This window comes from Pleuronectes platessa, chromosome 5 (assembly GCF_947347685.1).
Source record: "Pleuronectes platessa chromosome 5, fPlePla1.1, whole genome shotgun sequence".
NCBI classification, from domain to species: domain Eukaryota; kingdom Metazoa; phylum Chordata; class Actinopteri; order Pleuronectiformes; family Pleuronectidae; genus Pleuronectes; species Pleuronectes platessa.
Genome location: NC_070630.1, coordinates 21,960,932 through 22,099,101, shown reverse-complemented (window position 1 = coordinate 22,099,101; position 138,170 = coordinate 21,960,932). Strand labels below are relative to the sequence as shown.

Here is a 138,170-nt window from a genome sequence, read left to right as displayed (position 1 = left end):
ACACACATACATTCACATGCACACACACACACACACACACACACACACACACACACACACACACACACACACACACACACACACACACACACACACACACATATTCTCTCTCTCTTCTGGTTAAAGACATTTAAAAAAAGGTCTGAGTTCACCCATAGAGAACAGTGTACGTCACCACCGCTTTAAAGAAAATATGTTTTAAACGCAAATTGAATTTAGACTTTGTGAGGTACAACTTAGCAGGACCTGTGGCCAACAAACCAGCTGAAAAAATTTATTATAGTTTTGTAGAAATCATTTATTCGTATTGTGAAGTTACATATGAGTTTCATGCACTGCATTACAAGTTAATATTGATATTTTTTACATTGTTTTTGATCGTGGTTTCTGCTTTTAGAAACCATTCCCGAACGATGTCCAGCTTTCCAGAATAAGTTAAGCCAAACCGTTATTAAGGGTGTCATTCCGACACATCTGTCCGACAAAGTATGAAACCAAGTAATCCAGGTAATGAGTCAGTAAAAACCAACATGCAAGTAAACACAGACAAACGTTGAGTTTCTCTGGTGAGTACTCAGAACTCACAGATGGACTCATAGGTAGTGTTGGATACATCATGGCAGAGAAATCAACATTTCAGTTTCATTTTAGCTTCTAAAATAAACACATTCATAATATGATTCATTGATAATATTATATCATTGTATAAATTGCTTACTCAGCAAGAAATTCTCGACATAGCTTATTAGCTGTTAGCTAAAGGTTATAGTGTATTTCACAAAATGTCAAAAAAAGCATTAAAACATTGTTTAAATCGTTCTTACTAGATTTGATAGAAAGCAACAATATTTTAACAGCATTATATGGCATCATTTGTAAAAAAATATGTTTTTTTATTCATTGCCATTTCTCTAAGCCGTTTCCTTAGATTTCCAGCCTGGTCGTTCCTCTGGCTTTAACTCACACACTGTAAATTCAGGACAGCTTGTCTCTGATATGTCTGCCTTGAAACAACCAGTAAAACACACAGGAGTTAGTGCCAGGCACAGAATGTTGTATGAAGCCTCAGGTTGAAGGACTGGCTACCTGCTGGCTTTGATCTTACAGTCTGCCGACACTCTGCCTGTCTATGTGTTAACAGACATCACATTTCACTCTAGAACAGGCCCAAAAACATCATCCACTCAATCCTGCCTCACTGCCCCCACAGTTTCCATGGGAACCTGCCTAAACAGGGCCACAGGGACGGCAGCCAAGTCATGATGTCATTGACACTTCAAAGTCCAAGTTTAATTAATAGCATGTGGAGCTGAGATAGGGAAAACAAAAGAGAAAGAAAACATATTGTTTTGTCTGCAATCAGTATGAAGAAGCTTATTTTGTGTGATATATGTTATATATGTGTGGCAGAGAGGATTCAGTGATCAGAATCAGTAAGGCTAGTCGGTATCCTGAACTACAATTTTTTCATATATAAACTGCAAATGTTAGCATGGTAGCTAATTAGCATGCCCTTGTCCCTTACCCAAGGTTGTATACACTTTAAAATACAAGGGACACGTTTAAAAAGAACATGTTTGTCCTGCCCTTACTGCTGTCGCCAAGCAACAAACCAAACAGTACCGTTCAGTTAGTGTATAATGTTTCGTTGAGTTGAAGCCTGATACTAAGAATTGGACAGCTCGATGAATTCTGGTATAGGTTGGCCAGGAAAGGATACATGGTGGATCCTTTTTTGTTTTGGATACATTTGTTGGCCACATTTGGAGGAGCCTTTGAAATTGGACACTCTAGAAGCTGTGATACAGCCGGTCTTCTAATGAAGCACATGAATTGACAAACAGCTTTAGTTATAATAAGTTTATAGGCAACAGCCCATGGCAAACAGATAGAAATAAAAACCTGATTCTCTGGTCTTTATAGTTTTAAAAAATAACCGTGAATACCAAGTGAAAAGTGTACCACTGTGACTTTGAGTAAAAGGCACATGACAGCCTTTCATCAAACAACATTTAAATGACCTCTGAGCATAATCTCATCTCATCAGACAAAGGTTGAACCCACAAAGTAGAATTACAAACTGGTGAACCCACCCACTGCCCATCACCTGACTAATACCATTCCTAAAGTGAAGTGTAGTGGTGGCAGCTTCATGATCTGAAGGTGCTTCTAAACAGCAAAGACGGGGATCAGAACTGAGGGAAGATTTAATTCATTCAAATAGAGAGAGGTCATTAAAGAAAACCTGCTCCAGAGTGCAGCCAAGAAAATGCAAGAGTGCCTTCAGGACAAGTCTTTGTCCTTGAGTGGCCGAGCCAAAGCCCAGGACTTTAACCACAAAGAAAACAAGTGGAGAGAACAGTTCACATACTTCCCATGCAATCTGATGGAGTTTGAGAGGATCTGCCTGCAAGAATAGGTTAGACTGTCCAAACCCATGTGAACAAAAGCTGGAAGAGAGCGATTGCTGCCAGAATAGCTTCTACAGAGTGCAATTTTAAGGGTCTGAATTCTTCTGTAAATCACACATTTCATTTTTTGTTTTCACTCTAAGCCTCTAGTGGGGAGGAAGGAGGGTGGTTGACGTAGCACAGACTGGAGGAGTGATGATTGAAATTTGAGATTTGAACGGATCCAGGCAGAGCACTGGGGATGTTAAGGTGTGTCTGATATACATTTAGGGAGGGTTAAGGACAGCAACAGGATGAGGTCGGAGAGGGGGGATGTGCTTACATCAGGAACATCTAGCAACTGCAGGGTCACTTCTGGAAACTCTTTCAAAGTCAACATTTGGTTTATTTCCACAGCATCGTCCTTCGTTGGCCTTCAAAAGCACAAAGAAGCGCCTACTCTCCACTGAGGTCTGTTTCACATTAATCAGTCTGCTGTCTCAACTCAAAAGGACGTATTACTTTATTTTAACAAGAAATGTGGACGAAATTACTGAACATGAACTATGAAGCCTTTATATCACCAATGTGTGCAGATCACACTGTTCATGTAACTCGAACAGCAATAAAACATTTTATGTTGCAAATTTTCCAACGACCCCTCTAAGGTTTGTTCTTATCTGACGAAGTGTTCCCTGAAGTGCACTTGAAATACGAGCTGAGATAATATACAGACACAGGGAAGAAGGGTGGATGCAGTGAGAGAAAAAGACATAGCACTTCCACGGCCATGCCTCCACTTTCCCCCGTGCTCCCAGCTAAGTGGCGTAGGAGGTACTCTTGATGGTGAACATACACAGCTTCACCGCTCGATGCTTCACCGCTCACAGTGGCATACAGGACACTAACATTGCTCTGTGGCTGCAGCTTAGAACCACACTTAACACCATGGCAACGTCTACGTCCCATATGTCACGCAAAATACCCACGTGGTCACCGCCCTGAAGGGCTTGGCTTGTCCTGTAACAACAGTATTGTGGTGCACAGGTGACATAATGTTTGTGGGCAAACAAAACTTAGAATAAAGAATCTCAGATCACAACACACACATGTGCGTTGGACTTGTTTGGAACGCTATTACTCCGAAGTAATATAAGAATCTGAAATAGTGGTAGGCTTCTATTTTAAAGAATTTAAATTCACTCACTGTCTACCCGAAATAGTATCATTATCTCCATGTATTTAGCCTTCATTTTAGGTGAAATTATCATTATGTGTAAGCAGAGGAGGATCACAGTGGAAATTTAAGCTAAAAACTTGGTGAATTCGAATGTTGGGGCTTCCGAACACTTGAATGTGGACTCAAACACTTCACCCACCCCTCCATCAGCATAGTGGTGAGAAGAAAATGAGTGAGTTTTATTTTTGGGTGAGCTATCCCTTTATTGCTTAAAACGTCATACAAGTGTAACCTTTAAAAAGGGGGAGGAGCGAGGGCTTGAGGACTAACAGAGGAAGTCTACACAAGGGGCCACATTGTGCAAACTCAAGCCAAGCTCCTGAGATCACTGGCTTGAATAATTACAACACACACAAACACACAGACACACACACACACATTCATATTGTCCTGTACTTCTGAAGAGCTTTATTTTCAATAACTTTTAAAGATATCGCAACCCTCGGTTTATTACCTGGCAGCAGTGTTTGAGTTATATGGGGGCCAGTGGGAGTCGAGCTCCTACGAAAGCAGTTAAATCACACTTTTTTGAAAGTGGCTAGTACATCACCAACAATCATTGTTTTAACCACAAAATGAGCATTTTCCTCGGTATTATTTAAATTAATGAGATGAATCCTAAAAGGAACATTCTCTAGTTATGAACAACATGAATGACAGTGGCTGTACTTCACCACCAACAAATATTTACTCTTTTGACCAAGTATTTTTTGTGCATATTTAAAAATCTGTAAAAACCAAAGTCATAAAAGGAAGTTATTATTAACCGTTTGAGCATACCGCAAATTAAACAAACAGACTTTATTTTCATTCTTCTAGAATATCTTCTTGAAAACATTTATAAAACCTGTCTGAGATCAGACTGAATATTTGAATAAAGTCTTGGGCCAGTAGAGGTCATTTGAAAAACCTTAATCTTTAGTATCTTTAAGAAGTACATTGTTGATTTGAAGGTATTCTTAGGATCATAAGTCTCTTTCTCTCACGGAAAGAACACCGCTCGGCTATTATTTATTCAATCATCTTGCAAATGTAAGTCATTATAGACCCCCTCAGATTCCATCTTAAACTCTGCCTGGGAGAAACACTGGGAAGGATTTAGGATCAAACATTCTTTCATTTTTAAAGCCTAAATCACAAACATGGTTATAGACCGTACAGAATTTTCATCAATTTCAGCATTATCTGCCCTTTATATTCTCCGTCTCATGACTTTGCACGTCTTTTATTATGTAATATCTGATTATTTTTTACTAGTAACTTATTCTTTCATTTTTGCTCACAGTGGCCGTCTTCTTCACTCCCCAGAGAGGGGAAAGATATCAGAGACAGTGAGCAGACTGAGGGAGACGTCCAGTGACTGAGTAGGGACAGGGTGTCCTCTGTGGGACGGCGTCAGCATTAGATAGGTGTGGAAGTGGACAAGCCTCTAATGTCAACAGCAGAGAGGATACAGGGAACTGCTGTGAGGATGTGACCTCAAGAATTGGAAGGGGCTTTGGGAAATTAAATACGTATTGATAAAAAAGAACGGATACGAAAACACACACACAAACAGTATTGCTACAATGGGTCGTGTCAGAAAAACTGAAAAGTTTTGACAAACATTTTCTGCTTCTGACACACAATGTAGTCATTGACTAAACTACTGGCAACACACACACACACTTGCACAAACACGCACACATATGAATGTAGTGTGGGACATTTTTCCGTGTTGCCAAACTCAATCAGTGAGCAACTTCCAGCACACATAGAGTGAGTACGTGTGTATTTATGTGTAAGTTCAAGATGATGTCATTCTCCCAGACTCAGCCAAAACACCACAGTCATATCCATCAATTGTTCTTCCACCGCAATCTACACTTACACACACACACACACACACACACACACACACACACACACACACACACACACACACACACACACACACACACACACACACACACACACACACACACACACACACACAAACACACACACACACACACACACACAAACAGTGTCATGCTGTATCAAACCTCACAGCACTAGCAGATCAACCCTTCAGCTGGCAGCAAGGTACTGATTCAGAATTACATCATCCTTTCCTAGTCCAGGCCCTGAAGCCAAACACAAACACACACACATTCATCCACACACACTCACCGGTACATGAACAGAGCTCATTAGCAGGGTTTCTAGAGAACATCCATCCAGCTGAGCTATTTTTCCTCAAAGCTAAAGTTTGAAGAGAACATGTCGTGTTGTGGCCAACAGCAGAGCAACATGTTATATGTTAGACTGTGTGAAAACACAGGAGGTTTTTTGATAGTTATCCTCTCTCTTGTTGAGGGTCAGGGACAGAGGATGTGGCACCTTGTTAAGCCCTATGAGACAAATTGTTATTCTTAAATATGGGCTATACGAATAGCATTTGATAATTTTTTGTTTAGTTTGTTTCTTTCCTTCCACTTTCTGATCTACACATAGTGAACTGAATATTCTTACCCATTGCTTCTCGAGATTGGTGGTCTCTCTCTCTCTCTCTCTCTCTCTCTCTCTCTCTCTCTCTCTCTCTCTCTCTCTCTCTCTCTCTCTCTCTCTCTCTCTCTCTCTCTCTCTCTCTCTCTCTCTCTCTCTCTCTCTCTCTCTCTCTCTCCATCCAGGATGATGCTGGGACTGTTTCAGACCAAATTCACCAAATTAAAACCCAATTCTCTCCAGGCATTGGATTCCACAGTGAACTCATTGAAAGAATTTCTCATTCTCATTCAATTCTCACTCAATTTGCTGACTTTTCATTTGGGCCGAAATTTTATCCTGTTCATTAAAAACGTGATTTTACCCATTGCAAGCTTCATATTGCATTGCATCAGTGATGATGCAATGCAAAAGACAATAATGTTATTATGTGTCTTCTGCATGGATATCATTTATTTTTAAAAACCCAGATGTTTTGGGGGGGTAAATTCAAATCAAATTTTTTTAAACAAGCCCCTCATTTGTTATCCTACCGATCAGCGGAGCGAGCAGTGAGGGTGAACACGGAGACTCTCACCGAGGTGAGCTGGATTAACGGGATTAATTTGCATCCAACGCGGCCCAAGAGCCACTCGTCCACCAGGTAGCGGCTGGCGTCCACCGGGGCGCAGGTCACCAGCAGCAGCAGGTCCCCCAGAGCCAGACTTGACAGGAACAAGTTGGGCACCGTCTGCATTGACTTCACCAACAAACACGTCTTCATTAAAGTGACATTACCGACCAGGCCCACGATGATGATGATCCCGTAGACGGTGGCAGTCAGATGCCGAGGAGCCAGATGTTGTACCGGTGCTGCTCCGTGGAGTCCACAGACTCTCTGGACACATTCAGAAACACTGGACCCCTGAGGTCCTCGGGGTCTGTGAGAAATGAATCCTCCAAAGACATAGCAGTGAGGGGGCAGAGGTGTCCAGTGGGAAAGTGCGGTGTCTCCGCATGGTGACTGGCTTTTAATTAATTCTGATCTTTAAAAAAAGTTCACTTCAGTCAATCTGATTTTACCTCTTCTTCTGTTAACCAATCATGTCCTTTCAGTGGAATTTTCACTGTCTCACTCCAAATATATCTCTGTGATGAAACTATTTGTTTCACATTTAGCTGCAGCACAGGCAGCGCCTGCTCCTTGTCTCTCTCTGTCTGTTTCTATATTTAATTCCCATGTTCACCTAAACTTCTTAGGCCTGGATTGAGCTGTAAATCACTTTGGGTTACTAAGAAACTCCCCTTCACTGTCCACTAGTTGCTTATTACTAAGACAGCTTAAACATAAAAGTGACATTTCCTTCAGCTAGAGTCTGTATCACCAGGGTGACAGGCAAAACATTTGAGGTATAGACGCCAGTAAGTGACAGTTGCTTTTGGTAAACACTCATTTTACGCAGCTTTAAAATCCTTCATGACACTTCTACTGCTACACACACAGCTCCTACAGTTTATCTAAATGTTGTGTCAGGGTTGAACATAAACCTCTGTGGGTGTTTTTCATGAGCTTGAACCGCACAGGCATGATAATAAGTGACACGCTGTCACATCACTTTGTGTCTCTGTGAGGAGTAACTCAATCCAGTGACTCATGGTGGGATCTGTAAACACTGGAGGTTCAAATACTTCTGGATCAACCCTTCAGTGACCTGCTGTCCTCCAAGGGCCGACGCTGCTTTCTGATTTGTAGCTCCACTTAAAATATGGAATAGGGGAGAGGAGATCAGGACATTTACAAACGTGAACAAGGTCTTCACTTTTCAGGTCTGCTGTGTAAAAATGTCTGTTGTGTAAAAATTAATATGTTGTTGTTTTATCGTCTTTTGGGATGATTGCCTGAATAACCAGATATTTATCCCATGTGCAATTACAAAGTCATTCACTTGGCAAGTGTTCCTACGGAGATGAAGGGCATATAATGGTACCATCTGTCTGAGTTCAGGGTTATCCACCATCAGGGTGGATAGTTGGGTTTATGTGACACCAAAAACCGCAGTGTACATTCTGTCCTCCTGCTGCATATTTTTGAAATACATACACCCTGTACTATAAATCACGTAACTGTTGCCCATGGGCTGGTTCTGTAATTTTCTTGCCCTGCCTTGAAGCAGCACAGGGGGCTGCATCAGTGGGGATTGTGGCGGTTTATGGTGTGGGTGTGGAAGACATGAAATACGATTCAGGGAATTCAGTAAAGAGTAAAAATGGATTCAAGCTTTTTAAGGCTTATCAGACACCCGAACCCTGCACAGTAGTTTGTAAATATTCAGAAAGGATTTTACAACATTTCCAATATCAGCAGGGTGATCGTGAGCAAAACTGTAGAAATGCAATCAGGAAACTAATGTCTAACTATGTGTTGCAGCAGCAGAACATAGTAAGAGTTTAGCTTTTAGGCTCTGACTTCACTGCCCTAGATATGATAACATTTTTTTAAATGGTGAGTAATCTGCAAATAGTGTAACCCCCCCTGTCAGAGCCTCCAGGTGGATGCTGGGGTGGTGGAGGATCTGAATCAACAGGTAGGGATACTGACACAGGGAAGCAGAGGCATTTAAAATCAGAGGGAGGGATGGGAAGTCTTTGCAGTTTAAATAGACGGTCAAATTTGGCTATTGCCAATTAGATGGTCATTTTAGATTTTCATTACGAAAACAAAAATGTATTATTAGTTTGAGTTAAGCTTAACTTTAGCATTGGAGTATGTGATTCTGTTTTATTCTATTCTATTCTAATAAAAGTAAAAAAATACATTTGGTATAAGATGACGTAAAGTTGTAGGTACCATTAGAGGTTCATTAAATAGATTTAAACAGGAACCACATGTAGCAGCTGAAGGGTACAAGGAAATAAAAAGTCAGACAAACAGGAAAGAACAGAGGAGACAAACATGAGAGGAAGAGGAGTGAAAGAAACATGCCGTTAGCAGAAAACACTGGTTAACTGTCATGACAATGAGTTGTATCATTTCTAATTAACCAAAACATCAACAACACACACACATACACATCCACACACATACGCACACACGCAAAAGCAAACAGAGAGAGCGACTGACAGTGTCTGTGTGTTCCATCTTCTAGCAGCACAAATGAGGTCATTCAGGATGAGTTTTATCAGCAGCCTGGACAGCCAATAAATCAGGAGCATGTTGTCTTTGCAACGTGTGTGTGTGTGTGTTTGTGTGTGTGTGTGTGTGTGTGTGTGTGTGTGTGTGTGTGTGTGTGTATGTGACACAGACAAAAATTTGCAGAAAGAGAACCTAGCGACCGTGTCTTCTTGCTGTTTAACAGTCTGGGAATCTGTCCTTCTGACCTTTCACATGTTACGCTGTTGGGGAACTGCTCTGATGCTCTATCCACACACACGCACACACACACACACACACACACAGCCTTGGACATCTTTCTTAGTGAGGACAATCATTAATATATTCCCCAGCCCCTTACTCTAACCTTACACACAAAAATGAAAAAAAATATATGATCTACTCACCGGTTTGAGTCCACATAGCGCTTTAGGAGTTTCAGGGGTAAACTGCATTGCAGCCAAATCCGATACAGTTGAAGTAACTGGTGACAGATTCTTCAAACATAAAAAAATAACATAAAAAACATAACATGCCTCCATACTACTCGTGTGGTGTCATCCAAGTGTCCGCAAACCACACATTAAAAATTGACCCGAAACAGCATCATTTACACCAGCTTTTAGCCTAAATGTCCCCTGATATCTTCCTCCGGAGCCACGTTCGTGCACGAACACAACGCACAAGCATATGCTCTTGCCCAAGGGGCAGGTGACAACATCAGCGATACACAGCAGTAACTGCAGCTATGCAGAGATGCTACCGGATCTAGCTATGCTAGTAAATTACACCGTCTCGAGTCAAATATTAATGTTGAGGCCTCTCGGACACTTGAATGAAACCACAAGAGCAGTATGGAGGCATTTTATGATTTCTCTTCTTTTTTTTCTGTTTGATGAATCAGTCCTCATTTTCTTCAATTGTATTGGATTTGGTTGCATCAAAGTTTACCCCAGAGGCTCCCAAAGTGTTTTGTGGACTCAACACTTCACCCACCCCTCCATTTGAATAGTGGTGAGTAGATAAGGAGTGAATTTCAATGAATTTTTCCAAAAAGGTCCAAAATATCCCTTACTCTATAATCTAAGCTCTAAATCATGATGCCTGACTTTAAGCCACAGACATTTTGTGGGCAGCCTCCAGCAGAAAGTCTGAAGGAGATGATGTGAGGACACAGCAGGAGATCCTCTGCAGGTTTCACCGCGAGCCAGTGATGAAGACATTTCTAACATGTGACATATGCATGTTTGAAATAAAAAACAGAAGGAATAAAAATATCTGAGGATGAGAAAGTGGTGCCATATATGTAGAAGACACAATCCAAGATGTGAATAGAATTGCTTGTGATGTCGAAGTGCTGTAAACAAAATCACATGATCACTGCAGCGGTATTAATAAGGTACATCTGTCTGCTGTAACACCCCTCACCTGAACGTCACAGAGATTTCTGTGTTGTGATGAAGATGTCTGAGAAGAGAAAATATACAAATATATATAATAAATTGAAACGCATATTAGTGTCTAATAATATCTATTTGTGTTAGAATCTATAATAAGAATCATAACCAGTGGAGCAGGTCATTGAAAGCTTACTTGCAAAGTCTATCAGTGACAGGCAGTTATCACACACACACACACACACACACACACACACACACATCTGGCCTCCCCATTACAAATTCAAACTGAGCCTAATCCTGCGCTGGGTTTACGGTGCGGTTGGAACGTGCACCATCACCACACTGTCTTTTTTTCCCTTCTGAACCTCTGACCGTTAAGTTATTTAGATCAGCTCACAATATGGATCCATCCTAAAAACAACCTAAGCATAAAATAAGTGACAGACTCCACTTAAGCAATAGTTGGACGACTACTGTTAAATTATAGCGTACAACATTTGGAGAGATCCTGTTTGAAAAAGAGGTGACCATCTTTCAACCTCGTCTTTTTCTGGACATCAATCTTCCTGCTGACAAGGCAGCTCTGATGATGCAGTAGATGTTGGATTAACTTGAGTTCCCATACAAGTCTCGGAAAAAATCTTTATGTCAAAGCTCAATCATTTTTCACACATATGTAGATGAGAAGAAAAGAAGCCTTTTTGATCTGAGATATAGTTTCACAGGAAACAGACCTGATATGGTGACATTGAGCTGGAAAAGCTGGCAGCAATGGAAACCTTCACACAACTCAAAGAAACATCCAAAACTTCCCCGCAACTGCCATATATTGAATTTATTTTTGCGTTATCCTGCTAATTTGATTGAAAACAAGACCTTCTTGGCAAAGGTTATAAAATCAACAATCAGATGAACACACCCCAGTTTTACCAGCTGCCTCTGCTCCTCTCTCCAGACTCATTCTGTTGTTTGGTGTCAGACATGATCTGTTTTTGCATTAACCTGATTTGATTGGCGGATGCCTGCACAAAAACTCCGGATTCGTCACCAAAAGAGGTTTGTTATATACATATATATATATAATATATATTGAAACATGGCAGTATTAGCTTTAAACGTCCAACATAAAATCTGAAGAAAATTACTCGGATTCACCTTGGCGAACAGTGTAGAACGCTACATGGATAATCCACTACAAGAGTTGCTGACCTTGTTTTTGTTGTTGTCTTCCATAACAGCTGTTTGCAACTAACAACCAACTGAATGGTCACATGATATTCGTTTTCAGGTGTTTAGTATGGACAAGGATTAAAACTGATATGGAGCCAAAACGCTACTGTGGACAGATTGTTTTAGATGGAAAATGCGGTTTTTAAAATAAACATAGTAGTATTGATTTAGCCCTCATTTTCCAACAATCCCTTGGCTAATGATGTTTTCTAAATGAGGATGACTGTACCCTCTCTCAAAACTTTAATCTCAAGAGACGAAGCTCTTTTCCACAGAACGCATTAACTGTTTGCACATGTTCAGTGGCACAAGGGAACAGAACTTGAACTGTCGTGTGATAGGGGCCTGATGAATCAGCGGATATATATATAACACACATAAACATAGGTGCAAGCAAATATGATTCGTTTCCACTTGACACTTGACTTCAGAAAGATCTGAAGTGTGAGAGTGTAAGAGCTACGTGGAGCCAGTTGGTGGCTCACAGTTTTCAAATGTTCATGACTAATATAAGGACCAATGTGATACTGTGTTGACATGAGCAAACAACACTTTACAAAGCAGATTGTGGTCGCCATGGATCCTCATCATCATCTGCCTTATTACTTTTCCCCACAGGGAACTATCTCACACACTCTGAAGCCACTGATAGTGTTTACTCTATGCGTGTGCGTGTGTTTGTGCATGTGTGCGTGCTTTGTCATCCACACTTCTATCTCTGAAGGCCACTACCAGTTTTACCCCCCCCCCCCTTCCCAGTTTCCATGTGAACACAAACAGAAGGAGTAATAAAAGTTAAAAATACTCAGCCTCCTCTCGATGGTTGCTTGATAAGTCATCAATTCTTAGCTGAACCACGCGACATGCACCTAATGCTTTGTGTGTCTGGCAGCACTACACAAACACACAAGCAATCTGTTTTTGGAAACAGTTTCCCAGAGAGACAATCAAGAAATGTCCCTGTGAACTGATGAGGGTTATTTTCTCTGAACATGATCTTGACGCTTGTTGCATAGCTAAGCAATGACACGACCTCCTTTTTACGATCTGACCTAAAAGTTGGTTTGCTGCACCGTATAAATCACATTTCACTCTCTCTCTTAGCTCGCTTATGTAAGTGTGATGTTTCAACATGAAAGCCCAGAGCGTCCATAGCTGCTGGCAGAAGCATGTCGTCAGCCGAGCCTGGAACTGCACGCATGAGCTCATGTCCTCCAAGCTGCTGCAGAAAGTGAGCTAGTCGAGGTCTGTCAGCGAGAGCGCTGATGGAAATGAGCTGCTTTGCTTTCCCAAACACCCTTTGTGTTGGAAATCAGTCGAGTGTTATTCCTGTTTTGTCACAACAGCTCAGGAGAGGAGAGTCAGACGGATGGACCGTCGTTAGAGCTGTTTATTATTCAACGATCAAAGGAGCACTGTGCCCCTAACTCTGAGCTGAAGAGAGAAGGGGGAATGAACCATAAGGAAAGAATGAAAAACGTTTCTGTGGTTAAGAGAACAAGGAAAAGAGAGATGAGGGTGAAGAGAGGAGAGTCGAAGCCACAGAATGACGGATGCACACACACACACACACACACGCACACACACACACACACACGCACACACAAGACAGTGAATTTTCCACTTGCTCGACATGGACTTTCATTATGTGTGCAGCAGTTAAGTGTGTGGCCCGCGGTTTGTTCACAGGCTCTTCAGAGCTACACACACACAGATACACACATGTGCACACACATCATTTTTTGAACTTCTATGTTAGTGAGGACACTCATTGGCATAATGCATTCCCTAGACCCTTACCCTCACCTTAACCATCACAACTAAATGTCTAACCCTGCCCTAAATCAATCGTCCTAAACCACTTCACCTAGAAGCCTGAACCTAACCGTCTCGATCTAGCACCTTGAGGTCAGAAGGTTCAACTTGATCTCATCCTTTACAAGATTAAACTGCAAGTCAGTTATCTCTCGCCTAAAAGTTGAACCTTTAACTGCACTTCTAATACAGGAGTACAAGTCATAGATTGGACTCAAATCTGATCAACCAAAACCATAAACTTGGACAACTCACTCTGGATCCAACCTGAGAGACTGAACCTAAGAGTTGGAGATATGATTTGCTATGTAGGTGATATGGGGGACGCAGAGCTGTGGTGTGACGGCTAGTGCTTCATTTCAACTGCCCAGTCGCCAGAGGGGGCAATGAGAGTCATGGAGACAACTTAATACTCCCTCGCCCCATCACAAATAAATGTCTCACCCTAACCTTAACCCTTACCTTAACCTAAATGTCCTCACTTTCTCATTTCTCATGAGTAAAAAGGGACAAGACCAGTGCTCTCAACTACCTCCACTAAGGGAGTTATGGTTTCAACCTTATCTATTTACTTCTTCGTTACTAAGTTTAAAGGATTGCGCAAATACTACTTTACGGATTATGACTAAACTTGGTAAAGGCATGTAGTATGGGTCAGGGAAGATATTATTACATTTTGGTGTGGATCCAAATCAGGGAGTGGATCCAGGAATTTTATACAAACTAGGGCTTTTTTTGACGTTCTTACGGATTTCTCACGGGATATTTCACGGATCAGACATATTTATGGGACTGATATTTATGAGTGTGTGCAATTTGGTGCAGATCCAAATGAAAATCTGGATCTAGTAAATTTAAATGTGGCTTCAAATGAAGACTCTTGGGACTTGGTGAAGGGTTTTTCCCTCGGCTGAGGGACATTCTAGTTTTGATGTATTTTTGTACAATACCCCAGGAAAGGAGTATTTCTTCATCTTTTTGTTTACTATCATCCAGTCGTTTAGCCTTTACATTATACTTCATCTATCATTAAACCACCTTTTTTTTTTGTTATTCATGGTCATTCTACCACCAATATTCAACATTGCTAATTGTATGTTTTCAGGAAACCAGCTCCGTTGATGGTGTAAGTTAGCTTTTGTCAGTGTCTGTCAATTTTTATTGCTTCCTTTAATTAAATCTTTCTCTACTTCTTGGTCACAGCAATTCTTCAGAATATGTCGAATGTTTTGTCTGTTACTTCAATTAGTTTTCAGTTTAACACTCCAAACTCGCTCTGGCTCTCTAACTCTCTCCATTTCTTGACCTTTGCACCTTAGAGACAGGTTCAGTGCTGCCCTACTCTGTTTGACTTCTATGAACATTTGTGATCAAATCTGGGCCACACACACAGACAAACACACGCATGCACACATGAATGCATGCACGTATGCACACACAGTTACCCCTCAGGCCACAGGGTTTTTGGTAGCACACACACAATCCCACATCTGGAATCAGTCTGAGCAGACCTCTGTTTATCCCTGTAAATGGACTCCGACCTCACTGACCATCTCCGCTCGCTGTGAACAGGTTTGAGTTCCTCTTCATCAGGCCGCTTCAAAGCTGATGGCTGACATGTACAAGAGGTGAAGGTCAGTGTAGTTTGCATGGGGTAAGGGTGTGTTTCTAATGAGAGGGCCACAAAGAGTATGCAGCTAGCCAGCCAATGGCCACCAAAGTTCCACTGGCAGTTTCAAAAGAGGCTTTTACTTTATGTGTGTGTGTGGATATGGAGACAGTGACAAGAAGAGAATTAGACAAAACAGTTGCTCCATTTTGGTTCCAGTTTTAGAGCTTATGTTTATCAAAGCTCCAAGGATCACACCCAAAATTGCTCTGCAGCTCAAATTTAAATAAAATAAATGTGATTGCCGGTGAAACTAGTTCAGTATGAGAGTGTTTAAAAGCAGCTGTCAAGTTCTCACAGAGGAATAGCCAGAAATATTTGGTCTACAGCAATGGTGATATTCTGCCACGGCTTATGATTTTATTTTCTAGAGTTTTAATTTGTCAAATCTTGTAGCGGAAGAATGAATCAAAAGTGTGAAAAAGCTAAATAAGAATCCTGCAGTTGATTCATCTGAATTGACAAGTTGCAAGTAAAGATTTATAGAAAAGAGAAATCAATGACAGCTATAGCCATTCTCATGTTGTGTTTACCCCTGAGGATAGCAGAAGAAGAAGTTAAGTTTTTGGCATCTGCATTGTGAGGTTTAAAATACCCTGAGATATTCATACTGCATCAGAAACACAGTTAATTCAGTTCAGATCTCAAGGTGTGTGCACTTTCCTCTGTTTCTGAGCATCAGCTGCAGAATTCTCCTATCAAAAGACAGCTTATTTGTGCCTTTATTAAGTTTGTGAGTGGGAATTAATTGAGGATTTGAACTTGAGTCCAAATTTTCACTTAGCAAATTGTAATGGGATGAGCTTGGAGGAGAAATATAAGCAAGAGGAAAAGACATTTCAAACCGGTGACTTACTCCAAGAAGACTTTATTCTAACACATGTTGCCAAAATAAAGCACAAACCACATGATAATACAGTTTTTCAATTCATTAGTAATTTGTACAATTTCAATATAAATCTACCATAATTTATACAATGTCTGCCATGTGTAATATATTTCTAGGTTGACATCATGTCAATGATTTCAATGTCGATATTCAACAATAAATTAGCATGTTCTCTGACATTTGAGGTTCACTCCAGGTAAATAATATCACTTAATTTATTCTATATAATAATGTTCTAGTTTCATTCAAAATTTCACAATGTATGTATCCTTGAGATCAAAGCAACATGCTGAGTTTATTGACATCCTTATATAACATTCACAAAGTCGATTTTTTAAAAACATTTGAAACTGAGTGTTGCTTACGTCCATGTTTGTTGGCTGGAAGTGATTTTATTAATTTCTTTTAGTGGAGTACTGAAAAACCAGAGCAGGAACATGTGCCATATAGCCTATATGCTTGCATGTGTCCAAGTGCATCATCGTGCACGAACATGATACAAACAAGAGCCACTTGTAAAAACACAGCTCCATGGAACTACTGCTTATACTGTACATCGTAACCAGTGTCGTGGACTGCTCCACGACACTCCACAAGGATTCAAATCTACATCATAATTTTAGTATGAAAATCAGAGCAGCTTTGAGTTTCACAGAAACCCAAACTCACCTCATCAAACCACAGACACACACACAAGTTTGTACTTCTATCTTAGTGAGGACATTTATTTAGGTAATGCATTCCCTAGCCCCTTAACCTAAACCTAATTACAACCGTAACCCTAAAAACAAGTCTTAACCCTCAAACAAGCCTTTGAAGAAGTGAGGACTGGACAAAATGTCCTCACTCTCACACAAAGCCTAGGACATTCACAAATAAAATGAATGAAGGAGGAGTGACAGTCACTCCATTTTCTCTGGTTCTGCTTGTGATGCGTGTTCAGGCCAGTGACGGTCTCAGTATGGTTTTTTCTGCTCAAACACACACACACACACACACACACACACACACACACACACACACACACACACACACACACACACACACACACAGGGAGACATTCAGTGATTACAAACCTATTTTTATTGATGGTGTTTGCTATGTTTGTTTTCACATTATCTTACCTGTACTGATTGTCTTCTTGCTGTGGAGAGAATAAGGTGATAATTATTCCTTTAGAAATGAGCACTTCACATGTCTCAGTGTTTGATACAACAGTAGTTCTCATCTGTTGTCATGTCTCAACTGTCTCTCAAATGCAGAAAACTTTGATTCTCTGTGCTTTATCTTTGACTGTTTATTTACATGTAGTACGCATGAGGTGATGCCACTGAATAACTGAGTACCTCTGTTACTTTTCCCCCAAATAAGTGGATTTCAAATTAATTTAGTATAATCCTATGACCTGGATCATCGTGTGTGCACATCCTTTTATCAGCCTGTTTATGTGAGGACCTCCACACCCACCTGAGTGCAGGTAAAACAGCATCACACACAGGAGGAGCACCAAGGCGAACATGACGACACCAACATTGAGATCAGAAAACCAGCTGCTTGGCTCTGAGAGGAGAAAACACAACAGAAAGATGTCAGACCTCATCTGAGTCCCTCTGCTGCCACTGTGTGAAACTTCATGGCACTACAGCTCAATCGCTGCTGGGTGGGTTTTCTCCCCTCACCTTCAACATGCAGGATGAAGCTCTTTTTGATGGGCATCCGCAGGGACTGGTGTGAGACGCTGCATGTAAACTTTTTCTCAGAGTTCCTGCGGGAACCCTGGAGGTAGAAGAACGCCGACAGAGAGAAGGTCTTGTCTTGGTTGTGTTTGTGGCTTTTCAGCAAAAGGTTCTGGACTACCCTGGGCAGAGGAGCGCCAACCCTCTGGCCTGCCGCTTCCGGGTCTATCTCATGCCAAACAATATCCACATCCAGAGGGTAGTAATTCTCTGCATCACAGAAAATCCTCTGTTCCTCGCCCTCCTTCAGTTGGAGGATGGGTCCGACGTTGATAGTGACACGGGGAGGCTCTGACGAGACAATGAAGTTTTTCAGCGAGAGGTCTCATGACTCTGAGATTGTCACGAGCCGATTTTGTGTACAACATTAATTATCCCCTTTTTAGTATTCAAAGTCATACAATTGAGAATTTCTCAAACAAGAATGCCAACCATGCTTGTTTCAGCTTCCTAAATATTAGAAACAAATGTTTTTTAATTTCTATTTTTAGATTTTTAAACTGAATAAAAACGTTTATTTTGAACTGTTGGCCTGAAAAAAGATAAGAGTTACGACGGGCATGCTACACTGCATTCTGACTTTAGTAGACTTAAAGATGAATCAGTCAATCTTAATTCACATATATTCAGTGATAATAAAAGGAAGACCAGTTGCAGCCCTTAATGTACAAGACAAAGTCATGAGGGAAATCTCGCAAGGTGAATGAATTCATTTTTTTCTGGATCAATGATATTTTATGCAGAAACATTTATTCTCAATGTCGGCTGCGTCAGGTTCTCAGTTTTATTCCTGAATCTGAACTTCTGATACGTCAAAGGAGGAAAATGAATGCTGTTTCGCTCTATTACCTACACTGTTGACTCATTCTTTTAAGCATTCACAACTTTTATTTCTGAGATTCACATTAACTGGATCATATAAAATCTAACTCGTCTATTATTGAAGGTTTATTTTCGTAACACTTCCACTCTTTTAATGCTCTCTAGACATCTATCAAAAGAGAACAGGTCACCTGTGACGCCTTCACACATCATACTGAAAGTTGTTCAATATTTTGAACATTTGCTGACATGTGTGAAGTTCTCAGGCTTTCTGACTAAAGGGGACCAAGCTTTTACAGTCAGGCCTGGTATGGGCTTATAAACTCACACTTAAAACTATAAATTCAAAAGCTTTTTTATATGTCAACCACAGTTAGCATTTTATACATCATGCCCTGTTCCGTAACCTTTGTGTGACTGTCTTACCTTCGACATACAGATTTATATCCAGACTGGTGAACAGTGGATTCACTGACACTGAACAAATGTACCTCCCTTCACTGCTCATCTTGGTGAAGGGGAGGTTATAGGTAGCATCCCCCTTGGCGAGGCTCTTCAACTCAACCCCAGTCCCCTGGTTATGCCGTAAGCGGGGGGAATGGCTGAAGAGTGGGATTCTTTCGCCACGATGTTGCCAGTTCCACTCCACAGTGACATCTGGATCCCTGTGGTCCAGAGCAAACTGGCAGTGAAGCTTTTGTTGGGAGCTCAGGGTGGCTTTGACTGATGGAGATTGTGTTTTCATGAAAAGGGCAACTATGAAAACAAGACAGAGGCAAATGAGACACGGACATTATTTACTCAAACTGTTATATGTTAAATTACTTATTAAGACAGTGAGTGTTACCCATTGTTGTGAGTATCTCCCCGTCCTCAATGACAGGCCAGTTGCGGTAGTCCTGCTGTTCAGGGGGGGGTTGGTCAGATGGATGTCTGAGGAAGCTAGTGACGGTGAACAGGCCCTTGCTGTGTTTGAGGGTGCAGCTGAACCAACGGTTGTACTCCTTGTTTTCCTGGGCAGGCCAGTGGACATGGATCCCCTCTGTACTGTACCTACGCAGCTCACAGTCCAACAGATCGGCCTCCACCCCCTCCACATAATCCCGCAGGTCCAACTTAGATCCTACAAGAGAACAGAATACAGTAGAATAAAAGAGAACAGAACAACGCTCAGTGTTGTTGATGTTGGGTAAAAGGCTACAGCTCTTACCTGTGACCAGAAAAGTGACGGCATGTGGGTTGACTGGATCATCTCCTTTCTGGCCAAACTGCAGCATGACCTGTCTGTGTTTGAGCTGAGTCTCAGTGTGACCATCTTCATTCAAAAACACCTTTTCATCAGTGAACTGACAGGGCAGCCATGTCATCTGATGCAGGCTCAGAACTCCTGAGAGACACAATATAATTCAGTGCAGTCAGCTTTCAATTTCTTTATTTTACTGCTTAATAATAACATACAAGTACAGTGTGGTATACTGCATTCATTATATTACAGTATACAGTTGTATATAATAGTAAATTAAAGCACTGTGTAGTATGGTATACAAAGAAAAGTGTAGTATACTATAATATAATAGTGGCTTATAGTGTGGTATGCTTTAGACAGGATAGTGTAGTTTCGTAGTGCAGCACACCGTTGTAGACTATAGAGTAGCATTAAAAAGTAGTATGGAATGTAAAGCAGGGTGTAGTATACTGTAGTATATTACAGTACAACGGTGTACAGAAAAGAATAGTGTATTATAATGTGTTGTAGTACAAACAGTACAGTATAGAAAGTACAGGTATACCTCATTATCGTATTACAATGTATTACAGTAGAACGTGTAATATAGTATTAGACACACACAAGCACACACACACACACGCATACACACTGACACCACAGACTGAAACAAAGCTTGAGTCAGTAACTTACCTGAACATAGAGACAAGACACAAAGTACGTGTAAGAGTGAATCCATGATCGTCCACCGGTACAGATCCCCTTGTTGTAGCTGCAGATCTGTGAAGATACACTTTCACTTTCACTTCGTGTGAAACACAAGCTGCAGCTGCTGTCACGTGGTCAGTTATAACATCAGAGACCATAATATATCTCATAATCTGAACCCACTGTATGAAACCAAAATTTGACCGGTACTGTGTGTCTGGTCTGCGCACTACAGACGTTGCTTAAATACAGATGTTGCTTAAATACAGATGTTGCTGACCTATACATTCGGAAAGGTCACATGTTCAGTAAAACATGATGTATGAACACGTGAAATCAACACGAAGCAGACAATTCCTTATCATAACGTAATTCATCGATCGATCAAAAGAAGCGGACGTTTGTTTTTACGTTTTAGTTAAGTTTTCAACCTTCAATACTCGATTTTTCCCGAGGTGGCGCTGTGAATCAGCCATGGTACCCTCTTGTTTTTTGGACACGTTGATGCGGAACACCCAAAGCGCTTAATACAAAATTCTAACATCCTGCCCATGATGTGTTGGCGAACGGAGTTCAGAAGAGATGTGAGTTAGCTGTAGTCAGGAAAAATGTCAGCCCACGTTAAAAGAAGAAAGATCGATGCAGAATGTAGAGTTTTTAACAAGACGTGGACTTCCAAATATTTATTTACTGAAGTCGAAGGGAAAGCCGTGTGCTTGGTTTGTGGAGAAAAGATCGCTGTGTTTAAGGATTACAATTTGAATCGCCATTACGAGACAAAGCACGGAGAGACTTACAGAAACTTGACCGATGAAGAACGTGCACGGACATCGGACGCTTTGCTAGCCAAGCTGGGGAAGCAACAAGGTTTAATTACCAAGCTTTCCACCCCCAGGGATGGAGCTGTAAAGACCAGCTTTGTGCTATCCCACAAAATCGCCCAAAACAGTAAGCCATTCTCTGATGGGGAGTTTATCAAGGAGTGCTTGGTGGACTCCGCTGCACTAATATGCCCTGAGAAGAAAGAGGCATTTGAGAACGTGTCCCTCTCCAGACGAACCGTAACGAGAAGGATCGAGGACATCGCGGGAAATCTCGAGCTTCAGCTGCAAAAGAAAGTAGTCGATTTTGACTTTTTCTCCTTGGCTCTGCATGAGAGCTGTGATGTTCGCGACACAGCCCAGTTACTCATCTTTGTACGTGGGATGACGAAAGACTTTGAGGTTACGGAGGAGCTGGCAGCAATGCGGTCAATAAAAGGGACGACGACTGGGAGTGAGTTGTTCACGGAGGTAACTGCATGCTTGGACAAGCTGGGACTCAAATGGGACAAACTGGCAGGTGTTACAACCGATGGCTGTCCAAATCTGACAGGGACAAATGTCGGACTTTTGAAGCGGATGCAAGATAAAGTGAGGGAAATTAACCCAGAAATTAAATTGCTATTTTTGCATTGTATTATACATCAGGAGGTGTTGTGTAAGTCAGTGCTAAAAGTGAATCATGTTACTGATGTTGTAACTAAATTAGTTAACTTTATCAGGCCAAAGGCATTGAATCACAGACAGTTTGTTGCACTGTTGGAGGAGCATGAGACTGAACATGGTGACATAGGCTCCCACACAGCTGTCAGATGGCTCAGTCTAGGCGAAGTGCTTAAAAGAGTATGGGACATGAGAGAAGAGATTCGAGAGTTTTGTGAAAAGAAAGGAAAGGACATCCCAGAGCTCTCAGATGCAGACTGGATGGCAGATTTAGCATTTGCTGTTGATGTCACTGCACTAATGAATGAGCTAAATACCAAGCTGCAAGGCAAGGGCCTATTTGCACATGAAATGTACAGCCTGGTGAAGGCTTTCATGAGAAAGTTGCAGTTTCTTTCAAGTCAGTTGGAGGGTAACATTCTTAACCACATGCCAACACTGAAAGAAGCCACACCATCAGTTGATCACCTCCGCAGGTACTCATCCATGTTAGGGCTACTGCATGGTGAGTTTTCAAGAAGATTTGAAGACTTCAAAACAGTTGAAAGTGAAATGCACATGATTTCTGCTCCCTTCACGTACAGCGTGGATAATGCACCCAGTGATGTTCAGCTCGAACTCATTGACCTGCAGTCTGATAGACTACTGGCAGAGCACTTTAAGTCAGTATCACTGCTGAGGTTTTATTCATCTCTCAAAGAGGAGAACTTTCCAAACATGAGGAGGCATGCTCAGAAGATGTTGGTTCTCTTTGGATCTACTTACTTATGTGAACAAACATTTTCTGTGATGAAGTTTAACAAATCCAGATACAGATCCTCTCTCACTGATGATCACCTGTCGGCTGTCCTTCGCATATCCACTTCAGATATTCCACCTGACTTCAGTGCACTTGTTCATGCCCAAACAGGCCAGATTTCTCTCACTGAACAAGAAATAAAAACAGAAAACCAGCAAATGGGGTGATTACACAATGCAAATAGTAATGGCCCTTTGTATAAAGTTACTTTAAAGCTGATCTTTGAAATACTGCAAAAAACGTGCATATTTTGTTCACAACTGTTTTTTGTAAATGTCGATTAAAGTGTGATATAATGTTGGCGTTATTACTTTGCCTGCCTCACTTTTTCATTGCCTAATCATATCATTTACTCTTATCAAATGAATATGAGTAGAATTGAGTTCAGCCTATTGGTCCGGTCCTCAACAACTGTCCATGTTTTTTTCATGTGGCCCCTTGGGAAAATTCATTGCCCCCCCCCCCCCTGCTCAAGACAGTGAATTTTCAATTTGCTCGACATGACATTTCATTATGTGTGCAGCAGTTAAGTGTGTGGCCTGCGGTTTGTTCATAGGCTCTTGAGAGCTACAGACACACAAATCATGTTTTGAACTTCCATGTTAGTGAGGACACTCATTGGCATGATGCATTCCCTTGACCCTTACCCTCACCTTAACCATCACAACTAAATGCCAAAACTCTGCCCTAAATCAATCGTCCTAAACCACTTAACGTAGAACCCTGAACCTAACCGCCTTGATCTAGCACCTTGAGGTCAGAAGGTTGATCTTGAGCTCATCCTTTACAACAGGGGTCTTCAACGTTTTTCAGGCCAAGGACCCCCAAACTGATGGAGTGGGGACCCCCTACTATATATATTGTATAAAATTGTGTTTTATATTAAACTGGGCCTAGTGCCATGTATAAAAATAGCTACCCTGTTATTTTGCATTCAATATTAAGCTATCCAATTATAATACAGGCTCATATATTCATGTTTTTATTTTAAACGTGCAAGGTATAGGAGCTGCAGTGTGTGCATTGCTGAATGAAAGATAACTTATTCTGCCTCCATTTATCCGTTCGATACAGTATGTTGGATTTTTTGGTAGCACACACACAATCCCACATCTGGAATCAGTCTGAGCAGACCTCTGTTTATCCCTGTAAATGGACTCCGACCTCACTGACCATCTCCGCTCGCTGTGAACAGGTTTGAGTTCCTCTTCATCAGGCCGCTTCAAAGCTGATGGCTGACATGTACAAGAGTTGAAGGTCAGTGTAGTTTGCATGGGGTAAGGGTGTGTTTCTAATGAGCGGGCCACAAAGAGTATGCAGCTAGCCAGCCAATGGCTGCCAAAGTTCCACTGGCAGTTTCAAAAGAGGCTTTTACTTTATGTGTGTGTGTGGATATGGAGACAGTGACAAGAAGAGAATTAGACAAAACATTTGCTCCATTTTGGTTCCAGTTTTAGAGCTTATGTTTATCAAAGCTCCAAGGATCACACCCAACATTGCTCTGCAGCTCAAATTTAAATAAAATAAATGTGATTGCCGGTGAAACTAGTTCAGTATGAGAGTGTTTAAAAGCAGCTGTCAAGTTCTCACAGAGGACTAGCCAGAAGAATTTGGTCTACATCAATGGTGATATTCTGCCACGGCTTATGATTTTATTTTCTAGAGTTTTAATTTGTCAAATCTTGTAGCGGAAGAATGAATCAAAAGTATGAAAAGCAAAATAAGAATCCTGCAGTTGATTCATCTGAATTGACAAGTTGCAAGTAAAGATTTATACAAAAGAGAAATCAATGACATATATAGACATTCTCATGTTGTGTTTACCCCTGAGGATAGCAGAAGAAGAACTTAAGTGTTTGGCATCTGCATTGTGAGGTTTAAAATACCCTGAGATATTCATACTGCATCAGAAACACAGTTAATTCAGTTCAGATCTCAAGGTGTGTGCACTTTCCTCTGTTTCTGAGCATCAGCTGCAGAATTCTCCTATCAAAAGACAGCTTATTTGTGCCTTTATTAAGTTTGTGAGTGGGAATTAATTGAGGATTTGAACTTGAGTCCAAATTTTCACTTAGTAAATTGTAATGGGATGAGCTTGGGGGAGAAATATAAGCAAGAGGAAAAGACATTTCAAACAGGTGACTTACTCCAAGAAGACTTTATTCTAACACATGTTGCCAAAATAAAGCACAAACCACATGATAATACAGTTTTTCAATTCATTAGTAATTTGTACAATTTCAATATAAGTCTACCATCATTTATACAATGTCTGCCATGTGTAATATATTTCTAGGTTGACAATCATGTCAATGATTTCAATGTCAATATTCAACAATAAATTAGCATGTTCTCTGACATTTGGGGTTCAATCCAGGTAAATAATATCACTTAATTTATTCTATATAATAATGTTCTAGTTTCATTCAAAATTTCACAATGTATGTATCCTTGAGATCAAAGCAACATGCTGAGTTTATTGACATTCTTATATAACATTCACAAAGCCGATTTTTGAAAAACATTTGAAACTGAGTGTTGCTTACGTCCATGTTTGTTGGCTGGAAGTGATTTTATTAACTGCTTTTAGTGGAGTACTGAAAAACCAGAGCAGGAACATGTGCCATATAGCCTATATGCTTGCATGTGTCCAAGTGCATCATCGTGCACGAACATGATACAAACAAGAGCCACTTGTAAAAACACAGCTCCATGGAACTACTGCTTATACTGTACATCGTAACCAGTGTCGTGGACTGCTCCACGACACTCCACAAGGATTCAAATCTACATCATAATTTTAGTATGAAAATCAGAGCAGCTTTGAGTTTCACAGAAACCCAAACTCACCTCATCAAACCACAGACACACACACAAGTTTGTACTTCTATCTTAGTGAGGACATTTATTTAGATAATGCATTCCCTAGCCCCTTAACCTAAACCTAATTACAACCGTAACCCTAAAAACAAGTCTTAACCCTCAAACAAGCCTTTGAAGAAGTGAGGACTGGACAAAATGTCCTCACTCTCACACAAAGCCTAGGACATTCACAAATAAAATGAATGAAGGAGGAGTGACAGTCACTCCATTTTCTCTGGTTCTGCTTGTGATGCGTGTTCAGGCCAGTGACGGTCTCAGTATGGTTTTTTCTGCTCAAACACACACACACAAACACACACACAAACAAACACACACACACACACACACACACACACACAGGGAGACATTCAGTGATTACAAACCTATTTTTATTGATGGTGTTTGCCGTGTTTGTTTTCACATTATCTTACCTGTACTGATTGTCTTCTTGCTGTGGAGAGAATAAGGTGATAATTATTCCTTTAGAAATGAACACTTCACATGTCTCAGTGTTTGATACAACAGTAGTTCTCATCTGTTGTCATGTCTCAACTGTCTCTCAAATGCAGAAAACTTTGATTCTCTGTGCTTTATCTTTGACTGTTTATTTACATGTAGTACGCATGAGGTGATGCCACTGAATAACTAAGTACCTCTGTTACTTTTCCCCCAAATAAGTGGATTTCAAATTAATTTAGTATAATCCTATGACCTGGATCATCGTGTGTGCACATCCTTTTATCAGCCTGTTTATGTGAGGACCTCCACACCCACCTGAGTGCAGGTAAAACAGCATCACACACAGGAGGAGCACCAAGGCGAACATGACGACACCAACATTGAGATCAGAAAACCAGCTGCTTGGCTCTGAGAGGAGAAAACACAACAGAAAGATGTCAGACCTCATCTGAGTCCCTCTGCTGCCACTGTGTGAAACTTCATGGCACTACAGCTCAATCGCTGCTGGGTGGGTTCTCTCCCCTCACCTTCAACATGCAGGATGAAGCTCTTTTTGATGGGCATCCGCAAGGACTGGTGTGAGACGCTGCATGTAAACTTTTTCCCAGAGTTCCTGCGGGAACCCTGGAGGTAGAAGAACGCCGACAGAGAGAAGGTCTTGTCTAGGTTGTGTTTGTGGCTTTTCAGCATAAGGTTCTGGACTACCCTGGGCAGAGGAGCGCCAACCCTCTGGCCTGCCGCTTCCGGGTCTATCTCATGCCAAACAATATCCACATCCAGAGGGTAGTAATTCTCTGCATCACAGAAAATCCTCTGTTCCTCGCCCTCCTTCAGTTGGAGGATGGGTCCGACGTTGATAGTGACACGGGGAGGCTCTGACGAGACAATGAAGTTTTTCAGCGAGAGGTCTCATGACTCTGAGATTGTCACGAGCTGATTTTGTGTACAACATTAATTATCCCCTTTTTAGTATTCAAAGTCATACAATTGAGAATTTCTCAAACAAGAATGCCAACCATGCTTGTTTCAGCTTCCTAAATATTAGAAACAAATGTTTTTTAATTTCTATTTTTAGATTTTTAAACTGAATAAAAACGTTTATTTTGAACTGTTGGCCTGAAAAAAGATAAGAGTTACGACGGGCATGCTACACTGCATTCTGACTTTAGTAGACTTAAAGATGAATCAGTCAATCTTAATTCACATATATTCAGTGATAATAAAAGGAAGACCAGTTGCAGCCCTTAATGTACAAGACAAAGTCATGAGGGAAATCTCGCAAGGTGAATGAATTCATTTTTTTCTGGATCAATGATATTTTATGCAGAAACATTTATTCTCAATGTCGGCTGCGTCAGGTTCTCAGTTTTATTCCTGAATCTGAACATCTGATACGTCAAAGGAGGAAAATGAATGCTGTTTCGCTCTATTACCTACACTGTTGACTCATTCTTTTAAGCATTCACAACTTTTATTTCTGAGATTCACATTAACTGGATCATATAAAATCTAACTCGTCTATTATTGAAGGTTTATTTTCGTAACACTTCCACTCTTTTAATGCTCTCTAGACATCTATCAAAAGAGAACAGGTCACCTGTGACGCCTTCACACATCATACTGAAAGTTGTTCCATATTTTGAACATTTGCTGACATGTGTGAAGTACTCAGGCTTTCTGACTAAAGGGGACCAAGCTTTTACAGTCAGGCCTGGTACGGGCTTATAAACTCACACTTAAAACTATAAATTCAAAAGCTTTTTTATATGTCAACCACAGTTAGCATTTTATACATCATGCCCTGGTCCGTAACCTTTGTGTGACTGTCTTACCTTCGACATACAGATTTATATCCAGACTGGTGAACAGTGGATTCACTGACACTGAACAAATGTACCTCCCTTCACTGCTCATCTTGGTGAAGGGGAGGTTATAGGTAGCATCCCCCTTGGCGAGGCTCTTCAACTCAACCCCAGTCCCCTGGTTATGCCGTAAGCGGGGGGAATGGCTGAAGAGTGGGATTCTTTCGCCACGATGTTGCCAGTTCCACTCCACAGTGACATCTGGATCCCTGTGGTCCAGAGCAAACTGGCAGTGAAGCTTTTGTTGGGAGCTCAGGGTGGCTTTGACTGATGGAGATTGTGTTTTCATGACCAGGGCAACTATGAAAACAAGACAGAGGCAAATGAGACATGGACATTATTTACTCAAACTGTTATATGTTAAATTACTTATTAAGACAGTGAGTGTTACCCATTGTTGTGAGTATCTCCCCGTCCTCAATGACAGGCCAGTTGCGGTAGTCCTGCTGTCCAGGGGGGGGTTGGTCAGATGGATGTCTGAGGAAGCTAGTGACGGTGAACAGGCCCTTGCTGTGTTTGAGGGTGCAGCTGAACCAACGGTTGTACTCCTTGTTTTCCTGGGCAGGCCAGTGGACATGGATCCCCTCTGTACTGTACCTACGCAGCTCACAGTCCAACAGATCGGCCTCCACCCCCTCCACATAATCGCGCAGGTCCAACTTAGATCCTACAACAGAACAGAATACAGTAGAATAAAAGAGAACAGAACAACGCTCAGTGTTGTTGATGTTGGGTAAAAGGCTACAGCTCTTACCTGTGACCAGGAAAGTGACGGCATGTGGGTTGACTGGATCATCTCCTTTCTGGCCAAACTGCAGCATGACCTGTCTGTGTTTGAGCTGAGTCTCAGTGTGACCATCTTCATTCAAAAACACCTTTTCATCAGTGAACTGACAGGGCAGCCATGTCATCTGATGCAGGCTCAGAACTCCTGAGAGACACAATATAATTTAGTGCAGTCAGCTTTCAATTTCTTTATTTTACTGCTTGATAATAACGCACAAGTACAGTGTGGTATACTGCATTCATTATATTACAGTATACAGTTGCATATAAAAGTAAATTAAAGCACTGTGTAGTATGGTATACAAAGAAAAGTGTAGTATACTATAATATAATAGTGGCTTATAGTGTGGTATGCTTTAGACAGGATAGTGTAGTTTCGTAGTGCAGCACACCGTTGTAGACTATAGAGTAGCATTACAAAGTAGTATGGAATGTAAAGCAGGGTGTAGTATACTGTAGTATATTACAGTACAACGGTGTACAGAAAAGAATAGTGTATTATAATGTGTTGTAGTACAAACAGTACAGTATAGAAAGTACAGGTATACCTCATTATCGTATTACAGTGTATTACAGTAGAATGTGTAATATAGTATTGGACACACACACACACACGCATACACACTCACACCACAGACTGAAACAAAGGTTGAGTCAGTAACTTACCTGAACATAGAGACAAGACACAAAGTATGTGTAAGAGTGAATCCATGATCGTCCACCGGTACAGATCCCCTTGTTGTAGCTGCAGATCTGTGAAGATACACTTTCACTTTCACTTCGTCTGAAACCCAAGCTGCAGCGGCTGTCACGTGGTCAGTTATAATATCAGAGACCATAATATATCTAATAATGTGAACCCACTGTATGAAACCAAAATTTGACCGGTACTGTGTGTCTGGTCTGCGCACTACAGACGTTGCTTAAAAACAGATGTTGCTTAAATACAGATGTTGCTGACCTACACATTCGGAACGTCACATGTTCAGTAAAACATGATGTATGAACACGTGAAATCAACACGAAGCAGACAATTCCTTATCATAACGTAATTCATCGATCGATTGTTTTTACGTTTTAGTTAAGTTTTCAACCTTCAATACTCGATTTTTCCCGAGGTGGCGCTGTGAATCAGCCATGGTACCCTCTTGTTTTTTGGACACGTTGATGCGGAACACCGGAAGCGCTTAATACAAAATTCTAACATCCTGCCCATGATGTGTTGGCGAACGGAGTTCAGAAGAGATGTGAGTTAGCTGTAGTCAGGAAACATGTCAGCCCACGTTAAAAGAAGAAAGATCGATGCAGAATGTAGAGTTTTTAACAAGACGTGGACTTCCAAATATTTATTTACTGAAGTCGAAGGGAAAGCCGTGTGCTTGGTTTGTGGAGAAAAGATCGCTGTGTTTAAGGATTACAATTTGAATCGCCATTACGAGACAAAGCACGGAGAGACTTACAGAAACTTGACCGATGAAGAACGTGCACGGACATCGGACGCTTTGCTAGCCAAGCTGGGGAAGCAACAAGGTTTAATTACCAAGCTTTCCACCCCCAGGGATGGAGCTGTAAAGACCAGCTTTGTGCTATCCCACAAAATCGCCCAAAACAGTAAGCCATTCTCTGATGGGGAGTTTATCAAGGAGTGCTTGGTGGACTCCGCTGCACTAATATGCCCTGAGAAGAAAGAGGCATTTGAGAACGTGTCCCTCTCCAGACGAACCGTAACGAGAAGGATCGAGGACATCGCGGGAAATCTCGAGCTTCAGCTGCAAAAGAAAGTAGTCGATTTTGACTTTTTCTCCTTGGCTCTGCATGAGAGCTGTGATGTTCGCGACACAGCCCAGTTACTCATCTTTGTACGTGGGATGACGAAAGACTTTGAGGTTACGGAGGAGCTGGCAGCAATGCGGTCAATAAAAGGGACGACGACTGGGAGTGAGTTGTTCACGGAGGTAACTGCATGCTTGGACAAGCTGGGACTCAAATGGGACAAACTGGCAGGTGTTACAACCGATGGCTGTCCAAATCTGACAGGGACAAATGTCGGACTTTTGAAGCGGATGCAAGATAAAGTGAGGGAAATTAACCCAGAAATTAAATTGCTATTTTTGCATTGTATTATACATCAGGAGGTGTTGTGTAAATCAGTGCTAAAAGTGAATCATGTTACTGATGTTGTAACTAAATTAGTTAACTTTATCAGGCCAAGGGCATTGAATCACAGACAGTTTGTTGCACTGTTGGAGGAGCATGAGACTGAACATGGTGACATAGGCTCCCACACAGCTGTCAGATGGCTCAGTCTAGGCGAAGTGCTTAAAAGAGTATGGGACATGAGAGAAGAGATTCGAGAGTTTTGTGAAAAGAAAGGAAAGGACATCCCAGAGCTCTCAGATGCAGACTGGATGGCAGATCTTGCATTTGCTGTTGATGTCACTGCACTAATGAATGAGCTAAATACCAAACTGCAAGGCAAGGGCCTATTTGCACATGAAATGTACAGCCTGGTGAAGGCTTTCATGAGAAAGTTGCAGTTTCTTTCAAGTCAGTTGGAAGGTAACATTCTTAACCACATGCCAACACTGAAAGAAGCCACACCATCAGTTGATCACCTCCGCAGGTACTCATCCATGTTAGGGCTACTGCTTGGTGAGTTTTCAAGAAGATTTGAAGACTTCAAAACAGTTGAAAGTGAAATGCACATGATTTCTGCTCCCTTCACGTACAGCGTGGATAATGCACCCAGTGATGTTCAGCTCGAACTCATTGACCTGCAGTCTGATAGACTACTGGCAGAGCACTTTAAGTCAGTATCACTGCTGAGGTTTTATTCATCTCTCAAAGAGGAGAACTTTCCAAACATGAGGAGGCATGCTCAGAAGATGTTGGTTCTCTTTGGATCTACTTACTTATGTGAACAAACATTTTCTGTGATGAAGTTTAACAAATCCAGATACAGATCCTCTCTCACTGATGATCACCTGTCGGCTGTCCTTCGCATATCCACTTCAGATATTCCACCTGACTTCAGTGCACTTGTTCATGCCCAAACAGGCCAGATTTCTCTCACTGAACAAGAAATAAAAACAGAAAACCAGCAAATGGGGTGATTACACAATGCAAATAGTAATGGCCCTTTGTATAAAGTTACTTTAAAGCTGATCTTTGAAATACTGCAAAAAACGTGCATATTTTGTTCACAACTGTTTTTTGTAAATGTCGATTAAAGTGTGATATAATGTTGGCGTTATTACTTTGCCTGCCTCACTTTTTCATTGCCTAATCATATAATTTACTCTTATCAAATGAATATGAGTAGAATTGAGTTCAGCCTATTGGTCCGGTCCTCAACAACTGTCCATGTTTTTTTCATGTGGCCCCTTGGGAAAATTCATTGCCCCCCCCCCCCCCCCCCCGCTCAAGACAGTGAATTTTCAACTTGCTCGACATGACATTTCATTATGTGTGCAGCAGTTAAGTGTGTGGCCTGCGGTTTGTTCATAGGCTCTTGAGAGCTACAGACACACAAATCATGTTTTGAACTTCCATGTTAGTGAGGACACTCATTGGCATGATGCATTCCCTTGACCCTTACTCTCACCTTAACCATCACAACTAAATGCCAAAACTCTGCCCTAAATCAATCGTCCTAAACCACTTAACGTAGAACCCTGAACCTAACCGCCTTGATCTAGCACCTTGAGGTCAGAAGGTTGATCTTGAGCTCATCCTTTACAACATGGGTCTTCAACGTTTTTCAGGCCAAGGACCCCCAAACTGATGGAGTGGGGACCCCCTACTGTATATATTGTATAAAATTGTGTTTTATATTAAACTGGGCCTAGTGCCATGTATAAAAATAGCTACCCTGTTATTTTGCATTCAATATTAAGCTATCCAATTATAATACAGGCTCATATATTCATGTTTTTATTTTAAACGTGCAAGGTATAGGAGCTGCAGTGTGTGCATTGCTGAATGAAAGATAACGTCTTCTGCCTCCATTTATCCGTTCGATACAGTATGTTGGATTTTTTGGTAGCACACACACAATCACACATCTGGAATCAGTCTGAGCAGACCTCTGTTTATCCCTGTAAATGGACTCCGACCTCACTGACCATCTCCGCTCGCTGTGAACAGGTTTGAGTTCCTCTTCATCAGGCCGCTTCAAAGCTGATGGCTGACATGTACAAGAGTTGAAGGTCAGTGTAGTTTGCATGGGGTAAGGGTGTGTTTCTAATGAGAGGGCCACAAAGAGTATGCAGCTATCCAGCCAATGGCTGCCAAAGTTCCACTGGCAGTTTCAAAAGAGGCTTTTACTTTATGTGTGTGTGTGGATATGGAGACAGTGACAAGAAGAGAATTAGACAAAACATTTGCTCCATTTTGGTTCCAGTTTTAGAGCTTATGTTTATCAAAGCTCCAAGGATCACACCCAACATTGCTCTGCAGCTCAAATTTAAATAAAATAAATGTGATTGCCGGTGAAACTAGTTCAGTATGAGAGTGTTTAAAAGCAGCTGTCAAGTTCTCACAGAGGAATAGCCAGAAGAATTTGGTCTACATCAATGGTGATATTCTGCCACGGCTTATGATTTTATTTTCTAGAGTTTTAATTTGTCAAATCTTGTAGCGGAAGAATGAATCAAAAGTATGAAAAGCAAAATAAGAATCCTGCAGTTGATTCATCTGAATTGACAAGTTGCAAGTAAAGATTTATAGAAAAGAGAAATCAATGACATACTGTATATAGCCATTCTCATGTTGTGTTTACCCCTGAGGATAGCAGAAGAAGAACTTAAGTGTTTGGCATCTGCATTGTGAGGTTTAAAATACCCTGAGATATTCATACTGCATCAGAAACACAGTTAATTCAGTTCAGATCTCAAGGTGTGTGCACTTTCCTCTGTTTCTGAGCATCAGCTGCAACATTCTCCTATCAAAAGACAGCTTATTTGTGCCTTTATTAAGCTTGTGAGTGGGAATTAATTGAGGATTTGAACTTGAGTCCAAATTTTCACTTAGCAAATTGTAATGGGATGAGCTTGGGGGAGAAATATAAGCAAGAGGAAAAGACATTTCAAACAGGTGACTTACTCCAAGAAGACTTTATTCGAACACATGTTGCCAAAATAAAGCACAAACCACATGATAATACAGTTTTTCAATTCATTAGTAATTTGTACAATTTCAATATAAATCTACCATCATTTATACAATGTCTGCCATGTGTAATATATTTCTAGGTTGACATCATCTCAATGATTTCAATGTCAATATTCAACAATAAATTAGCATGTTCTCTGACATTTGGGGTTCACTCCAGGTAAATAATATCATTTAATTTATTCTATATAATAATGTTCTAGTTTCATTCAAAATTTCACAATGTATGTATCCTTGAGCTCAAAGCAACATGCTGAGTTTATTGACATCCTTATATAACATTCACAAAGCCGATTTTTGAAAAACATTTGAAACTGAGTGTTGCTTACGTCCATGTTTGTTGGCTGGAAGTGATTTTATTAACTGCTTTTAGTGGAGTATTGAAAAACCAGAGCAGGAACATGTGCCATATAGCCTATATGCTTGCATGTGTGCATGTGCATCATCGTGCACGAACATGATACAAACAAGAGCCACTTGTAAAAACACAGCTCCATGGAACTACTGCTTATACTGTACATCGTAACCAGTGTCGTGGACTGCTCCGGCCGCCCACAAGGATTCAAATCTACATCATAATTTTAGTATGAAAATCAGAGCAGCTTTGAGTTTCACAGAAACCCAAACTCACCTCATCAAACCACAGACACACACACAAGTTTGTACTTCTATCTTAGTGAGGACATTTATTTAGATAATGCATTCCCTAGCCCCTTAACCTAAACCTAATTACAACCGTAACCCTAAAACCAAGTCTTAACCCTCAAACAAGCCTTTGAAGAAGTGAGGACTGGACAAAATGTCCTCACTCTCACACAAAGCCTAGGACATTCACAAATAAAATGAATGAAGGAGGAGTGACAGTCACTCCATTTTCTCTTGTTCTGCTTGTGATGCGTGTTCAGGCCAGTGACGGTCTCAGTATGGTTTTTTCTGCTCAAACACACACACACACACACACACACACACATACACATACACACACATACACACACACAGGGAGACATTCAGTGATTACAAACCTATTTTTATTGATGGTGTTTGCTATGTTTGTTTTCACATTATCTTACCTTTACTGATTGTCTTCTTGCTGTGGAGAGAATAAGGTGATAATTATTCCTTTAGAAATGAACACTTCACATGTCTCAGTGTTTGATACAACAGTAGTTCTCATCTGTTGTCATGTAACTGTCTCTCAAATGCAGAAGACTTTGATTCTTTGTGCTTTATCCTTGACTGTTTATTTACATGTAGTACGCATGAGGTGATGCCACTGAATAACTAAGTACCTCTTTTACTTTTATCCCTAAAGTGTGGATTTTAAATGAATTTAGTATATTCCTATGACCTGGATCATCGTGTGTGCACATCCTTTTATCAGACTGTTTATGTGAGGACCTCCACACCCACCTGAGTGCAGGTAAAACAGCATCACACACAGGAGGAGCACCAAGGCGAACATGACGACACCAACATTGAGATCAGAAAACCAGCTGCTTGGCTCTGAGAAGAGAAAACACAACAGAAAGATGTCAGGTCTCAACTGAGTCCCTCTGCCTCTCCCTCTGCCATTTTCCTTCATGCCACTGTGTGAAAATTCATGGCACTACAGCTCAATCGCTGCTGGGTGGGTTTTCTCCCCTCACCTTCAACATGCAGGATGAAGCTCTTTTTGATGGGCATCCGCAAGGACTGGTGGGAGACACTGCATGTAAACTTTCTCCCAGAGTTCCCGCGGGAACCCTGGAGGTAAAAGAACGCCGACAGAGAGAAAGTCTTGTCTTGGTTCTCTTTGTGGCTTGACACCAAAATGTTCTGGACTACCCTGGGCAGAGGAGCGCCAACCCTCTGGCCTGCCTCTGCCGGGTCTATCTCATACCAAACAATATCCACATCCAGAGGGTAGTAATTCTCTGCATCACAGAAAACCCTCTGCTTCTCGCCCTCCTTCAGTTGGAGGATGGGTCCGACGTTGACAGTGACACGGGGAGGCTCTGACGAGACAATGAAGTATAGGTGAATTTTCAGCGAGAGGTATCACAAGCCTTGAACTCATTATTAGATTGTCAAGAGACGATTTTGTGTAAAACATTAATTATCCTCTTTTTAGTTTTCAAAGTGATATAATTGAGAATTTCTCAAACAAGAATATCAACCATGCTAGTTTAAACTTCTTAATGATTGCAAATGGATGTTTTGTAAACTAAATAAAAACGTGAATGAATTCATTTTCTTCTGAATCAATAATTTATGCAGAAGTATTTATTCTCAATACCGGCTGCATCAGGTTCTCAGTTTTATTCCTCAACCTGAACTTCTGATACGTCAAAGGAGGAAAATGAATGCTGTTCCGCTCTATTACCTACACTGTTGACTCATTCTTTTAAGCATTCACAACCTTTTATCTCTGAGATTCACATTAACTGGATCATAAAAAATCGAACTCGTCTATTATTGAAGGTTTATTTTCGTAACACTTCCACTCTTTTAATGCTCTCTAGACATCTATCAAAAGAACACTTCACCTCTGACGCCTTCACACATCATACTGAAAGTTGTTCCATATTTTGAATATTTACTGACATGTGTGAAGTTCTCAGGCTTTCTGACTAAAGGGGACCAAGCTTTTACAGTCAGGCCTGGTACGGGCTTATAAACTCACACTTAAAACTATACATTCAAAAGCTTTTTTATATGTCAACCACAGTTAGCATTTTATACATCATGCCCTGTTCCGTAACCTTTGTGTGACTGTCTTACCTTCGACATACAGATTTATATCCAGACTGGTGAACAGTGGATTCACTGACACTGAACAAATGTACCTCCCTTCAAAGCTCATCTTGGTGAAGGGGAGGTTATAGGTAGCATCCCCCTTGGCGAGGCTCTTCAACTCAACTCCAGTCGCCTGGTTATGCCCCACGCGGGGGGGATGCCTGAAGAGTGGGATTATTTTGCCCCGATGTTGCCAGTTCCACTCCACAGTGACATCTGGTTCCCTGTGGTCCAGAGCAAACTGGCAGTGAAGCTTTTGTTGGGACCTCAGGGTGGCTTTGACTGATGGAGATTGTGTTTTCATGACCAGGGCAACTATGAAAACAAGACAGAGGCAAATGAGACACGGACATGATTTAGTCAAACTGTGCTAGTTTAATTATTAAAGACAGTGAGTGTTACCCATTGTTGTGAGTATCTCCCCTTCCTCAATGACAGGCCAGTTGTGGTGGTCCTGCTGTCCAGGGGGGGGTTGGTCAGATGGATGTCTGAGGAAGCTAGTGACGATGAACAGGCCCTTGCTGTGTTTAAGGGTGCAGCTGAACCAACGGTTGTACTCCTTGTTTTCCTGGGCAGGCCAGTGGACATGGATCCCCTCTGTACTGTACCTACGCAGCTCACAGTCCAACAGATCGGCCTCCACCCCCTCCACATAATCCAGCAGGCCCAATTTAGATCCTACAACAGAACAGAATACAGTAGAATAAAAGAGAACAGAACAACGCTCAGTGTTGTTGATGTTGGGTAAAAGGCTACAGCTCTTACCTGTGACCAGGAAAGTGACGGCATGTGGGTTGACTGGATCATCTCCTTTCTGGCCAAACTGCAGCATGACCTGTCTGTGTTTGAGCTGAGTCTCAGTGTGACCATCTTCATTCAAAAACACCTTTTCATCAGTGAACTGACAGGGCAGCCATGTCATCTGATGCAGGCTCAGAACTCCTGAGAGACACAATATAATTTAGTGCAGTCAGCTTTCAATTTCTTTATTTTACTGCTTAATAATAACATACAAGTACAGTGTGGTATTCTGCATTAATTATATTACAGTATAAAGCTGTATATTAAAATAGTAAATTAAAACACAGTGTAGTATAGTATACAAAGAAAGGTGTAGTATACCATAATATAATAATGGGTTATAGTGTGGTATGCTTTAGACAGGATAGTGTAGTTTACTAGTACAGCACACTATTTTGTACACTATAAAATAGTATTATAAAGTAGTATGGAATGTAAAGCAGGGTGTAGTATACTGTAGTATATTACAGTACAACGTTGTACAGAAAACTATAGTGTAATATAATGTGTTGTATTACAGTATAGAAAGTACAGGTATACCTCATTATCGTATTACAGTATATTACAGTAGAATGTGTTAATGTAGTATAACACACACAAACACACACAGACACACACACACACACACACACATACACACACACACACACACACACACACACACACACACACACATCACAGACTGAAACAAAGCTTGATCAGTAACTTACCTGAACATAGAGACAAGACACAAAGTACGTGTAAGAGTGAATCCATGATCGTCCACCGGTACAGATCCCCTTGTTGTAGCTGCAGATCTGTGAAGATACACTTTCACTTTCACTTCGTCTGAAACAAAAGCTGCAGCTGCTGTCACGTTATAATATCAAGAGACCGTAATATACTTCATAATGTGAACACACTGTATGAAACCAACAGTTGAGCGATACTCTGTTTCTGGTCTGCGCGCTACAGATGTTGCTTAAATACAGAAACGTCACATGTTCAGAACGTCACACGTTCAGTAAAACATGATGTATGAACACATGAAATTAACAAGAAGCACACAATTCCTTATCATAATGTAATGATCGATCGATCAACACGAAGTGAACGTTTTCGTTCCGTTTTCAACCTTCAATGCTCGATTTGTCCCGAGGTGGCGCTGTGAATCAGCCGTGGGACCCTCTTGTTTTTTTGACACGTTGATGCGGAACAGCGGAAGCGCTTCATACGAAGTTCGGACATGCCGCAGTGACTTGTCTCAGTTTGTTGTATTTGCTCTGCAGCGGTGCAGATTTAATTGACTAAACACACTCTTCAGTCTGATCACAGCTCGTGTGTTAGAACTGGAAACAAGCTGAAGACTTCCCGTAGCTACATTCAGCTGCTAGGCTACAACATAAGTGATGGAGAAAGGTAACGGACGTCTGTCATCCCGTTTAACATCTTCTCCTGTATGGGAAACATGGTTACACTTGTAAAAAGATTAATGTATCAATTTAAGACTGGAGTCTGAGTATAACTGTCATAAATTCTGCTTGATTCTCAATTGGCATTGGTATAATGCTTAAATAATTGTACCAATTGTTATACTCTACGAGGCAAAATGTGTTTGAATACAGGCTATGCAAATCAAATTAGATTTTTATTTTGTCTTGACATTATGTGGACATCATTTTTGAGACAGTAATCAGCAGTTGCTAGTTATTTTGTCCACCTCTTATAAACATTCCTAATTGAGTGATTGGCTTCTCATAATCAATAATTCTTTATTGGGTGTTGAGTCGTCTCTTTTATGCTTTCAGACTCGGCTGTTCTTCAGGGGGCGTTCCTCCTCGCTAGCAAGCTATGTCTGCCCTCAGCCCTGTCCTCCCTTCAGAAAATGGACTGGAGCAGGGTGGGACATCCAGTGGTGGAGGCAGTCAGAGAAATCTGTGGACAGGAAGAACTCAACACAACAGCCTCCTGCTGGAAAAAGAAGACAGTTTGTGTTGTGTGGTTGAAGCTGTTGTGCGGAGAGGCCGAAGAGGATGTAGAGACATCATGGAGGGAGAACCCTTTCTTCCCTCTCCTGAATGGCCTCCCTGAGGTCAACTATGTTGTCCTGCTGGAGCTGGTGAGGTCATTGGCGGCTGCAGATGTTTTTGCCAATTTCCTCCTGTGTCTTCCCCAATCTCAGATCTGTGTTGAGCTTGAAAGGCTGGTGCATCATGTGAAAAGCAGCCCTACCAGAGAAGATGATGTGCGACTTTTCCTGGAGGTGTGGTTGGAACTATGGAAGGGCAGAAATGAACAGAAAGTAGGTGGAGAGGATAGCATAGAGGCCATGTTTGCCAAGCAGTTTGCTCGTCTGTCCTCTATGTCCTCCAGTCTGTCCCCTCAAGCTGCCAAGAGGTTTAAGCTTGACACATCAAATCCAATGACATCATCACCAGCCAATGATGTCCTGTACATTCTCCTTCATGCACTTAAAGACATGAAAGATCACATATCCTCATCAGATCTCTGTCTCCAAGCCCTCTCCATTTCCCTTGATTCTCTTTTCACTGCCTTGCTTATAGACCAGGAGGTCAAGCTTCCGACTAAAGAGAAGATGCAAATATTGTCTAAAGCTGTCAGCATCAGAGAAAAGAATGATGGGAAGCTGAGTCTCGAACTAATTCAGGAGGCTCAGAGGGACTTGCGTGCCTCTCACAGACCATCTCAGTTTAAACCCAGTAGGATGATGCTTAGAGAAGCCTTGAAGATTATAACAGACCTTACACAGTTTTGGCTTAACAGCAAACTCCTGGCAGTAGATGACTTGAGCTACTCTACATTTAGACTGGAACAGAGTGTCCAGAGAGTCCTCACAGCTCCAGAGGAAGCTGGTTTGCCTGAAACGATGACTGAAAGTGATGTTCAAATGCCAGAGATGAATCTACTCAGAGGTTTGCTGAAGTCCCTGATTTTCCCCACCATAGAGACAACCCCCGAGATGGAAGCAAAGGTCACTATGAACATCATCAGTCACCGTCTGGAGGACTATCAGAGCTTTGCTGAGTTGTGTGCAAGTGAGAAAAGCTGGGCCTCCCCTGATGAGCAGTTGCTGGACTTCCTGGAAAAGAACAAAGCAGCCTTCCAGCAGCATGATACGCTGCTCAGCCTGGCCTCCACCCTCATGGCTACACTCCACAGCGAGGCTCCTAATGTCAGACAGTGCAAGAAGCTGATGAAAGTCACTGCAGACATTTTCTCGGCTCTTTCGTTAGAAGACAAGAACAAATCGTTGGCCGCCATGTTGAGATTGTCCACCAGAGGGTTTTTGGGGCATTCCGTTCCCTCTGCTGTGACTGATGGGTTTGAGCAGGAGCTGAACATGGCGTTCAACTGCATCATCCAAGGAGGGGGCGGAGCGTCAGCCACAGTGTCGCTCGGCCATCTGAATACAGCGGCTGCTCTGATAGCCCGAGTGGCGTTTCAGAATCCAGAGGCCGCGCTGAAGTCTTGTTGTCATTCAGCGGTCTTCAACAAAGGGTCTTTCTCTCTCATGGCTAAGATCCTCCAGCAGCTGCCTGGTCTCAAAGGAGAGAAGGTGAGAGAAAATGAAGCGGAATGCGATGAAAAAGAAGAAAAACAGGCAAAGGGAAATCGTGACGAAGTAAAGGATGATGTGAGTGGTGGCCGTCTACTCTGCAAGTGTCTGCAGGAGACAATCAAGACCAAGTCATTGCTGGCCTGTGAAAAAGAGCAGCTCCTCAAGTTCCTGGGTCTGCTGATGATGCCGGTCATAGCGGTCGAGGGAGAAGAAAGGAGGCAATGCTTTCTGCCACCTCAGGAGGTCGTGAATATCTTTGTCCTGCCGAACCTTTCCACAGCGGGTGAGTGTCCTGTGGTATTCATGATTCAGGATTGGCTTGGGTCTGTGTGGAGTTTGCATGTTCCCCCTGTAAAACCAGAACAATATGATGAAAGATGCTGAGAGGTTTCGGTAGAGTCAGCGTATACAGTCATCTGAGTATATGACTACAAGCCATACCTTTGACATTACATGTAGTGATTTGATCCACTCTTAACGTCAATATATAGAATAGTACAGCTTATCAAAAAAGTGTGTTTGAGTATAGAAAACAAGTATGAGCCTCTCTGCTCCAATGTTTCCCCTCCAGGTCGCAGCTTGTTTGACACAGAGCTGAGTCTGCAGCTCCTTCACACTGCTCTGGGTGTTGATGTCCAGCAACCAGCGTCTTCTCCCCACTGGCTGTTGGACTGTTCTCCTTTTCCTCTGCTGTACATCCTCGCTCAGCTGCACAACCAGGCTCTCAGGTTAGTCATCTTGTTGCCTTTAATTCAGATACCTGCTGTTATTACATAGTTTTTCCATAACCATTCAGCCTCTTCAGTGATTTCCATTAAGTTAAGTGATAACTGTGACATGTCTCAATGGGGTTCCAGACTTGGTCCATAGTTTTATATTTCACACATGAACAAAGCAGAAGGAGGCCAAAGAAACTCTGTGTTCTCACATGCAACCCCCCTGGAGAATGTCAGAAGATTATCCACAATTCAGTGCATGTCTGAAAGCAGCTTAAATCTCTACTAGGTTTTGGGAACAGCCACTGGAGGGCACTGTCTGCCACTGGTCAATGGACACCAAGGAGCTGCTGGAGTCGGTGCTGGCCACCCTGGCGAAGGTGGTTGGTGCGGAGGTGGCAGCGGCCCCCAGCAGCTGGTCGCGAGCTCTTTTCTGGCTCTACAACAAGATGGAGGAACTTGACTGGGCAGTCAGGTTCCACCTGAAGCCCGTGTGGGGAGAACACTTCAAAAATGAAGTTCCCTTGTCTCTGCTGACTGTGTGTGATTTACCAGAGCAGGTAAAAACATCTTGGTTTTGACTTCACACTGAGTTTCTATCTTTGTTTATAAGCCTTTCAAAGACATTATTCATCCAAGGTTTCAGATAATAGTGAAGACATTGTGTACGACCGATCTTCTTTGCACAAACCATATCCTCTCAATACACTGCTCAGATGAAGTAAATGGTGATCATTCAATCTCAATGAAGTGTGATAATCATTTATATATTACAGCCACGTCATGTCCCAATATATTGCTCCATTTTCTGAGGACAATACACGTTGGGCCTTTTGCAAGAGGATGTTCCTGTTATTCAAGACTACATTTGTTTTTGCTGTGAGTTTGTGCAGCTGAAAACAGAGAGATTAGAAGTTTGTTGCTGTTCAGAATCAAGAAGCTGCATCATTTGTTTTTCAATGTAACTTTAAATTTCTTTCTTCAGTCTGAACTTGTAATTTTTCTATCCCTCTCCCCAGGAGTGGTCTGGTTTGGACCTGCCTCAGTATGGCCAGGGCAGCGGCCTTTTGGCCTGGATGGAGTGCTGCTCCATATCAGACTCCCTTCGGGCCACCATGTTGTCCTGTCTGTCTCTGGACCAGCGCCGGACTGACCACGTCGGCATGTTCAGCAAAGGCCTTCTGGTGGCTCTGACCCAGACTCTGCCCTGGTGCTCCGTCTCCCAGTGGTCCAGGCTACTGGGGACCCTGAGGGAGCTGATCACCTCCGGTCGCCTCCACGTTCCCTTCTCGCTCGAGTACGTGGACTATCTGCCCCTAATGGATCTTAGGAGGTTTTCATGTGATCTCCGCCTGTCAGTCCTCCTGCTTCGAGTCCTTCAGCTGCTCTGTGGCTCCAGTTGCTCAGACTGGCTGTCAGCGGACGGCTGGGCGCATGTTGGCAGGTTATACGCCCATGCTGTGAGAGAGATGATGAACTCAGTAAGAGCCAAGCTGCCTCTTCCGTCATCTGGTGCCTGGACGGCCTCTGCTTCAACACCTCCTAAAACACCAGCATCCAGAGACTCAAATCCTTCCTGCACTTCGGTCAAAGTTACCAAGCCGACCATAGACTCTCCGACTGAAGCAGAGGGCCTGAAAGAGTCACACAAGGAAGAGGAGGTGGAGACGACTCTCAGCCAGGAAGTCCTGTTTGTTCTCAGCCAGCTCTTCTGTCATGTTCAGCACATCCAGGTAACATTAACACCACAGCCACAGCTGGACAGTATATCTGAATGTCTATGAGAAGATGTGTGTTTTAATTCATTTATTAAACTGGGTAAAAACCGTCCCAGTGAGATTGAGCTACAGATCTACGTTAACTGGGCTTTAAAAAAACTTCTACGGATAAAAAAAACAACGTAAATTAAATTGTTTCCGTTCTGTGCAGATAACTAGTTTGGTTTTCTAAGAAAATGTGTGGATCTGGGTTATTAAAAGACAAAATCCTAATATTTTAGATTTAAGGTACCAGTAGATGATATTTTGATGTCAAAACGTTCCTCCGAGTCATAATTTTGAATTACTCCTCTAGGTGATGATGCCAGGAGGCAGGAGTGAGCCGCTATTCTTGTCCAGTTTGGAGATCCTCAGCCACTATGAAGCCGTCATGACCGCGTTTCCAGAAAGCAGCAGCCCGCTGGAGAGCGACAACACCCGTCACTTCTTCACCACAATCACAGACAACCTGGAGAGCGAGGAGATGAAGGTGGTGCTGCAGCAGAAGATCGCTCAGCTCGTCTCGGCAGGCGCACGTTGATTTTTTTGTTTTCACATGTTTTTCACTGGGGATCCACGGTTTAGATGATGAAACTCCCGCCAGGAGAGTTAAAGACCAAACAAAGATATAATTTCATTTTCCAGTGTTGCTCACTGTATTCAGTTAATGGAGTTATTGCAAAGGGATATTTTGGTTATCTGAGTTAATAAAAAAAACTACATGTCACAGCAAATGTCTTTGTTCTTTTTTAGTTTGAAGATTCCCCCTCTCATGTTCTCTAATTTGACCTAGGGGGTAAAATTCTATTACACATTAATTATTATATTCAACAGACTCCTTTTTCTCTACAATTGTTTAGCCCTAACCCTCTATGTAGGGAATTGATGCTTTACCTAATGTTAAAATCCCCCCAAAAAATATTTTCAATTTTGGGTCTATTGTTTTATGACCAGTTGTCTTGAGGGTACCGTCCAATTAATCGCTTTGTTTAACTTTAAATGTTCCTTTTGAGGGGTTTTATAGATTGGAGCCTTACGCCTGTTTAACTTAACTCTAAACATCTACTTTACTTAACATTTAGGATCAAACCAACAAATGAGAAAACAACTAAGCTGCTTTATAATTTTCTGACAAGATAGGTTTATCCCTAGGCCGTTTAAAATTAAATCTTTGGTCTTTGCTTTTCAAAAAAGAAAAAAAATGTCACTCAATCTGGCAGGTAGATTTATCTTTATGGCATTTATTCAGTTATACATAATCATTGGAAACAATCTATTTCAGCTGGAAATTTAATTCACCTTAATGAATAAATCAGAACATAATTTATACAAAAATACCCTTTTTAGAATAGAACAATGTTAAAACATTCTTTGTCACATATATCTGACACTTCTGATACCAAACCAAACATCCAATTCAAACAATGTTAATTCACAGATAAAAGCTGCATCATGATGTTGTGCCCCAACACTTAGCAGATAGCTTTGATACATTTTGAGAAAATGTCAGTATTTCAAGAAAAACGGACAAAAATGTTAAGTAAAAAAAGATTTGTAATAACTTGATGTAAAACCGAAACAAATTATATTTCGGTCTCACAAAAAGTCAGTAAACCAGACCCTGTATTACTGAAGTGATTTTGCAATTACAGCTTCCCTAGTTGAATAACTATCAGAATATGATTTTATTCTCTCGAAATATAATTCATGACTTGATTCTCTAAGAATTTTTCTACTTCAAGGTCCACATATATTTGACAGCGAAGTTAGAGCAGGTTATTAATAGAAGCAGATGGATTCTTCAGTCTGTCTTCGGCCTGTCTTTGTGTCCGTCTCCCGGCCCTCTCTTCTGTCTCAGGTAGAGTCTCTTAGCTTTCTTTAGCAGCAGGTTGAACCAGTAGATCTGTGGAGTCAGGATCACCAGGTTGCCCAAGTTGCAATGCAGAGGCATATGGAAGGGCGCTTTGTAGAGCGGAATCCCAAACCTCCGGCCGTACATCCAGTACATGAAGGGGAAGATCAAAATCCGACACGTGAAGAAGCTCAGGAGGACGATGGCGCCGTTGATTTTGTGCAGCATGGTGTTGTCGAGGCCCAGCTGGACGTTAAGGGACACGTGAGACGAAAAACAGGTGAGACAAGACAAAAATACTCTACTGGAAGAGAAAAGGACATCATCTACTTGTTCTGCTGTACTTTACCAAAATGAAACTGCTCCTGATCATAAAGATGTGATAGTGAATTAGTGCTCGCTCAGACCAAGCTGAACAAATCTCTGGTTGTTCTCTTCAAACCCTCAAACCTCTTTCTTAATTATAACTTTGGGCTGTGAATCTGCCAAGTGCAGATTTATAATTTACATAGTGAGTCCAACACTAAATAAAATTATTTATTTTATAATATTTTTCACATTTCATGGGTCTGACGTGAAGCCTGTTTGATTTATCAGTTGGTCTGTATGAGCCGTTCACAGAAATAACAGTGTCAGCGTTTATTTAATAAATTAATATGCACTACATGAAAACTTTTATATTACAGATTAAACGATGCAGAAAAGAAGTGCATTTATGTTTATGGTATATGTTAAGTAATTATTATCTATATTATTTTAAAGTTTTTCTATATTTGGTTGTCTTTGTGTTTTCGTTTCATTTTATAGTTACTTATGATAAAGTTTATTGTTATTCTATACATCAAGCCTCACTTGCATTTCTCTAGCATTAGGGATTCATAACGACATCTTAGGAATCAGTGCCAAGTTCTTTTGAATACATATATCGGCAAATACTTTCTTTCATGACGTCCACATAAGATTATCTTATTTTTTTTGTGACTCAAGTCTGTGGTTACATACTATGGAGTAGAAACAGAGTAACCAGTATAAAAAAAAAGACTAAACTGTGGAGCCCAGCAACAATAAAGTGCAAAATAAATAACTATAACATGTTATTTCAGCTGGTGGCAACACTGTACGAGTCATTTAGGAAAACAGACAACACTGGTGTTCCTGTTGGAGAAATCTAAATATAAGAGTAACACACACACACACACTGAGTGATGATGTGTTTCACCTGGATGAGGATCCTTCCTAAAGAGACAAAGGGAGTGCTGAACTCTGCGATGAAGAGGCAGCCGATAAAGAAATCCCCCAGTCCTCCTCTGAAGAACTGCAACACATACACACACTTCAGCACAGGCTCTCTGTGTGTGTGTGTGTGTGTGTGTGTATGTGTGTGTGATTGTGTGTGTGTGTGACAGTCATTCCCCCCCAGCTGTGCTTACCAGAACAATGGGCAGGAAAACAAGGAGCAGTGTCAGGTGGTGGAGGACCATCATCCAGTCCTTGAGGAGGAAATCCCTGACTGTCTGCAGAGAGTGGCCACTGGGTGCACCGCTGGGATCTTTGCTCCTCCGATTGTGAAAGTAGCTCATGTACATGGCGTAGATGTCGTGGGCCATGTAGGGCGCTCCGAACAGAGCAAACCCATTGACCAGCCAGTGACTGTATGTGAGTCATGTAACAGAGTTCATATGCAAACAGTGCAGCAGCTCAGTCGATATGATTTGATTTAAGAGAGCAGTTAAAATGATTGAGGGAGATCTGGTCACAATGTGTGTGTCTGTGTGTGTGTCTGTGTACCTGTCAGTAATGACATCTCTGCATGACGTCACAACTATCACTCCAGATGCAGTGGACACAACTGCATGGATGGCAGAGACCAGTCTGAGGGACAGTTTGCAGAGACGTCACACACTACTGGAGTTATTAATTCACCCACAGGTCGTGCTCGGTGTCTCCGGCTGACATATTATTTACACATGACCGAACAACTGAGTAGAGATCCATATTTTTGAATAGCTGCCCATGGATGTTTACCAGCGGACCGAGGAGACTTTCTTAACCAGATGTCTTAGCTGAAACGAGTCATTGGCCTATTTTAAAGAGCCGAATTAACCATCTCGGTACAATGACACATAATAACTGCCGGCGTTCACCATGTACGTAGCACTGTAGAGAAAAGGACACGATATTAGAATACACAGTATCTTAAGGGAGTTCGGTGAATTGCTGACCTCTCGCTGACCAACACCACGTCGCCATCGCTCCAGTGTGTCAGAGCTGATTTGAGGATTTTCCTGAAGGTGTAGTAAAGTCCTGGAAACACCACAGCTCCACATATGAAAGCTTTAAGCATCACTTCAGCCACACAGCAGCAGCAGTGCGAGCTGGTTGCTAGCTGGTTATATTCGCTGGTTGCTAGCTGGTTATATTCGCTGCTTGTTAGCTGGTTATATTCGCTGCTTGTTAGCTGGTTATATTCGCTGGATCGTGTGAGGTAAACAAGAGCACTGAGCTACTTCCGTATTCTACTTTACTGAGCTGCTATTGGTCCGAGGAAAAGAGCCCTGGAACCACTCTGATGATTGGTCCTTTTAAATAACATGTCAGTTTCAACTGCATGCACTAAAAACAATACTGCTAAAATATTACTATTGAAATAACAATACTGAAATAATCCAAATGAATAGAAAACTAGAGATACTGTGTTATTGAATTGAATTTACATTGACAGTTTTTCTTGTTAAATAACATTTATCAAAATATGAGTTTTTTTCCTCAATGTATAATTCTAGTCTAACTATTTGCCTTGTGACTCTTTTCCTCTTCACATTACGACTTAATTCTCTAAATGTTTTTTCCTTGTCCAAGTTTCACATTTGTTCTTTTTCTGGGAATTCAGTTTTTCTCATTGTACACAACTTAAATATATTTTCATCCTGTAGTTCTTTGTTGATGGAGGGCAACATTAGAAATGTCATATCAATGTTCTTATCCTAAGGATATCTACTGCCTTTGTCTTGTCTCATCATTAACATCATGCATTGCTTTCCTGTATATCTCCTCTTGAAACGAGCAAGGCTGCAGACTCTTGTCTTTTACAACCCCTTTAAGTTAGTATGCTTATGAATGTTTCGTAGATTTGTATCCAGGGTGTACCTTGCCTATCGTCCGATATCAGCTGATTGGCTCCATCTCCCTCATGACCGTCAAAGAAAAAGTGTTATAAAGAATGGATAGATGGATGGATGGATGGATGGTGGGTGTGTATTATAGATGGTTGTGGAGAGTGAGGTATGTCACATGATGTATGTCACATACTTGGCTTGGCGCAGCTCGAGTTGGCTGCCGGAACTAGCTCGCACATTTGCTTCATTAAGTGGCCCTTGAGTAAAAATACTTTCTTATACTATTGTTTAAAAGGTCAATAATAAAATAAAAAACATTTACACCATTCAATCTACACATTACTCCAGCTCATCTACTCCCAGAGTATAAGCAGTATAGACAATGCACAGATGGATGGATGGAGTGAATCCTATGTATTCTTCACATATATACACTGTATATTTTGGTGATTCTCAGTCTAAAAGCCACAAGCTATAGAAACATATTGGTGGTTCATCTTTTCTTCCTTCTTTCACTCTCCCTTAACTGACAGCAGTTAGATGGTTGTGTAATATGTATTTCCTCTTTTTTTCTGTCGAGCTGAATCAATCCACAATCAAAGCTACTGTTTCATGTGTTTATCAAGGCCAAGCCAGGCCACGTGATTAATTAAGTTCACAACAGAGGCGTTCCTGAGAAGATCAGATCAAACACACATAAACTGATGATAAACTAAACAATGAGAGCACACACACACACACACACACACACACACACACACACACACACACACAGCAGTTTATTCAAATTCATATCACTTTTAAAAGCATGAATGTGACATTTGTCACATAAAGTGAACCCTCGGCTTACTCAATGAAAGCAGGGTTTAAAGCCTCACTTGGTCTGATATTGGCTGATGTACATTAGCGATATTCATCAATAACTTTGCAAAAACCTCCCCAGAGAAGAGGTTTGCAGACGGGTGAAATGATTACAGTGTTCCATTGGGGCCCTTTTGGCTTTTCCCAGTTTCAGCTAATCAGAAGAGAATACATTCATATAAAAATATGGCTACAGACAATCACGTGATTGTTCCGAATATTTGAGTTTCTAATAAAAAATACGCTGAATTAATGATGATAATTACCTTTGAGTTAAGCTGAAATTTGATTGCATGGAAATTCCCATTTGATCTTTTATCTTATTTAAGTATGCTGTGTACTTGCATGTTGGCGTCAACGGCATCGGTTCAGAGTGAATAGAACATAAAGTGTAGCATGGTAACTGAGATATAGTGAAAAGCATTGTTTTGCATCATTGTGTGCATTCATAGATTAAGCACGGTTTCTGATTTTGCAGATTGTGTTGTGAAGGGACAAAAATCTGATGATACAAAAACAAGTCGTCATGTTGTGATGTATTGTGTTGATGGTGCATTTTCTTTATTTAACATGTCTACCTGGATTGATCCTTTTGTGGCGACATGGGAGCCTCCTGAGTGACGGCCTGCAGACCTATTCCTGGCTGCTGGACCCTATCGTGGCATCTGATCGCACTGTGGAGCCGCAAAGCTCGGACCACAGAAATAGGCCATGTACGGATAATGGAGCAGCAGAAAGTAGGCCAGGCTGCTGCGCCTCCATAACGATTACGGAGCGTTCCAACAAAAGAAAATGGTGTCTGTCTCTGCGGTGTTAAGCTGATAAGGGAGATGCAAGAGCTGTCAGTACGCAAGATGAATTATATTGAGATGAAGTGTGATTTTACTCTATGCAGGAGTATACCTTTTTTTTCTGCTAGCATCAGAACAACTGTGTTTTTCTTTATTTTGCATATGCAATTCCTGTATTTGATACTCTGTGGCTTTCTCACTGGTATGGAAATGCAGGATTTAGACTGTAAGATAACATTTTACAGTACAGTAAACATTTGCACTAGTCTTATGACAGTTTAAACCACATCAACTGTTTTCTTTACTGTTCAACTCTTAAATAGTATCTAAGAACACACTTTTTATATCTTTTACTTTTTTGTCATAAAATACGATATGTAAATGATACAAGTTGAAATCAAAAATATGAATATTAACCAATCAAAGATGGTTGGGAAAGACAGGATGGGGATCAATATTCTGAGTATTGGTTCAAGCTCTAAAAGCTTAATATCTACATCAGAGACAACTACCACACAGTAGTAGTCATCGTGATGAGTAAACTGAATTTACACTTCAATATACATCATCCTTTCATTGGCCTCTTTCACAGCAGACATTCTGATGTGTCATAACAGACAAAAGAGCAGCCCTCCTGGCTCTGTTCACTTCAGGTCTCAGTGAGAGATTGACAGAACAACAGTAAAACAGCATAAACACCACAAAGACCCTGAAGCTGAATCATCTACACAGAATTCAGCAATCGATCATTTCATTATTTACACTGTGACAAGTCAAACTGTTGTAGAACACACCTCTGCACATCTTCTATTCCTCACCCGTCCTCTAGGCACCATTGTAGTTTCTGTTTGTGAGCCACAGAGCTGACTCATTCATAAAATTCATGCCAATAAAAGACAAAGACTCAAAGTAAAACAACCGTTTTGTTGACTTTTATTCATATATATCTTTATATATATTTATATACCCATGTTTTTGACTGCCACTGTTAAAAAGTGTGACTCATCACATTATCACCTGTAAGCATAAATAAGAACTTTTTTTCTCTCTCTTGAAACCTGGTAAAGAAACCAACTGAAAACAGTTATGGGTCATTTTCAGCACCATTGAATAGTACATTCTCTATATTGCATCAGAATATAAAAATATACAGATATCGTTTTTTTTTTCTTCTTTAAAACATTCTTTCCATGTTGTTCAATGGCATGAAACAAGAGAGGAAGAAAAGACCTCATACTGAAAATGAGGAGTGTCACGTTATTATATTTCATTAACCCTTAGCAGATCCGCACTGGACTGTCCATTCATCCATTCACAGCACTTTTAAAACGTCAGTAGCAGCCACACGTGGGAGAAACAATTTAAATAAAATACAACGTAGAGGGTTGTCCTCTGAAACATGAAACGCTCACAGTGCCACTTGCCTCCCAACCACTGGAAGAGAAAGACAGAGTGAAGAAGATGCAAACTGAGACATGGGAGTGTTGTAGTGCAGTGGGAGGGATATCCATGAAAACCAAGCAGGCTGGTGGCTGTAAGCTCTTCATAACAAATACCAGTTCTGTTAAGTTACAGTCGCACTCTAAGCACTGGTTTATTCGCAGGCCAAAGTGGGGATGTGGTGGTGATGACATGATAATTAACCCTGCTATCCCTCACCAAATAAACATAAAAACAACATAAATTCAAAGCAGAAAAAATGGTTTGAGGCAAACGAGAAAATCAAGACTTGAAGAAAACAGGCGCAGTCAGGAGAGTTTGGTTTGCAGTGCATAGAGAGGGACTTCTGAAATGGAGATGGATACGCCGGCTGGTCGGTCGGATGGGATTATTGCCTGTGTTAGCCTCACACCCATACGCAAATGAACATGCGCGCACACAAGTACCCAGAATGAGCAAGACACGAGAGTAGAGACAGAGAAAGAAAGAAAGCAGGGCTGGTTGATCAGGTTCCTGTGGTGTCCAGAAAGTTCCCCTTCCCCAGCTCTCTCTGTGGAGAGAACCAGCCTCTAGGCTGGTAGTGGTGTGTGCCTTTGTGTGTGTGTATGTGTGAGATATATGTCCAGATATGAGAACAATAAAGGCCCAACTCCGCCAACATTCTCATTTGCCATCTGTCTGTCCGTCAGTTAGTGTGGTGCTGAGGCCGTCGTCCTCCGGTAGGCTTCACATCCGTGAGGAAGAAGCAAGCTCGTAGAACAAGACATAGGCGTCACTGCTGCGCACTTGGCTGGAGGACATTGGCGTTACTCTGGAGAGAGAGAGAGAGAGAGAGAGAGAGAGAGAGAGAGAGAGAGAGAGAGAGAGAGAGAGAGAGAGAGAGAGAGAGAGAGAGAGAGAAAATGATGAGAGAACTGCATTGTAAATAGCGCTGCAAATAGAGCTTTTTCAGCTAATTATGAAGTACAAATAGGAATATGTCTAGATAATAAATGGTTAACATTTGAATTCCTAATAAATCTGTTATTCCTTTGTTTTTCAAGTTCTTTCTGGAGCGGCCTCATCCGAACAGTTCCTCCATTGCCTTAGTGTATTGCATTGTGGAAGACAGCACATTCAACAATCAACCGTGGTTGCTATACAGTACATGGACATATATGTCATGTTTGTAAGATATCTGTGTTTTTAGGGTCTGATTAGATTTTCTGATATTAAGCTCATGCACTGAAACAAGTCATAAACTGAAACAATTTTATCAAAGTGAAGGTATCTACATTATCTCAGTATATACACTAGGTAAAAGCTATGATCATGTGATCTTAGTGTTGAAAAGACTTTTAAGCACACATCACAAAGAGCAGCACTATCAGATAAAAAGCCCACATGGTGTGTGGTGATGACGCTGTGACACACTGTATTCAGTCAGAATGAGAGAAGGGTTTTATGAATGAGTGTAGCGCAGCAGGAAAAGGCCAGATAAAGCAGCAGATGAGGATTATCTGCTGCTTTCATCTTTATTCCTTCAACACTCTGCTGCTGTTTTAACTCATTTTAGGTTCATTGGGTTTCCTTAGCTCCACAGTTATGTCATGTTATCTACTAATGGGGTTTATTATGAATGATTCACCTCCTGCATATATAATATATAAAGTTACAGATAGAAAGGATGATCATAGAATTATACTGTGTATGTTGCAGTTGCATGACTAGGTGCCACTGATGAAGTGAAAATACATTACACCGCTGTATAATTTTATAACATGGAAACATCCCCTTTTTTATCATCATAATTCTAATGAAAAGCTCAATGAGCTTTGTTTTACAACTGCATATGAGTGAACTGACTCATGCTATGTGTGGTATGTTTGCATCTAGCCATCGTGATGTAAACTGCATTGGTATGAACTCTGATGTCTCGTTAGATTGAGTGCTGGAACCTACCTGGAGTCATTAAAGGTGTACCATTCTCCCGAGTTGGGATTGCGACAGTAAGCTGTGTAGTGACCGCCCATAGTGGTGCCTGAGTGGTTGGACACTGCATACAGGTTGTACACTGCATTTACTGCAACAACGGAGACACAAACACAACATTTCATTCTGCATCTACTGGTTCTTTTAAAAAGCATTGATGTCTTTGAAGTATTAGACATGTGAAATTAAAGCAGCTGATATTTAAATACCGCCAATATTCTCTATAATAAAAATAAGTCTATTATCTATTACATTTTCCACACTTGTACTTGTTTTAAAAATGTTGTTTGCCTTGTGGTACTGACACTTCAGCCGACATTGCCAATTTTTGTCTGGTGAGATTTTAGGAAAGCCTTGTATGGTTTGCCTTCTCTCCTGAAACTATCCTCAGACTTTCTGCTTAGCTTCAGGATTGGATCAGACTTTGGAACCCTGTTACCCGGCTGATTTGATAGTCCTTTGTTTTATCAGTCAACCCCTCTTGCAATTTGCCTTGTACGTTATTAACTTGATAATAAAACTTTGTGAACTTTTAATAATGTGTCAGTCTCCAGAGGTCACCTTAAACTAACTACTGATTGTATGTATTTACATACTTTATTATACTTACTGCTGTTTTCAGAGCCAAACTCCCGCAGGTCAAGATCCTTCATGGGGAAGTTAACAAAGGTGGACAGTTTGCTGGTTCTTCTTGCCTCAGAGAAGCGTTTCAGGTCTGGACAGGAGGAGGAGTCAAGGAACAGCTCAGGATACACTATGGCTTTCCGTAACATCACCCAATACACTTTAAACAATTTCACACTGAAACTTCAGTTATCGCTTGAGTACAGGCCACAATTAGACGCAAGTCAAAAAGTGATCTAATATGAAATTGTAAGTAATCGATTAGTAGTTCTCAGAAACATTTTTGATCTGCGAATGTTGTAACGGTTGATATTGTGAAATGTGCCTTTAAAGCATACTGTGTAGCCTAGATATGAGATGAGAAATGTAAGGTTGAAATGTGCTTATGTAAAATATACATCAAGTTGTTGTGGAATTCCCTGTATGGACCTCTGTGGGACACTCTTTGAACTGCTTCAACCCGGACACACTCACTCAAACTGTCACAACATCAGTGCACATCTCACCTGATTATACTCTACCTGGCCTTTCTTCTAACTATACCAAGGCTTGTCAGCTTGTCAGAGTTCAATATCTGCTCTGATGTAACATTTTCAAAGCAGCAGGACCAAGGAGCCGCCACACAAGCACTTAGTATTCACTTTTATTCTATTTGCATGTGTGTGTAAGGTGACATTTGAAAAAAACTCACTCCCTTTTATAAATGATGGGACTTACATTTTTGTAATCCAAAATAAAATAATATGTAAAACACTAATGCCCTGGAAAGCCTCATAGCAATTCGACACATAGACACGCACGCACGCACACACACACCCGCACGCACACACACAGAGAGAGAGACAGACATGCTCTCTCAGCTTTACTGCCAATGCACATCATACATCAGTATCAGACAGTGACGTCCAGAAGAAAGGATACGCAGAACTAAGATCTTGGGGAACTTCTGTATTGTGAACTTCTTAGTGCATCTCCTCCGAGTTTTACACCTGTAACATGTCTGTAAAGGAAACACAGGGATGGTTTAGACATGTTCAGATCAAAAGATTTTAAAGTTTTTTTAAACAAACATGTAGCAAATGAATGTGATGAAACTCAACATGGAGGAGAGAGTTTTTCCTGACCGAAAATGAGGCAGGGGTAGTACTTAACCTTCAAACAGGGGGAACGTGCTTATCACAATAATAGAATTCAATTAACAATCGCTTCTCTGAGTTTTCATTGAAACACAATGAATTAAATTATCAACATATTACAGTTTTTCTTAAATAGTAATGTTTTATATGAAAACACGAAATGGCTTTTGTTGGAGGGCGGTTGCCTCGCAATTTTCTATTTAGAAAAAAAAACTGAGAACACATTGGACAAGCTAGTTCTGCATTTTCAGTACTGACTTTGTGAGTATGAAGTTAAATGATTGTCATATTTTCATTTTCTCCAAAAAACAGAAGGTTAAACGGACTTAACCCTCCCGCTGGTTCTCCTAATGGACACCTACCGGCTTCTCATCCCCATCGAGGACATCCTCTTTGGTGAAGAGCCGCATGCAGTCCATCAGACTCACCTCACCGTAGCCCTTCTGAACACAAACATGGATGCATTCACATTAGCATAAACACACACACACACGCACACACACGCACACACACACACAAATGGGAAGCAGAGAAAAAACAGAGACAGGGGGATACCAAAAGGCTTGCATTAAAAGCTGTGTACAGATATTTATTATCGCTAAAAGTCCAAGCTCAAATCGTCCCAACACACACACGTACACACACACACAAACAGAATGTCACCTCTGCACCACTGATCGTGTTGACATTTGTGTCTGATGACCTTCTGAAACATGTTATGTAAGGATGACCAGTATGAACTTGTCTCTCCTGTGCGTGTGTGTGTGCACCTGTGTGAGTGTGTGCGTGTGAGTGTATATGTGTGCACACGCGTTTCCTAACCTTGGCAATAGGTAGAGAGAGATCCCAGAAGGGGTCGAAGACAGTGGAGCAGAACCCACAGTGGCTACAGGTCAGAGAGCTCTTCAGTTGTCCTACAAACACGTCTGACAGAGCAGGAGACATGACTTCAACACACACATCACTGGATCAACTCACATGCTATGAAATGTAATAAGAAAACACTATATATCTGTTTTTCCTAATGCTGAAACTTAATTTTTCAGATTTTGATCATTTAATTATATCAAACTTGACACTGTCAAATCCAAACTAGATACCTGGAAGATTTGCAGCATCTTCTACTCACCGACTATTTTACTGTCTTCTCTCTCAAGGTATTTACTCCACATCTTCTTCCCTTTCTCTTCATCCCTGAACATGGAGCACAGATTAATCACTAAACTGTTTTGCTCATATTGATATACACAATACAGAGTCATTGAGAGGATGCAAGGTATACACTCAGTTAGTCTAAAATAGTAAAATGACTGAATTATGAATCTGACCTACTTTATTCTCGACATCTATGAGGACAGAATGTGGTATCAGGGGCTTAAAACACCCTATCCTGAAACACATTTTCAAGCTGATAATGACTATTTTTTAATATTTTATTAAAGTATTTGGGCAGAGCTGACCTGTTTTGAGGGTAACACCAAAATTTGCAGAGATTAACCGTGACCCTTAAACAAGTTGTTGTTAGATAACTGATAATTATATCCAAGAAGAATTGGAGCATTAAACTGATCTGAGCCCCAGAGACGCCACAACGCAACACAGGGGGTGAAACTGTCTCACACAGTCTCAAATTAAAGCTTAATGATGAAGCCTTAAAAGAACAGTTCACCCAAAATGATAATTCACGATGGAGGGGTGGGTGAAGTGTTTGAGTCCACAAAAGTCTGCTGGATTTTGACTGGTAAACAGTATATCAGCCAGGTAACAGCAGAATCCAATACAATTGAAGATATTAGGGACTTATCTTCAGACGTAAAGAAACAACAAAGAGAAAATGTAACTCGTCTCCATACTGCTTCTTTGGTGTCATCCAAGTGTCCACAAGCCCCGAAATTCATATTAGACTCAAAACAAGATAATTTACACCGCGTTCTACTCCTAAAAGTCCACCAGAAGTGGCTAAGCTAGCTGACATTAGTATGTCTGTTGGTCCCTGAATGCACCTCGTCAGAAGATATCGGTGGACATTAATGCTTTAAAACACAGTGTAAACGACCTTGTTTCAAGTAAAATATGAATGTCGGGCTTATAGACACTTGGATGACACCAAAGGAGCAATACGGAGGCATGTTTTCTCTTTGTTGTTTCTTTACGACTGAAGATAAGTCCCTAATATTTTCATCTGTATTGGATACAACTGCTACCTGGCTGCTCCACTGTTTACTCCTGAAGCTCCAGCAGTGTTTTGTGGCCTCAAACACTTCCCCCACCCTCCTGCAGCATAGGGGTGAGAAGATAATGAGTGAATTATCATTTTTGGGTGAACTCTTCCTTTAATGATTCACGTTGACTTCGTCACGGTCCTGTTTAAATACTCGGCTCCATTCCAGCACATTTTACACATAAAATTACCCTATATTCCTATTTCCTATTTCACAAACCAATGTCCCTGTTTTGGGCACACTTTTCAAAATGTCAATTTAGAAACTTTGGGTTCATTCTTTCAGGAGATATAATAGATCCTGGTTACTGCCCTTTGCAGCAAAGTATCAGTGCAGGTAAACAGACACACACAGTCTGTCAACTAGAATACTCACGGCAAGTGGTCAAAGTCCTCTGCAGTGCCTCTCGGCCTGACAGTGACCCTGTTGACTTCGTTGTGAAGGCCGTCCAGGAGGAAACGCAGGAACTCCTGAGCGTCCTGTTGGCTGCAAGACACACCAACACTCAGTTAGAGCTATCAACATCCCAACAGCCACTACTCAGATGTATTTTTTATCATGTAGTCCTATTATCTTGGACAATTTTGAGAAAAAAGAAGAACAGAAGTTTGACAGCATTTATAAGACTTAATGAAGAGATTATGAAGCTTACTTGTATCCCACAAATCTGGGAGCATATCTCTGGATCTGGGTTTTGAATTCAGACGGGCTGACTGCCTCACTGCTGGATGACGTCCACATGGTCTGTATCAGCTTGGCAAATTCTAACAGAAACACTCGAGTTAGTTCCACACTGAGATGTGAAATGTGCCCTGATAGTTGCACAACTGTAACCATGTATTCAGGTTTGCTAGTGAACTGAAGGTGCAGCCTCACTTTCCTATCCAATGTCAGATTTAGCAGATTTTTCATGAACAAAAACAGTTTCTCTCCAGAGCCACAGAATAAAAAACTAGCTTCCCTGTTTATCCTACACATATGACAGATGCAAATTTAATCCAGACATAAAAAGGGAGTGAGTGTGTTGGATGTGAGCAGCTGTGTGGAGTGTCTATTTTGGACTCTAGGGGGCCTGTGTAACACATCTCTCACCTTCCATGAGGGCTGTGTTGGTGCGGCTGTTGTTGTTAAGGTCTCTGCGGTGCGAGTTGTGCAGGCAGTAGTCTCGCAGGCTGTGTGTGTTGCTGAGACACTGCAGGATACTATTCATGAAACACTGTGCGGGGAAAAACAACAATAGCATCAGCTCCACTCCCACTTTAATTACACATGAAAATATCTAATTCAACCCCCCCCCCCCAAAGTCACTGACAACTCTCGTTTACTTAACAATTATATTATAATATTGTTATTTTTGCAGAACTACTTGTATCCTTACAGTCTAATTAAAAAATATAACAGAGTTGACCTGCTTGATGCCCAACTGATTTGCATACTCTCCTTACTGCAGCTGAATCTAGCAAATTGAATAAACAGTTCAACATTATGTGAAATTTGTATTTATTTGGAGTCTGTGTTGTTTGAATAGAAAGCTACATACACATTAGCTTAGCAAACAGACTGGAAAGAGGCCTGGCTCATTAATATGATAGTGTGATGTTCAACTTGCAACTCGAGGGAAATCACAGCATCAATCTGATAACTAATCCTGCACATAAACATCATACTTTGATGTGTGGTGATGTGTCCACCTCAAGATGGGCTTTTTGCATTAATAAACCATTCAAACATTAACTTATATCAGTGAGCATTGCTCCGTTTTCTTTTCAGTATGAAGGAGAGTCCTACATGCACACACTTTTAAAAACTGTATCTCAAGTGGTCTTTGAGTGTACTCATAATTGTTTTTCATTTTCAATTTTTTGGTATATTTTGTGACTCTAATGTTGTAAAAAAAAAAAATTTGCCGGCTTTACAGACAAAGTGAAAGAGCCTTCATATGATAACTGGGTATTTGGTGAGATCACACCCATGTTGTCAAAGACAGTGCGACCTGCGTATACACTGCTCCCATCACGTGGCCCCACCAGACACATGCAGTGTGGTAAGTTGAAAACAGTCACAGAGATCTCAAAGAACGAGCACCTCGCAGGACCATAGATCAGAGCTCTGTGATTAGGTTACAGTATGCACACACACACACACACACACACACACACACACACACACACACACACCACTCACAAACTATGATCTGTCTAACACTGGCTGGATTTAGACTGTAAACACGGAGATGTCACTGTTGCTGAATGTTTGCTTCAAAGCAGATGCATTTATGTTCCTTCACTTACTGTGTTTCCCAGGTTCTTTAGTCCCACCAGGCCCTGGGCACTCTTTGAATTCTGAAAGACAAAGGAAACAATATTTGATATATTTAGGTAAATCCAATTCACCCAAGTCACATCACCACGGTGAAAATGTTCAAATATTTACAGCCTGGTTTTTATTCCAGCACCCATTAGACATGTTAAAGATACATGCTAATTTCACAGTATTATTTTGATCCATTTTGAACAGAATGGTGATCTATGATGTAGTGATGGTTTTTACTTTTTACCTTATGTTCCCTGGTCCCTGTGTTACTGTAATGTGTATGAATGACATTATTACTTTGAGCCTGCTCTACAATATTTGACTTTGAATGAATCAGCAACTGGGTGACTGCAGTCAAAAAACATGTAAATAAAAATATGGTGTCTTTATGGTAACTGAAAAGGAAGCGAAATAAACCAGACTCTAAAAACTTGATAAAGATACTGTCACATATTGACGTCACCAGTGGTTAAAAATTGTTGACCCTCTTCAGCTACCAGGGATACAGACTTCCTTGAATGCAATTTTTCAGTGAATAACCCAGGACTGCGGTGTGCATTGCCACCAGCAGTTTTTTTTAAACACAACAAAGGCGTCTAAGTCTAGGTTTGTACCTCGGCAACATCCCCAGGGAGCTTGAGATCAACCAAACCAGGCTATGTGACAAACACGTAACTTATCCACACTGTGGAGGAATGTGTTTTGTGAGTCTAGAAATGACATGACAGGAGGTTTTTCCTGGTGAGCATTATCTTCAGGGAGGAACTTGTTTTTGTTATCTTGTCGTCAGTTCCTCTCTTGCTAATCACTCCCAGATGGCAGAGATCTTATCAAAAACATTAGATAATATAGAATCACGGAACCCTGAGGGTTCTCTGCGCTGTTGAAAATTTACAGTGCAAGAAAGCATGACACACATACACACATACACACAAACCCACCCACCCACCCACACCCACATCCAAACACACACACTTAGCACATTAGCTCAGTGGAAAGCAACAGATGGCAGAGCATATTATCATGTTTTCGGAATCTTAAAATGGTACAAAATGCTTTGCAGAACTTATGTCATCACTTGCTGTGGATGAATTTCATTACATAAGTTCAGTGATTATATAATTGAGAAGCTAGAGGAAGAAGTAACAAAGAACGTGGGGGTGGAGAAGAAATGCTCTCGTGCCCTTCACTAAGAATGAGAGGCAGCAGACAAATATGCTTTTGAAAACAAGCTACGCCAAAGTTTATTTATTTTCCCATCATTCCCTCTACTAACTCTGAATAAAAGGCATTCGCTGTCAAAGGACACATCATTTTATTAATTTTCTTGGCAATAACAGCGAGATCAGACGATGCCATTGCCTCTGCTTTCTCACTGACTGATACTATGTAAATCAAATGAGCAATAACAGCAAGATCCAGTGATTTAATAATGAGAAACATAAAAATGGTTAATCAGGGTAACTAGTGGCAGAAAAACGAACAGCCTTGTAACTTAAGCTTATACGTAGAGAGCAGCTCTGTAGGACCAGCGGCTGAACATCAGTCACCTGATCTCACTGGCTGCTGAAATCTATCTAACCCACATGCTCACTGTTACCTTCACCTGTGGTGCACTATCTATCTGGACTACCCGGAAAAGTGGCCAAATCCAAGGAGAGACAACAAACAAATTAAGATCATTAAACCGTTCACTGACTAAATCAAATAAGAGCAAAAAAAGATGAAGGTGGCAGCTCACCTTTTAAAGCTCTGATTAAAGAAAAGTGAAATGAAACTGCTACAGACACAATAACAGCTTGTAGGAGCCAGTTTGAAGTCTAATAGAGAATCAGCAAGCATTTGACAACAAAGTGAAAGCCCCCATGGTCTAATTTAGACTTTAGTTGACGAACTGTCTGACTGTCCAGTGGTCAACAGCCTAACTATACCCCAGATGGGACCTAACAAGCCCCACAGTTCAAACAGCTGCATAGATTAATCCACCAACATGAGTGGCCTGCACAGTCTGTCCACTCAATGGCTTCTCTGACCCACAGGGAGTTACCCACTGTGATCATCAAACCGTTCAAAAAGTTATGAGTTGGTGCAGATGTGAGTTTAAAAGCCAGTATTCTGTGTTGATGTTCTCAATTTCCCTTTCTCTATATTTTACTTTGTGACGTGATTTTTAGTGAGTTGGTAGATCCATTCAGGGCACAATGTACTATTACTGCAGCTTTTACAAACTGTGGAAGGAAATTATCCGCACCACACCAAACTAAAACTAAAACCTAAAGATCAAACTGATAAGACTTAAGTTTGATTGTGGTGAATCGTTGTATTCAACTTTAGCAGAGAAACAGCAGGCAGATTTTAATCAAAACATATATTACATGTACCATCTAAACATCCCTCTACACTATTAAACAATATAATAGGATATAGTAACTTTCACCTATCTACTACTTCACATAACATATTCATAAAGCAGCTACTCTATCTAACTGGGAATTTATCTAAAGCAGAAAGGTTTCATCATAGAATCACTGCATGCAAGAAAAAATCTTGTTTTACAGAGGCTGAGATGAGAGGATGGAAAAAAAGAGATAGAAAATAACTGAAAGCAACAGTCACATGAGGGAACATACGTACACTGTTCACATTCCCAGTTGTTCCATGTGAGACGAATACATACTGTACACAAGAGGCAGCCCAAGGGGGAGAGCTGTGTATAAATGTCTTATTCATAAATGTCACAAGCAGCTAGCGAGCTATATTTGAAACCATACTCCTTTGAGGCTCAAAAGCATCCCTAACATAGAGGCCACATTAAAAGGCATTACAGGGGCAAGGTGGAACTGCTTCGTAAAGCTCGTAATAAGAGACAGAGGAAATGTCCCTTTGGCCTGAGCCCAGCTTGGTGGAAGTAAAATCTGTCCATCCACTGTGCTCTGTTAATACAAAGATGTATGACTGCTTGCCTGGGGGACAGGGGAAGGTCGCTGGAGCAGAGGAAATGGGTCAGAGCGAGGTGAGGAAACAACAAGACAAGAATTATCCCGGATTCTGGCTGAGCTTTGCAGACCGATTCAATGTTAAAAACAGAGAGACAACAACGGGCCAAAATAAGTATATAGGACGATTTGAATTTGCTCCAGGGACAAATGCTTATCTCACCTCACGATGAACTATGACTCACAGCGGGGAGATTAAACTGTCTAACATGTATTCTGTGTTTACGTCATGCATCATCGAAGGAATCCAGTGTTACTGGATTCCTGTTTTTGCCCTTGCATCGGCTGATATTGATCAAAAATGACTGAAGGTCTGTCAAAACTACATTGTTAAAGAAATATGTGTTGGAGTTAAAAGCAGCTGCATGTCAACATGTGAGCCAACACGCTAACTTAAACGACTTCTCTAATTGACACTGTAGTTCATTATGAGATTCACTGATTGTTTTTTTTAAATGGAAATATTTCAACGGTTATTTAATTGTCATTGTTATTGAAATCCGACAAATCATTACACTGTTCTGCCATGAGGATCACATTGGTTTACCTATCGACAGTTGGCAGGGGTAGCATGAGAAGAAAAATAGCAATTTGGCAAAGAAAAGGAAAAAGGCAGCAAGATACAACAAATATTCAGATAGAGATTTGAAAATAAAACCTAAAAATATCATAGAATATTCTTCTTGTTTACAAACAAACTTCTACATGCAGTAGTATACTTAGTTACTCTCATTGCTGTTGAAAGCAGATGTGTGAGAATGATGTGAAAGCCACATCCCATACTGCACCGGCTGGTAATTCAACATGTACTGTAGATGGTGAGTTGTGTTGGTTGCTGGGCCCACGCAGCTGACAAGAATGCTTCTTCCTATTTGAACTGATGTGAAGTTATTGGACCAAACCTTTCAGAGACAGGCTGCCTCAAACAACCTGCAGCTGTGCACTCGGTCATCTCACCCTGATAGAGACTGGACATGCGGTGAGAAAATAACGAGTTCAGAGCACAAGCAAGCGACCTAATGAAATCCCAGAGGGAAGCTTGTGTCAAACTTTACATGACTGGACAGGAGCATTTTGAAATTCTGTAGGGTTATTAAAGTTTGGTCCAAAAAATTTACTGTATTTTTTTAATATATTTTGTGTTACATATTTCTTACACAGTAATAGAGTCAAAGTTCTGAACGCTGTAGGGATAGATTTTTGATATTATCTACTTAAACATGACATAAGAAATTGGGGAAATCATATATAAACGAGATTGTTATCTTAGAGCACTATGTCTACCATATGTATAATACACACAGTACATATTTGAGAAATCTGTAGTGCATGTAAACAATTTGTAGTTCATACAAATAGAAAATAATGTCTCTTTTTTGATAATCTGTCCTAGTGATATCTAACACATCATCTATTTCATCAAACTGGTTCCAACATCATTTAAACAAATCTTTCTTCTCTAATTGCTTATTGATTTACAACATAGTCCACTGTGATCTATATGACCAAAGATATTAAAGGGATAGCCGAGATGCAGAATGCCATGTTGGTTGCCATGCAGCAGTCTAATACAACACAACGGCAATAAAGTCTTCCTGAAAGAAGGTAAGAATGTTCAGATTTTATTGAATCTGTTTAAGATAGATACTAATTCAGATGTATGATCATTCTGGAAATGTGTTCCATTATACAGACAGGTGCTTTTCCTTCTCTAGTCTACACTGATTGATATGAATGGGGTGAGTGTAATTAGATTTGATTGTCTATACTGTCATATCATATTGCAATGACTGTCAGAGTCCTCAATAAGCTTTGAGACTATTGTGGGGTATTAGAAGTGAAACAAAAAGTATTAAAAACTAAGTATTTGTGTGCACCAATCAGAGAAAAAAATGCTAAATAAAAATCATTGTGGATTACTCACTGTGGATGAATTAATTGCAGTATTTGCAATGCTGCGTTAACATGCTGCTCATCACCAATGCAATAACAAGTGCCACTTTTCCCCTCCTCTGCACTGCCTGTGTCTCTGGGGCTGTAAACTAAACTTCACACATACCAGCAGCAGGATGCCTGGGTCCACCTGGCAGTGCAGAATGACGATTGTTGATCGGCTGGCATAGTAGCATAAAAGAGAGAGAGAGAGAGAGAGAGAGAGAGAGATAGAGAGAGAGAGAGAGAGAGAGAGAGAGAGAGAGAGAGAGACAGGGAGAGAGAAAGCAGGAGCAGCAGAACAGTCTGTTCTGATCTGTTTCTCTATTTGGCAGACCATCATAAACAATCTCTTGCTCACACACCCTCTACTTCTGACTTAAGTCTCCTGCTACCGTTGAGTTTCTCCCACGTGCACAAAAGTGACATGTTCGCTTTCAACTTGTGAGCGAGTGAGGGAAGGGGTTCTCGGAGGGAGACAGAGAGGCCGTCTATTTATTTCTCCTAAAGCACAGACGGGTGGAATCAGTCATCAGGGCTGAGTGTCCGGTGACGTGGAGCCACAGCTCATCACTCTCTCGACTCACACACACACTCAGATACAAACAAGTAAACAGTAAGATCCTCTGCTTTCTTTCTGAGTAGTGTAAATAAATATAGCCTCTGATCATATGAACTGACCCCTTGTTTGTTGCGTTTCTTTGATCAAAGACTCCTCACACGCTGTCTTCAACCGCCAAGGGTCTCATGCTAAAACCCGACATTGTTTAGAGAACAACTAGACAGCATGTAGCCATTAAGCAATGCATTGGCTGCTTATATAACAGCCATGTTCATCTTCACACTGGTAGGTAATTCTCCTAGCGGGAAAAATGACCCTCAGTGGTAGAAATGTTACTACTGCCAACAGGCTGTTGTTTTTATACACTGAAGCCCGGGCCCCTGGGCTAGTATCTATATCCACTACATACTACAGTGGGTTATAACCCCACAGACCTCAATTTGAACACTTAAGATAACCGAATACTACTGTGCAACAAACTGCACGCATCCCTGGGTTTTACACTGCAGAAGGACAACACATGAGATCCTTGTGAAAGATCAACAAGTTTGTTCCACTGAAGTGAAGGTGAGGTTAGGTTTAATCAGACTCTGAAATGAACCCTGTCCAAACACCACATGCTGATTATATTTTTCTTTCGCTGAAAAATCTATAAGGATTATGTTACTTCTCTGAGAAAAATATTTAAAAAATTAAAATAACAAAATGATAGATTGCATAAGGTGTGTTAATATGATCTATTATATTAACTGCGTGAAACCCTTTAACTGACCCTACAAACTTTGAACACTTTAGCCTTCTTTGCAACTGTCATACTTTTTGGGGTTTATCTGCAATGAAATGTTTATCTTATAGCCTTGCAGCAATGCCAAACATACTCAACCTTCACTGATGCAAGACAGATACAGTGCCTTGCATAAGTATTCACCCCCTTTGGACTTTTCTACATTTTGTCATGGTATAACCACAGATTAAAATTTATTTCATCGTGAGTTTATGTAATGGACCAACACAAAATAGTGCATCATTTGGAAGTGGGGGGAAATATTACATGGATTTCACAATTATTTACAAATAAAAATCTGAAAAGTGTTGAGTGCATATGTATTCACCCCCTTTACTGTGAAACCCCTAACAAAGATCCGGTGCGACCAATTGCATTCACAAGTCACATTTGCAAGTCACATAATTAGTAAATAGGGTCCACCTGTCTGCAATTTAATCTCAGTATAAATACACCTGTTCTGTGACGGACTCAGAGTTTGTTGGAGATCATTACTGAACAAACAGCATCATGAAGACCAAGGAGCTCACCAAACAGGTCAGGGATAAAGTTGTGGAGAAATATGAAGCAGGGTTAGGTTATAAAAAAATATCCAGAGCTTTGAACATCTCTCTGAGCACCATAAAATCCATCATAAGAAAATGGAAAGAATATGGCACAACCGCAAACCTACCAAGAGGAGGCCGTCCACCCAAACTGCAGAGTCGGACAAGGAGAAAATGAATCAGAGAAGCAACCAGGAGGCCCATGGTTACTCTGGAGGAGTTGCAGAGATCCACAGCTGAGGTGGGAGAATCTGTCCACAGGACAACTATTAGTCGTCTACTCCACAAATCTGGCCTTTATGGAAGAGTGGCAAGAAGAAAGCCATTATTGAAAGGGATCCATAAAAAATCCCGTTTGGAGTTTGCCAGAAGCCATGTGGGAGACACAGCAAACATGTGGAAGAAGGTGCTCTGGTCAGATGAGACCAAAATTGAACTTTTTGGCCTCAATGCAAAACGCTATGTGTGGCGAAAACCCAACACTGCCCATCACCCTGAGCACACCATCCAAACAGTGAAACATGGTGGTGGTAGCATCATGCTGTGGGGATGCTCTCTTCAGCAGGTACAGGGAAACTGGTCAGAATAGAGGGAAAGATGGATGGAGCCAAATACAGGGAAATCCTTGAAGAAAATCTGATGCAGTATGCAAAAGACTTGCGACTGGGGTGGAGGTTCATCTTCCAGCAGGACAATGACCCTAAACATACAGCCAGAGCTACAAAGGAATGGTTTGGATTAAAGAATGTTAATGTCTTAAAATGGCCCAGTCAAAGCCCAGACCTCAATCCAATAGAGAATCTATGGCAAGACTTGAAGATTGCGGTTCACAGACGGTCTCCATCCAATCTGACTGAGCTTCATCTTTTTTGCCAAGAAGAATGGACAAACCTTTCCATCTCTAGATGTGCAAAGCTGGTAGAGACATACCCCAAAAGACTTGCAGCTGTAATTGCAGCGAAAGGGGGTTCTACCAAGTATTGACACAGGGGGGTGAATACTTATGCACCCAACAGATGTCAACTTTTTTGTTCTCATTATTGTTTGTGTCACAATAAAATTTATTTTGCACCTCCAAAGTACTATGCATGTTTTGTTGATCAAACGGGAAAAAGTTTATTTAAGTCTATTTGAATTCCAGTTAGTAACAATACATAATGGGAAAAAGTCCAAGGGGGGTGAATACTTATGCAAGGCACTGTATAAGCAGAAAATTCCTGATGTGAAGAAGTTTTTTTTATAATCAATAATTCATGAATTACCAAAAAAATTTGATGTACGAAGCTTAGAGGACGGCAACAGAAAGAAACCTTACAGCTACCATGTGCAGAAACACTAGAGACACATGTGCACACATGCACACAGGCACACACACACACACACACACACACATATTCGACTTACGACTAACAGTCGTCCACACATATTCCTCTAATGATAAATTTCCCTGGCATAAATTCATATTAGCATATACAGAGAGAAAGACAGAGCCTGGTTGGCATGCGTGTGGTGGTCTGTAGAGAGGGAGGAGCCGAAGGAGAAGACAGACGATGAGCACGAGCAGACAGACAAGGACAGGACAGGAGGAGCAGGTGGATGGTGACAACAAAACAGAAAGCATGCCAAGCGTCCATTCCTGGCTGGCACTAAAGTGTATTTTAATGTGATTTCTCATTACATTACAGAAGCTGGCATACACAGCAGCTTGGGAACAATACAAACATACCCCAAAACCCGTCAACAATTGGCAATAGCAGCAAGGCGTTCGGCAAAACTCATATTGAGAAAAAATGCAGCTGAAAAGTACACGTGTAATTTTGACTTCCAGTGATCTACACAAGGTGTGAACAGCGATGACAATGCCATTGCAAAATACATTTCAGAATCTATTGTCTCCCATTGTCAGTAAAGCTTCATGCAAACCACTGTGTGGATAAATCATTTCTAAACACCCCTGGTATGGTGAACGTACTCATTCACTTAATTTACGACTTTTGAGGACCTACCTAAACAAAACCTACAGTAGAATCAAACGCCTCAAGTTACATTTTAGTTACTAGTCCACCTTGGTTCACAGTGAAGCTTTAACATCAGGTGATTAATTGTAACATTTTAAAATGCTTGAATTAACAGATAACCTCAATGGCAACTTTCAGTTAAAAACCGTGCCATAATTCCTTTATCTGAAGGCATCAGGGCCTTAAATGCTAAATGATTTTCAGTACATTCTGTACTCAGACCTACATTTATCTGTATATCACTGTGTGTGTCCATATTGAAAGAGCCAGAGGCAACTGCACACAGCCCCGATATTCCAGTGCATAAATGAAGGACCTGTCACGATGGGTTATTTGTTTATTCATTTGCAAATGCCTACAGGAGGATACATAAGAGCAGTGTAGTAAGAGCAACTGTAATGTATGAGGGGGATTAAACGGTGGTTATATAACCAGTGACCTGCCAGTGCGGGCCTGCTGATCCTGGTACAGCGGAGTACAGCGGCTTAAGAGAGCGGCTTACCTCTGCAGATGACACACTACGCAAGGTTCAACCAACATCATCTTTCACAACATATATGAGCCTGTCAAATAAGCACCGCTGTCCTCTGTGGCTCTTTTCTGCCTTCAACATGTCCTCTTCTACTAAATCTGTCCACAATCACAGACAATCACCTCCATCCGTTAAATGCAACCGCTCAAATAGTATGAAGTTATGACCTTTTAATAGATGTAGCTTGAAGCATCACTTTATTCAGACTTTTCACTCAGTGTTGTGGTGACATCAGATAATGGATACCACACACGCACCAGGCTGTGGAGTATGCGCTCCTCTATTATACCTTGATTCATCATTACCGGCCATTCACAAATCTTCTTCTGACTGTCAGGGCTCTGATGATGAGAGGGTAACCACTCTCAAATCAATAGCTTACCAACCTCCATTCAAGAAATCAAGCAATTATTACCCGAATTCAACAAAATAGCATGATGAGTCTGGTTCCCCTCGGGACTGAGATGACGGAATGTAGCGACCCTTGGTTCTCTCTTACCTTGGCTTGGTTTATCAGAAGCCCCACGAAAGTTGAGACCAGCACCGAGCCCGACATGCTGCCCTTTCTCCGCATCTCCTGCTTCAGGAACGGGAAAGCGGCGGCCGGGGGCTCCTCGGGTACGGTCACCGTGTAGGACTGTCGCATGCTCGGCATGCTGCAGGCTGGCTGGCGGGGGAAGGAAGCCGATTACCGGTGCGAGGTATTCAGGCGACGGCGGAGGTTTCTTCCGGCTGCTCCCGCTGTTTTGTTGCCGAATCGTTTACTATCGCAGGAAGGTGAATTGGAAGCTTCACTCCGGCTCTCTGCCGGTTGGCATTCATTCATTCATATAACGGTACTGAGCTCACACAGCACGCCGAGGAGGAGACCTGTGGCTCTCCTTTAAATGGGTCAACTAACAGTGTACTGACAGGTAGATAGGTTAAAAAGACCCGATGACAAAGGAGCAACTGGCCGCTGGGTCATCGGGTAAAACGGAAGCGTTCCCTGTCAGAAGCAGCTCAGTAAATGGTAATAAACGTGTCTTGTGCCGTTTCACAGGACTGGAGATCCGCCCCCTATGGCTCGGCCCTCAACAGACGTCAGCGAGCGCCTCCAGCCGCGCAGTCTACGTCACAGCCCGCTCCACGCCGCTGTAACAACCTGAAGGACTAATGCTCAAGTCCAAGGAGACTTCTCTTCATCCTCACTGTCATAATGACAGAAAGCATACACTCTCCTGGCTGGGACTCATGTATATGCCACTATACATTCTGTTAAATGCGGTGAAACAGCATGTAAACAGCCGGGTGAGAGACACCCTGACAAGTAGGGTGTGTGTCTTACTACAATGTCGCCTGGTGGATCTAAAATCAGGATCTGCCAGTCTCAAAATGGGCCTTTAATGAGGTTCCCATGATTCATCAGCATCAACACAGAGAACAGTGGTGAGGCAGTATTTTCACCAGACTATGTCATAGTTAAAGGATGAAAAGAAAACCAAGGTTTCTCAAACCCATCTAACCAAGTATATAGACTCTTAATCAAGTCATGACAGTCAGATTAGTCAGAAGTAAAACACATCAATACAGACAATTCATTAATAGAAAGGACGCACTAATCATTATATACGTAGTCCACTATATTTAATTCACCATTATATAGTGCTGTGTGAACATTTAGTATCATTTTTTATACCCTTGTATATCGTGAAAAGTATAGTGTGGAACTAATGGTCACAAAATATATGATCATGCATTGTGCTTGTGTCATTGACAGGAAGGAAATGGCAGATAGATGAGAGAAAAGAGGGCAAAATTAACAGCCTGTCCCTTCAGAGTGAGTCGTCGCGGTAGTTGACATAGTTACTCGTGCAGAGAAAATGACCCAAGTAGTATCTGAGGGTGAATCTTTATTTAGCTGATGAGCTTGCTATATTGTCCTTATATAAACGTGGGTGTGTAGGAAGTAGTATGTGTGAGTGATTTCAGACACAACCTATGACTTCTTCAAAATAGGCTTCTTTGATATCAGTTGCCTGCTGCTGTCAGAGACAAGGTGGACCAGAGCTGTAAGACTTAACATAAATGTCAAGCAGGAAGATACTAAAATGCTCACTTCAGATGTGGGCATGTCTTCTTTTCTAAATAATTTTTTTTTTTGTTGATTTCAAAAGCTGGAGGCAAATTTGTATTTAATATATGAAGGTGTTGCATCTGTGTTTTCAAATTCTACGAAGCAGCCTGGTGATACACACACGTGATGGAATCTAACTGTGTAACAAAGAACATTTTTTTAAATGAGGGTTATATTTCATCATTTTGGACAGCCCAAAATAGACCTGCTTTCACTTGGATGACCAGTTACAGATTTTAGCTGAACTGAGGTCTGGAGTGACAGAAATGCAACTTGTTCCTAGCGATAATCTCATGACCCAAGCTCAAGTGTGTGTACATAACAAACAGCCCAGAAACACATTCCATCACCAAGCTCCGTGTGTGTGTATGTTTGTGTGCGTGTGTATGTGTGTGTCTGAATGTCCTGAATCCCCTAGGTGGAAAACTACAATGTGAGAAGGGGCAAAGAGTCAGTGTTTGTAATCTGATATCTGATTCTGATGCAGAGAGCTAAGCGGTCTGGTATAAAAATGGGAAAAAAGCAGTCTCTAAATAATGTTAACAAGAAGACGTCAGAGTGCAAGCACCAAGGGATAGCTGTTCTAGTCCCTAAACTAAATTAGACTGACAATCTCCTCATTCATGTGTTTAAATTTAACATTGCTACAACATGTTGCTTTGGAGGGCAATGAAAACAATTCATTGTTGCATATAAGAAACCTAGGCCTCCATTTTACATTCCTAAAAGCTACATAATCTTCTGTTAAATAATCCCTCATTTGGAGCATGCGGGAGAGTTCAGGAGAGTATGTGGGAGAGTTCCTGAACAGAACAAAGTCTTCTGTGTCTCAGTTCCAGAATAGAATGAAGTCTTCTTTACAGTTGCACAGTTTCAAATAGGCAACATAATCAATAAGCAAGCAAAATTACCAACCTGTTAGCATGTCTAACTAACCTTTTTAATCAACTAGACCAGTCATTCCAAGTGTGGGCCTTGGCCCCCTGGTGGGCTGTGAGAGGTCATCAGAAAATAAATAGATAAACGCCTCAAGTATATTTAGTTTGTCTTCTCCCTGATATTCTTCTTGTGCTCTGTTATACAAACAGCAAGAATACATTTTTAACAATCCACTATTTGCACTTCAAATTGTTACGCTTAAATGTGGATGTTATTGGATTTGCACTGCATATGCCTATGTTCATATACAATTATTTTAGCTATCAAATTAATGATATGTTTGGTAATAGATGATTATATTCCTGTATGTGGATCGTATAGTTGTGAATAAAGGTGTGGGTGGGACGCACACATTTTTCAGTTTTCAAATTGGGCCGCGACATTCTTAAGTTTGGGAATGGCTGAACTAGACTAAGTCATGTCCGATATCTGCTCACAATTCTGAAGTATTTGTCTAAATCAGGGGTTTTCAAAATCAGTCACTGTAGATCTTCCCCATACATAACTGAGACCACTGTGGGCCCCTTTGAGCCCTAATTAGACAGTGAAAAGGTGCAATTTTGAATTTTGAATTATGTTTTGTCTGCAAGATACATTACATTTTTTTTATATATATATAATATATAATGAGAGAGAAACGTTTCCAGTGCAACATTAACAAACATAGTATTGGCTGAACAAATTTTACCCCAGAGACTCCAGAAGTGTTGTGTGGAACACTTCACCCACCCCTCCATCAGCATAGTGGTGAGTAGATAATTAGTGAATTTTCAATTTTAAGGTGCAGCTTATCTCCAGGAAAAGGTAATTAAAAGTGATCTCCATAACAACCGGGACATTTCATTTGACGATGAACACCATGGAAAGTGGTGGAAATAACTGTAAAAAAAACTATAAAATGGATCATTTTCGTAAAATTTTTCAACCAGATGCTATTTCCAAAGTCAATTATTAACACTCTATATTTCCATTATGGAACTAGGAACAAAAGGGCTTCACCTAGAGTAATGAAATCATTGTATCAGAATGTGGGGGTGATGGGGGAGCTGACCCAAGAAGCAAAGCTTTATAGTCATCATTAGCCTTCAACTACAATAATGAGCCTTGGGTGGTGACCAAATGGCCAACATAACAATCCTACACTGATGGCAAGACTCACTGTGCATGAGAATGTGAGGATGTTTGCAATATAACAGAAAAGGTCAACCAAGCACAGATCACCAGCTAGAGAATGAGGATTTCTTGGCGTTTAAGCATGGTCCAAAAATAAATGTTGGCGAATTAAATGAATTAGTTCAGAGGCCAATAGCGGGTTGCTTACTACAACAAATACCGCTAAAGTTGATTGACAGTGTTTCTCAATCCTTTGATTAACCCTCGCTGTCCACCATTCACTATGGCTTGACACAAGAGATTAGATGATACCATTATTGGTGCCAGAGAACGGTGTCAAGCTAAACATAGCAGTAACATTGCTAGTGTTATCAGTGTTTCTGCAAGTCACTTTTCACCATGGTAGCCTGCCACCACAAAAATCAATCAATCTTCTAATCCGAGTGTTTACCCCAGTAGACAGAGACGGAACATGAAGTAAGGATGGAGTTAAGGGAGGGACAGATGAAAAGAGAGAAAAGAGGAGGTAAGAAGAACAGCAGAGAAAAGGAGGCAGAGATAAAAACCAAAACACATAAGAATGGGACCCTTCACTGTGTAAAATATGTAAGTAAAGATGTTCTTCGTGAATAGTACGCGCCCATTAACGGCATTTCGGCAACCAGTTGTTGGTAGGTAGCCCAAAAAAGTTGGTTTGGGATTCTGCCTAGAAGCGTTAGGCATTTCCAGATGTAGAGAAAGTCAGAATGAACCTCTGGGCAGCTGCACCCCATGCACTCATCCTCACCCTAAAATTTATGAGCAGCATGGACAGATACTGTATAATAGAACTCAAAGCACTTGTATTGCTTAGTGCGTGAAAAGAAAAATGACTACTCACTGACCCTACAACTCCACCAGTCAACACAACCCATGATAACAGCTCACAGTTACTTAAAGTACAGGCCTATATTTGCAAAATAACAAAGCAAAGCACAACCTCAAGCGGATGTTTAAAAAAAAAAAATATCCAACCATAAGCTGTCTGACCAATTGAGTTCCAGACACTCTATAAATATTGTTGGCTCAACAAAAAGTCGAGACACATAGCCTAAGCAGAATGAACTCTGGCATAATCAGTTTTTACTCGGGCATGTCACCCTCTCCCTTCACTGGCTGCATGTGTGGGGGAGCCAAAGAGTAAAAAGTGTGACTGGGTTTGAGTGAGGTAACACTGTACCTTGACTAGAAAGCAATACAAGGAGTTGAAATGAACCTACACTGATAGTGATTTCTAGCAGGTTATAAACAAGCCAGCAGATTATCTAAAACCTTTAATTTGGAGGTAGATCAGTGAACATATAATATTGAGGGTAACATCTCAATGCACAGAAACTCAAAGGGCACACAGCTGCAGCATATGGAAGGTCAAAGTGTTGGTAATAACGGCAAATAAGTATAACCTACTGTTTGTACAACATGTACAATCGTGTGACTGTGTGTGTAACTTGCACTGTTGAACTTATTCTTAGTAATTTTGAGATCTAGTTATCAGTTAGCACAACTGGTAGGAAAGTTGGCCAGACCTTAAAAACAAATAATGTAGTAATATATTTCTATTGGGCTCAGTTGGTAAAGCAGTGTAGTTTTTGAAAATACTAATAACGCTAAACGTCTTCGCAATCTAACTCACGAGCTGATTCACCAGTTAAGTTGTGAACATTAACATCTGCCTTTTGTCCTGTTGGTTCATTGACTGTGAGCAGAAAAGTCAAAACCCACTGATGCAAGACAGCAGCTACTAGCAATTATTAAACAAGCTGTACCTAATTATTTTACATACAAGTGATTATGAATACAAAAATAAACTAAATAGAAGCTTCACAACGCAAAAAATACGACTATGCAGCAAGACAATGCTGTCAATTGTTTGTCTCTTAGTAGAGCTGAAGAAATACTTACATCAAATGTTTTTTATGTGTTCTGGTCTGATTTGAATATTATGCATGAAAAACAAATTTGATGATAGCCATTTCAACCAGTTTATCTCACTCAAAAACAAGGCACAGGAAGAACTGGAACATGAGGCATCAGCTGCTGCTATTTTTGTATTTTAAGCTTCTGAGAAACTATCAGGATTGGGTTTACCTTGCCTCGCCAAACCTATTTCAAGACACATTTCAACACTGGCACACATGTGTTTAAACATTCCTATTACAACCAGACATGAGTGGGTGTTTATTTTCAAGTTCTTATCTTGTCATACTGTTGGATACTGGAAAAATGAGAACCTAAAAGGATTGAGACTGAAAAAATATGTGGAGAAATACTTGTACATATTTGCATAAAATTGTACAATTCTATTTCTGTTTTCGGAAGCATGGTATATATATATATATATATATATATATATATATATATATACAGAGAGAGAGAGAGAGAGAGAGAGAGAGAGAGAGAGAGAGAGAGATGTATTAATTCTGAAGCTGAAACAATTTTGTTTGCTTCTCGCTTGTGAATACATATTCATCTTGTATGACAATTACCTAATACATTTACAACCATGAGGTTCTTGTGTAAATCAAAGGAGTTTCGCAGCTCCACATTTTCTGTGTTGAAACAGCTGTTTATTATAGTTTGGATTAATTGAGTTATAATACTAAATACAGAAATGCCAATATCAAAGTTGACTTATTTTACTTAACGGATTATATGAGAAAATTGATAGTGTCCTTGTGTCTATACTTTAACTGTGTGGCTGGATCCAGTTTGGGCAATGGTAATGGTTCGCCTTACAGACATTCTCTTCTGTTTGTCTACCTGAACCCTGACTAGACAAAGCCCACCCCATAACTCACCCTAAAATGGTGATGGTTATTATTTAGCAAGATAGTGATGTAGTTTAAGTCAATAAAATAATCCATAAAAGCAACACTATAGACTTTTTGCACAAAATTTTTTTTTTATTTTTATCCTGCAGTTGTTAATTTTGTGTTTAGTACAACATCTCTTTGTTAATCAATGGGTCATCCGATGGTCTCGTGGTCAAAAAAATGTCTTCATCTTTATCTCAAGAGAGCTGAGGATTCTGTAATTTGTAGGTTGTGTTAGGTCACATTAATCTTTGTCTGAATAGTGTCTTGTATGAGCTAAGAAGGAGGACCTGGATAACTACAAATGTGTTGTTGAATTAACTCTTCCAACCACAAGGCCAGTTAGTTAGTACTTTTTAACCTCCCTTACTTGATATGCTTGAGTCGTTCAAGTAAAAAGAGCAGGTACATATCATTAAAGTAATGACACTTTTATCTGTAAATTCTGTTGGAAAAATTATAAAAACAAGTCATTATAAAATATAAAATATTTCTTATTAATTATCTGTCAATCAACTAGATGTTTCAGCTCTATTGTTACATTGCACTGCAAAAATATTATTAATGCTATTATATATTATGTTGTTTTATTACTGTTTTATATTCTTTATGCACATAATGCATTGTGATGCATTAGAAGCCCAGAAAGGGCTCATCTCAGAGTGCACTATAAATACTAGTTAGTTAACTAATGGTAATGAGTATAATGTATCAGACAAAAAGGAAGACTGATTCTACTGAGCCCTCAAGAGTAACTCAGATACTTACTGATGCTTTCAGCTCAAAAGGCATCATAGGCAAACTTTACAAGGACTTCACTTCAATGAATGCAAATTCAACCAATTACATAAGACAACACTGTGAAAGGGAGGCAGAGGGAGTATTCTTTAGAGGAAACATGGCTTTGAGTATGGGAAACCCAGTGTACTTCCAGTAACTCCTTGTTTTGAAAATAAATCTAGTCTCAGAGATTTTTAACTTTGATTTTTAACTTTGAATATGATTTGTCTTTCGTCTTATTCCGACTTGAAAATGTTTTTAAAGCTTGTGTTGTAATGATCTGTAACGCAAAAAGTATTAAAAATGAAAACAGCTGGTACAAAAGAATATGCATTAAGGGCCCCATTCAGTGTAATATTATAATGAACGTGTTTGATCCTATGTCTGAAGAAAAACACTCAAGCACCCTAACCCTCTCTCAAGTAGTAATTTACCACAATAACCTCTCCATCCCACTCTTACTCCTTCCTTTCATTATCTCCCCCCTTCATGCCACTCTCACCGCCCTTTTCCACTCATTTTAACAGGTCATCAGGACTAATCCAGCAGGCGGAAGTGGGTCTGTGATGCTTTCTGACCTGCATAGATGAAGCTCAGGTCATTAATACTGAGCTCAGGGATGAGGTTTGTGGCCTACAGACCCAGCTCATCATAACCCCACAGCAACATATGAGCTGGTTAATTGCTGGGTTAGAAGGGGCCAGGTATCCATGATAAAGCTAATTTGTCATATAAGCATGGAACTACTTACGTACAGAGGTATATTGACTTCCGGTTTGTAAATGATAGGACTGGCTGTTGTATGTCTGTTTTACTGATTAGCTCAAACTGTTTACTAAAGAACATGTTAAAAGCATTTGAAAGAGTGACATGTCTGGTATGTAAATTATTGTACAACAGAGCTGTAAATGCACAGAACTTAATCTGAACAACAGTGCCCTCATTTGGTAAAAGCAGTACTCTCATGACTCACACAGAGCATTGTGGAGCTTCAGATTTAGTGTGCCTCTGTGGTGATGGCTGCAGCTGGGATTGCGTTTAGCTTGATTCAGCCCATGGATACTGACCCCCTCTGGAGCAGTGGAACCCCACAGATCAAGAACAGTGGACATTATCTTACCGTAGAGTCCCTGGTTGGGGAGTTGGACACCCGATTACGACTCGGCTCCCATGTCGAAGAGCTGTATGCTCTGCTGCTGCTGCTGCTGCTGCTGCTGCTGCTAAAGGCCTCCTGGTTGGAGCTCCGCGACAGAGCCTCCTGAGTAGAACTCCGTGACAGGCCCGAGTAGCTTGGGCGTGAGCTAGTGGTGTACGAATCGGCCACTTCACTGGCCCGATTGCGGTAGCTCCGCAGGGCACTGGCGGAAGAGGACGGGGTGGAAGAAGTGGTGTCCTTGAAGCCCAGAGAGGCCAGATCCCTGCTCAAGTCAGTCTGAGATACAGATTTCCGTCGGTTGAGCGAGATGCTCGAGGCCACTGATGAAGAGGCGAGGTAGCTGGACTGGGCCGAGGATGAAGAGTAGGATCTGTAGCCAGTGTAGACCGACCCCCCACTCAGCCCAGACCCTCCATAGCTCTTGACGGGGGTTCTGCTCAGACTCTCACTCCGGCGGCTGATGCTGCTGCTGCTACTTCCGAGGATGTCGGTGCGAGGGATGGTTCGACCCCGGTCAATGTCGGGGTCTGAGGAAGTGCTGTAGTTGCGGCTGCGGGCGGTAGAGTTGCTTAGATAGCTGGAGGAGTAACCTGAGGAAGAGGAGGTCGGGGACTTGTAGGTGGAGAGCCTGTCCCGGTCGCTGTATGAGCTAAGGCCCGGTGTCAGGGAAGAGGTGTAGGAGCTGTAGTGGCTGGTGTAGGACGGGCCAGCGTAACGCTTGGCGGTCGAGGAGACACGGGACATGCTGCTGCTGGTTTCTCAGCCACAGGGAGGCAGAGCCTCTGGAAGACTGCATTGACTGAAGCCACAACAAAGAGACAGCAACATTAGAGTATCGGCAGCAATACTTACATTGCAGAAACTAGATATTTAGCTGTTAAGACATCCTTTATCATTAATTTGGCTTTGAAAACAGTCATTGTCGTGTTATTTAAAGTGGTAGCACTGTTTCATGTTTAAAGCCAAATATTACAAGTGATCTACATTATCAAGATCTACAAACAACAACTTACATTATTTATATAATGTATGAGATTGAACATTAATATCTCCTTTAACTGTCAACACAGTTTATGTCACTTCTCTGTGGTAAATAATTCAGCAGAGAGCAAGTCCAACAAAAATAACTTCAAAATCAAGTATGCGTAGTGACTCTCTCAGTGATGCTATTATTTTTTATCTTTAAAAATACATCACAGTGCAACATGCACATGCATTGCTGTATATGTCTTTTGTCTTTTAAACTCCATGCCTACAGTTTTATTGCAGGCTTCCTATTACAAAAGTGTTTGTTGGTACGCAAGCTATTGTTGCAGATAAATGTTGTTGGTTCCCACTCCATATTCATTTTGTCCTATAAGGCAAGTGTTCTCTGCTGTATCAATTCTATTAAACCAAGAACAGGTGAAATCCACTTTAAACGATCCATTTATCCCAAGAAAGTGATGAACATCCCAAAACCCTTAAACTATCAGATGGAATAAGACAAAACTTTGCAAGGAACGTTTTTTTGTTCCATACTAAAGACACTCATGGACTTAATGAAGAGTTTGACATAAGAGTTACAATTTAGTCGTGTTATTATGTGTGTGTGTGTGTGTGTGTGTGTGTGTGTGTGTGTGTGTGTGTGTGTGTGTACAGTCTAATAAAGAAGTGAATTTGTGTTGAAAGTATTAAGTGCTGATTCAACTGTATAATAATCTTGTGGGATGTAGTTTGTAATCTATCCTCAATGATATCAATGGAGCAACATATATAAGAAACATTGAGGATAATGTAAAATGTTGTGTATATTCAGAGTGTATTTCGTATGCCTCTTGCTCTAATAAAGGTTCCTGTGACTGAAAATTTGTATCATAAATAAAAATGAGATAAATGTGAAGATGTTTTGATCAAATTTGATTTATTATTGTTGTTTGATTCCAACCCAGATGTTTGGTAATATTGTTTAGCAAACAATCATATATATTGTCATTGCTTCTCGTCTTTTCCTATACAGGAAATAATCAAATGAGACTAGATAAGGATGTTTTTGAATGTGAATCTATTTGGCTCAGTGAAACTGCACTCTAGTATCTATGGGCTTTTACAGGGAACTGCTGGTTAACCAGGCCTCAGGTTAGAAAAGTGGAACAGATAGATGGCCACAACATCTATACTATACCATAACATGAGCCCGCATCACACGTGTGTATATGTACACATATATGTGTATATAGTGTTCATCTCTCAAAGCTATATTGGACGAGGCCGGCTGGGTGTTGGATGTAAAAAACCAGGCAAGCATCACAGAGTGTTCCTGTAGCAGTAAGAGGCTCTGGTTCACATATACAGCACTGTCTGAATAAATAAAAGTATCCGGTGTTGCTGATCCGTGTTGAGTTTAGTTGGGGAGGCTCCTATTTCTTTCATCTCTCTCTCTCTCTCTCTCTCTCTCTCTCTCTCTCTCTCTCTCTCTCTCTCTCTCTCTCTCTCTCTCTCTCTCTCTCTCTCTCTCTCTCTCTCTCTCTCCCTCCCTCTCCCTCTCTCCCTCCGTCCCTGTGACCACAGCTATATCAATAATTCAGCATATGGATCTGGAATAAGAAGACAGGCCGATTGTGGAGACTGGCAAACACACGCTGTTGGCCAAAATAATACACAGAAGCAGGCCAGGTGTCTGCGGCCACTCAGTTGAGTACTGCAAAGCCAGCCAGGCTAACAGAGCCAAGAGTTCGGCCCTAAAACAGCCAGCTAAAGACATGGCTCCATAAATGCACTAGGTTTGTTTCTAGGGTTTTGTAATTTGGCAGCAGCAGATGTTTGGAGGGTTATTTTGGTTTTGGCAATGTAATGAACATGGCAACAATAAAACACAGGCAACGTTTCTCTGATGTCACCATGGATCTGGATTTACTCTGCACCTACACCTTTGTCAGTTACCAGACCCAGAGAACTAGGCCAATGTGTCAGAATTGAGATGGAATAAACATCCACCACCACAACTATGTGATAACTTGAGTCACCAGATGTAAGAGATGCCTAGCTTCCAAACATGCTCATCTGTAAGACTAGAGATGATCAGTTCCCTAAAGAGCAAATTTCTAACATTGAACTTTGAAGCCATTTTCTGTAGCTTTCTGGATTGTAGCTCCCCTCACTGGTGGAAGAAAGTACTGACAGTCAAGTGTAAGCTCAGCTTTGATGTACAGTTTTCTAACTGATTATGTGTTAGCTAAGCTATCAACTTTGTGTGCAGGCCTTATTCCTGTACTGATAAGACCTAGTCTGAGCCAGTATCAGAAGCACTGCCATAACAACTCAGTGTCTGATGCTGTGATAACTTTGTTTCAAGGTCCAGGAAAAATATTCCTGTGAGTGATGTGATCCCACACAACCACATTATTATCTATCTCATGGCTTGATTCCACTGATTTATAACATTGCAGCTGGTGAGCCCACCACATCCTCATCATCACTCTATCTCAAACCCTCATTATTTGAATCGTCACATGTATAGACACAAGTATAGCAAAACAATATGTGAGAGAAAAAACAGGAAGAATCGAATCATGATCCTTAGTGCATAGCCCTTCACTAAAGCATTACTCCTCAAATCAATGAATTAATGAATGACTTAAATAAGGCAAATTATTTAAGATAAGGCTCTCATATAACGGTAGCTTGTGTCTTTTGAACCCTTGCCTGCTACACACAGTGGCCTTGGTTGAATGTAACCCTGCCTCACGTATGCATCCCTCTCTGAATTCCCACAACCAGGCAGGGCAGCTGAGTGAAACAAGCTCGGACTAGTCAGGTGGGCGAGCTGCTGAGAGAGAAGCACAAACAGCGACTCACACCCGTGGGAGTAACGGACCCAGGATTTAAAGGTGATAGCTAACTCTGGATTTCACTTCTGAGAGCCGATGTCTCCACGGAAACAACAAATGCAGAGGCACAAAAGTGTGTGTCTCTCTCTCTCACACACAAACACACACACAAATGCACTCTGGCATTTTCAGCCTCCCCTGAGGTGGCGCTAACCAGTTAGTTACCATAGCTACCTTGGCAACAGGATGCATTTGTTTGCTTACTACCAACACATAGAGAACTTAAAATTAGCACATGGACATATTCCATATTATTTCAATAATTACATCCGGTAGTCTGAGCTTAATGATCTATATTTCCTTCACACCTTTAGAAAACCACCAAGGAAATGCTGTCGGAAAATGATGGAACAGGATTAGACAGAATCAAATATGAGAGGGAAGAGCACAAAAGAAAGTGAAATATGTCGGTGTAAAAATACAACATCCCACTGCTGTGAATGAGCTGGTTTGTCCACTGAACTAACTCCTAAATCTGTCTTAAGAAAGCTGTCAACAGAGATTGCAGGAGTGACTGCATGAGCGACTACTGACTGCTGGCAATCCTTGGCAAAGAATCTCAGAGATGAGGTTTCACTTACAGGGCAGGTTTGAGAAAACCAAGCTAAATACTTAACACTAAACTCACTTTTGATACATGGACCGAGATTTAAGAGCAATTTAAAAGACAAGAAATAAACAGGGAGAAAAAAACAAGAATGCTAACTAAACACAAGCGACTACTAAAGTTACAAAACCCACTTGCTTTTCAGCACACACATTCTCTTTCCATTCACAAAGTGTCAAATACCATCAGGACCTCAACTCACCTCAGTGTCACTGGTGATGTCACTCACAGTTGCATCTCAACTTTGTTCAAGGAAAGAACATTTATAAATAAACCTAACCAATATGGATGAGAATGTTCAGAATGATTAAATGTCTGTATTTCTTTAATTGTCTGGGGATTTTTCCAGACAATATGTTGGTTTTGATTGCTTCTATTTTCTTGTGGAAAAGTGCGTCTGTAGAAAACCCATTATTGGAGTCAGTCAGTGAGTCAGATCTCTTACAGAACATATTGTCCTCCCAGGTCTCCCCCGGGCCCGTTAGAGAGCAACGGCCAATCTAAAGTGCGTTAGAAGAGTCTGTGCAATGACGCCAGATGCCACAGCCACTGTGCTCCGCGGTGACATTGTAGGAATGTAACACCAGCATGGATGCTCTCTGGTAATTTGGAGTGATGGTATGTGCGTCTGTATGTGCGTGTGAGTGTAGGTGAGCTATACGATAGTTATAGGTTAGCTCAATCTCAGCTGAGTCACTGCTGTTCTGACGAGTGCTGTGAAGAAGTCAAGTTCAGGTCTGATTAGATGCAGCTTTCACCAAACACAGAAGTCACATTTCATCAAAAAAAAGAGCATCAAATAGTTTAATAAGTCACTCCCCCAATGGCCGATATTATTGATCACCAATATTTTACAAATAACTTTGCTAATGGATGAAAATATTTTTTATAGCAACCAAATTTAATCATTTAATCTCCAGCCCAAAACTCTGACAGAGCACATTGTCGACAGCATTAGGATCACACTGAATTGCTATTCCATTTCACTACAATCATTCAGCCTGACATCCTGAACATTGATCAGGGAGCTTTTCTGCTCTAAAGGGTAACGTGTTTTGGCCATTTGCTAATCACTCGCTAGTTTATCACTCAGTAATTTGGTCGTAGGCCACCAATGAACACAACAGCCAAACGTACATTTGCTAAAGAAATGGTAGTCGTCGGTGGTGATTGCCAGGTCTTAGACAAATATTGCAGTATTGAACACATGACACAATTGCTCTTCCCCATAGAGACACATTGACATTTATTTAGAATCAGGTTTCTGGCCTCTTGATTTATAAGCTTTGTTAAATGCTCCACTTTTTTTAACTGCTAGTCACTATCTGATTTTGTCTGTTGTTTATTGCTGGACAGTTACTGTAGCATGAAAAACAGTGAGTTTCTGGAGCTTTTTCACTGAAAGCATTGAGGTGATAGTGACTCTGAACCACAACAGTAATGTTGAGTGTTGTGAAACCAAAACAATGAGCTAAAAGGAATTTAAGAGGTACTTTACCAAACAGGAAACTGCAGAGCTTGGTCGTAACCCTCTACGGGTTCATCACTACAAGCAACCGTAAACTGAATTAGAGATGATTATATGATTCATTATTTAAAAAATGTTTATTAGTGCCGCACATCCTTGTTCATTAATGAGGATGTGTCAAAGTACCAGTATTACTGATATATGAAAATAAGTAATGATAGACTACTTTTACTAGCATTAAAGTTGAAAAATCCAAGACTTAACATTTCCAATCTGTGACGTTGGCAGGACTAAAGTAGTAGTTGCTATGTAGTAATTGTAATTACATGAACTTTCTTTATTGTTTTTTTTTTTTATTTAGCTTCTGTATGCCAATGAAATGTCTGTTAGTTCCTTCATTAAAAATCAAAACTGATTTAGCATCATATGAACACACACACCAGAGAAACTAACATAATGTAGCAACAGTGTGGCTCTCATAGGGGAATCAACATGGGGCCTGTTAAGAGGTCTAAGGGCTGTGCTGGGTTTGGCCTTACAAGCAACTATATATATATCCTGAAATGTGAGCAGATAAGACACGGGTGATGTCTGTGAGGGCCACACTGACGCCTCTGCCCAACCCTTATCTGCCTGACTACTAGTTTGCAAGCATATTCAAATTAGGTTTGACAACTTTGTTATTCTGACCAGCCAAAGTTTAACTTGTCCTAGCCTTCCGAACTAGCTGTTTAAACTCTTTTCAGTGTGCTGCAGTACAATATTTTATATAATTCTTTTGTACAGCAAGATAAAAGAAAAGAAGAAAATTATGTAGCGAAAATACAGTAAAGCAAAAACAAAAAATATCTTATTCATGAAGATGCTATGAGAGAAGCAAAAGATTTGGCTTTGAACTAGTTTTTTCAGCAATCCATGTGACTTCCAACTCGGTTACCTCTCATTTTGCATTACTGAACATATTAACATTATAAAATTATTAAGCACTCTAACACGCTCATTCCCATAACGCTGCATATTTCATATTCAGATATATTTTCTGCTACAAAGCCCATTCCCAACTGAATCTACCCCCATTACAATTCTTCTCTACAAAACCTGGTTTCGATAATGTTAAAACCTGGTGAGGAGGAGCCATTTAGCATTCATCATTACCACCATCTGTTGGTGACTCACATGAGAGGCCATAATAGCAGAAGTGACCTCGCAGAGGGCTGAATCTGCCGGCTACAGTGATTGATGCACCAGCCTATACAGCTGGCTGCTGTAATTCTTTATTCATTGAGGTAATCATTGGATTAATTGGGCACATTATTATTTTAAACACCTATCAATCTCTGCCATTCCTCTGAGTGATGCTGAGAGATAAATTAGTTACACAGACGTGAGCTACTAGTTCAAAAATTAATTGAGTTTAACTTTTCTGTAACAGTTAACGATTCACAATGTCATTCACCACCTGTATTTTTTTATATATTGATTTTAAAAGACTTCCAAATTACTTCAACCTGAACGACTTCAATATTTGTATTCTGGAAAAACTGTATAATCCTTGAAAGATTCTAGTTTAATTGACCCCTCCCTTTTTGGGGTCAGAAGTTCTGATCCAAGTACACTCCGGTAACAACAACTAAGTAATATGGTCTCTTAACAGGGAACAAAGTCATATTACAAGAATGAAGCCATAATATTATGCAAATAAAGTTTTAATAGTACAAGAAAAATTATAAACGATAGAAAAAACTCAACATGCCTCCATACTGCTCCTATGGTGTCATCCAAGTGTCCGCAAGCCACGACGTTCAAATTCGATTCGAAAACGTTGTCGTTTACACCATGTTTAAGCCTAAAAGTCCATTGATATCTTCCTACGAGGTGAATTCACAGCCCCTCGGAAACAACATTGAGTGGTTATGGCCGCTAGCTTAGCCACTTCCTATGAACTTTTAGTGTTAAAACAAGGTATAAATGACCTCGTTTTGAGTCGAATATGAATGTCGGTGCTTGCAGACACTTGGATGAACCCACAGGAGCAGTATGGAGGCATGTTATATTTTTTTGTTTTTGTTTTATCTCGTCTGAAGAAGGACTCACCATTGACTTCAATTTTTTTAGATTCTGCTGCAACAAAGTTTACCCCTTAAACTCCAAAAGTGTTAAGTCCAGTGCATGAGTGCACCAGTGCATGAGTGCATTTCATTTTTCAGTGAACTATCCCTTTAAGGATCAGTTTTAAGTTTGTTTAGATTTCCTGTTAATATATGCAAAAGATATACAGTTAACTTTACTATCAAATGTCAATGCTAGTATCAGCCTGAAGCACACAGTAGTTTTCAGTCTGTAGTTTATATCTTATCTCTCCCACCAAATAATCATGTTTCTTCATTAATTGCTTATGCAGAATATGATACAGTGGTCTTCTTTGTGAACATGCTGTATCTTACCACTATCTTGTCTCTTGTAACTCTTGTTTTCACTTTTATAGACAAAAACTGTACAATGTAGATGCAATACCAAAACAATCACAACATGATGCTATATCAGAGGATACAATCTTTTTTTTAATGCAGTCACACACTGACTCAAAATGATCCCCCTTGACTTTCAATTATATTGCCCAAACAAAATTTTGAGCTCTATGTGAAATAGTCCTGCCCCAACTAAGGAAAAAGAAACAAATCATCCCTTCAGCATAATTACTGTGTATAGAAAAAGTAATATGTGCTCATCACACTTTGCTTACTGTAACATCTCCTCTATCTCAACCACAGCTGGTCCTGAATATGTTTGTCTTTACATCAGCACAAGACCCTTCATGGTCAGGCACCTGTGTAAAGGACTTAGTCTCACCGGTGGAGGATCATTGAGATCATCAGAGCAGGGGGCTTTGGTTATTCCAAGGTCAAGGCTGAAAATTAACAATTCTTGCTATCTTTAAAAGGGCACTTTAAAACCTATTTGTTTTCTCATTTTTTAAAAATGTTTCTCCTACCTGTAAAATAGGAGTTTTCCCAAAACCAAGTATATTAACTTGTCTCTTGCTCTGAAATACAGTTTTGGTCTCTAATCCAGTATATAAGTAATGATAATGTGTGTGTGTGTGTGTGTGTGTGTGTGTGTGTGTGTGTGTGTGTGTGTGTGTGTGTGTCTGTGCGTGCGTGTGTGTCTGTGTGTGTGTGTGTGTGTGTGCAAACACTGACTTTAACTCTCTCTAAAGGGATTGGTAAATGCTGCAGTGATATATGAGAACCATGCAATCAGTGACGTTAAACTCTGCCCTTGCATGCCACAATAGGAATGTATTATAAGTGTGTGTGTATATGTGTGTGAAAAGTTACCTGCCGTATTTGTAGCTGTGCGTCAGTCCCTCCAGACTTTGATGGGTCTGGGGCAGCTCATCCCACTCCTGCTAGCCCACAGTGTACACACACATGTAGGCTTTGTGGCTCTGATCAGTCCTGCTGAAAAACACAGACGTGTTACATGTGATCAGTCAACACACAGAAGGACACAATGAAAAAGCAACAGGGGTAAAAACTTAAATCATTTGCTATTGACTGAGGACATGTGTTTGAGATATGTGTGACCAGAAACAGGCCACTAAATTTCACTAAGACGTATGCTGTCAAACACCAAAAATCGAACTGCCTGCTCGTTGAGAAAATCCCCGCCTGTGGATCGCAAATACGGGCCACCTGCACACACATTCTCCGGAGTTCATGTCCAACCAAGAAAGATTGATGATGCATTCATCAGCTGCTTGTATAATCAAATCTGGAAAAACTGTCAAATGATGAAGCTCACATTAAGAGTTGACTCTGTCTTTGAAACCTTCATTATGTGTCACTTTCAGAACCTAAGCTCATAGTTTTTCAATCACACCCAGCTGCTTCTGGATATATTTTCACTACAACGACATATCACCTGGTTTTACGCCCCACGGACAGCTCTTCTCAGACCCTCTACTTGTGCTAGAGAAATCCAGAACTTTCTGAAACGCTATCCCCTTTGCTCTGTCATCATGTCCTCGAGAAGATATACCATATTACAGCTGAGCAAACAGCCCACACTGTGTTCTTTTAACTGACCAGCGGGTACCTGGGAGAAGAAAGGGGAGGAAGAGTGGCAGTTAAATTGTTTTGTAAGAGGCTCACCCTTGTTGTTCTGAGCGACCGAGCCAACCGACAAAAAGTAACGGGTGCTACTTGGGAGGCTGTGGCCCCAGAGTGTGAGAGGATAGCATGAGCACAGCGAACCAGAATGCCATAGATCAAGTTACAGAGCCAGTAAATATAGCAGACGCCTATGACCTCTACAGGTCACTCCATACTCAGTGGCGTTCCAATTTGCTCTTAAAGGACTAGCATTAAGGCTGTTTATAAGCCAAGCTGGATAAGCATCAAGAACAGCACACTGCAGTGGCCAGCATTAAGGCTGCTTTCATTGAAATTAGAGTCTGAAATGAGGAGAAAGCTTCACTTGATCACAATTCAAGTGGAGGCATCAGAGTTCCACCAGTAATAGTGTCAGTGCATGAAGCTACAGATACTGTAGACACTGTTTTACTGCAGTGGCTCTGACATTTCACATAACTGATTGGTAAGACTTATTAACACGCAACTTTACTTTCTTCAAAATCTGTCATGTTCCTCCTAGTCTGTCTTCTTCTGATTGTATTTTCATACAGTCATTCTGATTACATTTATACACATGCACAGTTTCAATCTATGCTTTATTTGATTAAGCAGTCTCATTGAGATATTGGATAAATAATACAAATAATAAATAATTAAATAAATAAATACAACTCAATAAATAAAAGCAAAACAACAAGGACCTGATTCAAATGAGAATTAATAACATCAGATGATAAGACAGTTGTAGGACAGATTGCAGCTCATTCATTTTAAAGGGTGGATTATAACTAAAACCAGTTCTACCAGCATGTGAGTGAAGGGGATATCTAAGGTGATGTGGTGACTAGTTTTAAATAAGAGAAGGGAAGTGAAGTAGTTTGGAAGCTTCAGCAGTAGAGCTTTATAAATGAATAACATGAGTTTATTTTACAGTCTGTAAGGATGTCCATCCAACTAAGTGATACCGTGACTATGTTCAGTACCAAATGTGTCATTTGGGATCAAATGAATGAATGAATGGAGAGTTAATTTGAGCATTTTAGACAAGAACAAAAAGAACATTAACAACAATTCAAGTGCCATTCTACGTCCAAAAGGTGTAGGATTAAATGTGAACTTATCAAGTCCTACCCCTTTGTTGTATTTTGTCTTCAAAATGTATGTTAAACATAGGCTCAATAGAGCATTCGGAGAAAATAGAAAAAAAGTTAATTGGATACTGATGGGTGATATTTACTTCTCTGCTTTGTACAACATTTTGACAGCTCTGAAGACAAATATAGATCTCTAAATTCCAGTGCTTTAAATGTTATAAAGAGTGGGTTAGTCCTTACTCTATTAGTGTTTTTATTTCCTATTCTTATGGCTCTTTTATGAAGGATTACAACAGGTTTTGTGGGTGTTTTGTAAGTATTTCCCACAAACTTACACAAAGGAGGTTAAATATGGAAGTACGAAGGAGCAGCAAAAGGTGCATAATGATGCTTTATTTTATAAATTTTTTTTATCTTTGACTTTGTAATATTGCAACTGGCTGTGATACTTTAAGGTAATATATATGGCGCTTCGAGTAAAAATTCCTATCAATTATAATTAAGAAACTTGACGTCAAACCCTCTTTGTATTTACAAAAAAAAAAGCACTGTGATGCACCGGGTTTAACTGGATCGTAGAGTTACTGTCCTGTGAGAGAGGCAGATTAACAGTAAACGACCAGATGAAATGGGGTGACTGCAGCAGCACGGCGCAGTTGAGGTATGTGTGTGAGACAATGGAAAAAGACCGGAGCTGTGCTGTGGTGGACGGTCTCTGTGAGGGGTGTAGCGTTACATGACACTGAGAGGAGATGGGACGACACCGGCCCAGCATCCATACTCGATGCGTTTACATATGGTTCCCCAGAGCCTGGTCTGGGCCACACGTCGGTGTAATAGGCATACTCCACCATACTGTTATTATTAAGAACACAGGGGATTAGATAAGTATGCAGACCGGGAGCGTCATGGAAGCGGGGCAGCGTTGACAGTGTGTTACCCAGTGACAGGGGGCGGAGAGGGGGACCGGAGCAGAGGAAACTTAGCCGCCCCCCAAGTCACCTGAAGTGGGAGGAAGACACTTACAAAGTTACGTTTATTAACAAGCAATGTTTGGTTATTAGCGGTGTGTAGTCGCAGTAAACGGCAGTTAACTAGCTGGTGTAGCCGGCTAACTCTACGGTAACAGCGCAAACAGCCCCCCGCCCCCCGCCAAACTGCAGTGTAATTTACTGCTTATTACCATTTCACCACACTGCGTACATAACACACGCACTTCTCTTACTGCAGCTGACATGTCTTCAAACATGACACTCTTACTCTAAAATGAGGAGCTACTTCACACTCACACTGCTGCCGAATATGTTGGGGGCTCGCAGTGACTTCTGGAACGTTTAAGATGGCGCTCGGTGGGGTACATGGCTCCTCAGAGTAAGCAGGGGGAGGTAATTTGGGCAGAATGTGGTATGAGTTTTTTTTTTTTTGAGACACCAGCACGTAGGGTATCAGCACCATGGTGGTGTAAGGTAACTGCATCCACTCACCCCGCAGCTGGAGAACGCCCCCGGTAACGTGTCTTTCTGTCTGCTCGGTGCTCCTGTGTGCACTGGTAACTACGCTGCAGTGAAGGGTGGCCGGTGCTGTTGCAGTGAGGACTCCACCGCCATGGTCTCTGCTCATGAAGCCTGATGTCCAGCCATGTCTCCTTTCCCCGGTGCAGTTGTAGAGTTACCGAGCCCGAGTAACGGTGCGTTGCACTTTAACGGTGACGTCAGTCCGCCAACGGAGCTCGCTTCTGGTTGGTTCACACCTCTCTGTGCGCGTCATCACCCGGAGCTGCGAGCCTCCGCCCACACCGTCACCATGGTGACGAACGTAAACATCACAGGCGGCTTTCATTGAGCTTAATGCTACATTCACACTTGTGGGAGAGTGCGACACTTGTTTCCAAAAGTCAGTATACATGATGGCTTCAGAGTCTTGGGCCTTAACATAAACAGAAGCACCGGCTCTTTCTAGAATGAAATACCATTCCATGAAATAGTGCTCTTTAAGTGCACGTGTTTAATTATTCAGGAATGTTCATAGCAATGTACAGAGTAAAACATCAACCACAACTTCATTTTGTTTGTCTAGTGCAGTGTCCGTTCTAAACCTTCCTGTTTGGAAACAGTCTATGGGGCAGAGTGATGTCAGACAACTTTGTGTTCATCCTACCTGGTTTATCTGCACTGAAGATTTATAAAAATTGTTTTCATGAAATGAAACAGAATTTTCTTTATTATTGCAAACGTATATGGATTTTTTATATAACTTTTTTCACACATTGCATGTTGCCTATTTAAGAAGTCCAGACCCAAGTTCCAAACTTTTTCAAATAAAAATCTCTGTAATTCAGCTCGATATAAAGCATTACAGCAACGAATGTTATGTCAACAGGATGTTATTCTATAAATATTGTTGCCAGGGATCAGCACCCGCGACTCTACGATTGTGGATGTCTGTGACAGTCCAACATGATGAAATGAAAATAATAAAAATTATTCTGGAACTCTGATAAATCTAGATAAGTATTTACAAGTGAGGAATTTCTCTTTTAAAAATGCCACATCAACTCAGATTTTTCATTTAAAGTCACATTATAACTTTATGTATATGCAGCTATGACCACATTTAACAGGATTGGTTGGGTCAAATTTTGAAAGTGGTCTTTATATAAATCATATTTTGAGTTAAGACATGCTTATCCTCTATTAGTATCAGTATTTGCCAGCAGAGTAGTCATTCATGCTGGAGGGGAACGTGTCTGCAGTAAGTGAATGAGTCATAGAAAATACTGCAGCATATCCATCTCTACCATGAAACACATCTGGATCGCTGACATGATTCCAAAGCTGCTGTTGTGATGGAGAGTGTCACACATTCAGTCAGGAGAATTCCATTTATTACCATTCAGTGACACATCTTCCTCTACACATACTAATACAAGCAAAGATGACTCACTTTTTTCCATTTGATACTTCATATAGGTTCCTACAAAACATATTATGTTTTAAATGCCACAGATCATGAGCAGTTACATAGCTGGGTGAGCTGATTAGCTTAAGCACTGGTGTTTAGGTCTGAGCAGTGGTGAAATCTTGGCGTCCTCAACATTCAGTCTATCCAAAATCTACAATACTATAATCAAAGACAAACACGGCCTTCTGAGATCCACCTGAGCTCTGGTGCACCACTTTGAGAGGCAGATGATAACTCAAGCAGTGTACTAAAGGATACATCCAGAGTAGCTGTTTAGATTGTTGGGTTTCCATTCAAATAGAATGTGCAGTTCGAAAGCTACCAGAGTTGCATTTCTGTTAAACAGTCACAATATGCATTTATCACTGTGAGAGGTTGTTAAAAATGTTACCGCCATTTTCTTCTTCTCATTTGTTCTCTTGCTTCTTACAGTATGGAAAGACTGCACTGGTTTGGAAATTGAAGGAAAAACCCACAATCAGTTGATCTTCAGGAGGTATTTCATCAACTTGATTAGTAATATCTTCTATTTTCGTTTTTGAAATCCAGTGTGTAAGATTTAGGTGAAAGGGATCGATTGGAAGAAATTGAATATAAAATAATCCTAATGATGTTACCACTAGTGTGTTTCAACTGAATTGTTCGAATTGTTGTTTCTTTACCTTAGAATGGACATTTCATATTTAAATACTTTATATTTTTCACCAGGTGTGAGTCCTCTCTACGGAGGCCGCCATGTTAAACACTCTTTGAGTTTTTATGACAACTGAAGGCTTTCACAGGTTCTTTCATGTTTCGAAAGGGAGGGTGAGGTGAGGCGTATTAAGCTGCAACATGCAACTCCACCACTAGTGTCACTAAATTCTACACACTGAACCCTTAAATGCATTTTGTCATCCTTAATGACTTCTTTGAACTTAAATAAGTAGTTTAATGTTTTAGAAAAAATAAGCTTATTCATTGCTAAGGAGAGAGTCAGATGAGTACACTAAATTGTTGTGTCTCAATTCAGTGGCTGCATCCTTCAGAGGCTGCACTTAAAATGCGGTTGATTCCTGCATCCTTCTATCCCCGAGAAATTAAGGCTCCAATGGGTGGGGCCTTACCGGCCCAAACTATTCCAGGATTCATTGCACTTCAGTAACAAACCATTTTTCAAAGAGCTAATGGCACTGGCAAGCGACATGATGTCTGATACTTGAGTATCACAATTCAACTTAACCGAACAGCTAAAGGTACACATGTTAAAAAAACAAACAGCATTAACATTTAATCATCGTGCCCAACTTCAGCTCTGTTGCTAGGCAACACCAGTAAGGGTGGGATGAGCTGGTGATGTCAATCATGGAAATCCTCTGTAGACCAGTATTACTTCGGTTTGGCCTTCGAGGTCAACGCGGCCCACTAAGTCTTAATGGGCCAAAAGGATTCAGCCCCTGAATTGAGACACAGCTAATATGAAACTACACCAATCAGCAGTTAGCATAGCTTAGCACAAAAACGTTCAAATACCTCGGGACTACTAACAACACGCCTGGCACCGTGTGAAAACAAGTTTCACCCTGCAGCAAGTCAACAGATCACTACTAAGTGTATAAACAATAAGTTCCGATATTATAGGAGGCAACCAGGATATTTCAAAGCCAAGACAAAGCCTGGCCCAGCAGATACAACCACAGCTTGTTTAAACTACCCTTTTTATAGAGATTAAAACAAATGAGGTATTAGATACTAAAGAAATTGTAAGCATATTTTGTAGTAGCTTATACTTTTTCACAAATATACGATTGTTCTTTATCTTCTCATTGAATTCTAAGCTAGAAAAACAATGAGCCTATTTCCTTTAAATGTCACTTTCATGCATGGAAAATAAACAATAAGCAATCGTGATTTTGATTATTAAGAGTTTTCACAAGGAACAGTCACTTCTGACTCGGCCCTGAAGCAGGACTTGTCTTGTGACTGTACTGCTGGTGGAGTTATTACCTCTGCCTCTGAAATGGGTATCTCCCTGAAGGATTACTGAATGATCGATTACCGGCTGCACTGCTGCTCATGGTTTAGCTGAGTGACCTGTATTTTGAGCTGACCTGTACTGCAGAGGAACAGCATGGCTAAAAACACAACAGAAGGAACAACCAAACAGCACATCTCCAATAGCTTCTGTTAAAGGGGTATTAGGGTGGCACTTTCTGGTAAAGGCCTGAAAACCAATTTTCTCAATCAGCTTCTTGCTGTGAGCGATTGGATCAACACCGTTTTGCTCGTTTGTTGGTTTTTTAACTCTGCCAATGAGGTTGTTTTCACCCCTGTCCGTTTGTTTGTATGTTTGCAAGCAAGATAATGTAAAATCTACAGGATGGATTATCATGAAACCTGGTGGATGGGTCGAGAAAGAATCCATAACATTTTGGGTCAAACCTCTCTCACACAGTCCTGATGAGGCAGATTGGCTGAGTTTTGAGATATGATACTCTTAAATATAAATCATAACTCTAATTGACGCTTAATTAGCCATTAATCGAAAATGACAAAAAAAAAAGAATGCTTCAAACCCAAAATATAAATTCTAGGGGCTTTAAGGGCTATAAAATGGCTTTAAGGATCAAAAAAAATATTTTTGGTATATAGCAGTTTGGAAAGTATGCAAGAGACATGATAAATAACATCATAACAAAATCTATATTAACTCAACAGGTAACCAATAAATTTACACCGATCCTTAAAATATTTCCCTCTTCCTTAATGTCAAACAAAGTTTCATCAAGTGCATTAATCCATAAATCTATCATCAGGCAGAGCCACGTCCTTACAAAACACCAGTACACGAAAATACATGTACACCTTTAAATCAAACATCTGCAAACAGCTGCATAGTGCACACAGACAAACCCTGCACTGATAAGGACCGACACTATAGCTCAACACTTCACACTTGGATGTTGATGCCAGCACTACCCTGCTGGTCTCTATGGCTGTGGTTCATAATACACTAACCTATATGTTTTCTGCACTACTATAATGAGTCGAAAAAGATTTCAGTGTCTTTTCATCTGACCTGCTCACTGCTACGCCTTCAGTCTATCACACCTTTCAATGTTCAAGTAGAGCAGCATTGTCATACAAATACTACATAATAGTATATTTGAAATATTGTGGTATTTACATACTTTTATAGTTTACATATGATACCTTTGAAGGGTAAAAACAGTACTTTCTATCAACAGTGAATGAATTGAAGCTGCAGCCACTCAATATGATTACTTTATTTTGTGGATTTGTCATGTCAGCTGTTTCCTTTGCCATAATACTGTGTCAGAAATCCCCAGCTCTGATAAGTTGCTTGCTATAAGAAAAAGCAATAACACCAAAGATCCTACATCCATCTTCCTCTTGCGTGAGGGGCATCCTGCATGTTAAAATTAATACATTACAACAATCATAACCTACTGAGTCATCTTTGGAGAAGGTATTTCTGCATGGACTGAGATGTCAAATATATTTGTGTGGGAAATGAAACACTAATGTAGTGAATTAATACAATAGTGTGCAGTTTAAATAAGGGCCCTCCAGAAATAGTGCTTCTTTAAAGTAGTTGGACTCAACCTAACTCAAAAAAGGTCTTTTCAGCAGCAGTGTGCAACATGTTAACTTTAAGTCCTTTGTATGGTTCCCTCATTTCCTACAATACAACTGTTATAACCTATCACACTCTGCCTTAATGCCCACATCTTTCAAACCTCACAATTCCAGTTTGTAACACTAGCTTTCTGGTAAAAGCTCTCAAGTCTCAAGCTCATTCCAGAATGCACATGAATGCATTACACTGAGATCAGCATCTCTTTAAGGCTTACTTATCATAAGTTGAAGATTCTAAATAAATAGTACATAAATAAACACTGAATACAATTTAAATATTCATAAAACAAAATCATATGAAAGTAATTAAAGAAATCACGCGATGATACAACTTCCATAAGAAAAAGATAAGCATTTAAAAAACATGAAACACTATCTTCTTAAATGCATTCTAACAACAAGGAACTAGTCAAATGCTAAACACATGGTAGATAACATTGCCATGTGTACTTAACACTAAGAGGAACCAGAGGAAATGTCAAAACCATGTTGTTTCATTAAAATGGAGAGAAAGCTAATGAAAAGCTCTTGACCCCTCTGTGCTCCAGAATGTGTTGAAGTGAAGCAGGATGGTCTGAATACCAACAAGGATATTTTAAAATATAGACATGTATTACTTTAAAGAGATTGTTTTTCAGGTACCCTACTCTGTATTTGACTCTCTATTGTGTGAAGGCCAATTCTGATTCAGAAATATTGTTGGGAATATAGTGTTTTGGGGGAAATTTTCGCCCCTAAAATCCCCTCTTCCTTCTTCTATAAGTGAAATAGCCATTTTGTAGTGCTTTATCAAATGTTTAAAAAACATTGGACTTATTGTATATCACAATGCATTATAATTATCCAATAGTCTTCTTCATGGAAGCTGCTATATAATGAGTAGGGGTTAGAGAAGGAGTGGGTGATTTTGAACAAAGCCTTAGTTTTAAGGTTTAGATTTAGATTAGGGGCTCTATGCATTATGCCAATGGGTGTCCTTACAACCAAAGAAAGACAAGAATATGTGTAGGCTCCTGTACATGTACCTTTGTGAGGACCATTTTAAGCATAGACTGTACAAAGTGAGGACATTTTTGGAAATTAAGGACATATGGCCGGTTGTCACTTCTTCAAATGGCTGTTTGAGGGTGAAGAGGTTTTGAATGTTAGGGTTAGAATTAGGTTAAATTTGGGTAAGCATTTTGGATGGTTATGGTTAGGTTAGGTGGCTAGGGAATGCATTTGGCCAATGAGTCTCCTCACTAAGACAGGAGTACAAACATGTGTGTGTGCGTGTGTGTGTGTGTCTGTGTGTCTTCTACAGAGGTTACTTATTGGCTGAACTAAATTTTTGTTGAAGACATAGATGAAGCCTCTAGAAGGCAGCACATGACATGAAGCCGCTTTGTGTTGAACTGTGCCTGTATGTGAATGAAAACTTGTGTATCAGTTTTTATCACTGGAAACCTAGTAACATTAAATCTTGGCCAGTGATGCAAACATCAACCTATAGAGTGTCTTAATACTATTAGATATGAATGGTTCATGATTATTACACGTATTATGAAGCCATTTTAAATCACTGTCTCCTTTTCTTCAATAATGGGATTAACATATTGATACTTCATTCAGATGTTTGACATTCACTGTGCAAAGTTTGACACGCGAATACTGTTTTCATATTCATCTGCTGAAGGGGCCCAGTTCTTCTGAGCTCGCCATAAATCAGTTTAACACGTGTTTGTACAGCATGAATTTGACATAGCAACTAGTTTGGAAGCCAATCATGGTCCAGTATGCCAGTGAATTCCAGTGTTTATTCACTGAGGACCTGATCTACTAAAGGTCTGAGCATTTGTTAAAACATGTGCAAACTTGATTGCTTAATTTAGCACACGCATTGTGATTTACAAAGCCTGAAAATAATTGCGCTGCTTGTGACTGCATCTTTATTTAATACATTTGAAAGGTTTAGGTGCCAAACCGGCACAGCGTTGTGCAGAGATTGCTGCAGTGATTATGGTGAGAAGGAGACGGCAGGAAGAAGACAGACAGAAGTGTTTTTTCAGAAAGTGAACTGCACCCCCCCCCCACCCCCCCACCTGTTTTATTTGCCGAGGTTTTATTATGAGCAATTTATTCTTTAGTTCTTCTTCTTATATCCTGCCATCTTCTCTTGAGCTCATCTGTTGTTGTTGTTTTTCCCACAGCATTTACTTTCTCGCAGATTAGTTTTAGGACCTTTTTGCCCTATAAGACAAGTAGTGATTTGAAGCAAACTATTCTAAATCAACTTATTCAATGAGAAATGTCATCGACAGCTGAATCTCATGTATGTTAACCCTAAGATATCATATCAAAAATTATACAAAAAATACAAAGGAAAACATTGACTAACAACAAAACAAAACTCCCAGTTGTTCTCCCATTCCTGACATTTAGAAGTTGTTTAGGCAGATTTTTCATTTCACAGACATTGTCCTTCCTGATTTTGTGACTAAACAAAAAGTGCAATTGAGAACTGCAGTTCCTCTTCATTCAGCAGCACTGTGTCACTACTACCACTGGTAGCTTTTGCGATGAGCGGGAAAGCCAGTGGTGTTGGATACTTGATTACATAGGCGCTATGGTACAAGCCATGTACTAAGATACAGAGCTGCAATGAGCTTCGCTGGCGCCCTCCTTACTTACTGACTGCATGCCGCTCTCTTGGCCTGTTCTCCATAATGACAGATTTTTGCACTAACTCCGGTGGATTCCCTCACGTGAAGCTGAAATTAATAAAGACCCAATAATCTCCAGACTGGCAGCTTTTCCAGCCAGAGCCTCCCAGCATCATAGTCCACTGTACAGTCCCTGTGAATGTGTTCACACCACGTATAACTTCTCTCCGTTCAAACAAGTGGGCCAGTGATGCTGTTCAAGATCATGCGTATTCCAATTGTTATGCAAAGCCATTAACCAGAAAATAAATAATCAAATGAATCAGTCAATCAATCAATCAATAAAGTAGTCACTCTCATCAGCCAGTTTGACACCGGCTGTTCATTTTGTCTTGGGTACCACCAGTATTTCATCACCATCTTGGATGCTGTAGGAGTGGAGGGCCCGGGTGTTGTACTTCATTTCCTCTGGACCAAAGGCACTGTTCTTGTCGATGTAGTACAGCCTCATTCTATTCGTGGACAGCTGGACCACTTTTGTCAGCTGCTTCTTCAACCCAGCTACTGTCTGGTCCAAGCGGATGTTTAGCTGACACACAAAGAAACAGTTAGTACATTTTAAAGCAATAAATTTATCCTCATTCCACTCAGAATAAGTTCAGATGTTTATTAACCAAAGTTAAGAAATATCAAACCTGCACAAGGGTTAGGGTGAACAACCTAAATGTCCTCTGATATCCTCCCCTGGAGCCGCATTCACGTTCGCACGCACATACTGCACCCACTGCACACAAGCTCTCACACAAGGGAACATGCAGGGCACGCAGTAGCATCGCTTTTTTCCGGTAGTGTACATTTAAGCTAAAAACATGGTGTAAATGACGACGTTTTAAGTTTGAACATGTATGTCGGGGCTTATGGACACTTGGATGACACCACAGGAGCAGTATGGAGGCATGTTATGTTCTTTTTTTTATGTTTGAAGAAGTGGTTCACCAGTTCCTTCATTTGTATTGGATTTGGCTGCTACTGTTTACCCTGTAACTCCAAAGGTGTTTTGTGGACTCAAACACTTCACCCACCCCTCCATCGGCATAGTGGTGAGTAGAAAATGAGTGAAATTAAATTTTAGGTGAACTATACCTTTAAGTCCTTAATGAAATATCTGGGTCTGAAAAGGGGAGAGCGGGGTAATGTGGGACATTTTTTACATTTGCTCCCCTCTAGGCGAGCTAAAATGATATATCAGTAAAATGTACACATTTCCCATTAATTCAGGATGTTTTCTAGCAATGGAAATGATCAGAATGTCTTCAGGACAAAGGGCAGTGAAAATATGATTGTTTTAAAAAAAGTGGTCTTGTGTCCCACTTTACCCCAGCTATGGGGTAGCTGGGTTTTTCCACTTTAAAACTACCATAACAACACATGTTGTAATAGTTAAAATCCTGACAACCACACATTCCAACACTAATATCGGACTAGTAACAGAATCATGGGGATTGGTCAATTAAGCACATTTATGATTATTATGATTCATGTGATCTCTTGCAGACCCTAGCTTACCTGCACAGGGACAGGGATATTGTTTTTCTCTGCGTATTCAAATGCCAGTTCACGGCACTTAACTGGAGCAAGGCCATGGAACTGGTCAGCTAGTTGTTTCAAGTGTTTGACAAGCTCCTCCTCCTTTGTGAATATTCTCTTTACCTCAGCTACTGCACCCCAGGCTACTGATTTTACTTTCACTTTCTCTTTTTTCTTTATGAATCTTTTGAGGGTTGTCTTGTCAATATTTCTATCCCTTCCAGCTTTTCTTAAGGACTTCTTTCCTTGCATGACCTCAGCGGCTGCACTCTCCATCTCTGCGAGGGATGTTTGGCCTCAAGTTGTCTTCCTGGTGTATAGTTTCTTGGCATGATGGCTTTTCTACAATGTTTATGACATTAAAAATAAAACATATATAATGTAATATAACACTAGAATATGTTTATGACTAAACTTAACTTGTGCTTCATGGTGGGGTAAAGTGAGACACTGTCCCACTTTACCTCGAAGCCACAATTTTACAAAAACAACATCTTTTATCAATTCAGGCTAATCTTCAGCTAGCATCAATCACATGGTTTTAAATGTTGGAAGTTCATCAACATGTATGATATAATTTTTTCTACCTGATTCAAATTATTTTGACACAACAGTTGATTAAGTTCAAAGCGAGAAAATTTACTTTTACATGCAAAAAACATACTTTCCACAGAAACAGCACCAACTTCTCCTTCATGGCAAGGGGGGAATGGGAGGGGCTTGAAATGATAATAGTCACATGACCACAAATGTGTTCCGTCGCCTAGATACAGGGGGTGTTTCACATCACCCGATGTCCCACATTACCCCGCTCTCCCCTAGTATGTACTGGTTTACAAACAGCTACCTAATGGTGAGACTGGTGAGAGTGAAACCAAAAACTAAAAGAGCTGAAAGAAGCGAGGAACTGCAGAGGCGGGCTGAAAATCTCTTTGAGATTATACACAGTCATGTGATTCATTGTAAGCTTAAAAATAATGGGAGCAGCTGTTCTTAGCCACGCGTGGTGAAATTCTATATACCTTTAAAAATGAGAGAAGGTCAAAATGAGGTGAGATATATCTCATCAAACCAAGCTATTCTACTTTTGTGAACTATTGTGAACTAATGCTGAAATCACCTGTTCCACTTTTTCTTCACAGTGAACCTCCACCTGGGCACGGCAGCGAGGTCGGAGGTCGATCTCGGCAAGTGGTTCCAGCTTCCCATACTTGGTTACCAGGGAATGATATCTGAGGAGGTTAAGAGCAGGTTGTGCTGTCAGTTTAAAAGGACGCACAGATACACATGACACCAACACAGCAGCAACAAAAGAAACTACGACGTCTGCGGCTAACGGACAGACGAGAGTGCAGTGTACCTGTAAGGCAGCTCCTCTTCAGGGTAGTCTAAGTGGTAACGGATGAAGAACCTCTCAGCATCTATTCTCTCACTGTCTGTCACAACACTGCCATTGAGCTGTGATATTGCAGGAAGGCTGAGGAGAAGCACATGTACATGATGTAGTTAAGCGACAGGTATTTGTGATCCTGTAAGATTGACTGTTGAGAGTTGGGAGAAACAAATCAAGCCATCCACCTGCTAAAGTTGAGCTAATTTCTAACTGAGTACACTGATGAGACTCACTGTGCTATCATGAGGCTGCGTCGCTCTACGTTGGTGTAGGTCTGCAGTAAGGGAATGCCCTGCAGTCGCACCTCCACCAACTTGGGGAAGAAGTTCAACTTCTCAATGTCTTCCCATCGGTTTAGACCTAATGGACACATCAAAGCACACATCCACAGGTCAAGCATATGTCTATGTACAAGTTGTGTTAAGATGCTTGTGCCTCCAGAGCAAACAGTGAAACAAGAGATCATTTTCCCTTTTATGTGTATGTTCTAATGGATTTTCTATTTTGAGCTTTACATGTTCAAATAATGAAACCCCCTGTCCTCAAGTGATGTAATTTGATTCACCATCAGGAGTTTGAAAATAAGTAATATTTTCGAGGTGTGTACGGGGCCTTCTAACGTGCTGCTGGAAACAACCAACACAGCACCAAATCCACAACCAAAGATAGTCCCCTATCACATCAACTATTTACTTCTGTTTGAATATAATTTGTTTAAAACAACTTACACTGTTTTAGCGAATTTCAGTCATAAAACTATAATTACTGCCGCACTGTTGTATGCCTCCACCAATCAGTGCAGTTTCCGCCTACATATACTTTATTTCCAGATTTTTGAGGTCACTGTGACCTTTGACTCCTGAAATAAAAATTAGTTAATTGAGTCCAACTGACTAAAATTTTGAAGAAAATTCCCTAAAGGGAGACATTAGATCAGGGGTGTCAAACATACGGCCCGCCAGGGGATCCATTTCGGCCCGCCGGATGCAAGGCATGCTCTAAATTAATGATTAAATCATCATCGTATGAGGCCACCATGAAATACCAGGAGCGGAAAATGTGTGTGTGTGTCTCCAGACAGCACACGCACACAGGCCCCGGGGCTCCGCCCCCACTCACTCGCTCAGAGACACACACATGAGATCAGAGCTCGTTCCTGTGAAGCAGCATCCTGTCAGGGACAAACAGGACACAGTGTTCAAAGACCAAGTTTAAAAAAAAAAGTACGATGAAGCCTGTCTCACTCTTGGGTTCACGGTGAATGAAGGAGGACAAGAGGAGAGACCAGTGTGTATTTTAGGTCTGAAAACTCTGGCAGCTGACAGTATGAGACCCAACAAATTAAGAAGAAACAATAGAAACATTACACCCCAGTCACATGTATGTGTTATTTTTGGTTGAGCTTTATCATCGTTGTAAAAAAGTGATTATAATTTAATTAATTTTTTCACTATTTTTGAAAGAGTACAGACTGATGGAGGAATGTAGTGACAAATGTCACAAAAAGTACTTGAATTTAAGCAAAGTTGAAACAGAATAACAGAAATAAATGTTGAATGTTTTAATATATCTGTTTCCTACCATCATTGTTGTGGAAATCATTGTTAATAATTATTGTGAGAAATAATTAACATTGATGTGATGAGACAGTCTCTTCACATATATTATAATTATTTTTAAAAGGTGATCTTTGCAACTTTGTTATTCAGGAGGTTTGTATCAAACAAGTAGCCCTTCGTACTACTCAGTACTTTTGAAGTAGCTCTCAGTTTCAAAAAGGTTGGTGACCCCTGCCATAGACCATCGGTTCCCAAACTGGGGTACGGGGCATGCGAAGTGGTTCAGGGGGTACGTGGTGGTGTGCACGGAGCCCTTGGGGGCTGGAATCCCACCTCAGCCGGCGCGCGCCGGCCCTCACCTTTCACTTTCAATGCTTGCGTCAGACTCCTAGGTCCGTGTTCTAAGACGGGTCGGACCCCCCCCCGTTATGTTGGTTTCATGTTGGTATCCGCCCTCCGCCACGGTGAAAAAAAAAGAGTGGGTAGGGAGCTATTATGCTATGATTTTACTGGTCTGGCCCACTTGAGATCAAAGTGGGCAGTATGTGGCCCCATAACCAAAATGAGTTTGACACCCCTGCATTAGATATTACATTCAAGAGGCCAAAAACATGATTTGTGAGGCCAAGTGAATATTGGTGCTTGATGTAATGAAATCCCCAATTAGTACTCCTGATAATCCTCAAAGTATATCAACATCTCTCTCCTTTCTTGCTGTCATTTTACATCTCGTCTCAAGACACTCCTAAAAACAAGTGGAATATGACATTATCTCAGTCTGTGGGCAGAATAGATTTCTGTTCTAATAAACATTAACTGAGACAAAATAACTTTCAAGAAGGATGTTTTTCCATTCCTCGGGCTAAGCAGATATGACAAAGTAAATGCAGTGAAGCCCATTTAAATGTCTTTTGGTATCGTTTCTGTTCCCGCTACTCTCAACAGAACTTTAAAAATAGATTCATCACTGATCAAAAATAGGAACATTCCTTTCTGAGATAAAAGCTGACCTGGAGAGGAATCTTTAAGAATAAGAACATAATTAACTCAAAGCTTTTATGAGATAGTGACATGCTAAAATTATCTGGTTTTATTGAGTCGTCATACTACTGCTGACACTACAGATTGGCATGTTTGCTTTATTATAAAAAACTGAGGAGAAATTTCTACTGAAATCAAACCACTATTAAACAGTTACCACACCATTTAAAATAGTCAACTGTGTCAAACAAGCAATTTGCTGTGTCCCCTAACCTGAGTTGTGCAGGTTGATGCTGCGTAGGTTGGGGAAGAGCCGCTGCAGGACGTCTTCATTGTCCTGGATGGATGCCAAGTTGTTGTTGGACATGACCAGTGTGTCGAGGCTGGGGAACATGGAGCCGAACTTGCGGACTTCGGCCCAGTCCTGGAGGCTGTTGTCGGTGATGTGAAGCAGGCACAGGCTGGGACAGGCCACACCGGAGGCACTCAAACCTCTGTACTCATTAAGGCACAGGAACAACTCCTCCAGCCTGCAGGACGACACAGGACAATGTAGGGACTATATTCTGTATAAAACAGAAAACTGACTTCCTCCACTTAGAATGTACAAACTGTAAATTCTCTTCAGTAGTCAACTGAATGGCCCCTCCCCCGCATATATGACCTAATAAAACCAGTAACTAGAAAGCACTTTTGCTGTTTGCTGTGGTTTACTCCTTTAGTCTTTGTGTAGATTATCTCTGGGTGGTACTTAATGTGGCCTCTGTGGGACCTTGATGCTTAGATTTGTAGACAGGGATTTTAAGATGGTGACAGCAATATAAAAACCACACACATTTCCTCAGTCCATTTCTCTACCTCTCAACTGTATTTTATCCTGCATCTTCAGATTTAACAATTTAAATATTTACATTTATATTCAATAACACAGCTTTTTTCAGCTGCTGCAAAGTAACTAATAGGGCTACAAACCTGTAACTACCACTAATGTGTAACTGAGATAATGTGGATTCAGGGAGGAATCAAAACTCTAGATATATCTTCCATAGATTTACAACTACGTCCAAATGAAAATGATAAATTTGGTGCAGAATTAAATTTTAGGGGAATGTTTGGCCTAATTCTTACTCAGGCATCTCCCGAATGAGAAGCAGTACGGTGTCCCAGGACACTTGGGTGTTATTAAGGACAAGACGACGGATGCGGCAAAAGGCTTCGGTGCTCCGTGGCTCGAGGGTCATTCCTGCTAGGGGGTTGGAGCTCAGGTTCAGGAACTTCAGCTTTGGGATGTTGGACACAATTTTACTGATCTGAAAAAAAGACAATAATATTGTGTGAGTCCAGAAGCTTTAGAAACAATTAATTAATACAAAACCTCAACATGGGACTTTATCTGGTGGACAATAGCGTAATCAAAAAACGTTACTGCTTATCAGGATCTTTATCTCTTCCTCTCAAACAAAAGACAACCTCTTCTTTTTTTTTTCTCTGTTTGTAACATTTACCTGGTAACACATACAGGATGGGACTGCCTGTTTTCAGTTTTTTATGACTGTCAAGAAAGAGTGTTTGGCCAACGATGGAGCTCGGTACGACTATTACATTAGCAGTATCCATTCATCGTTGCATTTGATCGCTTACTCTTTTAATGGGAATAAACAACTTTAATAAACTTCACCTCGTTCCAGTCCTGCAGCTTGTTATGGGACAAGTCCAGCTCCCTGACGTGAGCACAGAAGGCAGCGATCCCCGTCTGGTCTCCTGCCCGGCTGATGCCGCAGCCATTTAACACCAGCACACTGGGCAGGTTCAGACGTTCTGGAGGTGAGGTGGGAGAGGATGGAGAGAAGAATTTATGTGGTTAGTTGGACCCAGGGGAAGGTTCCCACAGGGAAAAGAGGGTTTTCAATGGTTTTAAATTTGGGCAAAGTCAGCTTAAATCTAAATGCAGAGAGTCAAAGAAAGATGTGACTTGTCAAAACAGAAAATTCACAAGTCTAAATTCATACAGTCAGTGCTGATGCTATGAAAAAGAGATAAGAGCCAAAATAAGGATAAGTCAGGATGTCATCTTTTATGGGTCAGTTTTTCCACCACCGGAGAACATTGGAAACAATGCAATGCAGCAACAAGACATGGACTGAATGCAAATGTCAGAAAGTCTCCAAGTGCTGAGGACTGTCCAGTTCTGCAAATCTGCAAGGGGGCTTGGTCTGACTTTCTGTGAACTTTCAGTGAGTCTGCTTGAAGTGCAGACTTTGACGGTGAAGATTGCCCATAGTTTATAGCAATATGGATGTGATGGTGTAGAGGAAATAACTTAACAATAATGATCACATCACACACAATTTGATTGGTTTTTGAATAAATACATTTAAAAACTCTAGGACCTTTGATAAACGGCTTATATACAGATGTACAAAACTTGTACAAAGTTGGCAAATAGACTAAAAGCTGTAACTGGAGATAAAGGGGCTAAACATTTTTTGTGAATGATGGAATCCAATTATTTATTTTTTATAAATGCTGATGCAGTATGTGAGTGATGTGTAATAGTGCTAAACATAAATGCACTTTGAATGTGTGTGTGTGTGAATGAGCGAATGGGAAAAACTGCCATATAAAGCACTTTGAGAGGTCATTAAAGGGATAGTGAGGCGAAAAATGAACATTCACTCATTATCTACTCACCACTCTGCCGATGGAGGGGTGGATGAAGTGTTTGAGTCCACTTAACACTTCTGGAGTGTCAGGGGTAAACTTTGTTGCAGCAGAATACGATACAAGTGAAGTCAATGGCGACCGTTTCTTCAGCGTAATAAAACGTCAGAAAAAACATAACATGCCTCCATACTGCTCCTGAGGTGTCATCCAAGTGTTCCCAAGCCCTGACATAATTCACACCGTGTCTTAAGCCTAAAGGGCCACGGATATCTTCCTACGAGGTTCGTTCACGGCGGACCCTCGTACTCACAATCATGTTGCTACCTTAGCCACCTCCAGTGGACTTTTAGGCTTAAAACACGGTGTAAATTACCTCTTTTCAAGTCGAATATAAATGTAATGGCTTGCGGACACTTGGGTGACACCACATGAGCACTATGGAGGCATGTTAAGGTTTTTGAAGTTTGAAAAATGTATCACCATGTACTTAAATTCTATTGGTTATGGCAGCGTAACTGTTTACCCCTGAAACTCCAAAAGTTTACTTTTGAACACTTCACCCCCCTTACATCAGCGTTGTGGTGACTGGATAATGAGTAAATCTTCATTTTTCTGTGAACTATCCCTTAAAGACTGGAAATGTTCTATATAATTTCAAAAATACAAACACAATGAATACAATTTAATGTTCAACATAACCTTGTGTTTGTATGCCTGACCCAACCAGTCAAGTTGCACTTTATATCCATGTCTGTCCAGACTGAGAAGTGAGTAATTTGAAAGTATTCAATAAAAGGTGTGAAGTGTATTTTGTCATAAAAATGTAAACTTGATTTGAAAGTTTCATAACCATATTTATCTGTTAATTTAATGTAGCCTGTAATTTTCCTTCCCCTGCTCACCTTTCAAAGGGGAACCTTGAGGACGTGCGGTGGGCACGACCACCACCCCCATACCAGGTCCTCTGCGGCATGGAAAGTTATCTGGACTGTACTTTTCACTGATCACCTCCACAAAGGTACGGCCATCGTTGTCCTCCTTTGGCTCCATGGATATGTCCTGGTGCATGGCCTCCCCCTCACCTGATCAGCAGTGTGGGAGAGAGACGCCCACAGTGATTATCTGCCAGCTGCTACCAGGGCCGTGTGTAAACCATGAAACAGCAAAGACCAGGGCAAAGTACAACATCCAAGCACATCCAAAGCTACAATTTACATCATAAACTGCTCAATTCAGATTTTTTACATCGCTGTAAAAAACAGATGAGCGCTTCATCTAACCGTTATTGTCTTTATCTATTCAGTTACAGATTATCAACCCAAGCTATAAACTAATATTGCTAATATATTGATTAATATACAATGAATTCATTGTTAAAACTAAAACAAAAAATTCCTGACTGTAGGTCTTATTTATACAACACAACCTCAATAGAAGTAAGATATCACTTCATGTCAAAATCCTTGTACTTTCTAACAATTCCTCATGTAAATCCTCATGTGCCTTTCAAACTGCACAGACAGACATGTTTGCTTCAACCTTCTGGTATTAGGATTTTGCCTCTTCACCCTGATGACACAAAGCTGTCCAGTCTGATAAATGTCGCCCCTTCTGTTTAAGGCAAGTAACAAAATGATATTTGAAGCAGGGAGTGACAAGAGGAGGAGTCCTCTGGTCTTAATCAGCAAACCAGAGACACTGTCCAATCTAAATTTCCTTATATTTAATCTGTGTCGAAGATTAGAGTTGAAGAAAGATCAACTTTAAGCTGAACATTAAAACAATTTTTTTTGTGAACTCATCACTTGAGTGACTGTAATTCAAATGTAGAGTATGTGAGTCTTAAAATGCTTGGTGGGCAGAGCCTCGCTGTTGAATTAGCTGCAGGGAAACATCAATTATGTAGTGGTTTTTGCTGGGATTAAAAAAATAAAAGGATCTTGTTACAATATATTATTTGAGAAAATAAACGGGCTGCAGTAAAATTGTGGTGATGTATGAAAGCAGTTTGTTACTCCTCATCTAATGAATCCTGCTCAGAGCTATGTCGCCGCAGTTAATTTTAGACACATATAAAAGACAAATAAAATACAGATACATGTTTGTCAGCCGTCTAACCCAGTGTCCTTTTTGTTCCTTTCATCTCCAACTGTATAACATTATAGTTCAGAAGACGTGTTACCTGAAGTGAGGCACACCTCGGTTTGACCACTATCACTTCTCTCTGTCTCCTTCGGTGTCTGCATTGAGGGCCTGTCAGAGGAAGATGCCTGATGCAGGCTACATCCACACAAACACAATTTGTATATAAAACACCTACATCTGATTATTCACTTTATTCATGCAGTTGAACCTGTAAAAGATGTAATTTCTGCACAACACAACGCTGTCTATCTGGGAGATGGTGCACATGCAGGCGCTGTAAGGGTTGTCTTACTCCAGAGTTGCTGATGGGGCTGACACGTGTCCCCTGATGAAATGCCGGAGCCTCTGTGGTCAGTTGTCAGGATTTGGTCTGCAGAGGCTGGGAGGACTCTGTAGGAGTTCACCACATGACACTGGAAAACAAAGGTCAAAGATCAGGGGGTTTTTTGGTCCCTGTTTATTGAATTGCAAATATCAATAAAATCTAAAGAGCGTGGAAGGACATTTCTTAGAACTTCACAACACAGATATAGTACAGCACACAAAGAAGTTTCTCCACAAGGGAAAAACACATAATTATCTGTCAGTGACGAACATAAGATCGATGACCTTTGACAGTGTTTTTTATTGGTTGTTTACCTAAATTACCCAAATCTTTGGGAATTACTTTAATTGTGTGGAAAATGATACTGACAACAACAGAACAACTGATTATAAAAGTGCATGTTATACTACAATAACTGATTTGTGGTGTAACTCTTGATGATTCGTAAAATATAGTATGGTTGTAACGTAACGTATATGCCAAAATGACAAATTTAAATGACAAATTTAAAATGACATATTTTAGAATGTAATTCAGCTGATTTATTGGCAGACTGTTCTTTCTTGAAAAATATATTAATTTGATTATTATTCGATTGTCAGCGAAAAGAAACATCTCAATTTCCAAAACTGTGTCAATCCGTGATTCAGATATACTTTGTCATTAATTCGGCAATTACCATTTTGACATAGCAAGCGTTATTCAAACAATTTTTTGGGGTGAAAAATTACCCTGGCAACAACAGGCAGAGCCTTGATAAAAGTTGATATTTTAGTCTTATGGCTGCAGCTTCTTTTATGACACTCACCCCGAGTTAATGATTAACACTTGCGGATCAATCAAATGTGTCACGCGGGTCTTGTTGTGCTGCACGTCGGTCGATAAGACACAGAAACTACAGAATTGACAGATTTGTGAACGGTGTTTGTTTTTTTTCATCTGAGCTAGAACATGCTCATCCTAGCTCCAGCTCCACAGAGCAGCCCGGTCATTGAGCGGTAAACACTGTGTGTAGCGGAGAACCGGGCAGTGTCATCCCCAGCATCACACAGCATGACCCCCAGCAGCAGCTAGAGGCGGCCGGACACGGATCACCGATGGCCCCGCTGTGAAGACACGGTCAGCGACAAGCAGCGGATGACAACCCGACACAAGAGGACGAGTCAACACGGAGGAAACAGCAGCTCGTCCTCCTACTTACCTTCGATGTCCACTTTGAAATCCCCTTCTTCATGAAAACAACCAGCTGTCATTTTGCTCACCCCACTTTCATTCCGGAAGTGACGTCGCTTGGTAACCGAAAATGAGATTTCCCTTTAAAAATAATTTACACTGAATTTCTATTAGCGGGTATTTTTAACTTCACACTTCTTTTTCTCAGTATAATTAATAATGTCTTTCTATCAAATGATACAAAAGCTAATAAACAGTGAGGCAACCCCTGAGAAGAAGAGTGTCCATGATGTCATAGTCCTGCTGATGCTCCTGCAGATAGAGATCATCATTTCTATTGATCTGTTTCATGGAAACCTGCAGATGTCTCTGATGCTCTTATTCTTCTTACTGTGTTGATAGATCCTCTTCTCTCAATTTATGTATTTCAACATATATTATTTTTATTTATTTGACATTTATCTATTTATTTGCAAGTTTATTCATCCTTTTATTTGCTTCTACATTTATTATTTTTATATTTCTGTAGTTATTTTCCTACTTCCATAGGTCAGTTAGGTATGCAGGCTTGGTTTTCTCAACTCTCAACACTATTTGCAGTGTGCACTAGAAAAGTAACCTTTCTCTCCAATGGGTTTTCTTGTTAAAGAGTGAACTTTGTGGTACAAGTGCATTTCAGTCTGTACGACATGTCTTGTTAAACATTTTAGCCCCCCTATGTTAAAGAATGACTTCTGTCTTTGCAGTGTACTGTAAGTTATGAGGTACAGGAGCTGCTCTGTAGCACACAACATTAATGTCATAATAAACCTGTGAGCCTCCTGCTCAGTCAGGTCAAAACTATTCGTAAGAAATAAGAAATAACACTTAGTGTGAATTCCCCAATGTGGGTCTACATCAGTGATGACAATATACACTATACCTTCTTAAATGGGTGATCAATAAACTACAGTCGGAACATCATCGACAATGCAAGACACCCAGAAAAAGGGCACAGGCTGTGCATCCAATAAAATGAAAATATACTGTGTGTGTGTGTGTGTGTGTGTGTGTGTGTGTGTGTGTGTGTGTGTGTGTGTGTGTGTGTGTGTGTGTGTGTGTGTTATATTGATTAATAAATCATTACATATATGTGTTTTAGTTTGACTGTATCTAAATTAGCAAGGAACCCAGAAGTTTTTAGAGAGTTTATGGCGGATGATACATGACTAAAGTATAAAGGGTGGTATGGCCTTAAGCAAAGAAGCCAAGCCACAATACCTTATTTATACATGTGAAACACAACCATCATGATTACTACTGTTGCTTTGTGACCATTGGAACTTGTTTTGTATTGTTATTTAATGTTATAAAAAAAAGAAACTCTAGGTACATTTTATCTTAATATTGCAAGAAAAAACCTCATTCAAATTTTCCAAAATTGCCTTCGGTGATATTGTCACGGTTTCATACACTGCTTTTTCCTTGATGGTGAGTAAACTCGCTGCTCTTTCATCCTTCTCTCCAAATATGACATTTTGAGAGCATGGTAAACTACAGCAAATATGATTGGCTGTTGGTATTTCTTGGACGGGTGTGGAAGACTAAGAACAAGACATTCAAAAGAATTGTAGCTTAGTTTAGGTTAAGGATTAATTAATAGACTGGAGTCAAAAATAGCAGCAACTCCACCTCCTCGGCCGAATTCTCTGGAAACGTGTGAATTTACATGACTGGGGGGAGTAGATTCATTTAGGCTGACATATTCATCGAGATGCAGCTAGGTCTCAGAGAGGCTATAGAAGAGGTGTATCAATGTGTGTGTGAATGTGATTTGATTTCAATATGATTTGAAATCAAATCAACCGCCTCAGCTAAGGAGGTGACCTGTGACCCACAGGAGCATTTAAGGGACCTTCAAGGGCCCCCCCCTCCAGTTCACTACAGACTGTCTGCCAGCTGCTCCCGATTGTTTTTCTCCTTTTCCTCTCTCATTTTCTCCCTCAGGTAAGAGTGATAAAACAGAGTGTGATTTAAGGTAGTCTGTACAAGTCTCTGTTCATATATACTCACATTTGATTGGTCAAAATAAAAGCTGGCCTCATTGGAGGATCAGATTTCAGTTCAAACCCTACGAAGCTCAGACTCTTTCCACACTAAGCTGCCATGTGGTTTCCGATATGTGTATGAATAAATTAACTGCTGAAGCTGCACCTGCAAACATTTGAAACAGTGTAAAACACACAGTAAAGCATAAGAGAACTAAGTTGGACATTCAAATCCCATTGTTTTATTCTCCATTAGTTTCATCTCAAACAAATACAGTATATAGACAGAAATGTGTTAAGCATTTGTGTTAACTGCTAAAATTAGTATATTATATTCCCTGTAAAGTCCAGAGTTGTTGTTGACATCAATCTGCCAAGGAAGTTATGTTTACTTCTGCTTAGTTAAGAGCATTACAGAAAAAGAACTGAACAAATTACAATGAATCTTGGAATTATATGGTATCGGTGATGAAGAACCGATACCATTTTGGTGCGGCTTCAGGAGCAATTTTTTCACATTCTTTAACATTGTGAGATATTGTGCTTTTCAACATTTTTCTCAGACAATAATTCATGGATCTTGATGAAACAAATCAGTTTTTTTAAGTGGACTGATATTTTTGTGTGTGTGTAATTTGGTGATGATCCAAATAAAAATCCAGATGCAGTTAATTTAAATGTGGTTTCAAAAGGGATTGATGGTTCTTTGTGGAGTTACTCTCGACTGCCATAGAGCCTTCTGACCAATTAAAGACATTATTCGTTTTTGTGGTTGGGTTAGAATGTTCTTGAATCACCATGTATTGTTACCTGCAGCACAAGTGTAGATGTATTCTGTCTCAGCCTGGTCACCTGAGAAAAAGAAGAAAAGAAGGAGAGATGGATTTTTCAAAAATATAACCTTTCTTCATATATGCTTGATCTGGTCTCTGTAAAGGGACTTAGGGTTTGTCTGTGTGAGTGTTATATTTACTTGGCTGGTAGTAGTCATACATCTTGACCACGGCTGGCTTCAGGTTCTGCACTGGCAGCTCCTGGATGAGACGTAACCTGTAGTTGATGGGTATGTCCTTTGGTAGCTGTTGGTTAAAAAGAAAATACAGATTACACAATTAGTAACAATAAGAAAATTATTATCTCTTGACCCTCACTGGGAATTCCGCTTACCTCCCGGATGTACACCATAACATGATCCTCCTTTTCTTCAACACGATCCACCAGCAGGGCGCCTTTGAGCTGTGGGGGGGAGGATAATCAACTGGGTTTCTCATCAATAACGGATGTAAACTAGTCTAAGTTACACTAATAACTCACCTCCTTCAAAGACTGTGGATCTGGGACAAAGCCAGAGAGCATTTTGATGTCCAGGATCACCATGTTTGTATTATTCTCTTTTCCATGATATCTGCAATGAACCATAAAGATGTGAAGTCCCATACCTTCACCATTGTCCTCACAGTTAGGATATGCTGGAGAATGTTGGCATACTGGTTCATCCACCATCAAGTACACACTGGTATATACAGAGCATTGTTTGACAAAAATGTCAGTACACCTCCATCATTAGTGTAACTTGTGGGAGTAGATTACTTACAGGCACTTTAGCAACAGACTGAGTTTGTTTTTGGCGCAGTCAGCCTCTGGCTTGACCTCAACACTGAAGGATGTGACTTCAGTCGGAGTTGGGATGTTGTAGTTAAGACTAATCTGAGAAATAGGGAGACAAGGTAAAGTATAAGATTCAAAATACTGAAATAGAATATCAAGAATTTCCTTTCCTCAAATTTATGGAACAGAAGAACCATGTTGTTTTCAAGGGAGTCACATTTACACGTCCAGATTTTAGGTTGCTGCACAAAACAGGATAATCTGGATGTTTTTGGACCTGATTCACCGCTTCTGATAATTCCGGGAGCGTTCAATCTATGCTGATTATCTACCCAAAAAACCCTGAAGTGTGATGGTCATGCAAAATGATCTTAGTTCTGTCATGTTTAATGGCTTTATGTAGCATCAAGTCATTTCCCAGATTGTAAGAGTTTAGGACTGGTCATTTCATTAAAATCAAAATCCAGTTATTTGAATAGTCAGACCTGCTCATTTAATTAAAAATGAGAAGCAAAGCTCTCTGCATACAGACACCACATATAATTGGAGATGCAGCACTTTCAGACTATCTGCACTGCTACTGTAAGCCTGTTGAGGTGAGCATTTATCCAACAGAAGCAGTTATAGCTCCAGTGTTAACTGACCTGTATTGAAGCACACGCGCTGCCCTTCACCTTCACGCTGTACTTTCCTATCACGTCCTGTAGCGTCTTCTCCTGGTACAGCAGTTTGTTGTCCCTGTTCACATCAAATGACAGCTGACCACTGGGGGACTGGACCATCACTGTGCTTGAACCGTCTGGACTGAATACCAGAGTGGAGTAAAGAGCCAGAGCCTGAAGAGCCACCACTGTGTCCTACAAGACACATAAAATACTTTATGTTACTTTAAATCTTTAGACATATAATCACTTGTGTTTACACATACAGCAGGAAGAGGTGGAAGGTCACCATTAAAATGTAAAAGCTGACAATGGTGCATGGTGCATGTTGAAAGTAAACAAAATTTTATCTTTATCACGATAAGGAATTAAACAGAATTTCATTTTTTTTCTAAAAAAAAACTATTATTTGGAATTTTACAGATGAAATAGGATGTAATATTCTTAATCCTACTTACAATCTAAATCATAAACTGTAAATACAGCATTTAGATACCCGCTCTATTGGCATACACACACACACAGTGGACGGCTGTGGCTGAGGGGTAGAGTGGTTGTCCTCCAACCTGAAGGTCAGCAGGTTGATCCCCAGTCTGACCCATCTGCATGCCAAAGTGTCCTTGGGCAAAATGCTGAACCCCGAATGGCCCCCTATAGAATAACTAAGTGCCGCAAATAGATGCATTGTATGATTGTGTGTGTGAATGGGTGAATGTAGAACTGTACTGTAAAGCGCTTTGAGTGGTCATCAAGAAAAGCGCTATATAAATACAAAGCCATTTACCATTTACACAAACACACACGTGGACACATGGTTTTCACATGACAGCTCTAAGCACACATCATCCTCTGTTTGGCTTATACCTGTGTGGACGAGAAGCCTCCATAATAGTTCTGCTGACCCGTCAGCCATCTGACAATGCGAGAGGTGTAGCCCAGGTCTTCAGCAATGGGCGAGGCACTGAGTTTGGCCAGCATCACATAGGAGCTGATCTCAACAGACAGAGAGGCCGATGTTTCTGTTGCTGTCTGAGACCAATGGAGGAAACCCCCTAAAACACACCCATCCAAAACATACAGGCATAAGGTCAGCTACAGTGACAGTAAGTGAAGGCAGAACGATTTCCTTGAGGAGGACGGCAGCTTGCCTTGTTTGTGTCCAACTCTGTCAAGGTGCGTCAGGAGGTGAGCACGGGTCTCCATGTCTCCTGCCAGGGTAAAGACGTATGCCAACAGAGCTGTGGTGTAGGTGTTGCTGAGGTCATTGGCGGACTCCTTAAGGCAGGACAGGCTCTTCTTCACCACAGCATCCTGTAACATATATTTTAGATTGAGAAAGTATGTGCCAATACATAACAACAATAAAACTCAGAATTGAGATATTGTCACTATAAATATTGTCTTCAGTCCATCTTCAGAACCATTCAATTAAATAATGAAGAAAGATACAGAAGTAGCTAATCAACAACTAGTGTTGTAAGGCACTACAAAGACAGGTCATTATTTTATGACTACACTAAACTAAAAGAACTGTTTGTGTTAAGATAGTTTTTTCAATCTGAAGTCTCCATGATGAAAAGTAGCCGTTGTTATAGTTAGGTTAGGTTTATACATTGTAATAGTGCATATTATATTGTTAATTGTGAATCAGGATTAATTGTTACACTCACAAAAAAAAATTGTATACTAACGAGTGGCAAGTGGGAAGATTTCTGTATTTCACTCATTAGTACAAACAAAACTACTAATAATAAAAAGTTAATTCAGTTTAAATTTGTGTAAAACTTTCTTTGAAAACATGAGCAGTTGGTGAAACAATCAGAGCTTAATACTGTACTGAAACAGATGCCATAAAATGGGAAGTATAGTGAGACATTTTTGTAGTTTAGTCACAAAACAGTTTTGTTGTGGCTGTGTCGAGCAAAGCCACCAGATTTAAAATCTGAGGTCATCATCAGCTTGTTACTCAAGTCAAACAGTAGAGGTGTTATTTCCACCAATCTGCATATTGCCAACACAATGTGTGATATCACTTTGTTATCTCATGTGCAATATTACTATTCATGCACTATAATACTTTCATAGCAGGGTTGTCAGCATAAAACAGGATTAAACGTTTGACCCCTTCACCCTTTTTGGCATAGAGGGGTGCTTTCACCAAATAACTCTTTAATTAAAAGAAAGCTAAAATTATTTGTTTTCTTTATCAATGGAGTGGCGATTGGTGCGCATATAGGTTTATCTTGTAATTGTGAAGTTTGGAGTGAAACAGCGTGAGATAATTTTTGGGAGGGAGTTTACTCACATCAGTGGACGAATTCATTTCCAAGAAACCGGCAGTGATGTAAGCAGTAAGCGTCACTTCATCAGACACACCACCCTGTAGGAAGGGAACAATATTCACATATCGCATCACTGTGTATGAAACGCACAGGGACCCACTTAACAAATATGATTTTGCGCTTGCAGCCACATTAACTTTAATTCCATCAAACAAACGAATTTCACCCACACATTGTAAATAAAGTACAGCAAGATATTACTCAGTGATAATAAAATGTCTATAGTTATATTGTTTTAATCACAATCTACAGGTACAAAAAGCTCACCTTCATCCTGTTGTTAAAAAGTTTTCCTGACTGTTCAAAACAGCCATTTTTACGTTGTTTTTCCTCCAGCCAAGTTTTAGATGATTCAATATTCCTTGGGTCAATGTAGATGAACGATTTTGCTTTGGCAAAAGATCTCAACACGAAAGCAGTTAGCCTGAGGACATCAAAACACAGTTAGACACTGACAAAAGGAAAATAAGGAGACGCACTTGTTCTGTATCACACTTCATGATACCGAACATAACACAATATGGTATAGGTCATAAGTTTGGCTAGGTCATGCATAAGGTACCAACTAGTGCAGGGCCCGTTCTTAACCTGCCTGTTTGGAATGGCATATTCTCTAGTTGTTTGTTAAAGCTCTAAAGCTACTTCAGAAATATCCCTTGACATTAGTGAGTCCTTCTCAAACAGTTCTAGAATACACTGTCCCTTTTTATTGTTTGTGTGCTGGACATTGTGTGCAAAGCGTTTTATAAACAGTCTATGGCGAAGAGTGAAGTTAGAAAACTTTGTGTTCATGCTACCTGGTTAATCTGCAATGAAGATTATAAATTCAATGTTTTCATAGAATTAAACTGAATTTGATTGATAAATATTACTTTGGGTTTTATATACAATTGAAAATGCTAAATTGAACTGCTGTTATTTTTGTAAACATCGCAAGTTAGCTATTTGAGAGTTCTGACACAATCTTCAGTTAACAACTTTTCAAAATAAAAGCTGTTCAATTCAACTTGATATAAGGCATTGCAGCAACAAAACAAACTTTGTGCTTTGACTGTTGTTGTCATGACGGAGATCAGCACCCACAATCCGATAGACTCAGTTCACAGGCTGGCCATTAGCACACTGCCTCGCCCCCGATGACTGCTACAGGGCACTTCCCTGGGCCATTAATAATACACATGCCAAGTGTGATGCATACAGAAACACAGACAACTGTGGAATAAGTAGGTAATTAAAATAATTCTATGTACATCAGTTATTTCTCACCAAGTGTTCCCTGTTCCTGATCCAAATGTGCTGTAAGCTCCATCAATATGTTTGTAGTTCAGCTGTCTCTGGTAACCTATGGAATAAAATAAATTAAATTTTATTAGGGCATAATGATTCACACCAGTCCTAGATTATTCAGCTGAAGCTAACTGAGGCTCACCGCTTGACAGGAAGTTGGTAGACTTCTCCATGATGGCCGGTGTCAGCTGCTGTGTGTTTTTCAGGTACTGGAGGATGTAGATGTTGGGGGCCAGAAGCGCCATGTTCTGCTCACCACATCCATACGGCATCCTAAGCAGCCCATCCAGGTTTTTCAGGGCTCGACCCAGGATGTCGCCTGCACAAATACAGTGACTCACTAAACATGTAAATGACTTGACACACTGATATAAAACCATGTTAACAAGCTTCAAACACAGCTGATACAGAAGGCCATGCACTAAAGGAGTTTTGGTATTTTCCCTCAACTGTACTGAATTCTTAACTATAGAAATTGTGTTCTTTATACAAGTATTATCTGAAATCACAAGTGCTTCAGCAATTCAACACCAATCTGAACATTTGTGGGAACTCTTGGGTTTCTCTACAAATTTAAGGTCTTGACCTTTTTATGTCATAACCCTCAAGATTGAACTGAACTGAATACCTTTTATTATAATTCATTCTTAATTTTTGCCCTGGATTTTTTGTGTGAAGCACTTTATAACCTTGTTTAGATAGGTGCTTTACAAATAAAGTTATTATTATAATAATTGTATTGACTAAATAACTATATTCTGTATTTTGCATGAAAGTGCATTGGTTGCATTATACGAGCAAATGCAATCTCTCAAGAAGGACAATAACATCAACATCCAAACGTCCCTTTTTACTATCAATGTCCTCATTTCTGAGGCATCAAGAAAAAGGTGAACTGTTAACTCTGCAAAATTAGTTTATCCGTTTACCCAGAACTGATAGTGAGGCACGAGCTGATCCATCGATCACATTCTCAGGGAGCTGTAACTCTACTTCCTCTGTCAAAGCCTCTCCTGTGTACGGACAGACAACAACCACCTTAGAGACAAACTCAAGCCACGGTCAGGATCAAAACAAAGACGTAATTCAGATTTATGAACAGTTAGTGGATCCTGAATCATAGCAGTTCTGATGGAGCAATAAAATGAATGAAACATTGGTCTGTCTTGAAGCAAAATAATTAAAATATTACATTTGTATGGACAAAATGTATGAAATGCATTTAAGTAATGACTTTTGAAGATTTGGAGATGCTCTCACTTAACTTGGCTGAAAGGCCAAAATAACCAATGTATGCTACCTTTTTGCAACTGGTGGTCAACTTACCTTTTGGACAGAGCAGCAGGTTGTGGGTCTTTGTCATTTCAGTTCCCTCAGCCTGAGAGGGAAAGAGATAGGGAATAAGGGGAGTTGAAGAGTTTCCAACTTGTATTTTTTTTTGGGCTTAAGGAATAAAGACCATTGCTATTATATATTAAAAACAACTACCTTTACTATGAGTGGTCGGGTGACCATGTCGATACGGCCTCTTGCTGGAACGCTCACTATCTCATTGTCACAGGAAGTGTGAGATGCCACAGCCTCAGCAGTCACCGACACATTCACAACCCCTTAGAAATGTTTTTAATTAAACCCTGTTTGAAACTTGATTGACAATTATCTCAGATCCGATAAATTTCAAAAGTATTTTGCCACTGTGATGGATTTCCCTGATTTCACAGAGATTTAAAACATGTGGAAACCGACACACTCATTCCACTACCTTGGCAAAAGTGTGGATGAAAGCTTGCCTCACCTAAAGCTGTAGGTGACATGTTCCAGCTGAGGGTCAAGCGCTCATTGCCACACAAACAGGAAGTGTACTTATCACCAGAGAGGGGGGTGAGGGTGTAATCTAAGGAGTGTGCTGGCGTCACAGAGACCTGTTCAAGAGACACAACAATATATTTGAAACTGCTGATGTGAAGCGAATGTGAACAAATCCTCAAACTGCTGCATGTTTGGAGACATACAAACCTGATTCCACGTCTCAGTCACGTTGATACTAATAAAATTAGGATTAAACCAAAATGCAGCCGTAACCACTGTTTATCTTTAAAATGTGCATCTTGCATCATTATATATATTAACTGTTTAAATGAGACATATTAGATACTTGTTTAATTCATAACTAATTCATAAGGTGTGATGTACATTCATTAGTGTACACATGAATTCAATATATATTAAAGGGCATCATCAACATTGCACTATATGTGTAGGATGCCCACAGGGTCTCCACAGAAGGGTTAGTGAAGTATTTGTAATCTCAATTGTTCATAACAGTTATTTAAAAAACTAAAATGGAATCAAATTATGATTTCACAATGAATTTGGCTGCTTAAAGTAATTTCAACAACCCTGCAAAACATTTCCTTTAACCTCACGTTTGTATTTAGCTAGAGAACATAAGATCTACCAAACATCAGAAAGTTAATGTTGTCATTATGATGCTAGATTGTTGCCATGCAGACATTAGTTTACAGGCTTTTTAAAACTTCCTTTACCATGATGCAGCTGGAAAGGTAGTTGAAGATGGTTGCCTTCAGTTCAAAGTGCTCCCCCCGGATGATGGAGTAGGGCATCGTGAGCTCGAGGAAGAAGGGCTGGAAGACGGTGATTTCTTTACGAGGAGCCAAGCCAAAACCCTGAGGGGACAAACAGAAAGCCTCCGTCTCCCAGGTGGTGATGGTATCAGGGACAAGGAGGGACACATCCTTCGTCCCGGATGCTCTGGATTAACAAATACACAGAGACACAGATACTGTGAGCTAGAAAAAAACTTAACGTATTTGACTATTAATAGTCATGCAGATTAACCAGGTAGGATGAACACAAAGTTTTCTAAATTCCGTCTGCATGTTTAGAAAAAACATTCTACACACAAAATACAAAAAATGACAGTATGTTATAAAACTGTTTGAGGCGGATTAATTAATAAGAAGGAATAATTCTCTGGTATAATATAATGTAATAAACAGTTTGCAGGGAAAAGCAGACAGTCAGAAAGAAAAACTCAAATTTACACATCCAACAATGTAATAATGTAAAGTTGTACTAGTATTCGATTCATATACAAGCTCACCCAACTTCCATCAGGTCCCATATCCAAGTCTCGGGGAAGAAAGTACGGACTGTCTCTATAGCTGGAAGAAGAGAGCCTGGGGCACTGGCCATTCGGTTTAGAGGAGTTGCTTGATATGAAACACCTGAAAAGAAACAAAAAATGATTCAAATGGAGAGACAGTAGTAACCAGTGGTGGGATTGGAACGTAGTAAATTGACTTAGTTACTGTATTTAAGTACATTTTTCATGATGTATATTTTACTGAAGTAGATTTATAGATAATAGATTTTTTTTTTTTTTTTAAATAGATATGTCAATGGAAAAGTTTACCTACATTGTAAAAGGAAAGAAGTATGGAGCCCTGTCATTTCCTATCTTAAAAAATGGATCCAGAGGATGATTAACAAATAAAATAAAGAGAGCAGACTGTTGGATGTCCGGAGCGGTCGGGAGCCCCGTAAAGTGTTAAATTGTTAATGTGTACCATCATTGGTTAGCCACTTATTATATTGTGTTTGTATTATGTGCTGCTGATTGTCATTATTTTATTTTTCCTATTATTAGATGCAGGGTGGGGTCGCAATGTTGATTTAAAAAATGTGTATTATGAATGTATTGATATTGTAGTGGTTGGGGGTTTAAGGGGCAATGGTGTGTCTATAATATTGTTAAGTATATGTGGGAAATCTATAAATAAATGTAGGAAAAATGGAACGATGAATAGGCTACACTCGGCATGTACTTTTACTCTCAATAATTTTACAACTATTTAAAAGAAAGTATTTACTTATACAAGAATAAGTAGAAACAATAGAAATGATAATGTGGTCCTCTTACTTATACTTGAGTTTATTTTAGTTTTTTCATTTATACTGTAACTTGAGTAAAATATTTCAGTACTTCCTCAACCACTAGCAGTAACACTGTGAATTGTTTTATTGCACCTAATCCAGTATGTGTTTCTTACCAGTGCAGAGCAGTTAGCATACTTACGTTGTTGGTGGTATTGATGGTATTCTCTTCCTCTGAAGTTGAGGCATGGAGGCATTTGGATAAACAAGTTTGTTGCCATCTTCAGTCCAACCCTCTAGACATTCAAACAACATACAACCATTAACTGCAATTAAAAAAAATGCAATCCTTTATTATGAAGGTATCTGTATGTGGATTTACCTCAAAAACTTTAAATGCATCAGTTCTCTCAGAAGGATGTGGATGAATGTATCTTCTTGGTCTAACCCGCAAGCATTCTACTGCATCATGTACATCATATGGAACATAAGACCTTTTGGTGACAGGCAACAAGTTAAAAATCTGTAAAGAAAAAAGGTTGAAAGCTTGAAACTGCTGCATGAAGATCTGATGACTGTATTCGTAGATTTAGGGCAGCTTCATCTCAAAAGGTGGTTGTCAAGTACAAAACACTCGTTATCTACTACACGATTGGTATGAGATTGTTATGGTTTTCTGTTTGTTGTATTACGTCTGAAGATAGGTCACTAATCAGCTACACTATTTACCCCTGAAACTCCAAAAGGGTTTTGTGGATTCAAACACAATTAGAAAATGTCCCCTTCTGGATGAACTATCCCTTTAAAGGTAACATAATTAGCATTGAACTGCATTAAACAGCTATGTTACACTGGTGGTAACAAGTGTACCTCCCTGGAAGAGGGACAAGAAAAACAATCAGAACATAAAGCCATAGCCTCTGGGTAATTGATATTATTAACGGTGGAAAAGATTTTGTAGAGGAAAACTAGAATAAAACTCCAGGATGTCAGCATCTATTTGTAGAGGAGCAGTTACCTTGTCTGCAGTCAGGCCCTCCCCTGGTCTCATGATGAGGACGCTCTGGTCGACAGCGCTCACTCCACACAGGGAGTCTGGTTGGGCCTTCAGCTGCATGGTGGTCTCCTCTCCTGGGACTGCTGAGGATGGAAGAAACTCCAGCGACACCTGACAAACACAGAAAACACACATCACACCATCTGGACTTTATTTCAATAAGACTAGAGCCTATAATATTGACAGGGACATTAATGTATATTCTACCAAACTTCTTACAATTTAAAAAAAAATGTCACAAAAGATGAAGGAGGTAGTATGTGTTCGGGAGGGGAGTGGCCACATGGCAGATTGACCTGTCAGAGTTTGCTGTATAAATGAACTTGAGTTTGGTGATGTCCTGTATTTTAAAGCTTGATCAAACTTCAGGTCAGATGTGGAGAGCTACAGACTTGACTGCTGACAGGGGTGATTGTGCACTTTTATACACACTACAGTTTGGGTTATGCCAAACTATGGTGACTTATTCCACACATGAACACCAGAGAACATGGTGGTGACCTGCATGTGCTGTTGGCACACTTTTGTTGAGGGCAGTCCCATACAGCAAAACCAATCTCAGTTATTAAGGATATTACGTGCTAAAGTTAGTGTTGCCATTCTCAACTCCCTTTTGTGCTCAGGCTTGTTCTTCCTTATGGTGATGGACGAGGTCAGAGCATCAGAGCTGTCATAAATGATCTATTCTCTGTGGATTGGCTGACTGAGATGTTGATCTGCACTTTATGACTTAAGATGAAGGACATGAATCATGACACAAGTGAACTTGTCGTACACAGATGACAACACAACATGTCTGGTTTGTCACTGAACTCAGGTAAAAGTAATTAATCTGATGTGAGTGTGGTTTTTCTACATAAACACAAACTTTATATCAGTCCTTCTAAGTGCCATCTAGCTAATTGATTTATTGATTCATAAATGCTCATTGTGGCCTTTCAAATCTAATTAACTGTTTGATTTTTATTATTGGCCATATATTAATAAGAAGCCTTGTTTTGATCCGCTCCCTTTTGCTCAAATTCTCTATCCTCTCCTTCTATAGGACAGGGCTGCATATGCAAACACACACAAACTGAGCGGTAACATCCATATCCTTGTGGATAACCTGGGTTCATATCCACATTATGTGGCAAACACCTTCTGCACATGAATCTGACAAGCGTAGCTGGTGCCTGATGTTTTCTTCTATACTGACCTTGTGACTGAAGCACTTCTCTACGGAGAAGTCAGCACTGTTAGCGATCACAGTCTCACTGGGGAGGACGGCGTAGGCTAAGACCTGGACTTCTGGCGCTATATTTGGATGCACATTTAACTCAAAGGATATCCCACCCTCAGTCACTAAAAGGTGAAGTTATAAAAAACAAGTATCATCCACATGTCTCCATGTACTAAAACAGCAGTGCAAGTATATTTTCATTCCATGTAAATCTTAAATATGAGATATTCCAGATTCTTGATTAAAGCCTGTCTCTGCTCACCTGGAAGGTCTTGAACTTCAATGTGTTTAAATCCTTGCATGATGATGGCTCCTCTGGATAAGACCTAGAGAGTTTGAGACAAAATGGCTGAATAAATGAGTCATGCAAAAATAAAAACTCATTCCCTGGCATACTAGATTACAAGTAGAGGTTTTTTGATTCAATTTTATGAGCTTTTATTTCTAATCGAAATTGATTGAGGGACGCTCTCATTTGAAATTAAGTCAATTGAGGGTATACAATAAAATACACATAAACAGATAGAGTGAATAAATTAACACAGTAAATATGATGCATATGCATACGTTATTATTTTAAGGACACTTTGTAATGAGTGCCAGGCCGTAGGCGCAAAGAAACTAATAGAAGTTCTACCAAACTCTGTGCTAATGCGAAGGGCCTGCAATGATCTTTTAAGTCAGATGTCAAAAACTGATATGAATGTCATTTTAAAATACATTTTCCATGTACATATTTCTGTGAAAAACATCTTCTCATAAGCTGAGAAATAGTTCACCGACAACTCACCAGGTACATCACCATTACCGAGGCCCCTTTCTCTCCAACGACAGTGTATTTGATGGAGATCTCTTCTTTTGTGTCACAAGACAGTGGATTTGTCTTCTTCACCACCTCCAGGGAGCTGACTGTTTGGGTGTCAGCAGAGGGAGGCTGGCTCATAGACACTGTGTGTTGGCCAGTCTCGTAGTATCGAGTTCTATAACCAGAGTAGCCCAGTGTTGGTTTATTACTAACCTATATTGTAGAAAAGAAACGAGAGAAGTGGAAGAATACATTGGAAAGTGAGTTCAGTTATCATAGAAAAGCTAAATGTCAAAGTAAAGACACAGTTCTTGTTGCAATATGGCCACTATACAATGGTGCACCCATGATCCGCTGCTGTACTTTTAGAAAACACCTTAGCTTCTCACTCTTGTGCCATGTTGTCATTGTCATGAAGGTGTTTTATGTGGCTGACGAGTTATCACCTACTTACGTGCAGGTTGATCTCTCCATTGAGTTCAGCTGTGGAGAATGAGAAAGTGGCCACACCATCGCTGTCAGAGGTGAGATTCTGCAGCAGGCATGAGGACCACCTCACACCTTTAATCAGGTAGACCTTCTTGTCAGCTATGGGTGTATCATTGAAGTGAACCGCTTTAACCTGTTAGGGGCAGGGCGTTGTGTCAGTGAGGATACAGATCGCTTTCGTCGAATGATAGTGACGACGTGAAGGGAACAATCTGCACTTACTTTTCCTTCCACATTTGATCCTTTGTCATAAATCTTGGGTGTGTCAATGAACATCAGCTTTCCGATAACATATGAAATCTGCAGTCTCTTCATTTGTTGGAGGGAAATACCTATGCAGGAATCCTCCATGTTACATTGATGTATGCAACATGTTGTTCAAGTAAAATGTACTGTATAAATTTGCTTCAAAATATCTCTTTGATGTATGAATAAAATATAAAATATTACAAAGACTTGCCTGTCCCTTCCTCTTCCACTTCAACAATCAGATCCAAGTAATCTTGAAGCACCTTTTGGTCGAGTTTTGTGAAAGTTGTCATCTTGAAGTTAAAAGTGGCACAACCTTTCTTTCCCGTCTAAAATCACAAATGAAATGAGATTAGATGGATGTAATTCAAACTTAAACTCCTTTTATTCGTTCAGATTTCACCTTAGTAGTTTCTCAATATTTACAGTCTGAGGGTCATGCTCTTCTCAGACTACTATGTTCTGCAGACTGACATTACAGTTTAACCTGGAAAATGTTCAGAGCATCAAAGTAACGAACCTGGTAACCATTAACAAATGCCATTGTAATTTACGTGAGTATTTAGGACTGAAACTGCCAAAATAAAAAAGGAATAAATAAATAAATCATTTAAAAATATCAATAATAATCTTATACATAAATAAATACACAATACATACAGTTTGAAACATGAACGTATTATATAAATATATATATATATTTTTAATATTTTCCCAATATTTATTTATGTCCCTTACATCCACTACCATCAACTGGCGTTAGGTATTAATTAGTGCGGTAGAACAAGGAATATCCTCCATCTTGTCCTATGTTCTAAAAAGGGAAAGCATTTAGTTTAAAAAGGTAAAGAGGTAAAGATGTCTGAACTACTGAGGGGGCCAAATGGCTTTCATACCACTGCCATACAAGCAAGTAGCCAGTCAGATTTACCTTTAGCCTCAGCGCACCCTCATGTTCCGCCTGTATCATTGATAACAAGACCAAAACACTCTTCCAAGAATGCAATCTGCATTTTCATTTCATTTTGTTCTGTATTTCTGTGTCTGTATGTTAATGAGATGGGTGGGGTTTACTCAGTCTTACACTGGCATACAAAAGTAAATAAATAAATAGATATGGTAAATAAAGTAAATGAATACATTTATATTTGAATGAAGTACATGTCACCTTACCCACACTGATACACAGAAAAACACAGTTACACTTTACTCCTTGTTTCTGCTGAGAGATGATTCTGTCCACTCTACCTCCTTTGTCTCCTCGTAGCATGGGGGTGTTATGTCAGGAAGTCCCTCTGGATTATCAGGAGTAACTATAGCAACATAATAGTGACTAAGAGGTCGGCAGACCTTAACTTTGACACTGCCTGGCACAGGTTGTCCATATGTATACCTACGAAGCACATTGTTGACAAGTAGACAAAAAAACAACTGGAACTTAATCAGAGTTACAGTATTTTGGGAGTACACATGTGAAGCAAAGGTTTTGACTTACTTTGCACATATTTCAGAGTGTATTTCTTCCTGCTCAATGCTGACGATATCATCTGCCGTTATTTTTACATCAAATTTAGGCAAAACTGTGGATGAAATATGGTTATTACACATTTGCTACATTGCGGGTAGATGGAAATGGTTTCTTTTTTTCTTAAATTGCCATAACTTACCATATTTCTCCACCTTGAAACTGTGATATATTTTAACCTCGCCAACGGTCACAATAACCTGGTAGGTTCCTTCCTGGGCCTCAGAGTTCAAGGAGTAAGAAAGTTGCAGTATGCTGCTATCGGCTGTTTTATTCAGCCACTGTGCAACTCGGTTATGATTAGAATCCTGTTTCATAAATTAAATGGGAAGGAACATGTGTTTATGACACAAAATGAAACTCATGTAAAGGGATGTCACACAGAAATACAGCTCTCAACATGCTGCTCAGCATTTCATATTCTCCTTCTGATCAAATTTAACCCAACTATAAGCCCACACTTCAACTACATACAGTGTTATTTTTCAACTACTCTAAAAGCCTTAGCAACACACTGTCAAATTACAGACACTTTATATACAGAAACAAATGAACATTTCATTAACAAAAATATTTAATGTAATCTGAAAAGAAATCGTCTGCAAAGGTCGATTTACTGGCATTGATTAGCTTTTCCATATCATTGAACACTGGTTGACAACCACAGATTGAATTAAGATTTTTCATTCACCAGAACATATTGACTTGATATAAAGGGCACATATTTTACACCTTTCTGGGATTTAATTTGAGGTATTGGTACCCCTAATATGATATCAGTGGTTTGAAGTAAAAAAAACTGCTGCAATGTGTATTTCTATGTCTTCTCTTCTGCCACTCTCTGGAGCTGCGGGCAGAATAGGCTGTTTTCGCATGCCTCATTAATTATTTATGAGCCCCTCCTCAGAAGCTGGACTGGTATCGGCTGAATGGGGTCACGAGAGGATTGCGATTCCACGATGACATCACACACGGAGAGGAGGTACGAAACGTAACGTTCCTGTAACATATTTCTTAGAATGGACTGAATGAAAAAGTCTGTGGAGAGACTGTTTTTGTACATGAAGGGTCCCTACTGACCCATTCAAGTAATTACGGATAGTAAAAGCCCAGAACATATATTTTGCACAATATGGGCCAGTTAAAAATGAAAAAGCACAAATATGTAAAAGATTTAACTTTCATCAATGTTGTAACAGTTGTTCACATGTAAACCCTCTTGTTTCAATGAAGCCAAATTTGATAGGTTGGTTGCCAAATCTTTAAAAGTTTATTTACTCTTAAAGTTTTAGAATTTTGAAATACTCACAAAACATTTTGTTGACTTGTTTACTCATGGGGTACTTGATGATTTTGGGAGGTTTACATTTTACCAATATGTAAAGCTCCTCTACCTCCAGTATACAGTGTATTAAAGTGTGAGTGTATTGTAGTGTGGATGTAAGACTTACCTCAACTTCAATTATATTGTACTGCAAGAGAAGAATGAAAGAAACAAAGAGAACTATGTTGAAAGACAGGTTGCTTTACATTGATCTCATCAGGCATTGTCCTAATCAGGGTGGGTAGGAAATCAACAACACAATAGTATCGAGCAGCTAAAGCTCTGATGTGTCGCTATCAATTATCTAATGCAGAGACCGATTTTATTTTCTTCATTAACACAACAACATTAACAGGTCTATTGACTATTGTCTATTGACTCCGCAAACAGAGTCCTGTTTGTCCTATTGACCCTTCATCAGGAGCTGACTTATTAGAGAAATACAGCAACTGTGGTTAAAGGGCAAATTTATGTCTGTCACTTCATTACTTTACTGATTTTCAGTTTAACCCATTCAGCCAAATCAAACCTGCACCGTTGTCACACAGAATCACTGATTCTGTGGTTTGTGAGTGGAATCTACAAGATGGAGACAGTTCAAATACTCACCAGCCTATTGGTGGGTCTCATCCTGCTGTCCAGTGTGACGACTCTGAAATGCACTGAGAAATTCAAAGAGGTTAAATGAGGCTTTTGCTAAATATCATATCCGGCCACTTCAACTGCGGTCTGCACAGAGCTGATAACGTAACTACCAAACCTGAGATTACAAAAGAGGCTGTTACTGTTTGGCTTTAAAAACATTCTCTCTGTTGTCTCTCTGTTTCTGATTCCCTCAGGAAGCCTCCAACACATAAGACCCAACTGAATTGAAATTAAAATACCAGAGTAAAATTAAAGCAAAACGTGATAAAACAAGATAAGATGTATTTTCTTAATTGATCTGTAAGATATTTAGTCTGTCATCGTAGACCAGGTGAGTGAGCCAGTTGTTTCCCATCAGGCCCTGAGGCCTCGACGAGTATCTGTCGTCCCTGAGCCCAAAAATTCCGTGGATTTTAAAGTAGAAATCTGTCAATAACTGATAAACCTCATATTCTGCACAACAACATAGATCATTAGATCAAAATTACTTGTTTGTCCAGGGAGGTAGATGGGTTTATCTGTTTGGACAAACGTCATCGGTTGGTAGACAGTGGCCTTGACTTTCCTCACTTCTTTTGAGTAAAAGGTTTTGCCTTTCAACTCCACCTCAAAGTTGTACACCTCTTGATTCTGCACCAGGGGAACCTGTGAAAGAAACATATTTTGTAGGCACCAGGAGAACTATGTGTGTTAATACTGAATAAATGAACATGTCTTTGGAATAAAAGCCTTTCTCATGAGCTGACCTTAAAATCAACGCAGTCATGAAACTCCTGACTGGAAGATTTTTTCAGAAGGGTTGTGTTCATTTCAGCAGAAATCAGAGTGATGGTCATGTCCAGAGTCTCGTTGGGCTTCAGGAGACTCGCACAAAATTTGGTTTCAGCTCCAGCCTCAAGAACTGCAGGGATGGCTACCATGTAATGCCTATAGACACAGAAACATAAACACATGCCATTGGGTAGCCTGTCACACTGGATCTCAAACACAGGGAACACCAACACAAACCTTTGTAGCGAATCAACAAGATCTAAACCCTAGTTTGAAAAGAAAAGTACACACACACACAAAAAAAAAAAACAGGCAAACTTACGGTCCTGCCATGACTTGAGCGACACACATGCAGCTCAAGAGGACACAGAGTGTCCATGTCCACATCTGAATCCAAGGACGACCCATGACTGACTGAGATGATCCTCACAGTCAGCATCTGTTATACCCGCTGATACAGAACCCCCGCCACCCCACCCTCCGAACACACACCCACCCACACACAGACATACTGTATCCCCCCACACACTCTCATGCAACTGCTCTATTTAATTTCCAGTAAGTCTTGAGTCGTAAGTCAATCCTTTATAGACTTAGCGTATAAGACTGTGTCAGAGATGCCTTTAAATATATTTAATATTGTGCATTATTGTCTGAATAATGTAAGTTTAATATTCAAAAAGTATATAAGTTCAAATCTAAAAAAAGTTAAAAATAGGCTCTGCAGGACCAAATTACAACAAGTGACAAACTAGAAACTAGAGCTGGAACGTCAGGACAATATTTTAACTGGGTGTAGATGCTCCAAAGCTATTATATTGTGTATTGTGTATATGCCGTTGTATAATGGAGCAAACAGAAAGACAAACTCCTCTGCTAGCAACGCGAAAAGAGTGAATTTCCTTTTTAGTGTGTTTACAATTACTTAAAAAAACTGCATACATCCACTAACGTTGTTGTAAAAGAAGGATACCACAGCTGCAGGTATCCTTGTTGGGTTCTGCAACGTTGCCCTTTACCCAGCAGGGGATGTTTGGTTTTGGCATGCTAACCCCTCTGACTTAGGTCAAAGTAGACACTTTTTTCACCAGTAAGTAAACCTTTGGACTGATAAAGTCCTCGAACTTTGCTGGATTACAACACACAAAGTGATGTGCGATTCAAACTATTTGTATGTGTTAAAGTCTTTATAAAACATAGACATATATATGCAACAAATGAATATGCATGCAATTCATGCGGGCACTGATTTTTATCTGTATGAATCAGTCCCCTCCTGTTCGCAACTCTCTGCAGCTGCTTCGGCATATATGACCTGGAACAGGATCAAGTCTGATCCAGGTTACACTCAGATACAAGTAAATATCTGAAGATAAACACCGACTTTGATGACAAAGTCTTCAGATCAGTCTTCATACACACTGGTAAAAAATTTACAATTACGCAATTAAAGCCCCTGATCTGAGCTAGCAAACACGTCCTTTTTGACCCATGCTTTACCGTTGCATATAGTATATTCTGTTCAAACATGAAGTTAATTATTGCAAAAGAGAGAGAGCACAAGTACAGCCTATTTTTTTGTAAAAGCAGATGGGTGAGACCAAAAACTAAACCGAACACGTTGTGCATGCCTATTGGATTTGGATTTTTTTCATTTACACTCACCCATAATATCATTGAGGTCTGCAGATCAGATGCTTCTGGAAGTCCTGAGAATGATATCAGGCCTTTTCGGTTGTTTCTCCTCCACATGAGGACCTCACCATAGTCTCTGGCTTTTTAAATAAGTTGAAACTTGTATTTATGTGATTTTATTTTACTATATAGTTTCTACTTTATTGTTTAATTTAATAAAATGTATCTTCCCTGTCTTGGCTCCAGAGCACTTTGGTCAACGTCTATTCATGAAAAATGGTTCAGGCTGTGGGCACTGCTGGTCAAAACAGTTAAAAAGCCAATTTCAACTCGACAAATCTGTGCTTTTAATCCATTTGTTCACACACACAAGGGCAAAGCAAACCTTAAATCGATGCCACTAAATGCAAAACGATAAATGGTAAATGCTGCAACCTAGGGCAAAAAAAAAGTAAACTAACATTAAACTAACTATAAGGTAAGACAAGAGTGGTAGCATTTCATCTCGGCTGTCCGTAAATTCCCATTGTCATGTGGAGTTTGAATTAATGGCCAGTCTTTCGTGCTCTTTCCAAGACGTTTCTCCTTTGAAGCAGCAGCAACAGCACCCTCTGCTGGTTGCAAAGAAAATTGGAAAAAGCTTACAGAACCTGGTATTCCCAGGCGGTCTCCCATCCAAGTGTAGCGGGACAGTTCTTAATAAAGGTTTATACTTTTGGTAGTGTCATTTTCCCCGCTCTGGGTGTGTTGATTGACCTGACCGTACGGCGGCTCCTATAGGCTGCGGGGAGGCGGAGGAGTTTATTTAGGGACACCTTGGCACTCTCCCTCGTCCTCTCTCTCCCCCCACTGCCGGTCCTGTGGGTGTGTGCGGAAGTTTAGCGTGAGCGCAGCACGTGTGGTCGCAATTGTTTGTCGCAGTAAGTTGCTGGAAGTTATTTAATGTTAACGGCGATCACAGAGAAAGTGTCCGCAAATTGTAACTGAAGTTTGTCCTTAGAGCCCAGCGTGAAGCTGTGTCTGTGTGCGACTGTGTCGGCGTCACCGTGGATGCACGCTGTCCCTGCTTTATTTTAATGAATTAAAGGTATGAGATAAGGATGTGTTTTTATGTTTGTAAATGTTTTTAAATATTATAAATGTGTTTAAATTGTGTGACCTAACTATAACATGTTTGTTTTATAGGGCTGCCTCCAGCTAAATAGTTACGGTCACTGTTTTTTCCCACTTTAGATTTCATTTAGATTATTTGGTTTGATTATTTGTTTCTTTGTGTTTTGTTTTGTTCTATTGCAAGGTGCAATATATACGGTTGACTGGGACTGTGCAATTCAGTGGTAGTGACTTGAATGGTGGTGAATTATTGGCTCCATAAAGTAGAGGCCCTCTTTTGTCATTTTGTTGTTGTATATCGTTTGCAGTGATTTTCTTAAAGTGTGTTGTGTTTGGTTTTTAATGCATGATATTTTAGCATTGTACAATTGGGTCTGGAGCCTCTAATTTCTCTATTTTAAGCTGTCATTTATATCAAGTCCAGGCCAGCCTTTCCAACCTTTGCACATGTCACTTTACTGTTTGAGCAGTCTGTTTTAAATCATTTGCATCTATTAAATAAATTGTATTTTGTATTGATATCTCAGCCTCCCGTCCCGTCTTATTCTGGATACTTGTTGAACCGAATTGACATTAACTGTCATCTCTGAACCATTTGTAAATCACTACACAAGTACTAACCAGGCCCGACCCTGCTTAGCGTCCGAGATCGGACGAGATCGGGCGTGTTCAGGGTGGTATGGCCGTAAGCGAAGGAGTCCAGCCACAATACCTTATTTATACATGTGAACCACCACCATCATGATTACTATTGTTGCTTTGTGACCATTGAAGCTGGGTTTTTATTGTTATTTAATGTTAAGGAAATAGAAGCTCAAGGTGCATTTTTTTTTTTACAATGTTGCAAGAAAAACAAATCATTACAGTTTTCAATAATTTCCTTCAGTGATAATGTCACGGTGTCATACACTGTTTCTTCTTCTGTAGGTGAGTAAACTCGCTGCTCTTTCATCCTTCTCTCCAAACAGGACATTTTGAGAATGATATGTTACTATTACATGAATAAAGTAGTGGTTGGAATGTCAAAAGTCTTTGGAATGTTCTCTCTCTTCCTTCAGTGATGATGTGTGTGTTCCATATCCTTCGTTTCTTTGATGGCCAGTCTTTCGTGCTCTTTCCAAGACGTTTCTCCTTTGAAGCAGCAGCAACAGCACACTCTGCTGGTTGCAAAGAAAATTGGAAAAAGCTTACAGCACCTGGTATTCCCAGGCGGTCTCCCATCCAAGTACTAACCAGGCCCGACCCTGCTTAGCTTCCGAGATCGGACGAGATCGGGCGTGTTCAGGGTGGTATGGCCGTAAGCAAAGGAGTCCAGCCACAATACCTACTTTATACATGTGAACCACCACCATAATGATTACCACAGTTTGGGAGATTACAGAACTGTGTGTCTGTTCGTCTGATCAGTAACATCGGGGCCCCCAGGGAACTGTACTGCCCCCCTTCCTCTTCACCACATACACTGCTGACTTTAAGCACTGCACAGAGACGTGTCATCTGCAGAAGTTCTCTGATGACATGGCCATTGTGGGGTGTGTTGAGGGCGGGAGGGAGGCTGAGTACAGGGACCTGGTTGACCGCTTTGTGAAGTGGTGTGGGGAGAACCGCATGCAGCTCAACGTGACGAAGACGAGGGAGATGGTGGTGGATTTCAGGAGGAACAAGCCCCTGCCCTCTCCTGTCTGCATCGGTGGGACGGCTGTGGAGGTGGTCCCTGCATACAAGTACCTGGGTGTCACACTGGACAATAAACTGGACTGGTCCACCTACACAGGGGCCGTCTACAAGAAGGGCCTGAGCCGGCTTTACTTCCTGAGGAGGCTCAGGTCCTTCAATGTCTGCAACAAGATGCTGCAGATGTTCTATAAGTCTGTTGTGGCGTGCACCATCTTCTTTGCTGTGGTGTCCTGGGGTGCGGGCATCAAGGCTAAGGACGCCAACAAACTGAAAAAACTCATTAGGAAGGCAGAGTCTGTGGTTGTCTCTAAGCTTGTCACCCTGGAGGAGGTGGTGGAGGACAGGATGCTGGCAAAACTGCTGGCAATCATGGACAATCCCTCTCACCCCCTCCACAAAACACTGGACAAGCTAAGGAGCAGCTTCAGCCACAGACTCATTCAACCCCGCTGCTCTAAGGAACGATACAGGAAATCGTTCCTCCCAACCGCAATAAGACTGTACAACTCATCTACCTCTGTCAGAGCCACCATCAGAGAACTGCACTAAATATACCTGTCTCCTTGCACTGTGTACCCTGTACAACACTCCGCTCCATATACTGGAACACTTACTCCACATCATGTGATATGCGTTAATATAAACCATATTGATACTGTATATCATTTTATACAACAATACTGTCTTTTGCACACTGTCTACATATTCTTACACTCATAGTATATTATATTATCTATTGTATCGTCAAATACTTATATTTATACCCTTACTATATATCATATATTATATCATACTCTTTGTATATTATTTGTATAAGTCTATATACACATGTTTATACATGTGTACATGTTATTATTATTATTATTATATTTACTATTATTATTATATATACTGTTGCTGCCATTATTACTATATACTGCTAGTATATTGGTATAATTACTATCATATATAAATATATATTATGTTATATTATATACTATATATACTGTACTATTTTTTATATACTGTCTAACAATAACATTACCATCCTATCATCAGTACTATTACCATCATCTGCCACTGCACCTTATCTACCTATTTATCTTGTGTTTCTGTTTTTTATTCTTTCTACCTCAATATTTTTTATTTTATTCTATCGTATTGTATTTTATTGTATTCAAATGTACCGGCTGCTATGACGACTTAATTTCCCTTCGGGGAGGAATAAAGTAATCTATCTATCTATCTATCTATCGTTGCTTTGTGACCATTGAAGCTGGGTTTTTATTGTTATTTAATGTTAAGGAAATAGAAGCTCAAGGTGCATTTTTTTTTTACAATGTTGCAAGAAAAACAAATCATTACAGTTTTCAATAATTTCCTTCAGTGATAATGTCACGGTGTCATTCACTGTTTCTTCTTTTGATGGTGAGTAAACTCGCTGCTCTTTCATCCTTCTCTCCAAACAGGACATTTTGAGAATGATATGTTACTATTACATGAATAAAGTAGTGGTTGGAATGTCAAAAGTCATTGGAATGTTCACTCTCTTCCTTCAGTGATGATGTGTGTGTTCCATATCCTTCGTTTCTTTGATGGCCAGTCTTTCGTGCTCTTTCCAAGACGTTTCTCCTTTGAAGCAGCAGCAACAGCACCCTCTGCTGGTTGCAAAGAAAATTGGAAAAAGCTTACAGCACCTGGTATTCCCAGGCGGTCTCCCATCCAAGTACTAACCAGGCCCGACCCTGCTTAGCTTCCGAGATCGGACGAGATCGGGCGTGTTCAGGGTGGTATGGCCGTAAGCAAAGGAGTCCAGCCACAATACCTTATTTATACATGTGAACCACCACCATCATAATTACTATTGTTGCTTTGTGACCATTGAAGCTGGGTTTTTATTGTTATTTAATGTTAAGGAAATAGAAGCTCAAGGTGCATTTTTTTTTTTACAATGTTGCAAGAAAAACAAATCTGTGACAGTTTAGACCACTGTCCCTGTTTGGCTGCCTGTCGGCGGCGCGCATTGATGGATGGTGTGAGCGGCAAGGCCCTCAAGCATACATTCTCTTTGTTCAAACACTCACAAACAATCTTACCCGCTCACCACGGCTCTGTACTGCAGACTAAAAGAGTCAGGGTGGGGCTGAGGGCTTTAAATATGGTGTCAGGAAATACCTGCTGCAACTGATTGGGCTGATTGGCCATGTTTGGGCCAAACCATTTTCCCTTGTGTCAAAGGGGGACACTGGACCTTGACATTGGACATTAATGAGTGACAATTTTAAATGTACTAGTGAAAATCACTAATCTGCTAAATGAAAGTAACATTAACATGCATGCTGTATTTTTTGATGAGTGTATTCATGGTTGGTTGGCAAAATGCTCAGTATTATAATCCCCCTGTTGATTGGGCCTGTCTAGTGGGAGGGGCCATGGGGTATATAAGGGGTGAGGTGCTGTCCTTCTGACAGTCTGCTGCATGCTGTTGCCGGAGGAGGTTGTCGGTGTTGTGCAGGGTGCTCAGCTCTCCACGGAATATCTACTGAGGTGATTATTCTATTATGTTGTAATTGAGTTTAATTTGCATTTATTTTGCTAATGGATTATTTGATTTATTGACATTGATTATTTGAAGTACCGGTATTTGATTTTGAATATGCTTTGATTTATTACAAGAGAATATTTGATTATTGATTATTTGAATTGATTGAATTATTTGATTGTGGAATTGGTTTTGAATATGGTTTTATTTGACTATTTGCAGATGTTTGGGTTTTGGCCTCCTATGTATGTTGTGCACTTATTTTGACACTTTGGGAGAATAAATGTTGTTATAAACCAATTTGCAACTGTGTGCCTTGCCATCTTTGGGTTTGAAAGTCCAGTCTTTTTAAGGTTACATTACCTTCACCCGAGGCGGGGTGTGACAATTGGTGGCAGTGGTGGGATGGCAGGCCGCAGAGGTTTTAACAAGCCTGGCAGAGGCAGAGCGAGAAGTGGGTTACGATCCCAAGTGTCAGTGCTAGCAACTACAGAGGAGGCTGAAGAGGTGGCCAAACCGAGGGCCATGGCTATGGAGCTGGAAGGGGCGGCGGCCATGGATGAGGATCGTGAAGGAGTTGGATGGAACACCGAGGAGTCTGATGAAGATGTTCAAGGATATGAGAACTTGGGGGCTAGGCCTAAGCGGGACAAAGAGGGGTCTAGAAA

At 40.4% G+C, this 138,170-nt stretch overlaps 8 protein-coding genes and 2 non-coding genes across 19 annotated transcripts; 1 reads left to right on the top strand and 9 right to left on the bottom strand.

Moving 5' to 3' along the window:
* Positions 1–16,188: 16,188 nt before the first annotated feature.
* Positions 16,189–20,865, bottom strand: LOC128439855 (tapasin-like). Of its 2 annotated transcripts, XR_008338455.1 has the most exons (9): positions 20,706–20,865; positions 19,998–20,174; positions 19,635–19,910; positions 19,214–19,543; positions 17,909–18,256; positions 17,697–17,789; positions 17,354–17,373; positions 17,059–17,200; positions 16,189–16,804 (listed from the first exon to the last, which is right to left on the bottom strand). XR_008338455.1 is itself a non-coding variant. In XM_053422330.1 (8 exons), exons 1-8 carry the CDS (start codon positions 20,749–20,751, stop codon positions 17,186–17,188), a joined length of 1,305 nt encoding a protein of 434 aa, XP_053278305.1. In that variant the 5' UTR covers positions 20,752–20,865; the 3' UTR covers positions 16,189–17,185. The 2 variants fall into 2 exon arrangements, 1 of the variants encoding a protein (XP_053278305.1); XM_053422330.1 differs by having other exon boundaries at positions 16,189–17,200.
* A 4,277-nt stretch (positions 20,866–25,142) lies between these two features.
* LOC128439854 (tapasin) lies at positions 25,143–29,791 on the bottom strand. The gene is made up of 8 exons (XM_053422329.1): positions 29,639–29,791; positions 28,941–29,117; positions 28,578–28,853; positions 28,157–28,486; positions 26,852–27,199; positions 26,640–26,732; positions 26,297–26,316; positions 25,143–26,155 (listed from the first exon to the last, which is right to left on the bottom strand). The coding sequence occupies exons 1-8, from the start codon at positions 29,682–29,684 to the stop codon at positions 26,141–26,143; spliced, it is 1,305 nt and encodes a 434-aa protein (XP_053278304.1). The 5' UTR covers positions 29,685–29,791; the 3' UTR covers positions 25,143–26,140.
* Positions 29,792–34,067: 4,276 nt separating this feature from the next.
* LOC128439853 (tapasin-related protein-like) lies at positions 34,068–38,869 on the bottom strand. Its single transcript, XM_053422327.1, has 9 exons — positions 38,835–38,869; positions 38,431–38,517; positions 37,685–37,861; positions 37,322–37,597; positions 36,905–37,234; positions 35,791–36,138; positions 35,555–35,647; positions 35,215–35,234; positions 34,068–35,077 (listed from the first exon to the last, which is right to left on the bottom strand). The coding sequence occupies exons 2-9, from the start codon at positions 38,474–38,476 to the stop codon at positions 35,063–35,065; spliced, it is 1,305 nt and encodes a 434-aa protein (XP_053278302.1). The 5' UTR covers positions 38,477–38,517; positions 38,835–38,869; the 3' UTR covers positions 34,068–35,062.
* A 48-nt stretch (positions 38,870–38,917) lies between these two features.
* gemin4 (gem (nuclear organelle) associated protein 4) lies at positions 38,918–44,479 on the top strand. Its single transcript, XM_053422326.1, has 6 exons — positions 38,918–39,118; positions 39,508–41,562; positions 41,851–42,007; positions 42,285–42,555; positions 43,015–43,728; positions 44,069–44,479. Exons 1-6 carry the CDS (start codon positions 39,109–39,111, stop codon positions 44,291–44,293), a joined length of 3,432 nt encoding a protein of 1,143 aa, XP_053278301.1. The 5' UTR covers positions 38,918–39,108; the 3' UTR covers positions 44,294–44,479.
* Positions 44,480–44,973: 494 nt separating this feature from the next.
* Positions 44,974–48,119, bottom strand: LOC128439851 (TLC domain-containing protein 3A). The gene is made up of 5 exons (XM_053422325.1): positions 47,827–48,119; positions 47,393–47,476; positions 47,035–47,254; positions 46,824–46,919; positions 44,974–45,850 (listed from the first exon to the last, which is right to left on the bottom strand). The coding sequence occupies exons 1-5, from the start codon at positions 47,946–47,948 to the stop codon at positions 45,554–45,556; spliced, it is 819 nt and encodes a 272-aa protein (XP_053278300.1). The 5' UTR covers positions 47,949–48,119; the 3' UTR covers positions 44,974–45,553.
* Positions 48,120–51,282: 3,163 nt separating this feature from the next.
* Positions 51,283–91,286, bottom strand: usp2a (ubiquitin specific peptidase 2a). Of its 7 annotated transcripts, none has more exons than XM_053422320.1 (15): positions 91,062–91,286; positions 88,272–88,445; positions 87,686–87,808; positions 78,368–79,202; positions 60,057–60,107; positions 58,858–58,981; positions 58,418–58,529; positions 58,141–58,251; positions 56,673–56,737; positions 56,366–56,469; positions 55,906–55,986; positions 55,329–55,407; positions 54,394–54,498; positions 53,754–53,874; positions 51,283–52,623 (listed from the first exon to the last, which is right to left on the bottom strand). In XM_053422320.1, the coding sequence occupies exons 4-15, from the start codon at positions 79,145–79,147 to the stop codon at positions 52,539–52,541; spliced, it is 1,818 nt and encodes a 605-aa protein (XP_053278295.1). In that variant the 5' UTR covers positions 79,148–79,202; positions 87,686–87,808; positions 88,272–88,445; positions 91,062–91,286; the 3' UTR covers positions 51,283–52,538. The 7 variants fall into 7 exon arrangements, with proteins under 7 accessions (XP_053278295.1, XP_053278296.1, XP_053278292.1 ...); XM_053422321.1 differs by lacking the exon at positions 91,062–91,286 and adding an exon at positions 90,867–90,933; XM_053422317.1 differs by lacking the exon at positions 88,272–88,445.
* Positions 91,287–95,786: 4,500 nt separating this feature from the next.
* LOC128439849 (tubulin-specific chaperone cofactor E-like protein) lies at positions 95,787–110,794 on the bottom strand. 2 transcript variants are annotated; one of them, XM_053422315.1, is made up of 11 exons: positions 110,675–110,794; positions 109,441–109,561; positions 109,186–109,283; positions 107,906–108,085; positions 106,018–106,157; positions 105,468–105,649; positions 104,613–104,869; positions 102,033–102,159; positions 101,767–101,883; positions 101,527–101,638; positions 95,787–99,408 (listed from the first exon to the last, which is right to left on the bottom strand). In XM_053422315.1, the coding sequence occupies exons 3-11, from the start codon at positions 109,247–109,249 to the stop codon at positions 99,202–99,204; spliced, it is 1,386 nt and encodes a 461-aa protein (XP_053278290.1). In that variant the 5' UTR covers positions 109,250–109,283; positions 109,441–109,561; positions 110,675–110,794; the 3' UTR covers positions 95,787–99,201. The 2 variants fall into 2 exon arrangements, with proteins under 2 accessions (XP_053278290.1, XP_053278291.1); XM_053422316.1 differs by having other exon boundaries at positions 109,186–109,256.
* Positions 110,795–113,370: 2,576 nt separating this feature from the next.
* Positions 113,371–131,038, bottom strand: LOC128440872 (alpha-2-macroglobulin). 2 transcript variants are annotated; one of them, XM_053423714.1, is made up of 35 exons: positions 130,879–131,038; positions 130,532–130,712; positions 130,274–130,430; positions 129,750–129,802; positions 129,268–129,288; positions 127,959–128,124; positions 127,787–127,871; positions 127,540–127,684; positions 126,503–126,620; positions 126,265–126,374; positions 126,008–126,175; positions 125,539–125,766; positions 125,011–125,074; positions 124,725–124,870; positions 123,488–123,637; positions 122,852–122,992; positions 122,672–122,765; positions 121,697–121,820; positions 121,119–121,344; positions 120,368–120,494; positions 120,061–120,182; positions 119,899–119,950; positions 119,502–119,585; positions 118,715–118,891; positions 118,552–118,627; positions 117,553–117,709; positions 117,249–117,323; positions 116,092–116,254; positions 115,808–115,995; positions 114,926–115,138; positions 114,268–114,380; positions 113,988–114,078; positions 113,841–113,909; positions 113,647–113,752; positions 113,371–113,525 (listed from the first exon to the last, which is right to left on the bottom strand). In XM_053423714.1, exons 1-35 carry the CDS (start codon positions 130,962–130,964, stop codon positions 113,467–113,469), a joined length of 4,335 nt encoding a protein of 1,444 aa, XP_053279689.1. In that variant the 5' UTR covers positions 130,965–131,038; the 3' UTR covers positions 113,371–113,466. The 2 variants fall into 2 exon arrangements, with proteins under 2 accessions (XP_053279689.1, XP_053279690.1); XM_053423715.1 differs by lacking the exons at positions 127,540–127,684; positions 127,787–127,871; positions 127,959–128,124.
* A 3,450-nt stretch (positions 131,039–134,488) lies between these two features.
* On the bottom strand, positions 134,489–134,607 carry LOC128440943 (5S ribosomal RNA). The gene has a single exon (XR_008338650.1). It is a non-coding gene; the product is annotated as a 5S ribosomal RNA (ribosomal RNA).
* Positions 134,608–136,645: 2,038 nt separating this feature from the next.
* On the bottom strand, positions 136,646–136,764 carry LOC128440942 (5S ribosomal RNA). Its single transcript, XR_008338649.1, has one exon. It is a non-coding gene; the product is annotated as a 5S ribosomal RNA (ribosomal RNA).
* Between the last annotated feature and the right edge of the window lie 1,406 nt (positions 136,765–138,170).

Coding starts and splice junctions, on each gene's coding strand:
- LOC128439855 (XM_053422330.1), bottom strand. CDS start 20,751: ATGGATTCACTCTTACACGTACTTTGTGTCTTGTCTCTATGTTCAG. Junction 18,257..19,213: donor TATAAATCTGTATGTCGAAG/GTAAGACAGTCA, acceptor TTGTCTCGTCAG/AGCCTCCCCGTGTCACTATC. Junction 17,790..17,908: donor CTTCATCCTGCATGTTGAAG/GTGAGGGGAGAA, acceptor TTCTCCTCTCAG/AGCCAAGCAGCTGGTTTTCT.
- LOC128439854 (XM_053422329.1), bottom strand. CDS start 29,684: ATGGATTCACTCTTACACATACTTTGTGTCTTGTCTCTATGTTCAG. Junction 29,118..29,638: donor TGTCTTGTCTCTATGTTCAG/GTAAGTTACTGA, acceptor TGTGTCTCTCAG/GAGTTCTGAGCCTGCATCAG. Junction 27,200..28,156: donor TATAAATCTGTATGTCGAAG/GTAAGACAGTCA, acceptor TTGTCTCGTCAG/AGCCTCCCCGTGTCACTATC.
- LOC128439853 (XM_053422327.1), bottom strand. CDS start 38,476: ATGGATTCACTCTTACACGTACTTTGTGTCTTGTCTCTATGTTCAG. Junction 37,862..38,430: donor TGTCTTGTCTCTATGTTCAG/GTAAGTTACTGA, acceptor TGTGTCTCTCAG/GAGTTCTGAGCCTGCATCAG. Junction 35,235..35,554: donor GCTGTTTTACCTGCACTCAG/GTGGGTGTGGAG, acceptor TTCTCTCCACAG/CAAGAAGACAATCAGTAAAG.
- gemin4 (XM_053422326.1), top strand. Junction 41,563..41,850: donor GCCGAACCTTTCCACAGCGG/GTGAGTGTCCTG, acceptor TTTCCCCTCCAG/GTCGCAGCTTGTTTGACACA. Junction 42,556..43,014: donor TGTGTGATTTACCAGAGCAG/GTAAAAACATCT, acceptor CCCTCTCCCCAG/GAGTGGTCTGGTTTGGACCT.
- LOC128439851 (XM_053422325.1), bottom strand. CDS start 47,948: ATGCTTAAAGCTTTCATATGTGGAGCTGTGGTGTTTCCAGGACTTTAC. Junction 47,255..47,392: donor AGAGATGTCATTACTGACAG/GTACACAGACAC, acceptor ACTCACATACAG/TCACTGGCTGGTCAATGGGT. Junction 46,920..47,034: donor TTTTCCTGCCCATTGTTCTG/GTAAGCACAGCT, acceptor TATGTGTTGCAG/TTCTTCAGAGGAGGACTGGG.
- usp2a (XM_053422320.1), bottom strand. CDS start 79,147: ATGTCCCGTGTCTCCTCGACCGCCAAGCGTTACGCTGGCCCGTCCTAC. Junction 60,108..78,367: donor CCCCAACCAGGGACTCTACG/GTAAGATAATGT, acceptor TTTGTCTTTCAG/AATTCAAAGAGTGCCCAGGG. Junction 58,982..60,056: donor TAAAGAACCTGGGAAACACA/GTAAGTGAAGGA, acceptor TTCCCCGCACAG/TGTTTCATGAATAGTATCCT.
- LOC128439849 (XM_053422315.1), bottom strand. CDS start 109,249: ATGCAGACACCGAAGGAGACAGAGAGAAGTGATAGTGGTCAAACCGAG. Junction 101,639..101,766: donor GAAGAGGAGCTGCCTTACAG/GTACACTGCACT, acceptor TAACCTCCTCAG/ATATCATTCCCTGGTAACCA. Junction 99,409..101,526: donor GTGAAGAAAAAGTGGAACAG/GTGATTTCAGCA, acceptor TTTGTGTGTCAG/CTAAACATCCGCTTGGACCA.
- LOC128440872 (XM_053423714.1), bottom strand. CDS start 130,964: ATGGGTCGTCCTTGGATTCAGATGTGGACATGGACACTCTGTGTCCTC. Junction 119,951..120,060: donor CCCGACCACTCATAGTAAAG/GTAGTTGTTTTT, acceptor TTTCCCTCTCAG/GCTGAGGGAACTGAAATGAC. Junction 113,753..113,840: donor TTATGGTGTACATCCGGGAG/GTAAGCGGAATT, acceptor TTTAACCAACAG/CTACCAAAGGACATACCCAT.